Raw genomic sequence first — 144,179 nt, 5'->3', positions numbered from 1 at the left:
CACCTGACAAGCTGAGGAAGCCAACAAGTGCAAGAAGGAGAGACTGGCTTCCAGTCATGGTCAACAGCCTCCTGCTGTACCTGGAAACCTCTTTCCTCACTGTATCAGAACTTGTGGTTCAGGGATAGGCCTTATCAGCCACCTGAGGATCCAAAACTCCCATGGAAGATGATCATACTCGGCAATGAGTGATCTCCATCACTGCAATTCCACACAAAGTCTGTGGCTACACTAGCCCAAATCTTCGAAATGGCTATGCAAATAGCCATTTCAAAGATTACTAATGAGGCTCTGAAATGCATATTCAGCACCTCACTAGCACGCCGCCGGCCATGGCTCTTTGAAATTCCCACTTTTCACTGCCACGTGGCTCGTCCAGAGGGGATCCTTTTCTAAAGGACCCCACCAACTTCGAAACCCCCTTTTTGAGCAGATAGGAATCTATTAAATCCCCTTATTCCAATATATGGGAATAAGGGGATTTCAAACTTGGTGGGGTCCTTTCAAAAAGGACCCCCATCTGGACGAGCTGTGTGGCAGTGAAAAGCGGCAATTTCAAAGAGCTGCAGCTGGTGGTGTGCTAATGAGGCACTGAATATGCACTTCAGTACCTCATTAGTAATCTTCGAAATGGCCATTTGCATAGCCATTTTAAAGATTTGGGCAAGTGTGGACATAGCCACAATGGTGGAAATGTTAGTGCAGTTCAACCATCAGCATTTTTCCTGTTGTCATCAAGGTTGCTTGCTCTGCATGGAGTTTGCAGTTGCTCCAATTTCTGAAAATTTGCAGACACAGAGGTTTGCCTTAGGTTCTGTGTGAATGCAATGCTGAGTCCAGCTGTTGATGCTGCTGATAGGGGAGGGAGCTACACATGATGGGGTCACATCAACACTAGAAATTGAATGATCTGGCCAGTTCACTACAGCCAGAAGATGGTAGACTTACAGCAGCTCAGCAACCCTGACAAGAAAGGTGCCTTGGAAGTGTCCAATTCTTTGGATATTACTATTTCTGAAAATTTGCAAGCTACAGGTTAATGTCTGAAAATAGCTGGCATTCAGACTGTTGGGAAAGTTAATTCTGCATCATTTCAAAGTAAGAAGCAGCTATAAAAGCTGTGAATTTCACAAGGCCATTTAGCAGCCAATTTAGGTGGGAAAGTAAAATATTCTGGGCCTCTTACCAATACCTGAAATGAGAACAGTTATGGAAAGTTAGTTGGGCACATATACACAAAATCCAATTCATAAATAACAGTGCACCCATTGGAAAGAGCGGCTTGTTGAAATTCATTCGTGCAAGAGGGCCAGTGCAAGACTTCCCTGCACCACTTCAGCCACAGAAGGGAGGCACATGGCCACAGGGGAGAGGCAGCAGGCAGAGTAGTTATGAGGGTCTGACTCCTATGTACTGCACAAAAGGCCTTTGTAATAACTCCACAGACCAGCAGAGAAGGCACAATGGGAGTAGACAGGGAAAGGAACCATGAACTTAGTGTTATGTAGTTCTCGCGTCCCTAGTACTACACAACCAACTTGGAGCATCTATGTCGCAGCCCCATGCCCTGGTCTCTGTTCAGAGGCTGCATTTCAAGTCCCTGCCCCTAGTCTATATATAGCATCAATGCACAATATGCAGACTTTCCATAGGTGGAATTCAGTCCTGGCACAGATAAAGTTGCTGTTTTGACAGTGCTCAGGTACTATGGCAACAGGGTCAGCATACAAACCTGGAAAGACAGATGCTTAAATATTTCTTCTACAAGGTTTTATTCCCTTTTTAAAAGCATCTGTAGCTGAAAAAAAGCTGTGAAGGGAGCAGGATAATCAGGAAGTCCTTTTGCTGACATTCTTAAAAAAATCATATTTTTCTTGTGCAAAACAAGAAAGCAAGCTGAATAAGCCACTTCACTTTCCTTCCTTTCCCCCTCTCACTCACTAAACTTCCTACATTTATAAGTATCAGAGGGATAGCCGAGATAGTCTGTATCTTCAAAAACAACAGGAAGTCCTGTGGCATCTTATAGACTAACAGACATTTTGGAGCACAAGCTTTCATGGGCAAAGACCCACTTCGTCAGATGCATGGGGGGTGGGATTTCAGTGGAGAGTTTAAAGAGGGAGTCTCAGTCAAGGGGAGGGCCAGAGTTGACAAGGTCTGTCAACATTCCGGGCCACATCCTCTGTGACTGAACAGACCTTGTCAACTCTGGCCGTCCCTTTGACTGAGACTCCCTCTTTATACCCTCCTCTGAAATGCCCCCACTCATGCATCTAACAAAGCAGGTCTTTGCCCATGAAAGCTTATGCTCCAAAATATCTGTTAGTCTGTAAGGTGACACAGGGCTTCTTGTTGTTTTTACATTTATAAGGGCACTCCTTCAGCCATTTGGCATCCTCCCTAGCATTACCCAGATCACACTTTACTTTCTTACATATTCAGCCTCAGGAACCATTCAACAGCTGCTTTCACTGCCTGCACTGAACAGTCTTATTTTAGCTGCTGCTGTTGTTAGCCTCTGCTATGAATCTTAGCAGTTTGGAAATTTAAATCTCATTTATAGGTGACTCAGAATTTTCTGGGCCTATAGAGGTGACGTTCCTTTGTAACACTTAATATGGGGCTCATATTCCAATTCTTTAATTTGGCTTTTGCACAAACATGGTTCCTGTAATGTTTATGATGCTGTTGCACACTCTGTGCCAGGATAGCTTGTGTAGTTAACCTGGTAGCCAGTTAATCCTCTTCTCTGAAAGTAGCTCTAAAATGGCTCATGGTCTCTTATTTGGTCTGACTTGGTTGACTATTTGCAAGTAACAGCAACAAAGGGTCCTGTGGCACCTTATAGACTAACAGAAAAGTTTTGAGCATGAGCTTTCGTGAGCACAGACTCACTTCATCAGATGCATCTGATGAAGTGAGTCTGTGCTCACGAAAGCTCATGCTCAAAACTTTTCTGTTAGTCTATAAGGTGCCACAGGACGCTTCATTGCTGTTACAGATCCAGACTAACACGGCTACCCCTCCGATATTTGCAAGTAGTCAGTTTATGCCTCTGAAGCAGAAGTTGTGTTTGGAAGTACTGCACAACAGCAGATGCTCCATAATTCTGGCTGATTTTGGCATGGAGGTATTTTGTATTGCTTCCAGCCCAGCTTTCAACATTATAAAGTATGTCCTAATACAAAAAATGGATAATTTTGTAGTCAAAATCTCCTGACTTCAGTAATTAAAATAAGTGTTATTTGTTTTTACTCCTATGAGCTCTGTAGAGCAAACATAGGTAAGAGACAGTGAACTGGATTCTGATCCCTTCTGCACATTAACAGTTGTTTAAGAACTTATTAGTTACTCCTGTGCAAGCCCCAGAGAAAGTACTGAGGAGATCATTTGGCTTGCAGAACAGTTATTACATGAGCAGGAAAATAGTGCAGATTGACGTCCAGATGCCATGTTGAGTTTTCAGGGTTGGAAGTTAGAAACAGTAAGTCCTGTCGTCTGTAAACAGAACTTATGAGAAGATGTGAAGAACATGTGAAGAACATGAATAATATTTATATTATATTTATGAATATCACATATAGCTTTGTTTGATTATTGTCATGATGTCTGCTACAGGAGTGAAGAGGCTTGACTTAGGAACTTGCACATATGCATGAAGGTGGACAATGGGGAGGAGATAGCCCAGTCACTGAGATTTAACAATACAAGTGTCAAGACCGGCTGTCATTTTGTCCAAGTCTAAGGGTACATATTCGCTACAGAGAAGATTGACCTTGCCAAGGCTTATCTTCTGGAGTTCAGTTTAGCGTGCCTAGATGGGACACACTAAATCGAACTTTACAGGGCACCCCCCATCAACTTTGGTACTGCTGCCTCCCCATTAGGAGTAAGGCAAGTTGACAAGAATTCGGGCTTCTGTCAACCTCTCTTATTGGAGATGGTACGGAAACCCAAATTAAGGTATGTTGATTCTAGCTATATAATTAACGTAGTTGGAATTTTGTACTTTAATTTGACCTTCCCTTGTCATTTACACCTGCCCTAAGTGGGGCACAACCGAATTTTTTTGTCCAAATACAAAGCACAGAGTCAATCTTTAGCCAGGGCTTAGACTCATTAAGCTTAAAAGCACCTGGGATCCAAGCTTTGGTCTAACACAGACAGTGACAATCCATAAGTGGGAGCTTAGCCCTGGCTTAATAGAAAACAATAGACAGTGCCCCTCCATTCCATTTTTCCTTAGGGGCTACATCTACACTAGAGAGTTTTGTAGACAAAACTCATGGAGCGTCTACACACAAAATGTATTTTGTTTACAGAAACAGTTGATGAAAAAGCTATGTAGATGCTCCAGGGGGCCCTTCTGTTGAAAGAGCGGACAAAAAGATCAATCTGCTTTTATGTGTAGACACGATCTGTCGGCAGACATTTCATCAGAACTTCTCTTCTGACAGTAACTTCTGTAAACAGATGCTTCTAGTGTAGATGTAGCCAGGGTAAAATTTCTGAAGTTATTTAACAGTTCTTGAACATATTACCATAAGTCACTTTCCAGTTAGTCACAGTCTTTAAATTGAAAAAAAAAAGAGGTTTCAAGGCTTTCTGCTAATGGCAGCCTCTGCTACAAATTATGTTATTTATTATATATGCAGAATGAGAGCCCAACATCAGAAACCAGAAAGATATTTCCTTCCTGCTAGCTTTAAATTTTGGTAATCTTGGCAATCTAGACATAGCCTTTGACAAATACACCAGATCTCTGAGTTGCCCATTTTCTTCAAGTCCCTACTTAATGAACAATCATCTATGGAATCTATAGACCTGGTTGGGCCAATGGAGAGCAAGGAATGCAGTTTAATGCATGATAAATTCATTACTTTTCTGTTGCCTTATCTACCCACTCCCCATTTGTTTCTTTTCCACCTGTTGGACCCTGTGAATTTAGAGATGATTGTCTGAGCTTGTGATAAACCAACTTCTTTCATCTAAAAATCTTGTGACTGATTTTTCTGGAGCTTAGTCGTAAAAAGTTTTGAAGTTTTATTGTTGTTATTATTTCCATTGCAATAAAATAGCATTATAGGTCAGGAGTAAAATCCCACAGGAGTAGGTGTTGTACAAACACAGAACAAATAAAATGATTGTCTTGAGCTGTGATACAACCACAATACCAGTCTATTTCAATATTACATTTCCAGACCAAAATGTTTAAGTGTGAAAGTTAAACCAATGTGAATATTTACAAAAGTTAACAAGCTTCTCCAACCCTCATATACAGCTTGTTTTTTGTTTTTGCTTTCGTTTTTGTTTTAAATCTGAGGTCATATCCATGTTTTGGACTGGTTCTTACTGTGTATGGCTGTGTCCACACTAAAGGGTTCTGTCAACAAAACTCATGGATAGTCCACACTATAAAAGCATTCTGTTGAGAAACTGTTGACAGAATGCAGCAATTTTCTTGGGAGAGCTAAGTCACTCCCATATGAGTCATAACACCTCTGTTGACTGATTCTGCTGACATAAAAATAGTGTAGGCACTCCAAGGGGTCCTCTGTCGACAGATAGGGCTTCCAGTTTGCTTCTGGTTGGCTGTTCTGTCAGTAGAGGGCTGGGCAATCTGGCTGCTCTCTGTTGACAGAGGGCATTGACAGAGAGAGCCTCTATTAAGTGTGGATTCATTCTGTTGACAGAGGTTCTGTTGGGAAATATGTTCCAAAAGCAACTTCTGTCGACAAAACTCTGTAATATAGACCCAGCCTATCAGTCAATTCACCTGTCCTAATTACCCTTACTTATAATTTCCTAATGAAATAAGGAATTAGAATACTGCAATAAAGAAGCCTAAAGCCACATGCTTGTGGAAGAGTTTGTAAGTATAAATAATGTGCATGCACACTGTTTTATTTTTATATATACGTGTGTTGTAATCTGTTGTTTTCAAGTTTGCTGGGTGATCTGATTTTAGTATAACATATTTTTAATAAATATACAGTTTGATTCATCCTGTCTAAATCTCTGAATCAAGTTGAAATAGGCAAAAAATAGATTAGTAATCACCAAAATGTTCATAACTAAGTAATAATAGGATCCCAGAAACAATATGGAACTGAATTTTGTGCTTTGATATTTACAAAACTCTTTTTGTATCATTCAGTCAGCTGTTGTGAATAGTCACAGCTGCTTTATGGAATTTGCAGTTAGTGTGTATGTGTACAAATGATTACTTTTCCTCTTACAATTCCAAGTCATGGGACTTAGAATATCCTGTTCATGTATTTTTATCACCAACATTATGCCTTTGTATGTAGTTGTAAAAGATTTATTCTACTAGTCATTCTTTGGTAGTTGTGAAAAACAAATAACTCAACTTTCTGTTCCAGTCTTACACAACCTGATTGAGTCTTTCTACTGGCAGGCGGAGAAAAATTAAAACTGGACTTAAAACATTTTTGCGGTGTTTCTTGCCAGACCTGACCATGCTCTCTAGGTCACAAGATGGACAGACACACAGTCATAATTTTTTTAACTACACTGTGTCTGATTTGGGACATTTCATGTCCAGTTTTCCTGATGGCTTCTAATGCACAGTTTGAAAACTAGGAAATGAAAATAATATCTGCCTGCCCATTAGGAATATTCTTTTTCATTTAAAAGAAAACAGGAAAACAAGTGCTAGTCTGTAAGCTGTCCTACTTGACAATCCTGTTCTACTTTTATTTATCACTTTGGTGAACATTTTATTGCATTCAGTTACTTCTTCAGTCCTCATTGTATCCTCTGGTAATTTCCATTCCTATTAGCAGATGCCATTTCGTCCTTTCCTACTGCTGGTGGCAGTAATAGATTTTGGCATTTCTTCATTATGCGCAGTGTTAGAGGCTCTTATACCTTCAGGCTTTGGATATTGCTTAGTCAAAAACTGGAGTCTTAGGATATGTCTAAATGTATGGGGGTTCAACACGCTGTGATCTATCTTTCAGAGACTGATTTTGTTGCATCAGTGAAGACATGGCAAAATTGATCTCTCTGGGCTCAGCCATCAACCTTGGTACTCCACACTGCCACGTAGACTAAGAGATGTCAGCGCAAGCCCAAAGAGCCCCAGTTTACACCAGAGAACAAAGTCGATCCTGATACGTCAATTCTAGCTACACTAATGATGTGGCTAGAATTGGGGATCTAGGATCAATTTTGATCCCTAGTGTAGACCAGGCCTTAGGGTTTGTCTACACTAGAGCTGTGTCTACACGTGCACGCTACTTCGAAGTAGCGGCACTAACATCGAAATAGCGTCCGTCGCGGCTACACGCGTCGGGCGCTATTTCGAAGTTAACTTCGACGTTAGGCGACGAGACGTCGAAGTCGCTAATCTCATGAGGGGATCGGAATAGCGCCCTACTTCGACGTTCAACGTCGAAGTAGGGACCGTGTAGACGATCTGCGTCCCGCAACGTCAAAATTGCGGGGTCCTCCATGGCAGCCATCAGCTGGGGGGTTGAGAGACGCTGTCTCTCCAGCCCGTGCAGGGCTCTATGGTCACCGTGTGCAGCAGCCCTTAGCCCAGGGCTTCTGGCTGCTGCTGCTGCAGTGGGGGATTCATGCTGCATGCACAGGGTCTGCAACTCGTTGTCGGCTCTGTGTATCTTGTGCTGTTTAGTGCAAGTGTGTCTGGGAGGGGCCCTTTAAGGGAGCGGCTGGCTGTTGAGTCCGCGCTGTGACCCTGTCTGCAGCTGTGCCTGGCACCCTTATTTCGATGTGTGCTACTGTGGCATGTAGACGTTCCCCCTCTGCGCCTATTTCAACGTGGTGCTGTGCAACGTCGATGTTGAACATCGACATTGCCAGCCCTGGAGGACGTGTAGACGTTATTCATCGAAATAGCCTATTTCAATGTCGCCACATCGAAATAGGCTACTTCGATGTAGGCTTCACGTGTAGACGTAGCCTAGGAAATAAAGTCAAATTTATTAAAGTTGGCTTTATGCCACTAGATTTTATGAAGTTGAAGTTGAGTATCCACACCTGCTCACAAAGTCAACATAGTGTGTCCTCACTACATTGTCTAAGTCTGACTGTTGCAGCACTGCATTGTGGGTGCCTATCCCCCACTTCCAGTAGCTCCATTGCATTTTGGGGTTTTCTGGCAGTGTGTTATAGGAAAAAATGTGCCACAAGTGGTTGCAGGTGTGTGATGTCATTTCATCATCCCCACCTGCCACTGAAAACAAACGTCCATTTTTCTGAAGTCTGCCCCTGAATCAGGAGGCTTTGATGATTGCCACCATCCAAGCTGGCTATTTATGCGCCAGTCTTCCTGGAGCACAGTAGACTGGTAAAGTTGAGGAAGTTGAGAGGATAGTGCAGCTGAGAAAAGTGAAACCCTTGAGACCGTCGGTGCTTCATCTGATTGTGCCATTTAAACAGGTACCTCAGTTTTCCCCCGGTGAAAGAACACCTTTTAAGGGGCCAGGCAGCATGTCAGTGAAAAAATTCAGTAAACAGCAGACTGTTCAGCTTCCATTAGCCACATGCTTTGATAAGGGAGAGTGCTGTAGCAGTGTGCCTAGGCAGGCGGGCCAGCCCACATAGATGCTGCTGGGGTTGGCCCCCAAAGGTCAACTGAGGTACTAGTTAATGTGGTTCTGTCTGTCCTCTGGAGACAGGGGGCCAGCCCACACAGAGGCTGCCAGGGCTGGCCCCCTGAATCTCAGCTGTGGTCAACTGACTGTAGATGTGGCCCCGCCAGGGGAGACTTGCCCCTGTCGCATGGTGCCTTTCAGGGGCTAGACAGCCCCCAAAAATCATTGCTGCAGGGGAGCCTTCCCCCTTGCAACAGCCCCTGTAAATCTTTTCCACAGGGTGAGCCTTCACCCCGCACAGGCCAGGACATGTTGCTGTCTGGAAAGCATGAGGGGCACTGCACGGCACATCGTGTGCTGGGTCATGGGCTAGCCACAGGATGCAGTTGGGCTGTCTGCATGGCACCTGTGGTGGACGGGAGCTGCCCTCTAGAAATTTGAGCTGCAGAAAAAACATTTCTCAGCCTCTCCTACAAGCACAACTCCTACAGCCTAACTGTCACATGGTGTAGTGGGGTAAGGGCTGGCCCAGGAGCTTCATGGCACCGGGCAGGGGCTAGCCACATGGGGGAGTGGAGGCTACACCCCCAAATTTAACCACTCAAGTTACTGCGGAGGGGAAACCAGCAGTACAAAAGTCAATGTTAGAGCCTCTTAAAATCAACCTGTTGGGCGCTGGGGTGTAGACACATAGCTTATAAAAAACAAACTTAAACCCTTAAATTCAACTTAATCTCCTAGCGTAGACCAGGCCTCTGGCTTAATTTGAGGATGGATATTAATTGGTTCCTGGAACACTGAGGAATGTGACTTCAGAAATGATAGGCTAGATCCATCTGAGATGGACACATTTACCTCCTCCTTGTACAGCATCAGCATCCCAGCGTTCAATGTAAGCATATGGTACCCAAATGAGCGTTTCACTATCTTGAGGTATTTTACCTTTTCCTGTGTTGACTCTCAGGCTCCAGGCTTTACACTGCCAGGGGAATTCTGCTGCTGTGGTAGATTATATTTGTCATGCCACCAACTTCACATATTTTCCACCAAACAACCACAAGTATCTAGTGTGTGCGTATACACACACGCACTCACAAGATCTGAGTCCATATCTCTTTCCCTCTCTCACACACACTCTCCCCGAGTCTTTTAAATTTGGGTAAAAACAAAAATACAGTCCAGTAGCACTTTAAAGACTAACAAAATAATTTATTAGGTGATGAGCTTTCGTGGGATACACCCACTTCTATTATCTGAAGAAGTGGGTCTGTCCCATGAAAGCTCATCACCTAATAAATTATTTTGATAGCGTTTAAAGTGCTACTGGACTGTTTTTTGTTTTGTTTTGTTTTAAATAGTATACAGACTAGCACGGCTATCTCTCAGTTACTATTAAATTTGTGTGTGTGTAAGAGCTTGGAATTTTTACATGGCTTTTTAGGACAGAGTCTTCCCTGATCCTTCTAATTTTAAAATAGATTAATTATGAATGTATAGAAGATCAGAAATTAAATTCCACCAAAGCTCGTTTCCCATAGTCTTGGAGACTGTTTCAGCATGCATGCTGACAATTTCCTGCTCAAACTGCTTCTTCTGCACTTTTTCACTGTTTCACTTCCCTTCAAGAAGAATGAGTTTGGACTAGTTATCAGACCACTACTCAGTCACCCAGCCATGGTTCAGTCTAACCACATGGTCTTATGATTTCACTAAGCTCCTGGTTTAACCCACTGCAGTTTCTACTCTGTGATGGAGTCAAAGGCTCAGAAGAGAAGAGTGATCAGACATAGCAATATATGCGTCGTGGCTTTTGGATCTTGTTGAATCTACAATGTCCCAAATTTGAAGTAACCACTCTATTTTCCTGTGGGAAATGTAACAGGGATATGTCCAGTTCTAGATTTGGAGCCTCTTTTTCTATCATTTTCAAGTCCTCATTTTATTACAGAGCTATCAGTTCCAGGAAAAAGAAAGCTGTATCTTCCGCATAGGAGAATCCAACAGTATGCATAGAAGTTTAGAAATATTATTATTTATAACTAATATTTGGCCCCTAACTATACTAGGTGATATCCACGCCCCTATGAAAACAAAGGCTCAGTACTCTCCCAAGACCAGCAGGAATGGAACCACAAAACAGCTTGTTGCATAACTCAGAACTGGGGACTTAGTGTAGGGCAGCCACTATGATATTTTCCCACTTTGGCTACAGTAGCTCGAAATGGACTGTGCTAGCCAAGATTGGTCTAATCAAATTTACGCAATGCAGAGTAACCCCATAGACTGGAAAATCTCTAACAGGGCTGTCTTCTGTCAGCCTCTTTCAGCCCACAGCCTTTGACCCAAAACACACATTGTTTATGAAATCTGAGTGCTTGTACCTTGTTCAGATACAAAGTGGATGGAAAACCCTACCAAACCAGAACAGTAGTACTTTACGTTCAATTTGCACTGGACTAACTGACCACACACAAGGTGAAAGAATCAGGCTGTAGAGACTGAGGGCAGAGTCACTGCAACAAGGAGAGGGAATAGGCTGTTTAAACATTAAGTTATACTAGGGGTTAGCAACTCCTGGCACAGGTGCCAAGAGTGGCACATGAGCCAATTTTCACTGGCACTCAAGATGCAAGCTCAGCCCCACCCCTCCTCTCCCATGCAGCCAGGAGCTGGCTCATAGCCATGCTGCCTATATCAGCGATTCCCATCCTATGGGTCAGGACCCAAACATGGGTCACCGTTAGATTGTTTAAGGGACACCAGCTGGGTGGCTCTGAGCTGCATGTGGCTCTTTAAGGAGCCGTTTGCAGCTCCCGCCACTGACTCCTCCAGCTCCCAGTCCCTGCCTTGCCGTGCTGAAATGGAACTCAATTTAATTGGTTTAATGGCCAGCAGGATGGATCCGGCCACAGCAGCACTCCTGTGAGGTACGAGGGGGAGCAGTTTGGGACTGTGAGGGATTTAAGCCTGGGAGTAGTGGGTGAAAATCAAGATTTATTTAAAAAAAAAAATCCCGGAGAATCCTCCCCCAACCCCAGTTTTGAATTGCCTTGGGTCAAAAAGTCCTACTGAATTGTCAAAATGGGTCATCATCTCAAAAAGATTGGGAACTGTGTAGATTAATAAAAGATCAGCTCATTCTACCACCCTCCACCTAAAGGGTAAAGCTCTTCATCTGACTTTATTCATTAATGAAGCTGATGTAAGTAGGAATATTAGTGACTTTTTAAAGTATCACTGGCACTAGGACTGTACATAGGGCTCAAAAGATAAAATTTCAGCACTCCAGCTCAGAAAGGTTGCTGACCCCTGAGCTATACCATTCAATATGACTTAGCATTCCAGTACTGTAAAGCATTACAGCTAAGGAACCACCTGGGAGAACAAACAGTTGGAAGGACCAAGGGAGAAAGGATTAGGATACTGACAAAAGGGACACAGAGGGCTCTGTAGATAATTCATGTGCATAGCTAGATAGGATGAAATTGTTTAATATTTTTAAGTGATAAGATTTAAAAAACAAAATAGATACCAGGTAGGTGGCCATTAGGGGCTAAGATTATGTTGGCAGTTTCCCATGTGTATCATGGTAGAATGTGATCTTATGGCCCGATTTAAGGAGGACACAGTAGCTGTTTTATTTACATACCAGTTTAGGGAGGATGCTATAAATATAAAGAGTATCATGGAAGAAAGAGCACAGTTTGTACTTTAGAAAGAAGCAGACAAAGGAGTGATTGGGGTTGGCATTGTGTATGTAGGAAGATGCAAGAGTGGATAAGTACACAGAGGCTGAGAGGTAAAAGCTTTGGGAAGCCTGAACTTAATCCTGTTGAGAAAGGAAGCTTGTGGAGGGTCAAACAGAGGGAAGTGACATTGTTAGAACAGGCAAGGAAAATGATCTTAGCAGCAGCATTTTCAACAGGGCCGAGAGAGATGGGGAACTGTGAAGGAGGCCACAGAGGAGGTGGCGATGCAAATACTCAAGATGGGAGATGAAAAGTTCCTAAACTGTAAGAGAGAAGCCTCAATGTCAACTCAGTGACACAGGAGAAGAGGGAGAGGCATGTCAGATTTTATGACCTTCTCATCTTGTCCCTATAATTGTGGCTATTACAGGAGACTTCTCCAAACGCTACAGTCAGTTTTGCTGGCAAGAGGCATTATGTTCCATACTAAGAGCTTGTCTAATGTTAAAATGCAGCATCAGTGCTTCAGTGAAAATGCTACCTACTTCAAGGCAATGTCTACTCTAGCCCAGAAGATCAACCTAACTCAGGGTCAGTCTTCTGGGGTTTGACGGCACACATCTGCTAGGGAAGCAAAGAGTAAGAGAGGTCAATGGGAGAAACTCTCCCGTCAGAACTTCCTCATTTCCAATACACCACTATCTTCAGATCTGAAGAAGTGGATCTGCCCCATGAAAGCTCATCACCTAGAAATCATCTTGTTAGTCTTTAAAATGCTACATGACTACTTTTTTGTTTTGTTAGGCCACAGATTAACATGGCTACTTCTCTGTTACTATTCCTCAGTAAGGATAGCCAAGTAAGTTGAGCACAGATGTTTTATTTCTAACTACACAAATTGCTGTAGATCAGTGGTTCCCAAACTTTTCGGCATCATGCCCCCCTTTTGATTTTTGAGAAACCCTCATGCCCCCCCATCTCTTCTTTACCATCATCCAACCCCTGCTTTAACAAAATTTCAAATTGTAATTTACAATAAACACAAAAACTTGATATAAAAATATTATTTGAAGTTACAAATAAGCACAAATAGTTTTTCTTGGCCCCTTGCGGGTGCCTTGTGCAGCCTCAGCTATCAGCCGCCTGAGCTGCCCAGGCCAGCTGCCAGAGCTGCCTGTGCCAGCTAACTGCTCACCCAAGCCCTGTGGTGCCAGAGCTGCCCATCCAAGATGACCAAGCTCCGCATTGCCAGGGCCAGCCGCCCGCCCACCAGCCTGAGTCTCCTGCACCCTGCAATGCTGGGGCCAGCCACTTGAGCCCCATGAGCCCCCCTGCCCAAGCCCCTTCCCTCCCTCAAAGCCACGTAACCCCAGTTCTCCAATCACTCCATCCCTCTCCCGCAAGCCAGGCACCCCCTGCCCCCATCTAACCCCATCTTTCTCCTTCTTCCCCTCCCATCCTCCACCCACATTCACTCCCCTTTGCAAGAGGCAGCTAGCTCCATGTGGGTCTTCACCAGCTGCCTGCTTTTTATAGCGGCTGCACCAGGTCGCCCACATAAAATGGCAGGGGCTGAGGGTTGGAAGCAAAGGCCGGCTTTTTCTTTGGGTAGGGGGAGCAACTGGGGGGGCAGGTTGCCTCGTGTCACCCCTGGAATTTCTTCATGCCTCCCCAGTTTGGGAAACCATGCTGTAGATAGATTTGCATATCTGTGGTTGACTTACTTTACCTAGTGTAGACATAGCCCAAGTAGAAGGGATCCTCCACTGACATAGGCAAGCTATCTCCTCTAAAGGCAGTAATTAGGACTGTAGGTGAATTCTCCCATTCATCTCGGATTGTCTACAGTGGGGGTTAGTTTGGTTTAACTGTGTCACTTGGCACATGTATGCGTGTAAATTCCTAATTTCCTAGTGTAGACCATGCCTGGGTTTTGATCAGTTTCCATCTCTGAGTAAAGTGGACTCTGGGGAGAGGATGGGATGTTCGGTCCTAATATTGTAAGTAAAGATGTTAGTACTCTATTTGGTACAACTCCTGGAAACACCTTGGCTGTGTCTAGATTGCGGGGAACTATTGGCAAAAGATATGCAAATTGTGCACTGCCTTTGTGTGTCTTTTTCCCAAAAGTTCTGTTCGGAGGCTTTTCTAACATTTGATCTGGCCACACTGTGCCAAATGTCAGACAACCCCCCCGGTCAAGATATCCCTTCTCCTCATTGAATAAGGTGTACAGGGATTTTGACAGAATGCTCCCAACCAGCATATCTCTTCCAAGAAATCTGCAGTTTGGACACATGCTCTGTCACCAAGCCTGCAGTCTAGATGTCACCATTATGATTTTGTCTGTGGGCTTCCATTCAGAAAATCTCCAATTCTTTAAGAATTATTATTGGATGTTTGTGAAGAGTTGGGCATTGCTGAATGAGTTAGCTTTGCTAGTTTTGCCAGTAACATACGCTGCAGACATTATTAAGGTACCTGAATCCTTTAGATCCAATGGGGCAAATCTAAAAATGAAAGACAGTGAAATTGACTATGATATGACAGAATTCCTGTTCTAAGGGAAGGAAGGAGTCAGAGCAGCAGAATACGAACAATGGAGTTCAAAAAAGCAGACTTTACAAACTCAGAGGACTGGAAAGTGAGGTCCCATGGGAAGAAAATCTAAGGAAAGGAGTTCAGAAGAACTGGCAATTTTTCAAGGAGACAATATTACAGGTTGTGGCAAGGTGTCCCTAAGTCTGGCCAGGGTCCCACACCTCTCCCTTCATCTGGAGGAGTTAGGCTACACCTGCCTCTGCCAGTCTGGTTGTCTGGTCAGTCCTCTCCCTGCTTTTCCCCAGCCAGGGCTTTAGTCTATCTGTGGAGGACAGCCCAGGCACTCTCCTGTTGAGCTACTCCCCGCACCCTTCCTGTCTTTTGACTCTGTTGTTTTCTCTCCTTCTCTGTTTTCTTTGCTCTCACCTCACCCACCTCCACTTTCCTACCTTGCCTACCCCCTATCCCCTGAGAGCAGCTGTGCCTCATTAATTAACTGCTGCCACTCCCTATTGCCTCCACCTGGGAGCTTATTCGCGCTCTTCTTCCTCTAACCCAGGCTTCATTCTGAGCTGCCTTTCACCCTTCTACCTGGGGTCCTCCTCACCCTTGCCGCACTGGGTCAACACTGTGGGGTTGGGCCACTTGGGATGGTAAGCATTGGATCCTTGACAGACCATCTGCATTGCCATGTTTGATCCCAGCCCTATATCACACTTCAAATTGGAAGGGTTGTAGAGACAGGAACCATCGTATAACCCAAGCATTCCTGTCTTCGTTCTGGTGCATCCACTTCAGAGGTGCATCGTTGTGACTAGAGTAAATTTATGGCCCAATAGGCAAAAACAGAGGCTTTCCATGGCCCATGTCACCGCGAGGCACTCCTTCTCCATGATGGCATAGTTTCAGTCCCTAGGCAAGAGCTCCTGAAGTACAGGAAAGAGGTACAGGAAGGGGTGCTCTTTTTCCCCAACCAGTTGGGGTAGGACATTGTCCAGTCCAACCTCAGAGGCATCTGTCTGCAACAGGAAGTCCCTCTCAAAGTCAGGGGCTACGAGTACTGGGTCACTGCAGAGGGCACTCTCCAGATTGGTGAAGGCCTCTTTGGCTGCCGGTCCATTTCACTATGTCTGGGCCATGGACTTTTGAAAGCTTGGTCTGGGGGTAGGCCCTGGAGACAAAGTGGGGGATGAACTGCTGATAGTACCCCACCAGTCCTAGGAATGCCGAAACCTGTTTCTTCTGGACTGGTTGAGACCAATTCCAGATTGCCTCCACTTTGTTTGGTTGGAGTCTCCCCATAATATGCCCAAGGTACTTGGCTTTTGCCAACCCAATTGCACATTTTGAGGGTTTCACAGTGAGCCTGGCCCTGCTCAGAGTGTCCAGTACTGCCCCCACTTTCTTTCGGTGGGTTTCCCAATCCAGGCTATGGAGGATGACATCATCTAGGTATGTGGCTGCATAATGGTGATGAGGGCATAGCAACTTATTCATGAACCTCTGGAAGGTTGCTGGGGCCCCGTGTAACACAGAAGGGAGGACTGTATACTGATAGAGGCCCTCTGGTATTGCAAAGGCTGTCTTCTCTCTGGCTTCCATTGCTAGGGGAATCTGCCAGTATCCCTCAGTTAGGTCGAGGGTGGACAGAAACCTGGCCTTCCCCAAATGGTCACTCACCTTGTCTGTTTGGGGCACAATGTAAGTATCAAATGTAGAGACTTGTTTAGTTTCCTGAGGTCATTGTAGAAGCAGAGGCTGCCATTAGGCTTGGGCCCCAGGACACAGGCTGGACCACTGGCGGTGGGACTCCTCTATAACATCTAGCTCCAGCATCTTCTTTACTTCTTTTTGGACCTCCTCATGCTTTGCCTCTGGGATCCGATAGTGTCTGATATTCATGTTCACTCTGGGCTCCTTGACAATATGGTGGTCTACCACCGTGGTCCTGCTAAGTGTGGTCGAGAATACTTCCTAGTGTCATGCAATCATCTGGAGCACTTCCATCTGCTGGTCCAGGGTCAGCTCCAGGGAGATTCTCACCAATTTCAGAAGGTTCTCTTTGGTTATTTGCCCCCCTAGTGCAATCACCTGTGCCTCTGTGCAGCTGGAGTTTCAAAAAGGTATGTATGGTAAATCTGCTCTTGCTTGGGGTGATCTGGTTGCCGTATCTTATTGTCTATGTCTCCCAAGACTGTGACCACTTCATAAGGTCCCTGCCACTTGGTGAGGAGCTTGCTCTCTGCCATCAGGACCAGCACCATTAGTCAGTCTCCCACCTGGAACATCCAGAACTTTGCCTGGCAATAGTAATATGTTTGTTGGGCTTCTGGAATCTTTTCCAAGTGTTCTCTGACAACAGGGCAACCTGGGCTATCCTGTCCTTCATCTGGAATACATATTCTACAATATTGTGCCCACAAGCTGATTGCTCCTTCCAGGACTCCTTAGCAAGGTCTAGGGTACCCTGGGGATTATGTCCATATGGCAACTCAAATAGGAAAAACCTTGTTGACGCCTAAGGAGCCTCCTGAATGGCAAACATAAGGTATGGTAGTAAGGCATCCCAATCCTTCCTGTCCTGTCTCACCATCTTCTGTAGCATACTTTTTAGAGTCTGGTTGAACTGTTCAACTGCCTGTCTGTGGATAGTAGACTGAGGTCCTCAAGGCATGTATGATGACTAAAGCACGCAGGGCTTTTATGAGCTTAGAAACAAAGTGGGGCCTTGATCAGTCAGGATCTCATTGGGTATCCCTACCCTGTAGAAGATCTGGACTAATTCCTTGGCTATGGTTTTTTAGTTTGTATTTTGTAGGAGAATCATTTCTGGGTATCCGGTGGCATTATCCAGGACTACAAGTATGTGCTGATGCCCCTGGATGGATTACCCAGGGGGTTGACCAAGTCCACGGCAATTTGCTTAAAAGGTACCTGAATGATGGGTAGGGTCACCAGTGGGGCCCTCAAGTGCAGTCAGGGCTCATGCAGCTGGCATTCAGGGCACAAAGTGCAATGTCGCCAGACCTCCAGGTGTACTCCTGGCCAATAGAACCTCCATAGGACCTGGCTCAGGGTTTTGTCAACCTCCAGGTGTCTCCCAAATAAATGGCTATGGGCTAGATCTAGTATCGCCCTCTGGTGTCTTTGGGTGTCTATGCTCCTGGCTGTGAACACCAGATCCCCCTTGAGTACGTAGTATGGCCTAGGGCTCTAGTTCTCCCCCTCCACTGGAACCCCATTCACCTCAACTACCTCCTTTCAGATGTTGTGGAACATCAGGTTATTGGCCTGGTCCCGTCCGAAGTTCTTGAGTGAGGATCCCACCTGCTCAAGCCCAGAGGGCCTCTCCCCTGTTTCTGCCCCCAAAAGTCCTGTGGGGTTGAGCCTGGACTCAGGCTCACCTGCTTCCTGCATCTCCCCTCTATTGCTGTGCTCAGTCCCCCTTCCTGCCAGGGTCTGCCTTAGGTTTTTGGCCAGGATACGTGTATCTTATCTCTTTGCTGTTCTCCTCTCCTGCCTCATTTTCCGTGGCTTTCCAGACCCCAAGAACAGGTCCGGGTCAATCTCCCAGCATGCCAGGAGGGGCTCTCTCTCTTTGCATCATCCGAGGGGAGCAGGTCGCTAAACCTGGGGCAGTTCTTCCTATGACAACTGGATAGGAGAGTCAAGGGTCCACTCTTGCAATTACCTTCCTGACATTTCCTTGGACTTCTTTATGTACCAGGATAGCAGGGTAATAATTAACTTCCCCATGCATGCAGGTTATGCCCATGTGCTTAACTGGGGACAGCTGTTCCTGCCCTCTCTGTTTCCTGGAGACCAGTGTGACTGCACTGCCTGAGTCTATCAGGGCCACGTTCTCTTTTCCATTCATTTTAACTGGCAGGGTATACTGATGGGGGGCTGCTGCGATGCTCACTGGATTGATCAGGACACAGGTGTTTCTGACATCCCCAAGCTCTCATTGCATAGGCACCTCTAGATTTGGGCACTGAACTGCGATATGTCCTTGCTCCCCAGAAGCATAACACTAATATCCAACTTGGCTGTCCCCTGCTCTACTGGCTACTGGTCTTGTTCCCCTGTCCCTCCTGCCCTCAGTTCCCAAGTCCTTTCATGGCCTCAGGCTGCTCTCCAGTCTCCTTCCTCCCACACCTAGTCCAGTCAGAGGTTTCAGGTACATGGGTCCTTAGGGCCAGGTTAGGCCTTTTATTCTGTTGGGCCTCATACCTGAGGGGTCGTGAGAGGCCTTTAGAGGCTGTCTCTCCATGAGGGCTGCCATTTCATTGTAAGAGGAGGGGTAATTTTGGCTGATCCAGCCTCGCAGGTTGGGTAGGACCCCTCTCATATATCATCGGTCCAAGATGATCATCTCAACCATTTCCTCCATCTCAACCATTTCCTCAAGGCTCTGAGTTTCAGGTCATAGCCTGAAACCACTTCTCGGTCAGGTGAATAAGATCCAACAGCTGTGACTGCACTGCCCTTACTTCCCAGTATCTCCAGTCATGGAACTGTACGGCCCTTACAGCAGCTGTCACCCCCAACCTTGCCAATATCCCTGCATAGGAAAGGGGCCAGGATGGCTTCAGCGCCAGCCTTCCCGTTGGACCATTCTTTCAAATGCCAGGAGGTGCACCTCCTTACCATATTCCCCTGTCATTTTTTCCAAACAGCCGCTGGCCCGCAGGGGCTGTATCTCATCTTGGCTAAGCACATAGGCCTTCAAGACCTTCAGCCAGGCAATTAACTCCTACAGGTTGGCTTTGTCCTGGGCTGCTTAGTTCATCAGCTGGTTGGTCTCTTGTTGTAGGCAAGCTGACTCTTGGTGAGTGGCCATTTGGATTGGGGTAGCCTCCTGCTGAGCCGCTGTGGCCTACACCAATGCCTTGACTACATTCTCCATCTTGGGAAGCTTAATCTGCCCTGGGTGGGTCTGTTATGGTTTCACACAGCAATGGCTGATTCCACCCCTGGCACCATGTGTGGTAAAGTATCCCTGGGTCTGGTCAGGGTCCCACATTTCTCCCTTTGGCTGGAGGAGTTAAGCTGCAACTGCCTCTGCCCACCTGGGTTGGGTGGTCAGTCCTTTCCCCACTTTTCCACAGCCTGGGCTTCAGTCTTGCTGGGGGAGGGGAGACCAGGCACTCTCCTATTGAGCTACTCCCCATCTCCATTGCTATCTTTTGTCTCTGTTGTTTTCTCTCCTTTCCTCTCCTCTCCTCTCCTCTCACCCACTTCCACTTTCCTACCTTGTCCACCCCTTCTCCCCTGACTGGGGCCACTTCTTAAACCTTTGCAGTACTCTGGCTGGGCCTCAGCGGGGCCTCATTAATTAACTGCTGACACTCCCTTTTACCTCCACCTCGGAGCTTAATTGGGTCCTGCTCTTCTTCCCTAGCCCAGGCTGCATTCCCAGCTACTTTTCACCCTTCCATCTGTAGTCTGCTGGCCTGAGCCTGTTACAAGGTACAGATGCAAATTATCTGGATGCCTAAAAAAGACAGGAAGAATAGTGAGAGGAAGATAAGAGAATATGGCTCCAACAGAAGATCTTTAATGACAGGAGCAGAATTCATGTTGCACTGTCAGACCATACCCAAGGTAATGAACCAATCAGTGGATCAAATTTGATAATGAATCCTGGTCACATGCCACTGGAGGCACATTTCAGATATGTTATAAAGAAGAATGACCTGAAAAAGACAAAAGAATCCTATAAAAAGTGCTAAAATGGATCAATTGCTAAGGAGAAGGAGAAAAGAATAGTACAAGCACGTAGGGATAAAATCAGAAAGTCAAGACACAAAATCAGTTACCCCGGCAAGGGACATAAAAGATATTAAAACTACATCTACCCTAAAATGGGGATCAATGGCTTAAGATTGAACCAATGGTGATCAATTCAGCTGGTCTAGTGAAGACCTACTAAACTGACTACAGATCAATCTCCAATCAAACTTATTACTCCACCCCAGACAAGACAAGTAAGGAAGGTAAAGGGGAGTTTGTCCCATCAACGCTCTATGGCACATTCACTTATACACACAGCTGGAGTTGCATACCTCAGATGCACTTTCTGTAGTAGGGTAGATATAGGCTAAGGATAGATTCTTTAACTATATTAGGAGCAAGAGAACAGTGAAGTGTAGGTCCTCTAATTAGCAGGGAAGGAGAGCTAATAACTGATGACATCAAAAAGGCTGAGATATTTAATACCTACTTTATTTCACTCTTCACTGAAAATTTATTGGGTGACCAGATACTCAAATATAATTAATATTAATAGTAAAAGGAAAGGAACACATGCCAAAATAAGGTAAGAGGAAGTTAAAGAATATTCTGATCAGCTGGATGTATTCAAGTTGGCTGAGCCTGATGAAATTTATCCTCAGGTAATTAAGGAGCTAGTAGAAGCAATCTTGAAACTGCTAGCAGTTATCTTTGAAAATGCATGTAGAGCAGCAAGGCACTGGAGGACTGGAAATTGGCGAGTCTAGTACCTATCTTTAAAAGTGGGAATAAAAAGGACCCCGGGAATTACATACCAGTCACCCTAAATTTGATACATGGAAAGATGCTAGAACAAATGATTGTACAATCAATCTGTAAGCACCTAGAGGATAATTGGATTATAAGGAATAGCCAGCATGATTTTTTAAGAACAAGTCAAGCCAATCCTATCTAATTTCCTGCTTTGACAGGTTGATGGCCTAGTGGATAAAGGGAAGCAGTAGATGTATAAGTAAAGATTTTGACACAGTCACCAATAACATTCTCATAAGAAAACAAAGGAAATGTGGTTTAGATACAATTACTGTATGTAGAATACACAACTGATTGAAAGCAGTCAGTCCTGGCTCCAGTAGTATTCAATGTTTTCATTAATTTTTTCGATAATAAAATGGGGAGTATGCTTATAAAATTTGAAGATAACATGAAGCTGTAAGGGGATGCGAGCACTTTTGAAGACTGAATTAGAATTTAAAGCAGCCTTGAAAAATAGGAGAATTGGTTTGAAATTAACAAGATGAAATTCAATAAAGATGAATACAGAGTACTTCATTTGGGAAGAAAAATAATCAAATACATAATCACAAAATGGAGAATAACTGAGGAAGTGGCAGACGTACTAAAAAGATCTGAGACTACAGTGGATCACAAATTGAATACGAGTCAGTGTTATGTAGTAATAAAGAAGATAATATACTTCTGGTGTGTATAACAGGAATGTTGCTTATTGGACAAGGGTAGTAATGGTCCCACTGTATTTGGCACTGCTGAGGCCTCAGTTGGAACTCTGTGTGCATTTGTGGGTGCCACACTTTAGGGAAGAGATGGACAATCTGGAGAAAGTCCAGAGTAGAAGAACAAAACTGGTAAGACATTTAGAAGAAAACCTGACATACGAAGAGAGGTGGGGGACCTGAGAATGGTCTCTAGAGGTGCTCAGGGCTGTTACAAAGCGGACTTCAGTTGGTTGTTCTCCATGACCACTGAAGAAAGGACAAGAAGTCTTTGTCTGCAGCAAGTAAAAAATTTAGGTTATATATTAAGAAAACCTTTTTAACTTTAAGGCTCATCAAGCACAGAAATATGCTTCCGGGGAGGTTGTGGAATCCCTGTCACCAGGTGTTTTTAAGAACAGGTTGGACAAACAACTGTCAGAAATAGTCTTTAGGTTTCCTTGGTCCTGCCTCAACACGGTGGTCTGGATTTGATAACTTTGAGGTCCTTCCCAGCTTTATATTCCTATGATTCTGTGATATTTCAGCAAGAAGTCCCATAACTACTGAGGTAACGCATGTAAATATCTGGCCAGAATTTTCAGTTACAATTGGTAGAATCAACTTTGAAGTGCCTTTGCTTTTAAGATTAGCGTTCATAGTCTAATCATGCTACACTTAAGTTAATTCACTTTGTTGTGAACTCATTAAATTTTTTTTTTAGTTAGAAACCCTACCATGGCTTGGCAAGGAATCAGGAAACCTGTGCTCACTACTACAGAGTTCTGAATGTATTTGACTCATTTAACCTGACAGAGTGATGCGTATTGCAGCAAATTACAGAATCTCTCATTTACATTCCTGCACTTGATCACTTTTTGCTTTGCCCTTAACTAGAGTGTATAAGGTACATCTCCACAACAGACCTACATTGAAATAAGTTATTTCAAAATGGACATTTCAAAATATTTTATTTTGAAATAACACAACTACATACAGAATGCATTTCAAAATATCACCCAGCTATTTCAAAATAGCATTTCTGGCTCCATAGCACTATTTCAAAATAGTGTCATTGGAGTCCATTATGGCCTATTTTGAAATAGGAGTTATTCCTCAGGAAATGTGGTTTACCAGAATCAAAATAATCAAAATCAGAATCAAAATAAAGCACCTGCTTTTCAAATTCTAATTCAAAGGTCATTTAGACACTGCCAAAATTATTTCAGAATAATTACTGTTATTTCAAGATAACTTGGCCATGTAGACATAATCTTAGGGAGAGAAAAAAAGACTCTGATTCAGGTTGGGCACCAAAGTCTTGGATAAATTGTTTTGCGTTATATCTTTAAAAATACAATAACACATTATCTGTATATTTGATCATAAATCTCCAGGTATACTTGCATCCAATTTTAATTACTTAGGGTCAAGCCTTAAATTAATGTGGTCAGTAAGACATTTCTACCAAGTCTTTTTTATCATCTGATTCTTCTAAGGAAGCTGAATAAAGAGTTAGGATGTGTCCTTACCACACTTACTGTCACAGAGAGGTAGCCATGTTAGTCGCTACTCCAACAAAACAAAGCATCAGAAAAGTAGCACTTTAAGGATTAACAAAATGATTTGTTCGGCGATTTGTGGGACAGACCCATTACACCTATTGTCACGTTTGTGACTATACAGTTGCAAAGCCCTCAAAGTGGGCTTTGCGAAAGTCTTAAAATTTGTTTTGCAAGAATATTTATTCTAGCAGCACTCAGCTGCCCAAATATTTATGTTAAATGGTTGTAAATACAGTTGAATAACATGCACACATTAATTAAAATAAATGCTCGTGGACAATTTTCCTATTATTTGCCCAGTAATACTTATGACTTTTCAAAATGCTCACCAACTTTGGGATCAAATTTTGCTATATTTGCATTCTTCCTACATTTTTTAGGAAATTTGAGCTAACCCACTTATCAATTTTGGAGTTATAGTGCAGTGAGAAACATATATTCATCATTTAACAGAAATTCTAACACTAGTTTATTTGAGGAGGGCTACAACAAAAACACACCAAAGTTTAAGCATAACATTTGGCATGACTATAGACCTCTTTGAGGAATAGTGTATTTGGGGGAAGCGGTTTTGATTATACAAAAATTAGGAACATTGAAACTAAGGACTTAGCAAGAGCATGAGATCCATTCATTAGCTGCTCATAACTAGACTTCAAATTTGATGTCCTGTCCACCCCTAGAAGCTTACAGTGCTATAACTCTACCAATACAGCTGTGCCGCTGTAAAAGTGCTCATGTAGTCACATTATTCCAATGGCAAAGAACTTACTCGTTGGCAGAATAAAAACAGCTCAAGAGTGGATGTAGCTGTGTCTGCAGGAGAGAGTCTCCATCAGCATAGTGTTACGCACACCAGCAAAACATATGTATCTCAACGTGTTTTTTTCCACACCCCTGAGTTACAAAAGTTTTGCCAATATAAATGCTAATGTAGATATGGCTTCCGTAGATGGCTGTTTGGTTTTATCATAGTAATATGGGCTTGGTACTTAAGTTCTTATTCAAGCAAAACTCAGTAGGACCCAGCGTAACAGAAATTTCGTCATAAGGGACAAAATGCTGCAAAACATTGAAGGTTTAGTATCTTCTGAGGTAATACAGCTGATGTATTTTATAATCATTTATAAATATGGATTCAGAATATTGTCAACAGTAGCTTTAACTCTCAATGCTATCTACCGTAAGCATTTTAATTTTTATGATTCATCATTATACTCCTGTCTGAGTTCTTGCTGTGTTGAAGAATCATAAAGTAAGTGTACCATGTTCAACTCTCACAAGTTACAAAATATAATTTGAAAATAAAACCTAGCTACAGAAACATCTCTTCTTCAAAGAAAGAAGAATAATGCAAAGGTTCCATAGTATTCTGTACAAAAAGCACACATTGTTCTGTCAAGTATTTGCATGCAAATGATTAAACATGAGAAGTATTAAACCTTTGACACAAAAAAACGAACTGCCATTGAACAAATGAGTCTAAAGAGAAGTAGACACATTTTTCAGTTGCATGACAATGCAAGCAGGAATTAGTACTTTTTAAAAATTTCTGATGATGTGTGCTTCCTGTTCCAGTTTGTTTAGTCACAAGTACCGAATTAGATTTCTGTTGGCTGATTGCATTTACTATAAACAGGTTTTGTGCTTTGTTTAAATACATCAGGCTACTTAACCCTTGCATAGGCAGGTAAAGTAAAAGGGGTGGAAGGAAAAATTACTCTCTGAGATCGCCGTTTCTTTTTGGATTAAAAAACAATTTTCAGAGAGATCATAGGGAGGTTAAAAGAGGGCTTGGCTGTTGTTTCCAAAACTAGTTTCTCTTTTGTTCCTTTTCGAGAAACCAGATGTAACTGCAGGTCAGAAGGGGTGAAATGAGGCACTTATTTAACAAGCACAACCAGTTTATTGATGAAACTGGATCAGAAAGACTTGTGGGTTTCTCCTAGTGCAATATCTTCCTGTATTAATTCAAGCCATGCTATGCCTCAGGTGAGTACTACTGATTTTTTCCCCATTAAATCTACATGTATATATTGAAAACCTACATTGTTTAATAAGCGGCGGCGGGGGGCGGCAATCAATGATTTAACATTCCTAAAACACTTTGTGTAGAGATCAAGCAGCTGGTTCAACAAATAGTGGTTCTGTTTTAGTGAGGATATGTTCCCCGCTCTGATAGTCACATATATCTTTTAAATACAAACATGGAGTGTTTAACAATACTTAAACTTTCTCTTATGCCAGGATTTACCTCGCTTCAGGTTATCCCTATTCACCCCCTACACACACCCATATGCTTTAAAAAAAAAAAAGGTATCTGCTCTCCTAAAACAACAGGAATGCTGCGCTGGCCTTCAGCCAGCAAAAGCTCAGTGAACAGGATAAAATTTCAGTTCAGATTTACGGGAAGTTGCTGGTGTTCGGAGTAAAAATCTGGTTTGGTGAGTTTAAGGGCAGGGAGTATGCAAGAAACAACCTTGCTACTGTGAGCAGCGAGAACAAGAGAGGGGGGAAAAAAGAACAGAGAGATGAGACACTTAACATTTTCCTCTCACAGTCACAGTTTCTCTGTGTACTCCTGAATCCTGAGAGATCGCAGGCTTTACCAAGCCAATAGGCAGGAACTAAGTACTGTAAGTGCAATATCTCAGCTTAACTTCCATGTTTTATGTCTACTCAGGAATTTAGTCTAAAAGAGCGCCTTCTGATTAGCACTTCTGTTTAGTACTTTGGAATGTACAGCTTAGGTCAGTGAGAATCAAGGGTTTTAGCTTAGCTGGTATTACTAACAGCAAGTTTCTCTGTAAGCATTTCAGTGTTCAACTAATTTAAACGGGCGGAGTGAAACGAGGGGGTTAAAAAGCATTGTGGGGAGTTGCTCAACACTGCTCATTTAGCAGAACAGAAAAAATAAGACGATGCGTTAGATTGGTGCCCAGGAACGCTTTCTTCTCTGTGAACGGTGCTCAAGTGTAGAGACTGCCTTCAGAAACACCATACAGGTAGGTACATTTTTGTGATCACTGTGCTACCCTGTGACCTTGGCTGCAGGCTCTATTCTCTGGTGATTGTTTTAAGAACATGGTGGGACATTTGAAACAGAGTGTAAAATAATTTCTGTGAAAAACAGAAACAAAACCACAAGTTGAACTAAGTTTTGATAATGCCTGCCAAATGACTGAGCAATGGACGAGATTTTTTTTATTTAAAAACTTGTAAGGTTAGAGAGGAAAAGAAAGATCAGATCAGAGAAGACTGAAAAAGGATTTCTGGTACATACATTGTTTCAGAAGTTTAGTTTGAAAGGTTATGTACATCTTCATAATCAAATCATAATATCCCAGTATCTTCTTATTTGATGTGTTAAATAATGTTGAAGCAAATATGAGGGTTGGAGTGGGGGGGGGTGTAGTTAAAATCATAGTCTTAAGAAAATGTAGTGGTGACTCAATTTTGATTGGAAAAATGCAACTTAACAGGAAAGCTGGTTGGGGTCTCTGATTAGAAAAAATTAAAATGAAGAGAACAAATTTTTTCTAATGACTATTTTAAGAAAAATGTATTATTGGCAGATTTCACCTTTCTTTGCCTTTTGTTGGATTTATGTGTGGTTAGGTGAGGATTCATGGGGCTTGGCTACGTATGCATGTAAAAAGAAACAGTTTGTTTCACAAGTTAAAATCATACAGTTGATCTCCCATTTGGGCTTTAAAATAAAGATTGGGAATGAAGCCACAGAACTTTAAAAATTGGATATAGCAAATCAAAAGATTAAATTTTGAACTCTGCCCTAAGTTCTACTTATGCCACCCATCTGAGGTCATGGGGCAGAACTTGGCCTCAGGGGCCAGTTTGAATCCAATAGAGGCATCTTTACGAGCCTTCCATTTTTATGTAACAGTAACTTGGACAATCTTGCACTATATTCTTTACAGGCCTAATGATGAGTTCACATGATGATAAGGGGGAAAAAGAAAAAGCTTACATCAGGCTCTTGCAACAACTGTGGTAGCAAGTTGTTGTACTTTAGGACTATTGACAGAGGGATCTCCAACATTATATACAAAACATTTCCAAGTACTGCAGGTGCCAGATCATGAAAGTGAAAAGTCACTTCTGGTATTAAGCAGAGCCTGGTACAAAATTGGAAAACAGAAGACAATATGTACTCTTCAGAAAGGAAAATAAGATAAACTCTAAATAGCTGTATATTTCTGGTGTTATCTAACAGAAATTCAGGTTTAAATTACTAACAAGGCTAAAGATCAAACTATACAGTCAAAGTAACATTAGAGTCTGAAAAATCAGTTTCCCTCATTTATACTCCCTCCTGTTCTCCTGTGTTATGTGATATTAGACACACACAAGGCAGACTAGCCTTGGAACTACAGTAGTTTAAAGAAGTATTCAGAATTTAGCTGGACTCCTAATAATACCTGTACCTTAATGCTTCAGTTCTGTCTGGGGGAAAAAAAAATCAGTGATTAAAAATGAAAAAAGAATGTGTTGTAATCACCAAAGTATACAATAAAGTTAAACACTTTTGGATAAGAGTACTTACTTTAAACAGCTAAGGTAGCAAATGTTTATGGGAATAGTGTTTCAAGAGGAGTTTGATCTAAGGACCTGATCCTGCCAAGAGTTCCATGCATGGAGCCCCACTGAATACTGCAGGACTTTTCATAGGTAGAGGGAGAACCTCTGCATGGAGAGAACAGTAGGATCAGGGTTTAAATTAGTGGCTTTTGCATCTTTATTGCTTGTTGTTATAATTTGCTGTTCTACACATTGTACAGAAGTATTACACTGATTCAGTCATCACTGTCACATGATAGACACTGTCTGGGAAAGGTGTATGATCAGAGGTCAGCAGCCAAAACAATAAGAAGAGCTTTTTTTTTTTTTTTTAAATTTGGTAAAAAAATCAATAATTCAAGAGCTGCAACACATGCGAATAAGAGACAGTCCTTAACAAATAACATCAAACAATACTTTTTGTAACCCTTCTTTAAGAACAGCACACGCACAATGATTTGTAATGCACTGCGTTTACTGCAGGATGTTCACTAATTTCTTACATATTCTGTTTCCTCACACTTTACATGTGTGTGTTTGTACTGCAATCTTCCTGAGTTTCACTCCTGAACCCACTTTAATTATGCTAATTTTACTTCATATTAATTTGTTTTCTTTCTTAAAATGCATGTTGCCCTTCCTGGAAGGTATGTTGCAAGCTTCCTTTTCCTTTTCAAAATCAAGACTTTATTAGAAACACAATCAAAACACTGATACACTATCATATCCCACAAATGCACTACACATATTAAAGGGGGAGTTCTCCAGTGCATTGAGATCACATATCATTTGGTATTTTGATATGAGTTGTTCTTTATTGGCCTTTTAGATGTTCATTGATTATTGAAAATAAGGTTTTTGTTTTATTTTTACTTTGCAATTATAGTGTTGGGAGCCACAAAGAAGTCCTTTAGAACCACAGGTTGCAGACTCCTGTGTATGGTGTCTGATACCAGGGAACTTCATATGATTGTGCTCATTTAGATTTTTTAAATGTCTGTTGTACTTTCTTTGTTAACATGAAAACAGCCTAAATGGAAAATAACAAAAGCAGGTGCTGGGATCTAGTTTGAGTTGATTGTCAATGTAAATATCTAAAAACAAAATTTAGATGCCGTGCTATTTAGATTTGAACACTATTAATGCTGTTCCATATTGGTTTAGAATAATGAGTTATATCTGCATTTTCCTGGACTCTGCAATTGTTATATTAAGCTCATCTGAATACATAATTTCATCTCCCTTTTATGAAATTCAAACTGTTTTCCCCTGAGCATGCACGACTGAGTTATCAAATTAAGAATGATCCAAACTGGAAAAACGTACACTAAAAGTACCTGCATTACTATTGACAAACAATGGTAGAGACTTAAGGGCCAAATTCTGTTCCTACTGAAGACAGTGGAAGTTTTGCCATTAATTTCTCTCTGACCAAGGTGAAGGATTTGGCCCTTAGTGAAGAAATACATCTGCCAGTCCTTTGGTATTTTCTTTATATACAGATAGCTATGTATGAAGATGGTGTGTGTCTTTCTCTTTCAGGACGTTTACATCTCAATGTTTGAGATGAACCTAAAGCAAAAGCCCTGATCTCAACACTCATTTCCCTAAATTATACTTGAAGCTGTCGTCTGTATCTATCATTTTTCAATTTTCATACTTCTAACATTGACCAGTTCATGCTATACACTTGCAGGAAGAACATTACTCATGATCTTTTCCAGTAAGAGACCTAAAATAATAATTCTTTTTTCTTGTATTTTAATAACATGGTTCTGGGTACACCTAGCTCCTGCCAAGATCAGGCACATCTTCTCAGTATCCTTGTCAAGACAATGAAGGCTTTGTATAGTTAAGATTTGCAAGGGTTTTGGTGACACAGTAAACTCAATAGAGCATGACAACTTACTAACTACAAAGTAAACAGACAGGCTGATGTTTTGGGGGCTTTTTGTTTTCTTTTTACAACTTATCTGCTGAAAACCATTGAGGAACTCTTCACAGAGAGGCCTTTTTCTTTTTTTTCTGTAAGAATATACTTTTCACAGGTAACATTCAGACTGTACTTTTTAGCCTAGTTACATTGCCCAAGATTTGGGGGGGGGGCACAAGCAAAGATGGGATAATTTGGAGAATGGAAGTGGTGAGAAACTACAAATGGATCAGACCTATTTGAAACAGAATGCTAACGAACCATTCAGATAGTAACAATTTTCAGTCACTGACAAACTAGCTTGGATTTAACTGAAAACCTAGAGGCAGAAAGCTCTGTATTCTGTTTACCATACCCTGGAGCCATCTAGTCCCTCAACAGCATTTACTTTGTTGAAGCATCATTACAACTGTAATGCATTTTAAAGAATGAATGAGAACTCCATGTACAGACCACAGAGCTTAAAAAGTTAAGGATCAAGGTTAGCTCTTTCCCACCTTATGCAAACAGTATGGGACTAATCACCCTCTCCTTTACACTCAAGGAGGAGCATTAACCACTAGGTTGGAAGCAGAATGCTTTGCTTCACCCAAGACAGGTTTAGGTTTGTATATAACAGTTACAGCCAGCTGGATAAGTCATGGTGTAAATATCAAGTTATCAGAGATAATCACAAGGCCCTTTATAGAAATATAGTGTTTATGCATAGGGATAATAGAAAGACAGCTTCCTCTGGAGTAGAAAATATTACCCATTTTACATCTCATTGACTTGTTTTTTTTTTTAAAAGAGGATAAATTAAACTGTAGGAAGACTCCAGTTATGCAAGCTCAAATTAGGCCCCAATGCGAGGGTTAATACATCCACTCTTGTGAAAAGTGCCACAGCATCTTTAATGACTCTAACATTTTTCCTTGACTAGAATTTTCTAAACCCTTAAAAAAGCCATTTCCATCTATATCTGCTATAGACCGTTGTACATGCATAGTCAAGTATGTTTAGTTAAAGACTCAGAGTAGACCAACAATCCTGTGATTACTTATTAGCACTGTGTGAAACACTGAATATTCAATTCAGAGAGGATTAGATGTATTTTGTTGTTCATGTCCTGTGAGTATCGCTTTGAGTTCCAGATTCAAAGCAAAACTGAGCCAAAAGCATGGGATGTAAGATCTTTATTAAAGGCTAATTTGTACTGTGTAGAGTACAAACAAACAGTTATGTATCACTTTAAAGACTAACGAAATAGTTTATTCAGTGATGAACTTTCGTGGGGCAGACTCACTTCTTCAGATAGCTAGCTCCATATCTGAAGAAGTGGGTCTGTCCAACAAAGCTCATCACTTAATAAATGATTTTGTTAGTCTTTAAAGTGTTACATGACTGCTAGTCTGAATTTTAGCAAAACAAACACGGCTACCTCTCTATTACTGTATAGAGTACAGTACAGAATTGCTGACCACTCTTGTCCTTTGGTTTGCTTCCCCCATCTGTCTGTATGTTTCTACCTATTTCTTCTTTTAGCTTACTTTATAAGCTCCTTAGGTCAAGGATCCTGTATTTATTCTGTGTCTGGTCCCAGGCATTACTGCGACCCAAGTAATAATGGGTTGAACTTTAATAAATTAAATGGACTAAGGGGGACAAGTTTTTATTTTATTTTATTTTAGCATATACTTACACTTTACTATAAATTAGTAGTGTGTACCAATTGTTACAAAATATTGCTAACTATTCAGCTACTTTTTAGTATTAATAGTATACAATAACTAGAAATCACTGGAGGGGATGGCTCTCTGGCTAGATAGTAACACTCCAGACTGTCATATTACTATTATTTAATATTTGCATCAAAGTTTCAGGGCCCACTGTGCAAGGGGGATCTTGTGGAGCTGCATTAAGATTTGAGTGAGGAGAGGACATACACCATTTTGTTGATCAGTTCAGGAAAAGTGTTCCTGGAGTAAGGATCTTTGTGTGAGACTCTGACAAGGGAGTAAATGAGCTTGATATGAGTATAGCAGAGGATATGAGAAATAATGTAGTAAGGCATTAGAGCAGACAAGATATCGGGAAAGGGTTGTGAAAGAATTCAAAGGTGAGGGAAAAAAATCTTGAACTTGGTGCTAAGTAATAGGGGAACAAATGGAGGGATTCAGATGAGGATTGAGTCCCCATTGTGCTAAATGCTCTAGAAATATGTGTTCTTTGAAGACTTTACAACCTATTGCCAGCATGGTCAAGTTATGATGTTAGGGATATGTTTACAATAACAGAGTCTGGGCTGTGAGGTGTAACATGAATCTGACATTTTATTCTTTTATTGTTTGAGAAAAATAAAAAGATCATTTTAGGATTTGTGCTAACCTTTGACATCAACCAGGAATGGCAATCTACACTAAAGCACTCTTAGAAATCCCGGGATCACACAAAGGGCCTCATCTTCATCCTAAATGAGGCTGAGGCTGAAACTACAGGAGCAGTTGGATCAACCCAGATTAAGACTATACATTTTCAAATGCATCATGTGAGTTAGGCATGCAGTTCCCATTGCAAGTCAGTGAGAGATGAATGAATAACCCCTTTACGTGGGTTTGGAAATTTTGCCCTGTATCATATGATCATTGTAGACCAGGTGTTTTGCATGGGCACAGAGGTTCAAGGTCATGGACCCAGTTGTACCAATGGAAATTTAGATCATAATCTTGAGAAGTTCTGAGTACACACACACACACACATACACACTGCTTTTTTAAATACACACACACACACGCATCTCATAGAGCTGAATTGGACCTCAGGAGGTCATCGAGTCCAGTCCCCTGCCCTCTTGGAAAAACCATCTTTTTTTAAAAAAAAAATCTACTTGTCCCACATCCCTAAATAACCTCCTCAAGGACTGACCTCACAAACCTGGGTTTAGCAAGCCAGTATTCAAACCACTGAGTTACCCCTCCCTGCTGGAAATGGGGTAGAACACATAGGAAATTGAGAAAACATAGGAAATGCGGTAGAAATCCACATTGTTGAACTGAGGGTTTATTCTTCTCCAGTAGACAATTATTCATAAATTAAGCTGATGTAATGTATGGTTTACCTGAAGTGAAACCTGTGTTTTTCATATTAGAAGGTAATGAATAGGATATTGGAAATATGACCGCTATAAATTTATTTTAACATGATTTCCCATTTGGTTTTGGGAAGAAGGGGCTTTCAAAATCTGGGGGTTCCTTTTAAAAGGCCCCCTCTCTACATGAGCAGCATGCATTTGGAAAGCAGCACTTTTGAAACGCGTGCGGCCACCATTATGCTAATGAGGTGCTGCATGTTCATGGCAGCGCCTCATTAGCATCTGCTGAACTCCCTTATTACTATACTCCTTCTGAAAGGCTGGGGCTAGTGTACACACAGCCTTTTTGAATAATTCACAAACAGAAAAAAGGGTGAGGTGGCTATGTAAATTATTCACTTGGAACAGTTTACCCAACTCTAATCAGGGAAACAATTATTAAAATAATCTCATGGTTAAACACTTAGTTGGTGACCTTGATAGGAAAACACAGAGTGATTTTTTTTTTTTTTGTGAACCATCATATCACAGGGCCTTTAAAACAAATTATCCTAATTTTTCCAAGCTTTGAGGCCTGATCCTGCATTCCAGGGTGCCCAAATTCCCATTCGCTTATGAATGGAAGTTCACAGAGGACATGGGACAGCTTCCTAGGTGTTTGAGACCTTGCCTAAATTGGGGCTTAGCTCTGATTTCAACTGGCATTGCCCAGGAACTAGCGTAACTCTCTGTGCATAGGCAGAAAACCACAATATTCACTGGTTTGAAACTTACACAGCACACAAATTACTGTCTAAATACCAGCACACATGGTTGTACTCTTTATTTATTACATTTAGACAATTTGACTACCTTTACATTATTTTTCTCTTTGATTTTTTTTATTTTAGTATTCTAACAAATTTGTTCATTTTTTTTCTTAATTCTTATAACTTTTGTGCACTCATACTGAATTTTTATTAAGACTGTGGCAATAGTCAGCTGTAAGTTGGTGCCCTTTGTAGTTTTTTAACAGAAGGAGTTAAATGGAACTACTTCTAATCTCTTTATCCTTGTCATACCACTCTGCTATGCAGTAATACACCGAAGAATTTCCAGAAAGCAAAGGTTGGCGACTTAAAGTAGCTCCCTTGCTGGCTAAAAAAAAAATTCATTGTGTAAATTCATGTTAGTTGTTTTCAGAGCTGAAAGTATGTTATACTTGTGGGTAAAGGAAATTTACATGTGAAGGAACTCAAGGCAGGAGAAAGACTGGAGCAAAAAAATTGAAACCTTTCTTTGTTTAAAAAAATAATAGAAACAAATGGTTTCCTTCTAATAGTTAGATCAGGTTTTGTAATTATGAAAATAAAGGCATTTATAGGACTCTATAATGGAAGGTGTCAATGCTACATTACCTCTCCACTAGGGATTAGCAATCCTGTAAAAGAAATAGCAGCATGTCCTTGAGAGCACCAGAGTTATATGCTAGACAGGTTTCACTTTTTACTGTATTGCATAATGTCAGCATACCCGTAAGGACACGTAGTATCTTCCATGTCTTTTCATTATTGGACATCATTCTGTGCCCATTCAAATCAAGGACAGCATTCTCATCAGTAGCACTTCAGTAGGACTTGGGTCTTTTTCTACATTGGATTCTACCGTATCTGGCTAAAAGCTGATCAGCAATTTGCTAGAATGTCATCCTTCTTCCACTCTGAGTCCAGTCTTTTCCTGGTCATCCCAGCCTCTCCCCCTCTACCTCGCCCAGTCACCACTATGAACTCCTATAGCAACAAAGTGGTATTTGCAGTGGGCCTGCTTTTTTTTTTTAAAAAAAAAAAAGGGGGGCGGGGGGAGCACAGCTATTATTTAACTTTGGGCTTGTCCACACTACCACCTACCTTGGAAGGAAGGATGGTAATTAGGGTGTTGGGAGTTTACTAATGAAGTGCTGCCGTGCCCCCGTCCTGCCCCCGTCGGCAACTCCAAAGTTTTAAACTTCTAAGTACTGGCACGCGTCTAGCTGCGGTGCACCCCCCAGTACTTCGAAGTGCTGGGGCAACTTCAAAGTCCCTTTACTCCTCAAAATTTTGTTTAAAATTTTGAAGTTGCCGCCGGGGGGTGGGGCGGGGCGGGGGGGATTTGCTTAATGAAGTGCTTGCTGCCTGTGCACGACAGCGCTTCATTAGTAAACTCCTGACACCCTAATTACCATGCTTCCTTTGAAGGAAGGTGATAGTGTAGACAAGCCCTTTGAGATGTTCAAGGCAAACTGCATATTGATTTTCTTGGCACACAGTAGGTATCAATCTGACTGGTGGTATTTTTGTTAAAAACAAACTTACAAAAACCTGAAATGGGGATGGAGATGAAAATGTGGTTCCTACTGTTGAATGCATTTGTATCATCATAAATTTCTCTCTTCCATTATGTAACATGCTAGAAATCTATAAGTACATACATCCTCCTCCTGCCAGTGAACCATAAACTGGGGCATGGGGGGTGTTAATCCTTATATCAAAAAAATCCTTACATACCACATTTATATTTCTACCTAGAGCCAGCACCAGCCCACACTTACGTGATGAAATGTACCAACACAGACACATGTGCTTTTTCCTCACTACATAAAATCAGTATCTCTCAGCTTCCCTCCTTTTCCTCCACCTCCCTGTTAATCCTCTTTAAATCTAGAGCAATATATGTTAATATAGTGTGACACACACTTTCAACAAAGTTTTCCCTAGCAACTCTGGCAATTGAAAAGTCACAGTAGAAGTGTACTTGCACAAATTCTTCAAAAGAGTCAGTTTTTCTTTTCAGGCAACTGGAGTTTTCAGTGGGACCACAGTTTATTTCAGAGCCAGCTGTATCATATGTAGGCAGAATTGGTGTCCTCCTAAAACTGCAAAGTATTAGGAGCAGCAAAATGCTTATGGTCAGATTTTTTTTGATGGAGTCTATACCCAACACTACCCATTTTAGGAACCAAAATAACTAGTGAACAGATTTTAAAAAATACTCAGCAATTCCAAATGTTCACCTCCTATCTAAAGCAGTGAGCATGTTATAGATTTGCTAGTGTCCTAGACCACCCAAAAAGCTAGCTACAGAACTCATACCATGATGCTAGGATTTAATTATAATCCTGTTTCCACTGGGCAACGTCTACACTAGAGTTTTGTCAACAAAACAAGCATTTGTCAACAAAACCCATGGAGCGTCCACTTTCCCAAGGCATTTTGTCGATAGTAAATTGACAGACCATGGCACTTTTGACAACAGCATTCTGCCATTCCCCCATGAGGCAGAAGGCATCTCTTGACAGACCTCTGTTGACAGAAAGTTAGTCTGGATGTTCCAGGGGGCCCTCTGTTGACAGACAGGGCTTTCAGGACACGGGGTAGCTATACTTCTGGTTGGCTGTTTTTGTTGAGAGAGCAGCAAGGCAGTCAGGCAGCTCTCTGATGACAGAGCTGATCACTCTTGTGATCTGCTTGGTAACTTGGCCATGATCTGTCAACAGAAGTTTTGTTGGAAGATATCTTCCAACAGTAACTTCGGTTGACTGAGCACTCTACTGTAGATATAGTATTGCTAAATGAAGAAAATTTAAGAACCAATACATGTTGGTTACAATATTCTCACATATCTGATCGTTCTTTAATTTTTCCTTGGGTAATATATGAGGTCAGTGAGCCGTTTCCCCTAAAGTTTTATTTTGGGTGGTGGAAAGAGGGCATAGTTATATATTTTTATTCTCTCTTGTTTCTATGTATTCCTTCTTGGAGCACTTCAGTTCACTATTCCTCCTTCAAGGGTGCCAGTCCATGCTTAATGCATCCTGATTCAAATAAGCGTGTGACTCATCATTTCAGGAATTATTACCTAGACAGCAGAAGTAAATCTTTCTAACCTAGGGCTTGGGCAGAGCAAGGCAGAAACCTTGGAGTTTTGGGATTTCTGCTCCACAAGTCGCCTAGAGCTCTAAAGGAGTCAGGAGACTGGGCAGAGTAATAAGTGACATCAGAGGACAATGCTGAATGCCAAGTGCTGCAGGCTGCCTGCTGAGCTAGACTGCCATGCTTGGGAATTGGATCATGAATTTATGAGTGAGAATAAGACACCAATGTATCTAAGACCCTGGCATTCTATTTTTTGTTATAGTTTTTTTGGCAGGGTGGGAAAGCTAAGCGGGTACAATATGCCGTCCTTTTTTTTTTTTTTGGTGTTTTTTCGTTTTGTTTTGTGGGGCTTTTTTTTGTTTGTTTGTTTGTTTGTTTTTAAAGAAGAGTTGGTATGGCTCCCCACCTGCCCCATTCCCCCCATTGGATTCTTCCAGCAGCCACATGGCTGGGAGCTGGCTGGGGTGCTGACTCCTGCTGGCAGGCCCCATTGCGGGAACCCTGGCGAAAAGGTGCTGATTTGCAGTACTGGCACATACCACCAGGAAAAAAAGCTCTGACAATATGTTGCAGGAATTATATTTCTTTTAGCTGTAATCTGTCCTGATCAGGGCAGCTTTTGATGCAATTCACTTCTAATGGAACCAAAAGTATAATTTGTTTCTGAGTCCCACATAAACCTAAAATGAACTTTTGAAAAAAAGAACAACAGGGATGTAACTGGAAGTAAAAACACAATGTGGTTACAAATATCAGAGTTTCCGTAGCTTCTAAATATAGTATTAATGGGGTTTTATATGTTATGTCTGTTAAAAATGGACAAATATTATGTATTTCAGGTATTATGTGATACCAACATGCATGCTGAACTTTTTGAATGTTAGATATTTTTTGTTTAAATGTTACTGGAAAGTGAGCCTTCTAAGGAAGGGTTTGAATTACACTGCCCTTCCATTTTGGCTGGGGCTCCTAACTGCTATGGTAATATATAATAATGATAGTTCTGAGGTTTCTTATTTATAAGTCTACTGAATAATATACAGTGTGGCTATTTCCATTACAAAAGGGATACGAAAGTTCAAACAGCTTTAATTAAGGTTGCTGGAATATTCAAAACAAAGACCTCAGTATGCAAAATGAGTTATTCCCTTCTCAAATGGAAGTGGTAGCCTTTGTAAACTTGTGAAAGGTTTGTCTGAGGAAGGCATTATTTCAAAGAATTACTAGTTGATTTACTGTCTTTTTGTTAAGTCACAAATAAAAAAGATGCTCATCCACCAACTTCACTGAAACCTTCGAAGAGTAACACATTTTAAAATTAATAGCAACAATTTTATTTCCCTGTTGTATCTAGTTTAACACGGAAATATCTAATCTGCTTAGTTTTTATATTTTCACAAACATGCATTTGTTTGGCTAAAAACTTTTAATTAGTCCAATCACATGGAGTAAGTATTTAAAAGCTGGAAGGCAAACCTATTACAGGCATCAGAGGTGACTCTCTCATCCACTTTTTAGAGCTTAATTCTAGGACTCTTTAACTCTAGGCTGCAGAACTTGCATAGCAGGGAAGGTGAATGCTAACCCAGATTTTCTGGATAAGTGGCTAACGTTCCCCACTCTCCTGAGATAGTATTGGCATCTATTGCTAACCTCCCTTATGTATTCTCTAAGATAATATCTCACCTTGTGTATTAAAAACACAGCTAAAGAAAGTAAAAATTCTTTCACAGTTTTGGTGGGATTGTAGAAGAGCTGAGTGGGGTCACTGAGGCAGCTGATCACCTTAAAGTATCGGGGTGCTGAACCTTCTCAACTTCTGAGCACAGTAGGGTAAACCTCGAATCAAGACTCCACATGGAGTACATGGGTGGTAACACAAGAAGTCTGAGTTCACCCTTATGGGGAAAAAAGGCGAGGGTGGGGAAGGAATGCTAATCAGCAAATGACCATCCATTTTGTAGTGAGTGAAACCAGATAAGAAAGGAATGGTTGATATAAAAGGAAAAAGTAAGTTACAGTAAAAAGGCACTGGTGAATGTTTGCACAATGAGCAAAATGAATATATTCTTTTGTGTCCCAATTAAATTCTAGATGCTCCAGTCAAATCAACAGACTGATTCACTTTTGTATTGTTACTTTTGTAGGGTTTTCACTTGTTCTGGAAATCAAAGATGTGAAATGGGATATCATGCAAATACAAGTAAATTAGAGAGTCTGCAAACCAGAATCTGCAGAAATGGTACACTCAGGTTACGGTTACACTACAGTGATCTATCGACATATTTCTGAACAAAACTTCAGTTGACAGAGTGCAACCATACACAAAAGCCAATTGGAAGAGTGGCCTCTCTCTTGACAAAACAGGCACCCAGAAGCATAGCAGACAGGGCTGCCCATTGTCCTGGGTGCCCTTTCTGTCGAGGGAAGGCCCCTCAGAGCATCCACACAGTTTTTTTGTCGACAGAATCTATCAACAGCAGCATTATGCCTCGTGGCTGAGGGGCAGAACGCTGCCAGTGATAGTCCTGAGTTTTGTTGACAAACTGTCAACAAAATGCATTTTGCGTATTGACGTACTACCAGTTTTGTCAACAAAATTGGGATTTTGTCGGCAAAACTTGCTAATGGAACCGTAGCCCCAGTGAATACAGATTTGTGCCTAGTACAGTGCACAGAACATCATTAGCACTTCAGCAGGCTTCAGCACATGCATTTCAGGCTTCACTCTAGCAATCCATCTCTTCAACATGTAAAGGACCTTGTTTTTGCCCTGTGAGAATAAGTTGTAAAGCTGCCATGACAGAGGAGTTCTGGGCTAACATAGGATCTGCATATATATCAGGTGAGGGCCAGCTTGTGGCAGTGCAATAGCAAATAGATGGGAGTACAGGCATGATAAATAGCACTAATATTCCTGTGGATTTCAGTGAGAAGTAACAGCCTTGCTCCTTAAATATTTCCCTCTGCTATTAGACGAGCCATCAGCAAGCATGGATGGAATAGGACATGCAGTATGGAAAGAACCATGCATTTTCCCAGGTGCACTCTTCTTAAAGATTTTAAATAGAGAACATAGATCTAGACTTCAAGGTGCTTGGAGAGAAACAATCATGGGAAAGGGGTTGCTACAGAGAGCCCTGTGTTTCCTAAGTATTTCCTGTACTTATGAATCAGTAAAACAAAAAACATGGGTCAGACTCTTGCCTAATGTAAAAGGCAAAATGCAGTTGAAGCCAGTGGAGTTGTACCCATTTATACCAGCCAGCAATATAATGTGCTCCTCTGTGCATAGGGTCAAGTATCGGAGGGGTAGCCGTGTTAGTCTGGATCTGTAACAGCAGCGAAGGGTCCTGTGGCACCTTATAGACTAACAGAAAAGTTTTGAGCATGAGCTTTTGTGAGCAAAGACTCACTTCATCAGATGCTGGTCTTGGAAATCTGCAGGGCCAGGTATAAATAAGCCAGAGCAAGGGTGGGGATAACAAGGTTAGCTCAGTCAGCAAGGGTGAGGCTTACTACCAGCAGTTGATCTGGAGGTGTGAATTTAGTATTCTGTATTTAGCCAGCCAGCTTCCCCTCCCTTGGTGTTCACACCTCCAGATCAACTGCTGGTAGTAAGCCTCACCCTTGCTGACTGAGCTAACCTTGTTATCCCCACCTTTGCTCTGGCTTATTTATACCTGGCCCTGCAGATTTCCAAGACCAGCATCTGATGAAGTGAGTCTGCGCTCACGAAAGCTCATGCTCAAAACTTTTCTGTTAGTCTATAAGGTGCCACAGGACCCTTCTGTGCATAGGGTCAGTGTAACTTAGTGTGCTATGCCCTGGCAGTGGAAAGTGCATCAGAGATGGAAGTGCCATGAAGCAATCTGCCTGCAGCCTCACTCTGCCCTGGACCAAGCCAGTACACCCCACAATGGGCAGAGCCAGGTGATGAATTTTCCAGACAGTCTCTATTATCAGGGATCTTAGGAGTCCTGGTTAGAATTTACAACTGCCTCTTTCTCAGACAGAATCCCAAAGGGAGGGTGGTAATGATAACCGTTTGTATCCTCTCCCAGAGTGAGTCATCTTCTGCTTCAAGTTCTCCAGTGGACAATGAGTAACTGGAAACCCCAATGCCTAAAGGAATGAATCTGGCCTTTTTTTGTGTAAGGATGTGATATCTTAGTATTATATGTTCTTGACTGGAACTGCCCATTTAAAAATGGTGTCTGACAAATCACTAGAAGGGGCTAGAGATCTTATAATTACATAAGCCAGATTCTAAACTGATTTACCCTGGCCCATATTCACTGATATCACTGGACATTACTCTGCAGTGTTTCAGATATACAGTGATATAGTTAATCTTGCCCAATGCTGCAAGATCCTGAAAAATCAGTGAAAATACTGTATTAGTGGTTATAGTAATAATACATAATAGCAAATTTATTTCTGAATTTTTAACATTTCACAGAGATGATGAGTATTAAATTCTTTGCAAGCAAGCCCATTAACAATTTTTAACAATGATTTTATAGCTTGCTAGGGTTGGTTTTACACTACACTTAACTTGAAGTTAATTGATTGCCTGTTAACATAAGGCAGCATTTCCCAAACTGTGTTCCACAGAACACTGGTTCCATAAGATGTGATAAGTGCTCTGTGAAAAAATTTGGACAGTAGCAGTATTTTTCCTTCTAAAATATTAAATATGAAATAGTGTGTATCAAAAACACTAAGGTATTTGAATGGTATTTAGATTGTAGGTATATTAATATTTATAACACATAATATTATAATTGCTGTTACGTGACTGTTTCGGCATGAATCAGTCAGTCGATTTGGATTGTTTCAGTGCGAGTCGTGTTCAGAGAAATCATGTGATGCTGCACCTGATATGAGGATCCAACTCTCCAATATCTTTTCTAATATTAAGTGGATTTGGCTGTTATATTGATGATTTGGTTTGGGTTTGTATTTTAATTTTCACTTTTTTCTTCTTTGTAAAATAAGGCATCTAAAAACATAACTGTCTTTTAAATCAACTTTTGAGCAATATATGCAGCAATTTTTTGGTATGAAACCCCCACCCAACCACCCTGACCAGCATGTATGTGTTCGATCAGTATCTTCCAATCCCAAAAGTGTTCTGTGGACAAATTATTTTGGGAAATGCTGAATTAATGCATTTTATATGTTTGTAAAGTCTAGGGGATTCAATGCCCACGCATGCGTTCTTAGGTACAAATCTTTGTTCTTTAAGATGCATTCTCTCTGTGCATTCTGGGAAAATCAGGGCAAAACTGAAAAGCTGTGCCATATTGCTTCCACAGGGGAGAGAGGTAATAGAGGACCCCTGTGTTTACACGAGCCTCTTCTTTTTGGAAGGGGCATGTTAGTGAGCAGGTTCAAAATATGCTATGACTATGCAGCACCTCATTTAGCATAATGGTGGCCACGGTGATTCGAAAGTGCGGCTTTCGAATTGCGTGCCGCCCATGGAGATGGGGACCTTCCGAAAGAACCCCTCAGTTTTCGAAAGCCCTGGGCTTTTAATGAGCAGGTTTGAAAGACGCTAATGAGGCCCTGGGCTTTCGAAAACTGGGGGGTTCTTTCGGAAGGTCCCCATCTGATGAAGTGAGTCTGTGCTCACAAAAGCTCATGCTCAAAACTTTTCTGTTAGTCTATAAGGTGCCACAGGACCCTTTGTTGCTGTGACAGGAAGATTGGTTTTGGTGTCAATCTTAAAGACACGATGTAGATAAATTCAACACACAACCAATCCATATATTAAAATCTTGACCATATTCTTTTATAAATTCACATTTAATATCCCTCAGTATGCTGAAGCATAACTGTAACTGTTTTTTATTTATAAACTGGTTGTATGGTACACTAATCAATCATAAGCAGAAATTCAGCCATGCAGGTGAGAGATGGGAACACTTGGTATATAAAAAAGAATGTGACTTGGATAATGCTAAAAGATCATCAGCAGCAATGGATATTTGAAGGGGGGAGTATTGTCACAGAATTCATGGACTTGATTAAAAGCAAGATTTTTCCAACTATCTCCTATGGGACTTTTTTTTAAAAAAATCATTTTAGAAGGGAAGGTTTTCAAAGTGAGTGTGAGAGAAAAAGAATATGACAAGAAAAGGAGGAATCTTTAAAACAAGCAGATAAAGGAACTGGAAGGAAGAAACTAATGGAATTTTTAAAAGATGATAGGAGAAAGACATAGCCTGCATTCCTTATCCTCTAATGAATCCTATCTGAAAAGGGTGACAGGGACTATAGTGTAATGAGGTAAAGTGGTAGAGGACAGAGAAAATAAGTATGTTTGTGCGTGAAGAAAGCAGAAACAAGAGGGAAGCAAAGCAAGGGGAAAAAAAGATTTTTGAGCATTAAAAACAAACAGAAGCTGAGCTAAAGGATGAGTCTGAAATTTTCAGTGTAGGGAAACTTCACGCGTTGAGTCTGCCAGTTCAGAGCCACCCACATTAGCTGTCACAATCAGAACAAAAGAACAGTCATGTAGACTAACAGATGATAGTTAGGTGGCCTTCATGGATTGATGGTTCGGGTTTGCCTCACAAAGCCAGTTAGCACTGATTTACAGAATCAAAAAGGTGGCAATTGGTCTGCTTAGAAGGCAAGCATCTCAGCACTGATGAAACAGAATTAAATTAGTAATAGTCTCCATTTGTTTGCAGAAGTTCAGTCATTTCTACTTTTTAGAAAATATATGTAGCTTTTCTTCCTGGTATATGAACAACCTGCCTCATCTGGATAGAATTCATCACTGAATGTTGGACCATCAATAAGGCCGCTCTGAATCATGCTGGTGAAGATACATAGAAGATCTAAAGATGACCTCAAATTGGTGTATATCAGATATAGTTTCACTGAAGACTGGAATTTCACTGGTGTAGAACTAGCCAGATTAAAATTGTCAGTCTTGCTCACTTTATTATGATGTGAACTTGAACATGAAATATAATAGTTCATAAGCATAACTTACGATGATCTTATTTTTTGAAACATTAGTGTTTCAGGAAAGCTAAGACAAAATGAAATAGCAAAAGTCTTTTATTATTCTTCCAGCTGAACAGAGCTTTCCATTTGGGAATGCACAACCCAACCCAGACACAGATGTAGTTTTGCCTAGTTATCCTCAACATTCAAAAGCCATGAGTCAAATCCCTAAAAATCATGGGATTAGATACTTTTTCTTAAAAAGTGTATTTTACAGTTTTTCTTATTTGCCTTCAAGTTTTTGAGCCATTGGGGTTCACAATTGAACTTTACCCTAAAAATGTAAGTGCTGGAAACATACTTTTTAAAAATGAAAGCTACAAGTCTCATGTGCCCCCATGATTCCAGGAGAAGGAACTTTAAGAAAAATACCAGATATTGTAAGACTGACAATAAAATCATGAGTGGCAGCAACTCAAGAGTTTAGAACCAGCTATGTTAGGAAGGTCAACAAGGCCTATTCTGACTGTGGATTGCATATGGAGCCCTGCTCCTGTGACACCTCAGCCTGTCCCCTGCCTGTCCCTGGATTTTGGGTGGGGGGGTCTGTGTGTGTCTGTGTGCACACGTGCATGCACGTATGCAAACACATAATTCCTCAGTGGTCACAGTACCCTGTGCAAGTGTACTGAGTACACATTGGTTACTCCAGGTCTGCAGCTGATAATCTGGCCCATCTAGCGCCAAGAGAATTATCAATAAATTAACACTTTGCAGTGACTTCTATGAACTTTGCTTAATAAACTCCTTTTTGTATGCCTTAAAGCTTTATTAGTTTTGTCTTTAGACAGACATTTGTATCCTGCCCCTAAGACTTCCCAGTAAGGAATCAGGTCTAGAGACATTTAGGATTCTTCATAAAATCTAGAACTTTATGAAGAAGGAATAAATGTGTTATGAAATACTTTAGAGTTGTTTTCAAAAACAATGTTTTTACCACTCTTTCAAAGTCATGAAAGTAACCTCTCTCTCCCCTTTTATTCCCAATTTGAATAAAATCTTTAAAGAGTTGGAGTCTAGTCATGAAAATTTCAAAAGGATATGAGTTTTAGGTTCTCCTTCTGTAGAAAGGAGGATTGCTGTGTGGAAATGCAACTTTTCATTCACCTCCCCTAGGATTTATACTATTCTTGATGCCCTTGCTAGACTAAATTCTTATGGTGGGATTTTCAAGAGCAATCGGCTGTGGCCTAGTTCTGCTTCTGATGAAATCAATGGTTTACTGATTTCATTGGGAGTAAGTAGGTCAACATAGAAAATACCAACCCAGATCTCCAGTTTACTATTAAATTGCAACTGGCACAACAGCCATGACTTTGACACCTTCTGTGGAGACTTCTCATTCTAGTGGAATGTAAGTAATGCCCCTTTCTCTCTGTCCTTTCATAACCTTAGGGTCCATTTCCCTTAAAGGGTTAAACATGATAGGCTTGTAATATCTTAGATGCTTATAATAGCTTGGAATATCTGTGGACTTCCTCTCTCCTGGTAGCTTGGCTAGGGCTAGGTATGGTTTAAGGGAATGAAAACTGAGAGAAAGTCAGGTTTGCACCTCTCATTGCCAGCTCCAGGGGAAACAGCCAGTGCTGTGTGAGGGCTCTGTCTACATTAGAGCTTTTTGGATTTGTTGAAACTGTGGTCTCACCTCATTCATTCAGATATTCCTTATGATACTTCAGTATGGAATAAATAATTGGACATTATTGTCAGTTACTTGGAAACAAATCTTATAATGCAGAGTTTGTTTATCAAAGTCATTTATATTGTGGGCAGAGAACCATCCTTTCTTTATACTCATCCTTTCTTTAAACTCATGTACAGTGTCTAGTACAGGTTAGATCTTCGTGATCCAGCACCTTTGGGACCTAACCAATTGAACCATGGCACCTCTGCTGCCAGCCTCCAGGCTCTCCCCACCAGATGTCAGGTCCTTCTGCTGCCCTCCAGCTCCCAGCCCTGAACAGACTTCTGTCCACCTGCCCCCCTTGCAGCCACCCCAACTGCACTTCTGGACTGGCTGGGCAGTCGCCAGACTCTCAGACAGCGCCCACGCTCTGATCTGGCAACATCCTTCCAGACCATAGATGTGGCTGAACCAGAGAATCCTGTATTAGAGAGGTACAACCTGTACTGATCCCTGACTGGGGTCTCCAGGCAGTACTGCAACACAAAAAATAAAAACAAGTTCCATGCATAGGAGGTCTAGGAAATGTTTATATAATAAATTTCACAAGTCCAGTGTGTCACACCTCTTTACATTACACCTAGCCCACTTCTGCAAGTTGTGATTCCCCCATGTAGCCTATATATGGAATAAATCAGGCTGAGCATGGATACTCTTTCACACGTGTTTAGCCCCTGATATAATAAGGCAGATGAGCTATATCTATTGGTCTGTGCAGTTTGATGAGCTCTCCTCATTTAAAGGCCTGCTTTAGTACCTGATTGATTTATGCTGGGATAGCAACACTTGCATGGTTCACTGTTATCTACCTAGTTGACAGATACATTTCAGAAATCATCGAAGAAGTGATGACACTTTACGTTTCTTCTGTGGATGAATTACAATTTGTTAAAATTTGGGCAGACTGAGAACTCACTGGCTATGTCTACATGGGCAGCTTCTTTCAACAGAGAAACCTCCGCAGTTACCTCTGTCAACAGACTGCAGCTACACATAAAAGAGGCTCTAAGAGTAATCAAATCTGTCCACAGAGCAGCCACACTGCCCTGCCCTCAACAGAATGGCTGATTGGAATCTCTGCAGATAGGGCTGCCCAAGAAGCCAGAAGCACTCTCTGGTGACAGAACTGTTTACACAGGCACTTCGTCGACAAAACTCTGTCGACAGAGGCATTATACCTGATCAGGAAGCAGTATAATGCTGTCGGGCGAACAGTTGGGTATTGTCAACAAACTCTCAACAGAGTGCTTTAACCTTGTAGACGCTCCATGGATTTTGTCAACAGAAGCCCAGTTTTGTTGACTGAGGCTGCTGTACAGACATAACCACTGAGCAGAAGTCTCCTGTGTCTGTTTTGTGACGTCTGAATAATAATAAAGGAGTAGCAACCAAGTGGATTGGAAAATTGTTTCACCTCAGGGAATAATCTAGAGTAGTTGTAGAGGTATTCTGCCACTCTTGCAGCCTCATAGTGTGGAATCTTAGAAACATGCTGAAATTGAAAGCCAACAGAATCAAAAATTTGCAGATGGATGGGGTTCCAAATTAACTAGTGCCCTTTTTTTGTGTAGTCCTATAATCTTAAAACTTTCTCTCCTTCCCTTCCCTTTGTCTTCTGCCTCACTGGGAGACCCTCCTTGATGACAGCTCAGATACACACTGTATCACTGGTGAGAGATTGGTACTCTAAAGGAATTGTGAGCAAGGAACCTTAACTTTTTCCTTTTTTCCTTTCAATTACATGATACAAGATTAAAATCAGCAATCTGAAGACACCCACAACTTTGACTGATTAATGAAGTTTCAAAAAGCATTAATGTGCCTTTTTTGTGCATGCAAAATGGTCCATGGCTGACTCATATCCTGGAATTTTACACTAATACACCATGTGATTCCACAAGGTTTGTATTCATAAGTAAATGACTAGTGCACACAGATGTTATCTAAAATACATAGGCAGAATGCAAACCCATAAGAAAATTATACATAGCATCAAAGATCAACAACTGCAAATAAGTAGGGGAATTTATCTGATCCATATCTGTGAATTTTTAATGCACCTGTCACTTCAGTATCTAAACAACAATTGCATAGGCAAAAAATAGAAATAGAAATAAGTGTAATGGATTGAATTCTCCATTCTTTTTCTAAAATGGTGTTCTCACTTGTTCAGATCACCTGAGTGATGTTGCACAACACATCCCATTGGGTTTATGGAAGAAAGGCTTGTATGAAGGAGGTCTTATATTGTGCCCTAACTGTGGCAAATCAACAGCTCATGCTTACTTCTGGTACTAGAGAGTTCCATAGATGAGCGCCTACTAGTAGGAATGGCCAGTCCTCAGTTCCTAAGAATTTCACCCTAGATCCTGTCAAAGGTATTTTCTAGCATTACAGTGGGGTACAGAGAGAGCTGTGCCTCTGAGATAGCTAAGCCCAAGTCTTTGAGGGCTTTAATGACTAGAACCAGAACCTTGAGTGAATTGGGAATTGAATGGGGATCCACCCACAAGTTAGGATTTCTGTCATCTCTGGTTCAGTGGACTCTATCCCATTTGGTGGACAACAATCTGGTCTCACTTATTCCTATATTTGTTTCCTATATTCCTCTCAGTTGGTCTACAGCAGGGGTGAGCAAAGTGTGGGGGCAGGGGGTGTTAAATTTTGAAAGGGGGGCACATCATGACTGGCTGCTATGTCTCAGGCTCATCCATCTCATTAAAATATTGAAATATGTTACTGTTTTTATGTATGTGTTGTCACATTTATATACCAATTAATAAAGTTTCTACATTCTACAGGTGGCCTGTAGTAGACTCCTAGCAGGATATCACCCTTGGTTTTTTTACCCCTTTTAGCTTAACCCAGAGACTCTCAACACATCCGTTTCCTATGTCCATCTCCACCTCAGTCCAAGCATGTACATTTTTAACATATAAGGCAACACCTCCTCACTTTTTCCCGTCTGTCCTTCCTGAGCAAGCTGTACCTTTCCGTACCAACATTCCAAACATGTATTATCCCACCAAGTTTCTGTGATGCCAACAATGCCATTCTTTATTTATTTACACTTCCAGTTCTTCCTGCTATTACCATACTTATTGCATTTGTATATAGGCATCCAAGATATTGATTTGATCTTGCCTCCCAGTTTTGCCCTGACCCTCCTTTTTCTCTTCCATTATAGCCCATGTTTCCTCCCATTTCCAACCCATCTCCCAGGTCTCCATCTTCTCTACTTATCTGTGGGCTTTGATCCCCTGTCCCCGTCAAACCTAGTTTAAAGTCCTCCTCGCTAGGTTATCCAGTCTGTGTCCAAATAGGGTCTTCCCTCTCCTCGAAAGGTGAACGCCATCTCTGCCTAGCAGTCCTTCCTGGAATAGCATCCCGTGGTCGAGGAAGCCAAAGCCCTCCTGGCGACACCATTTACGCAGCCAGGAATTCACCTCCAGGATGCACCTGTCTCTGCCTGGGCCCCTACCTTTGACAGAAAGGATTGAAGAGAATACCACCTGTGCCCCAGACTCCTTCACCCATACTCCCAGAGCCCTGTAGTCACTCTTGGTCTGCTCAGTGTCACACCTCGCAGTATCATTAGTGCCCACATGCATGAGTAGCATGGGGTAGTAGTCAGAGGGCTGGACAACATCTCTGTAACTTCTCATATACGGGTCCCAGCCAGGCAGCATACCTCCCGAGATGAAATGTCAGGGCGACAGATGGGTGCCTCTGTCCCCCTCAGTAGAGAATTGCTGACCACCAGCACTGTATGTTTCCTCCTCACAGTGGCAGCTGACGTCCCAACCATGGGGGTACTGGGCTTCTTCTCTGCCACGTTAGGAGAATATGTTAGCAAAATAGTGACAATGGATTTCAGGAAGGCAGATTTTGGCAAGCTTGGAGAGCTGGTAGGTAGGTAGGTACGGTCCTGTGGGAAGCAAGACTGAGGGGAAAAAACAATGGAGGAGAGTTGGCAGCTTTTCAAAGGGACCTAGTTTAAAGCCCTCCTCACTAGATTAGCCGTCTGTGTCCAAATAGGGTCTTCCCAGACTTCTCAAAAAGTTCTCAAACTTCTTTGTACCATGACTCTTTCCTTGCAATGAAAATTACTAGATGACCCCCTGGTGTAGGGATGGAGGCTTCCTGAGCTGTCCCACCATAGGGCAAAGTCAGAGACTGACTGCCTCAGGGAGGGACAGGAGCAAATTTGAATCCCAAGGACATCAGCCCCATGTGGAGGGCTTATAAACTGAGCCCTGGCAGGCACCCAGGACTGAAGTCCTCAGGCTTCAGAGTTGGCAGCAGGACTTTGGCTTTGTCCTTGGGCAGCAGGGCTCAAGCCTCAGTCGTGAGTCCCAGAAAGTCTAATGCCAGCCCTGGTGACCCCATTAAAATGGAGAGGTGGGCATTGCCAACCCACTTTGGGATCCGGACCCTCAGTTCGAGAACAACTATTCTAGATGAAAGACACTGGTTATGTCTACACATACCAAAAACTTCAGAATGGCCATGCTAATGGCCATATCGAAGAATACTAATGAGGTGCTGAAATGCATATTCAGCACCTCATTATCATGCCGCTGGCCGCGGCTCTTCAAAATTGCCGCATTTCGCTCCCACGCAGCTCGTCTACATGGGGGGTCCTTTTTGAAAGGACCCCACCAACACTGAAATCCCTTTATTCCTGTGAGGTCATCGGAATAAGGGGATTTCGATGATTGCAGGGTCCTTTCAAAAAGGACCCTGGTATAGACAAGCTGCGCGGGAGCGAAACACGACAATTTCGAAGTACACTGGCTGGCAGCATGATGATAAGGCACTGAATATGCATTTCAGTGCCTCATTAGTATTCTTTGATGTGGCCATTAGCATAGCCATTTCAAAGTTTTTGGTAAGTGTAGACGTAGCCACTGTGTAAATGTACATCATTAATATAAAAAATAGAACAGTGTATAGGTGTGATATCAAATTCTAACTGTCATCACTTCACAGTGCTCTAAGGTTATTTCAAAACACCAATAAGATTTATATTTAGATTCATACAGTAGGTTGCAAAAGATAAAGGCAAGTAGAAGTAATTACAAAGCATCCTGTTTTCCACTTTGTAAACTCATTATCACATATGTTGACATTACTAGTATGATAACATTTTGGTTGGGTTCAGAGCCTGATGTTTTATTTAGGATTGGATGACTCAGACAGCTGTCCTGCAATCTGAACTTCCTGTTTTAACCTCTTTATTACAATTCAGTGTTAAAATGGCCCACCAAGGTTGGTAAACCCCCAAATTTGATCTATTTCTTCCTTCCTCCAGTAGCTGTTTGCGAAGTCCATACTATTTTTAATGTGCTTTATTTCAAAATTTGTTTTTCTTCCCCTTCTTGCAGTTCTAATAGCTCTAATTGCACAGTTCTGAGTAATCCTCCAATAAAAAACCAAATATAACTGCATAACGGAGACAAAAATATTAGTGCCCCTTAAAGTTTTCTCTTCTCCACATCAGACAAATGGTGGTGTTTAGATCCCAAAATTACCTGATCTGTCCATCTTAGGACCTTAGATCAGTGGTTCCCAGGCTAGAAGTCTGCAAAGATATTGTGTGGGGTCTATGAAAAAAACAAAAGATAAATAAAGTGATCACAGAAAAGAAATTTTAAATAAATTGCAAAGTTACAATCAATTATTTTTAAATTAAATGTCTTCCAATAATGTTATTAATTGTTGTCCAAAAAATCTATGTTGTGGTTTTCTTTTTCATTTAATGAAGTGTGCATAGCATCTAGAATTGGCTTTGATAGGGGTCCGCAAACAGTTTGGGGGGGGTGATTGGGGATCCACATGAGTGAAAAGGTTGGGAACCACTGCCTTAGGTTATTCTGCTCTGAAGATTCAAAGATGTTCCCAGAGCTTTGGTTCCAACACAAACAGCAGTTTCTCACAAGTGGCAAAAGTTTTGCAGAACCATGCTACTATCATTAAATGTCTGCCCATAAGTGCCAAAAGTTAGTAAGAACAGCTCATGAGATTTCAGCCTCACTTATGTAAAACAAACCCGAGTTTTAAACCTGAACACTAGCCTAGTCCTCATGCCAACTGAGATCCAAATACCAACAATCTGGCCCAACCCTGCTTACAAATACAAGTCCAGTTCTGCCCACAGTATCTACCTGTTTCAAGGGAAGACTGCCCTACATATCAAATGCCTACAGACAATTTTATTTTGCATAAACCAAAATACTAAAATGTCTTCTTTCAAATAATCAGAGAAGGAAAAGACTCTAGAGTCTGTAAATGTGTCTGTCAGGAAGAAGTACCATATAAATAAGAGCTTTAATAAACACATTTCCACTAACAACAGCATGATTTTCAGGAGAGCCACAATGCAGCGATAAGTCCATGTGGTTATTGCACAATTAGCAGTTTTAAAATTCTTTGCCAAAGTGCCCTGCCATAGCACATATATCTCTCTGATTTTCTCAGCCCTCTCTTCTCATGGAAAAATAGCTTGTGATAAACTTGAGCTATAATGGAGGATCCAGAAAACAGCAATATCACAAATTACTGTGGGAATTCTATATTGGATAAATGTAGCAGTTTTCTGGTACAGAACATTGTGGTGTTCATCCCTTGAGCTCTCATATAATAGAATGGAACACTACAAGCGTATTGCTGCCTATGTGTGCAAAAGAGTAAGTGATATCTAGTTTTAGTTTTTGCATAGAACAGGAACAAGTTTTGCAACATATTTGATATGCACATGTGATGCAGCTGCTGTAAGAGGGTATAATAAGAGAGTCTTCTTGGATTCTTTTGTCTGAAGATTTTTAATAAGTAAGAAAATCCATCTAGCACTACTTTAAACAAGAGAAGTAAAAAAGATCTTGGAAGAGTCAGTACTATCCACAACTCCTTCACCTCCTGCTCTCTCCATCTCTGGCCCTAGCAGAATCCTGGATGACTCCTTGACTACCTCTGCAGCTGCTCTCTCTCTCTCCCTCTCCCCCTCTACTTCAGATTGGCCCTGCAACCATGTCAGACTTTCCCTCTCCTACTCCTTTCACTTGCAGCCACTTCCCTCCTACATATTCTCCTCCTTCAAAACCCTCTTATCTGGCTTTGCTCTCTTTTTCCCACTCCACAAAGCTAACCATCAATCATTATCCACCAGTCTCCTCCTCAGACACCTTCCAGTCTGACTAGTACTTCCAGCTCACCTTCTTTCTCTTCTCATAATCCTCCACTGTCCTTTTCAGACAAATAGACTTCTTTTGGTGTCCCACCTCAGCATCAGCTTTCCTTACCCTCATTTCTGTATTCACTTTTCAATTATGGATTATTTATTCCACTCATTGAAGAATGACTTAGTTTTAGGGTGACCACATTGTCCTATGGCAAATACAGGACACTGGCCTCCAATGATGGGGGGCTGCTGTTCCATGTCAGGGCTCCTCAGTGATAGGAGTAGATGCCCCACAGTGAGGCACCAGGGATGAGGGGGAGTGGAACAACCTCCCAGCAGGGGAGCACCAGGGAATGAAGAGACCTCCCCGTAGCAGAGCTCATTAGCAGTGGGGACTGTCTCTGTGGGGTGCCAGAGAAAGGGGGAGCTGCCTAGCAGAGGAGCTCCCTGGCAGCAAAGCCTGCTGCCTCCAGACACTGGGTGCCATGGAACAGGAGCCCCACAAAATATGGGACAATTTGCTTAGTTTCTTAAAAAAAAGTAAGGATGCCTGTGAGACAGTTGAAATAAGGGACTCTCCTGGGGAAAAACGGGATAGATGATCACCCTACCTAGTCTTCACTATAAACACTGCCCATCCTCTGATCTTTGAACATCTGAGGTTCCAGTCTTGCTTTCAACCCATCTGCTTCAGCATTGCCCAGTTCCCTGACATGGCCTCTCCTCCCAGCCCTCCTGTGACCTCCTGTACCTATGGCTTCCCTACATCTCAGTCTTTTCCTTGTTCTGTCCTCCTTCTTCTCTGGTGACAACAATAAGATCCCTCCACTACATTATGTCCTCAACTCTTTTCCCCTTCTTTCCGAGTGTAAAGTTCATTCTGCTGCCCTTTGAGCCTGGATCACTCCCAAACAGCCAATTCACTGCTCCTTTTTGCCTCTGGGAAACCACATAGAATCATAGAAGAGTAGGACTAGAAGGGACCTCGAGAGGCCATCGAGTCCACCTGTTCTTTTCTTCTGAAGTGCTTGCATATTTCTTAGCAAACAGCACAGCTTTTCCAATCGCACTGGCTTCTGTTACCAATCTCCACCTTATATCACTTATTTGTAACTTCTGATTTTCTCCTATATCCCCCTTGCTCCTTCCCCTGCATCTTCCTTCTTTCTTCCTGGATCTTGCTGACTTCTCAAAACAGAAAATTTCCCTCCTCTCTCTCTCTCTGTCTCTTTCATTCTTGTTTCCTTCGTGGCCTTTGCTTTTCCCTCCTCATCTGTCACAGGCTTCAAGGATTCTCACCTATTCTCTTTCAAAACACCTCCCCACATGTCCCCACATTTCCTTCTGCATATTGATCTCCTCACTCTCCCTCTCCAACTTCTGAGTCCTCTCCTCTGACTCCTTCACCTCGCAATAAAAACATGCTCATATTTCTCCTATCAACGGAGTGCGGAGCTTAAACCAGACTTCCTCAGCCAATATCGCTCCTCTTGCCTTTTTCCTATCATCAACAAACCTCATCCAAGAAGCAGTTTACAACTCCTGCTCCTCCAACCCTGGATCTCGTCCAGGTCAGACTCTATTCTCTTCACGTCACTGAAAGTGTTTTAACCAGGTTTCCTCTTGATCTCTTCCCAGACACGTTGTAGGAACTCTGCCCATCCTAATCCTTTGTGATCTTTGGTGTTGCTGCTGCAGCTCAGTCTCAAGCTTGTTTTTAATTTTATACTTGTTATACCATAACTATGGAAGAGGGAGGACCAAAAACTCAAAATATTACGGGCTAGATTCAGCCATTCCTCATATATGTAGCCATTCCTCAATTTTTTAGCCTTCACAACATTGTCTTTTCCTGAAGCTATGTTGCATTTTCTTAAGCCTTCCCATACAGGCCATGAAAGAAGCATGAATCCTCTGGACCTGGTGGACAGGGTGACCCTAATGACACAAAATAAAGGGTCCACAATGTAGGTGGCAATGTAACAAACATTGCTTCTTTAACATTAGAAATTATTATGAGAACAAAAAGGATTTCATCCAGGTATTTTACATGTTTTATATGTTCAAGGCTGATTCAATCTGAGCAGTGTCACTCAGCTGTAAGAACTTCTATATGCCTTGTTGTCTTGTGCATTATTCTTTAAATTGAAATGATGGTCACCTCTTGAGGTTCACATACAACATATAGGCTACGTCTATGCTATCCCAAAATTTCAAAATGGCCATGCATTTCGAAGTTTACTAATAAAGTGCTGAAATACATATTCAGCACCTCATTAGAATGCCAGCAGCTAGGAATAAGGGGGTTTCGAAGTTGCTGGGGTTCTTTCAAAAAGGACCCCCGTCTGGATGAGCCGTGCGGCGGTGAGCCATGGCAATTTCGAAGTGCTGTGGCTGCTGGCATTCTAATGAGGCACTAAGTATGTATTTCAGTGCTTCATTAGTAAACTTCAAAATGGCCATTTGCATGGCTATTTTGAAGTTTTACGATTGTGTAGACACAGCCCTAGTGTACCTGCTGAGCCAAATAAAGAGTCTGTACATAATCAAGCATTTAGGTGGAATATTAAAGTAATATACTGAATGTGTCAATATTTAACCCTTAGGAAGCTAAAGAATTTGCAGTTCGCTGTTAACATAATGAAATGGCAGCAATCTAATCAGGGTTCAAATTCTGCAGCCTGGAACAACAGATTTAATGCATTATAAATAAGTCTTTGTATAATTTCTTAGAAGTGCTTACATTTTATAGCACCTTATACCCAGTGATGTAAGTTTTGATACCTAAAATGTGTGCTGAGTTCTTGTGAAAATCTGACCCAATATTCTCTTTTATCCCACTGTAAAACTATTTCCTGGTAGAATTGGACTCATTCACAGTCTTCTTGTTGGGAAAAGTCTGATCTAGTGTGTGTTGATATCAATACCTCTGACATAAAAGGCTGTAGCTGCAGACTGCCTATTGGGGTGCAGACTGCAAAGGGAATGAACTACAGTAATTTTCTTCCATATCCGGCATTCTATTATCCAGAACTCTCAAAGCAACTGGTATTTTAACCACAAGTAAAGTTTAGTTACATTTTCCATAAGTACAGTATAGTGAAAGTAATATAAATAAATATAGCAAATACAGTATAAGTTGACAATGTACGGTACTACTGTTGGTAAATAAAGTACTCTGCATACATTTTTATTTCTTTCTTAATATCTAATCTTGTTTTTCTTCAGTGTTATGCATCGCTAGGTATAGCTCTTAATTATTCAGAAAATTTGAATATTTGGCAACCTCCCAGTCCCAGAACTGCTCGATATGAAAGAAGTTTACTGTATCACAGATGCATGGGTTCTGAACTCTATTGCAGTAGCTACATGCTGCAAGAATCTATTGCCATTTCTTCCCTTGCATGGTACCTTACTTTGTTCCTTCTAACATCAATAAGACTATGTGTGAGATAAGAGGAATGGCTGAATCTGGCCCGTGATATTTTGAGTTTTTGGTCCTCCCTCTTCCATTGTTATGGTAATTAAAGTATAAAATTAAAAGCATCTATGGGAAATTTAGGCTAAAATCTATTGCATATAAATGCTGTGGGCCAGAAGCTGAGTGGGTGTAAATAAGCATAACTTCCTGGTAGTCGATGGAGCAATACTGATTTGTGCGAGCTGAGGATTTGGTATTGTGTAAGTACAATGCATATTCTAAGTAACTGTCCGTACGACAGAAGAGATTAATTTTACTCCTACTGAAACAAGCAAGCTGGCAAATTATGTCATTCTTCAAGTACCGAACCAGTGCCTCAGAAGTAACTAACCGATTAGTATGTGGTTGCTGCATATATGTAATTTTTTTCCTCCCTTCAAATAGGCAAATTATATATAACCAACAAAAATAACATTTGGGCTGCATCTTAGCTTTTTGCCCCCCACCTTGAAAAGTACTTGACTCTGATCGATTTTATACTGAGTCAAAACAAGACAGAGCACAAAAACTGAATTTTAAAGTATGACGTCCATCTCAGCATAAGACAGGGGAGAAGGAGTTGGTGGTTATATTGTAACCTTTAGTCAGGCCCACTGGCAGGGGAGGAGGGATATGTGTATAGGGGACAATTGCCCCTGGGTCCAGCCATTCAAAGGGGTCTGGAGCTCCAGCCACCCCCGCTTCTACTTTTTGCCCCTTTGAAACAGCGTGGCAGTGCTGCTCCAGCTACCCACAGCTGTAAGGGAGTGCGGAGGGGGCCCAGTGCCATGACTGCCCTTGGCCCCGCCCCATCTGCTCCTAGTCCCACTCCTTCCAGGCCATGGAGCCAGGCCCCCCTCCCATCTTGCCAAGGGCTTTTAGCGGCTGTTGGTGCTGATGCTTTTAGACCAGTTTTTAGTGCACTTACACACAAGATGTGGGCGACGGAGGTTCAAATTCTCCAGTACCTGATGTAGAGCAGGAATACAAGTGGAACATCAGGAGAAGCTGAGAGACTCCTGTCCCAGAATAACCTGTAACCCAATGGTTAGGACACTTACCTGAGAATTACTGCTCCGTATCAGGTAGAGAGTGGGTTTGGACCTGGGTGTCCCACATTCTGAGTGCCCAAGAAGTGGGTTAAAGTCTACAAGAGAACAGCCAGCTCTGATCCAGTAGGTGTGCTCTGGTCATATCCACTGGATCAAGCCCTGCAGGAAACACCTGGTTTGAAGATCACACTAGGGTATAAGTTTGTGGTAGGTATCTGGGCATTAGGTGGCTTTCCATGTGTCCAGAGGCAGAAATTTAATTGCAGGTACTTAGCTGTGTGAGGAAGTTAGATGCCTGCAGAGGCTGAGTGGGCGTTTTGAGAAATTACATTTTGGATTTATGTGCCTTGTTTAAATTCTGCATAGATTTGCAAGGTGTGACTATGCTTGCATTTTTTTTCTTTTTTTTTTTAAATAACTTGCTTCCTGGTTGAACTTTACTGTAAATGTGAGAGCCACACATGTAGAAGCAGGCCAGACAGCTACAAGGAAGTATTTTGAAGTACTTGTCTTCAGTGAAAGATTGCTGAATCACCATTGTACCACTTTCCCACAAAAAGCAGATAATATCTGGACAGTTGGATCTTCTAAGTGAAGTGTGCCTATTTTGCTTTCTAAACTTTTTTGCAAAAAGCAACAAGTAAAGAAGTGAGTAGACATATTTTATCTCTCTCTTTTTTTTTTTTTTTTAATTCCTTCTTACGTGGGAGGTTCTCTCAGCAATTGTAGGATTTTGTATTTCTTGTAACCCATCTTTTGCTTGTCAGCTCTTTAAAGATAGAAAATCTCTCTGGAAACTTATTTGCAGATTTCAAGTATTTTCTCCCATCAGCATTCAGTTTTTCAATGGAATATGGCCAGTTTTTTTCCAAGTTGATTGCTCCCCTAGTCACAGGTGACAGAACCCTCCCTACTGAAAACACTGATGATGCCAGCATTTGGGTTGGCCGTGCTATTATCTCCTTCTTCAAAAGCACTCACATTGTTTGTAAGAGCACTTGTTCTCTGCTCTGGGAAGAACTAATTTTGCATTAGCTCATGACCTGCAATTCTTTGCCTTATAGAAAAGGGTGCTGAAGCTATAGGAGAAGTAAAGAATAGGCACAGAAGTTGCAGTGGGTGAACTCCTATAGTGGCCATGTAGGGTATGTTTACATCAGGTGTGGGGAAGCTTTTATGGGTTGGGGGCCACTGACCCACAGAATAATCAGTTGGGGGGCCATATAAAAGGGAGAAGCAAAAAATCAAAAGAAAAACCAACAACAAACAAACCGAAAACACCCTCACTGATGTGGCCCCTGACTGAGACACCTCACTCCCCTCATGCTCCAGCACTCAGAGCAGACTGAGGTCAGGCAAGATTAACTTTTCTGGGAGCCAGGGTGGGACCAAAAATTGTGGGGCAGTTCCAGGTTCAGGGTGTGGGAGGGGGCTTCCAGGAAGCAGGTGTGAGGTCTTTGGTGGGAGGGAGGGTGTAGGAGAGGGCTGGGGGTGGCTGTTTGGAGTCTGGGTGGGATGGAGTGTGCAGGAATGAGCTGGGGTGGGGGGATATGAGTGGGAGGTTTAGATGTATAAGTGAGCTGGGATGAGCAGTTGGGGATTCAGGAGTGGCCTGGAGGTGAGGAGTCTGGGCAGGAGGGAGGGTCCAGAAACAGGCTGAGGGTAGAGGGCCTGGGCAGGAAAGGTGGGTGTAGGATCAGGGTGAGTGCCTGCGTGAGATGGGGAGTGTAGGAGCAGGGTGGGGATCTGGGAGAGGGCCACAGGAGCAGGGTGGGGAGATCTGGGCAGGAGAAAGGAGCAGGAATGGGCTGGGACTTCAAGCGTCTACCTCCTCTCACTGCCACCACTGCTGCCTCCCCCTCCCCTGGCTGGGGAAATGGTAATGGCAGGAGAAAGCCGCTGCAGGGAGGGATTCTGGCCAATGAGAGCAGTGGGGAAGCCTCTCTGCAGACAGCAGCTGCCATTCCCTGAGCCAGGGGAAGGGCAGGAGGAGTGGCGGTGGCTGTGTCTAGATCCCGGTGCCACTTTCGCCCCCAGCAGAGCCTTTGAACCGGATCTGGACTCAGGTTGCCTGATACAGCCTGAAAGGCTCAGGGCTCCCCACCCCACCACAGGCTGGATGCACTGGAAGGGAGCGCTGAGCCTCAGGGTCCGGATGCAGGCAAGCTGTGATCTGGATCTGGACCAGAGGCTGAGGGTTCCCCACTCTTGGTTTACAGTGTAGCTGGGAGTGAGTCTCCTAGCCTGAGTAAATGGAGTTTTCCAGTAAGGTTCATGCTTAAAATAGTTGTGCAGATGTTACAGGACTTAGACATTGAAGCTCAGGCTCTTAAACCTATGGGGTCAGATGGGCTGCAACACCCACATTGCTATTTTTAATGTGCTAGCTAGCACAAGTTTCTCTGTCACAACTCTATCTACCTGCACTGGGAGACTTGCTCCCACTTGCAGCATAGATTTACCGCTAATATCTCAATAAGCACAAAGTACTATGTTCAAGTAACAACCAGAATACATGATGCTCTGGTGAATGCCATTTTCTAATCATTGCTAAGGAGCAAGTTGCCCATGAATGCTCTTGGAGCCTTGTTTGTGTTCCTGTTTCCTCCTGCAGTAGAGATCCTTAGAGCCCCACATGGGCATCCTCCTCTGAAGGTCCATTATCATTTCACCTTGACACCCAGTTCCCTTACAGCTTCCAAAGGTTGCCAGCCCTTTCCCTTAAGAGGATGGCATACAGTTCCCTTTGGAGTTTAACTCTGCCCTGATATGTTTTGGAAGGGCCTAATGGAGAAGCACAAAACTTCCCTAATGCCAGGAAGGGGGGATCCATCTCAGTACATCTCTGCAGTGCTTATTGTTCTGATACAGCCAGTTCTTTATTCTGAGCATGAACTTTTAGAGCTTCTGCTTTTTAGAGCAGCCATAGGGAGTTGCTCCTGGCTGCAATGAGGGATTCATCTTCTTTTGGCTGCACTGTTTATTGGTCTGAATATTGCCATGAAGGATGAAACACAAACATACCTTGAATGAAGTGAGAACTACTTATTATTTACTGACTGGTGCAGAAACTCATGGGAAATAGAAATTCCCTGAGTAACTGACATTTAGCTGATAATGTTTCTTCCAAAAGCCTATAGATTTTAGGTGCTTTTTCCATTTCTGAAATGTACACCTTTTCTTTCTTTTGCCTCCAAACCAATCTGAGGATATAATTTTTCTGTCATAAATTAACATTTGACTCTACAGCTAGAATGCTGCATGACACAACGCCTCTCCCATTTCCAGTAAGCAAATATTCAAGTGTTATAATTGCCCTTGAAATCTATGTTCTAGGACAAAGGTTGAACTCTGAGAAGAGAGAGAGTGAAATGCCAAGTTTCTGTGGATCACAGTTTCTTCTTTCACTGATATGTTAATCAAAAACTTGCCCTTGGCAATCTGTGTAAGCATGATATGAAGAACTTTGGAATAGATGATACAGAGATGGGCTGAACTTCCTGAGAAATATTTGAGTCACTCTGAATGTTGTACAAGCTGTGAAAAACTTCTCTTCGTAACTCAATCCAGGTTTATTAATCCTTATAAATAGTTTGGAGAGAATGTCACCCTGTTTATAGATTTGTGCCAAAACGGTGAGAAATAAGGTCCATCTCTGGCACTGTCTTGCCTCAATCAAATCACTTTCCCTCACTGTTGTCCTCATCCGTAAAATGAAGATAAATGTTAATATCTTCTAACAGTGCTTTGTAGGGTTACTTACTCATAATTTGATATTTGTACAATGCTTCAAAATGTTTAAGTGCTAAGGATTCTTCTGCTTCAATCCAAAAGCAAATGAAACAGTGATTTTGAATGAATTTTGCTGTCTTTGGAATTAATTCCTTGGAAATTAGAGAAGAGAATTGCACAAATGCATATGAGTGAAAACCTGAGTTTCACCAAGTTGTAGCATCACACCAAGATGGGAGAGATGCTTTGTCTATCGCTTGTATATCAACTTTATCTGTTAATTAACAATGTTATTTTGTTCATACTATAGCATTTTATAAGAGATACTGAGATGGTCAAAAGGAGTAGAAATTTAGATTTAATTGAGGTTAATAAGTAAAACAGGTCTGAAATTTTTCAGTAAAATATTTAGGGGGGATTGGGAAATTCTGATTAATCAAAACTGAAACTTTACACAGAAACAAAAATGTTGACAAAACTTCTCTTGAGACGATCACTCAGGTCCATGATGGAATTTTTGGTCAAAACAGGAAGACAAAGTACATGCACCTCTCACATCCTAGGTGAGAGCCCTAACTATTAGGCTATAAAATCAGTTTCTTTCTCTCTGGCGCAGTGAATATTTATTTATACAGCTTCTAGAGAAGAGATTGAGAAAAAGCCACTCCAGAATACCATGTATGTAGCCTGATAGTAAATCCTATACTTCGCTGTTGGCTGCTTTGGCATGACCATCCATCATTATTTCAAAGGACAAGTTAAAAATTACTTAAACAAGTTAGATGTCTTCAAGTCATGAAGGCCCAGTGAAGTACATCTTAGAATACTTTAGGGACTTGACTGAGAACATATGTGAGCCATTAAGGATTATTACGGTCCTACTAAATTCACAGCCATGCAAGATGCTGATGACCCCCTGTGAAATATGGTCTTGTGTCCTTTTACTCTATACTACACAGATGTCTTAAGAGAGGCAAACGTATCTCAAATTGAGTGGTCCTGACTGAAAAGGGAGTTGCAGGGGGATCACAAGGTTTTGGGAGGGCCACAGTGCAGCCACCTTTACTTCTATACTACCTTCAGCTCTGGGCAGTTGGAAAGGAGTGGTTGTAATGTTGGCCAGATGCCCAGCTCTGAAGGATTGCGAGGAGTAAGGGTGGCAGTACCATGGTCCTCCTGCCAGCAGCAATGCAGAAATAAGGGTGGTAATACTGTACCATGTTGCCCTTACCTCTGTACTGCTACTTTCAGTGCTAGGCACCTGGAGAGTGCCAGCTGCTGACCAGGGTTCCCTCCAACTTTTTCCACCCATGTGCAGATTAAATCTTGTTATGTACAGCAAGGCATATGGGAATATGCACTACCAATAGCAATTCATGCTGCTGGCTATGGGAGCAGTGGGCACTTTGCTAATTAGCTGGGCAGTACCTGAATTTCCCCTGGGTGGCTGCCTAACCACTTAGCTTACTGGGAACACTGCTGCTGACTGTGGTCCCAGCTCTGCAGAAGCAGTACAGAAATAAAAGTGGCAATGCCATACCATGCCAACTTTACTTCTGTGCTGCTGCTGGCAATAGCTCTGACTTCAGAGCTGAGCTCCCAGCCAGCAGCCACCAGTTGCCCAGTTCTAAAGGCACTTCTGCCACCACCAGCAGCACAGAAGTACAGCAGCAGTGCCGTAGTCCCACCCCTTACCCCTCCCCTCCACCGCAATAACCTTGCAACCCACACACAACTTTATTTTGGGTTAGGACCCCTACAATAACAACACCATGAAATTTTAGATTTAAATATCTGAAATCATTAAATTTATGGTTTTTAAAATCCTCTGACTATGAAATTGACCAAAATGGATGATGAATTTGGTAGTGATTATATTTGAAAAGTCAAGGAAGATGGACTGGAGAAGATTAATATTGTGCCAGTCTATCAAAAGAGGAGTAAGAATAACCCAGGGAATTACAGAGCAGCCATCTGAACTTCAGCACCCGGAAAGATAATGGAGAAAATTATTAAGCAATCAGTTTGCAGACAGCTAAAAGATAATAAGGTGATAAGGAACAACATAGATTTGTCATGAAGAAATCATGCCATATCAACCTAATAGCTTTTATATGGCAGGATAACAAGGCTTGTGGACAGTCAGAAAGCAATAGGTGAGGTGTATCTTAACATTAATAAGGCTTTGGATACTGTCTCACATGACCCTCACAAACAAACTAGGGAAATGCAACCTAGATGGAGTTGCTATAAGGTGAGTGCATAACTGGTTGGAAACTGCTTAAAAAGGGTAGTTATCAGTGATTCACAATCAATCTGGAAGGACATGTCGAGTGTGTTCTGCGGGAATTAGTTCTAGGTTCTGTTCCGTTCAATATCTTCATTAATGATTTAGATAATTGGATAGAGAGTATACTTGCAAAGTTTGTGGATGATACCAAGTTGGAATGAAAAACTGAAAAAAAAGTTGGGTTTGTTTAGTTTGCAAAAAGGGAAGATTGAGGTGAGAACTAACAACAGTTTTCAAGTACAGGAAAGCTTGTTACAAGGAAATGAAGAAAATGTATTCTCTTTAACATCTAGGGATAGGACAAGAAACAATGGTCTTAAATTGCAGCAAGGGCAGTTTAGATTGGACAATAGAAAAAGTTTCCTACCTGTTGGGGAAAATTAAGCACCGGCATAAATTACATAGAAAGGTTGTGATATCTCCATCACTGACGATTTTTAACAGCAGGTTAGACACAACCCTGTCAGGGATGATCTACTTAATCGTGACATGAGTGCTACAGATTGGACTCAATGACCTCTCGAGGTCCCTTCCAGTTTGATGATTCATCCCTATCTGGAACTAGGGGTGGGAGATGTGAAGACATCTTAACATTTTTTACAGGATGGGGAAACTGTTTCTTGCTCAGCTTTATTCATAGGCCACAGATTTCAAGGTCGGTAGCATGGTACAAAAGGAAAAGTGTAGAATTGTGATTTTAGAACTCAGGCAAACTTGGGTGTCCTATCTGAACTTGCCACAAGTCCTGTACAGAGATCACATGTGACTAAGACTATGTTGGTCACTGCCTGTAGTCAATTAAGCTTTTTCTGTCAAAGAAAAAGAATTTGCATGTACATAGCTCACAGAGAACACTTCTGCTAACTAAGGTCCCAGTTCTGCAGCACTGTAGAAATAAGAGTGGCGATACCACACCATCCTTACTTCTCTTCTCCCCTATGAAGGCCCCAGTCTCTTTATAGATAATGAATTACAATTTATAACACCCATATGAGTTAGGAAATTACTATCCTCAATTTACAGGTGGCAAAACTGAGACACAGAGAGGTTAATGTGATTTGGCTGTCATTACACAGGAAACCTGTTTCAGAGCAGGCAATAGATGCCAGCTTTCCTGACTCCCGAGTCCTATGCTTGAGTCAAACGACCACTCTTCCTGACAGAAAGGAAAGCAAATGCTTTAAAGCTCCTTGCTATCAAGATAGAATCTAAGATGATGATTGGGATTCAGCAGGGTCCACACACTGAGCACTGCATATTTCTGTAGAGTATCCCATGGCATCAGTACAACAACCAGGTGATATGGACTGAATTAAATATCAATTGTCTGCAGATGTCAAGGACAACATTTGTACTAGACTCCCATACGGTACAGACATGGGATGCAGGAATGGAGGTACCAAATGATACAAAATGCCGAGAGACGCTCATCGGAACCTTCCCTCTTTCTCCAAATTCTGGGCAAAGGACAGGTTATATAATGGGAAGTCTTTGGGCAACATAAGGAATGAGTGAAACTAATAAAATATAATTACTACGTTGTCCCTTGGGATCAGCTGTAGCTGCTAGGACACTGAAGCTAGGTCTACACAGAGTTCTGCTGAGCGCCCCTGCCAGCTGAGCTGTGCAAAGTGAGCTGTTTGGAACTGCAAATGGCTGCTTATTTGCATACTCCTGAAGCTTATTACCACAGCCATAGCAACGCAGGGTCCTGTGGCACCTTATAGACTAACAGAAAAGTTTTGAGCATGAGCTTTTGTGAGCACAGACTCACTTCATCAGATGCTGCAGTGAAGTGAGTCTGTGCTCATGAAAGCTCATGCTCAAAACTTTTCTGTTAGTCTGTAAGGTGCCACAGGACCCTTCGTTGCTGTTACAGATCCAGACTAACACGGCTACCCCTCTGATACTTACCACAGCCATGTGAAAGTTTGGTGCCGGTACTACAGAGACCATGTGGGTGTGCCTCTACCAGCTAAACCTGCCTCTGTTGCCTGTCCTTATGCCTGAAACAGTTCAGGCATAAGGAACTGGCAAGAGAGGTGGGGTTAGCTGGCCAAGGCATGTCCACACACCATCTGCAGTGCTGGCACCTCCTTCTGCTAGCAACAAACTCTCACATGGCTATGGTAATGAGCTCCAGGGGTATACAAATAAGCAGCCATTTACAATCCTGAGAAGCTCACTGCATTGCTCTCTTGGCGGCGGCGCTGAGCAGAGCTCCATGTGGACCCAGCCTGACTGTTTCTGAGAACTGTCTAGGCTCATTTACATGTGGGCAGGGCTGTGCAAATAGTGCAGAGTACAGGTACAAACCAAGCTCAGTTTGCTTGCAGGAATTGTCAGTGAACCAGCCACTGCAGGGTCACATGCAGATTTCAGTTCTATGACCACAGAAGGCAAACAGAAGACCCAATCCTCATCTGTTCCCAGGTTATCCCAAATGCCCATCTTTCTGGCACACAGGAGTGCCACCAGTGTAGTTGGTTAAGTGACTTTTCAGTTGACTGATAATTTAAAAAAAAATCATTTTAGGTGAACCAATAAATTAAAATTTTCAGTATTTCTGACAAATCAAATAGTTAAAAATGATTGAGTCAAATAAAATATATTTTGAATCTGAGCATGTTTTTAATGGTTAAAAACAAATAACACTTCTAAATGAAGTTATTTTGAATACAAATAATTAAATGTTTGTATTTTTCAAAAATTATTTGTTTTCTGACAGAAACAATTTGGCAAAATCGACACTGATGTCGAATCTGCATTTTCACCAAAAAAAAAAAAATTGGTTGAAAAGTTTTACACAGCTCTAGCAACTGACTAATCCACCTTCCTCTCAGCTGGTCTCTCAGTCCTTCCCCTTGTCTTTAAGTGCTGCATAATAAATGTCACTGACCTCTAATCTTTTCATGAGTTTTCTGGGGTTGGGTGTAGTTGTGTGTGACCTTCAGCATCAGCCCAGGTATGTGAACTGTTCACCTGCCTGTGGCTATTTTTACATGACTCCACCCTGAACTGTGACATGATTACCCAAAAACAGGCCTTTGCTTTCATATTAGTATAAGAATAGCATCATAATAAAAATCATCTATAATCTCTGTCAGGAACCCCCTTTAATGTATTAAGAACTGAGATATTGCCTGTTCTGTACCATCTTCAAAACACTCAGTGAGCCTCTTTATTGATGCTGGGAATATTGTTACTGCCAGCACAACTCAGTTAGGGCAGCCAACGTAGCTCAGTCTTCATATATGAGTATGGAAAGCTTCCTAAGTTGTACATTTGCCCCACTGATTTACAGCTGAGTACAGGAGGTGGACCAGGAAAATATCCTCTCTTTCTGTGACACAACAGGATTAGTCTACTCAAAGTCTAGTTGCCAACTGGAATGCTAGTAAATCCATATTCTGTGGTGTGTGTCAGATACTGTTCTGTACATTAGTTGTGCTCCAACTAATACACTGGCAAAATTTTCCAAATGTCAGTGGATTGAAAAAAGGTAGCTGTAGGAGAACCCAGTAGACAGAGAAGTATCATATGTAGATTTGGGATTAATTTTTGTTGTTGTTGTTTGGGTGTGTATGTCCGAGTACCAGAAGTTAGAGACATTTCTTCTATGTTATTGGACTGTTGAATATGGTACAGTCATTTGTTTAAACCACATCTGTCATTTTCAAGTTAGTTCACTGACAGCTCCGCTTTTGGGACCAGTGGTGGTACTTTGTCAAATCAGATAGTTTCACTGTTTTAATGCAAGTTGGTTTCTGCTCTCCTCCATTTGTAATTGCTATCTTGAATGGAATGCAAAAAGTCTGGTTTGGGACTAGTAGAATTTTAACTTTCGGTAACTTTGGGGAGGTTGAAAAGTGGGGGCAGATTTTCTCATTAGGAAAGCACCTACTAGGGAACTTCCTTTTACATTTATTTTGCTTGTCACTGTGAATTTGGTTCTGTTCCCTTAATTTTACTATGTGATTTCAGAGTACAGTAGGTTTTGGGTTTTTTGAAGTTGTAACTGTCATGGGGATGGCTGTTCTCTGTGTTTAAGATTTATTTAGAAACTATATGCTCCACTTTATTAACTGTTTGTCAGTTTTTCTGTTAGACACGCCTAGGCTTGCTTGCAGACTAGAACAATAAAGGGAAAGGTTATCATGATTTACTCTGTGAAAAATATTTATTAATAGTCCTGCTGATGCAGTTTTTTTTCTCCTAGCATCCTTCTCCTACGCCCCCTTTCATCGTAGAAATTTTTTTATTTCCGGGAAGGAGGGAAATAAAACTAAGTTTCTTTACCACATTTACATTACTCTGTACTGCATATATGTGTCTTTGTGACCATGATATCGTGTTCTTGCAATGGTGTTTGCACGGAGGGTGGGACAGAAGGTTGCTTAGTGTCTCGTAAAACATTTACCAAAAGCAGTCAGCCATGGATTTGAAGGGCATTCCATTGCCAAGCTGCCTGTGGGAGGGGAGAGAGAGAGTGAGAGAGCACGAGAGCACACCAGGTACTTGCCAGGTACTGTTTCATACTTTACTTTCTGCTTGTGTTAGAAATTCAAAAACAGCAATGGTGTATGACTGTAAAGGTTGCTAAAAGTTTGCGTAGCAGAACTCAAAAATCAAAACAGTAACTAGCATTTCTCTTTATAGTTTTGTTTTTGTCACATATAATTCAATTGTAAATTGTAATCTAAGTCATCAGTTGATCAGTGTCTGTTTACATTTGATTTTTTTTAACTGCACAAGCAAAACTCATGAGAATTAAGTATTACATACCATGAGCTTTTTCTAATGAATTAAAACGAACTGTCTTCATTTTATCCTGTAACCAAAGGGTTAGAACAAGAGTCAAGGCTTTTTAAAATAAAATGTGTAATTCAGTGATAGAAACAGGGATGTGGTTAGTGACTCACTCTTTTAAAAGACATGCTAAATGTTGAATCTAGCTTTGCTAAAAGGGGCAGAATTTTTCAGGATTTTTTTTCATGTGCTGTCCAAGTTCCAGAATATAGACAAATCAGAAATCAGGTTTATAATTTCTTTTAATATAATCCACATACAAAAAGACAGAAGTGGAACTGAGTAATTTCAAAGAACTGCTCTAAGAATATTATGCATAGAAAAAACTATATCCCATGATATAAAGTGGTTCAACCAAATGATAATAATGTCCTCCTCTTTGTAATATTATATTTCAATAATTTTATCATTCTTTGAGATATAAGCCTTAACAATGACCAAACCACCCCACCCACCTGATATCCCAACTTCTTCTCAGGTAAAATCACAAGGATGATTTTTCAGTAATAGCTTGATGAATAATAAATATGCATGGTATGTAAAATTCTATGATTGCCTACAATATGTTCTGAATCTAAAGGGAAGAGTTAAAATAGAGAAAATAGATCCCTAGAAAGGGGAAATCTTTATTTATTTATTTAAAGAAGAAAAATACTAAAGCATCCGTTGCTTCAGATTTCCTCTTCCTAAGTCAACCCTCTGCAGTTGTACTTAAATACCGCTTCGATGTGAGGGAATGCTCTATAAATCTGTGTGTTGCTTAATGTGTTCAGATGCGAGTGAGTTTCACTAGATTCACTAGATAGCCCTTGCTGCTGGGTGCTACTAAAGATGAACAGTCCTTGCAGTACATTACAAGTTGCTTAAACCAAATGTGATATTGATGTGTCATATTGCATTGGGCCACTAAAAATCCTAGTACAGAGTGTAATTATCACAGCTCCTGCAAAATAGTGAAACAGTTACTGGATAACAAAGTATCTGGAATCCCAGAACCATGAGCTGTAAATAAATGAAACAGGCCTTCAGAAATGTAAAGTCTTGTCCTTCAGTTTTCGCACAGAAAAGCAACACTTGTATTAACAACAATCCAGGGGGTCACCAGTGACTTTCATTTCTAGAACTCATGACAAATATGAGTCTTATACTTGCATACAAATAATTTTCTGTGAATGTCAGACTATAAATTGTGCTGATGTACTGTAAGAACCTTTGGGTTACAGTCTTTAAAGAGTACAGATTTTATCTGAGCTCATGGACTGGATTAAAAACAGTAAAAATCTGAAACAAAGGACAGCAACAACAACAACATTATCTTGTCTCTTGTCCTGTGATGATAGTTCTATCAAGTCACCATAAGGAAGAATTAATGGATTAAATAGAAAGGATAAGACTGTCGACAGAATTTGTTCAGTCTCTCAGTCCTGTTTACACTTCAAAAGACCTACTTCGGTGGGGTTCCCAATGCTGTACATCTGTGAATGTTATTTTCAAATGTTTGTGCAAGAATGTGAAGTAACACCATCAAAAAATACGAATTTCAATATAAAGAGACCATATTACTTAAAAAGTCCATGAACCAAAGCTGTAGTTGTCCATAGTCTGCTGTTGAATTAAGGTTCAAATGTCGATTGCTCTTAAATTTTGTCTCATTTTTCCTTGTATCAACAGAGACTTCAAGACATGCTGTATTCCCTATATAATGATATCAAAATTTTGGCTAATACAAAAACTGAACTGACTCTGTACAGTGACTGGCAATTTGACAGGGCATAAGGTGACTCTGTTAATTCATTAAGAACAATGTGAAAAGTGTCTGTATTTGTCAAGGACCAGCTGGCAGTAAAGCCAGTCTGTGGGGAACCCACCGAGCTCTGATAGAAAGGGACCATAGGAATATGCCGGCTGACATGAAAGCTCAGTAGCTATCCAGTAGCTGCTCAATACATTTTAACCTGCTCCTGTGCTTGATCCTGATATAGCCTCCACTGTCTCTAGCTTTGCTTTGCTCCTGCCTGAGGCCATACCTCCTCCTGCCCTAGCTCACACCCTCTTCCAGATCTGTGAGTTCTCACCAAGACCCTCAGTTCCACCTTCTGCCTATGATTCCATCCAGGCCTGCTGACAAGAGCAGGAGGGGCAAAGGGGCAACTCCTTTGTGGCCTGTGGTTTGAAAGAGCCTGGCGGCAGCAGTTCCCAGAGCCCCAGACCCTTTAAATCGCTGCCAAAGTCCTTCATGGCACACTCCAGGCAGCACTGAGGGCAGAGGGCAGGGTGCTGTGATGTGGGCAGCACTGCGGGCTGGCTGCCCCCAACCCTGCCCCTTTCACAGAGTCCATGCCTCTTCCAGGAGCATAGAGCCACCCACACCGCTTGCCTAGGGGCCTGATGAGGCTTTCAGCTCTGCTGACGCCATCTAATTCTTCAGTTTAGGCTTTGGACTCTCATTTCCTGGTCTGAACACTGGCTTCACTCCTAAATCTGCCCCATCTGCAGTCAGCTCAAGTTGGTAGGGCTGATTCTTGTTCCAACCCACTAGGCTAGACTGCCCATAGCTTAGTGCTGAGACCATTTTAATTAGTTCACTTCTTTTACACTTAAAAACATGTAGACTTTTACTTGTGCGGGGGGGGGGGGTGCTTTGTTTTTTTCCTCATGTTACTGAAGGGATTTTTCCCCCTCTCTCCTCTAGAACTGTGAATATATTTGTATCGCAACAGGATGCACTGCATTAGGACACCTTCTCTATATTGAGCTTATAAAGACCAAACATAAGAAAGTTATGAGTTAAATAAATGACATACTCAAGAAATAAAATATGATTAAATGCTACATTTAAATTACAAATGGAACCCACTAAACCCCAGGTCTGAATACCTCTGACCTCTCCAGAATTTCTTATCTGAAACTGATGACTCAGGACCTTAAATAATGCAGAGTCTCACAAATCCTTACATTACTAAACCACTGCACATTCTAATTTACACACCCAAATATAAGGCATGGTTTCTCTCCAGTTTTCAGCCAACAGGTATTATAGTGAGGCTTGACATTAACTAATAGGACTTACAAAACATACACAAAAAAATTCCTCACATACTGTATAATAATCAGTCAGAATTAAAACTGCACTACAACTGACCAAGTAAATTAAGATATTTTAGGATACAAAATCTTGGCTTTTATATTTTTTATGTTTTCTCACTTATTTGTAATATTCAATGAGTTGTAGTGAGCCTTACAGTCATTAGTTTATGAAGAAGGAAAAAAATTAAAAAGACCCTGTTCAAAAGCTTCCATCTATGTTCCATGATTGGAATGAATAAAGTCTGACACTTTGTAAGAACTGATAGGAGACAAAGGTCATCTGAGGAGGGTGTGTCTTAGAAATGAAACTGTACAACTCAAATCGAAACCTTTTCTGTTGTTGAATGGAGGAAGTTACAGTCTGCAGATGGAAACCAGTAAGTGTTTTTTCATCCGTTTCATAGGGCTTCAGTTCACTACCCCAGCCCTTCCCTCCCTACCACAGACAGCATGCAAGGCAGGAACAAAAACGGAGGCCATGGCAGTGAGGTCTTTTTATTATTGTCTCTGGTGAATGCATGTATCATGCTTGGACCCCCTTCCTTCAAAATGCTTTCTGTGCTCATAAGAAAAGGAAGAGTGACCCCTGAAGGATTAAATGGAGAGGGACCATATGAAGCTTTTCTGGACTGATTAGTTCAAACTGTACCAAATTCTCAGTTTCAAATTGTCAGACAAGTATTCCTTGACAGATCGAGACTGTATTTTTTAACCTGATTATTGACATTTATACAAGCTTTCTCCTAAAATCGGTCATGGACAGCTGTTGTGCAACAGTGTTCCCTCTCTTCTGAGTGCTTGGGTTGTGCTCAGGAGAGATTCAGGTGCCACCCAGCTTATCAGGGGAGCACCCACAGTGGACAGCATGTGTTTGTATTGGTGGTTTGCATCATCGCCTATCTTGGTGCTTAGAACGCTAGGCGGAACACTGCTGTACAGTACGGTGTTCGCCTTTCTACGGCCCTCAGAAATTGGTCATACCATTCCTTTACTTAGCCATGTGTGTACCCCAAAAATGATAGGTGTTGACTTAAAGAACTTTCAATGCAATTTCGCAGGGACTTACACAAGTGTTCATCTTTTTATTGACTTCACAGGGATTCAGAGTATAAAACATGCATGAAAGTCTTTGCAGGAATCGGATGATGGGCTAAGGTCCTGATGCTGCAAACATGTTTTGCTGGGCATAGCATTTGTTATTGCAAGTACTCTTCAAAAAGAGTATCTTTTGTGCTTACTACTATGAGTTCAGTGGGATGGCACATGGTAATAAGCGCTGTGCTTGGTAGGGTTTCCAGGATCAGACCCTTAGTTAGGCATAATGCAGCAAGGAATGACCACAAACTGAGTAAAGAGGGTTGTGGGGCAAACCAGGATTACATGAATGAAAAGATTACAGAAGGTGCTTATGATTCCATATATGTTTTAAAAATATATATCAAACCATAGGCAAAATGTCTGGAACAGCTGCTAAGGTATTAAGGTGATCAAGGCTATACAGAAAGATGGAGGAATGGATGGAAGGAGGGGCAGATGGATATGCTGGAGGTCAGTGATGGAAATAAATGATAGAGGCTAGTTTTATACATACAGCACAATATGAGTGCACAAGTAGGGAGAACCTCTTGTCCAAGCATCTATCTGTAACTATACCTATGGGTATAAAGCTGTGTCTACACTGCAAAAATAACTTCGAAGTTGCTTACTTCAAAGCTGAGCATCTACACACACTCGGGAATGGAATAAGGACTTCAGAGTTGGGCTCCCAACATCAAACAAAGGGAAAATGTGTGTAGACTCTCTGCTGGCTACTTTGAAGTATTGCTTAACTTTGAAGTTAGTTCCTAGCGCAGATGCATCCTAAATGTTATATAAAACCACAGTAAGGGAAAACAAAATCATACAGACAGACCAATGGAGAAAGGAGATAAAGGGACACTGGAAAGGAACAGCTGAGGTATGTCCTAATTTAACTTATCGGCAGTTGAAAGAGATCTGTCTCCATCAAAGCTTATTAGAATAATACTATTCAGATAAGAAAAACCAAGATGGCGGCGCCAAGGAGGAGTAAGCCAGGAGGAAAGAACACAGTCTTCTTGAGGCACTTTTTACTGGTCCTTAGGGTCTGACCCGAGTCTCAAATTTATGCGTATGTTGAAACAACAAGAAGTCTGGTAGCGCCTTATAGACTACCAGATGTTTTGGAACATAAGCTTTTGTGGACAAAGACCTGCTTTGTGCATCTGATGAAGTGGGTCTTTGCCCACGAAAGCTTATGCTCCAAAATATCTGTTAGTCTATAAGGTGCCGCAGGACTTCTCACTGTACAACTAACTCTCTGCTAGGAGTTTGACAGAGTTTAATTACAAAATAATGAAATAGAAGATATTCCTAATTGTAAAAGTACTCTCCTCCTTTCCAGTGTAAGGAATATGTGTGCCATCTCACAAGCCTGGATAGAGGGACTAATCATTTCTGCTCAGATAGGGCTACAAAACACCATGTTATCCATGCGATAAACCATAGTCATTTCTATGCAGTACCAGTCTCATCCCTGTTTGATAAGATCATTAGATTTAAAGAGTATGCTGTGAAATGTTTTGACTCAAACAGCAGGTGGTGGATACTTACAATGCTCTGTTAAAAGCAGACAATACTGCTTCTACTAGGTAAAATAATGTACACAGTTCTGGATACCTTTCAAAACAACTGTTTTTGGTCCAGATGTCATAGTTCTTCTGGAGTCGGAACTGTTTCTTTTTCTTTTTCTTTCTTTTTAATCATTTAAGGTAAATAGAATAACTTCTAATGTCAGCAACTTTCTTACATAAGCAAAAAATGGAAGATTCATCTTCATAGTGAAACTCTTTTTAAACTAACAAGGACCCAGTTGCACAGCGGAGGAACAAACCAGAAGTGGTGAAATTAGATTAAGCAAGAGAACATGGAATTATATTCACAAGTGAGATTGTAGTAATGAACCACTATAGGATGAAATTCCCTGGTATTTGCATTATAGTGCATTATCTTAACTGGGATATAATAAGCAGTTAGGGTTTTCTCCAGCAAGGTATAGAAGCATGTGAGTAATATTAAACTTGTGAGCTGCACCACTGAAGTCAGTGTGACTGGTCACGTGCATAAACACACAGGATCCTAATGAGCGTCAAGATAAAAACAGGCAACGTATAGTGGAAAAGTAGAATTCCACTGTAGAATTCTTTGGTAAAAAAATTACATGTAAAAAGTCTGTCAAAAGAAGTACCCAGTATTACTGCATGCAAACAAATCTGCTATATAAGCATGGAATTTTACCAGGACACTTTCAAGGCTGGCAAACCCATATTTTTTATATTCCTGTCTCCCCAGCAAGAGCTGCCTATTTATCTACATTCTTGCATAATATTAAATCCTATCTCAAAAATGAGGCTTGAATACACCAAAAATCTGAGATGATGTGTTCAGTATATAGTGCAATAAATTCCTAGTATAGCATTTATTCGGATTAAAGTTTTCCAGGAATGGGAGTGTGTGTGGTTGTATTTGAGGGCACATGTGCAGATACACATCCTGAGTTTATTAACATTTTGCTTGCCAAATTAATTAATTGGGATTTAAAATGGTAAGAGCTCTAGTCATTGAGGCCTAAGAGCTTTCTTCTACAATCAGTTGGCTGCAAAAAGTGTAAAAATTTTGGAGGAGTCAAATTTTGGTATTATTTCTTTAGGAAAATGTATAATTCTGCTAACAAGACTGACTTGAGAAGATAGGATCAGTGTCTTCTATACGCTTTTGGGAAGTTTGACAGAGTACAGTCCGTATTTCATTAAAATTCAGGTTATTCCAGCTTTTTAGTTATATTATTACCTTTGTGGGGATGGAAAATTAGGTTTGGCCCCAAGATCGTGGTTTGTCAAATTATCTTCCTGCAGCTGGCTCCCTACACCTGAATTATGCAGCACCATTGAAGCTAGTAAGTTTACACGTATCCTAAATGCTTGCTTGAGTAGTCGTCCAGAGCCTCAAGAAATGTCTGTTTAATTTTAAAAACATATTTATTGCTTATTTTAATAGATATAATTAAGTTTTGTATTATTAATACTGGGCTTGATTGTACAAACTTTTACGTGAGTAAGAATTACCCATGTGAGCAAAGATTTCAATAATAATCTTCATTGGGTGCATCTACACTAGGATCTAAGTTAGGCACTACATCAAAGTAGCCAGCAGAGAGTCTACACACATTTTCCCTTACTTCCAAGTTAACTTCAGAGTAGGAAGCCCAACTAAGTCCTCACTCCATTCCCGGGAATGGAGTAGTGCCCTACTTTGAAGTTTAACTTAGAAGTAGGGTGTGTGTAGACACTCAACTTCAAAGTTATTTTTGTAGTGTAGACAGCCATTGTTTATACAAATTTTCACATGCTGCAGAAACATTCAGAAACATGTCATCCAAATACTTCCCAGCCTTCTAAGCATTGACTGAGACACCAATCCTGGAAACACTTACGCATATTGGCATGTTAGGTATTTGATATCAAACTTCTGTGGGCCTACTCGGTGCTTAAAGTTAAGAACATGTGTAAGAGTCTGTAAGAGCAAGGCTTAAATGATTGTTTACCATATATACTTGTCAAGATTTGGCTATGTGTGAAAACTGTAACTAATGTCAGACTTTTTTAATTTCTAAGATTATAATAATGCTAACAAAAATAACTCTCCAAAGCTTAAAACATATGGAGTCAGATGTCCACACATTTTATTATTAAATATAGCACTTTCAGAATCTTTCTTTGGTGACCTCTAGCTTTTTACTTGGGTTAAACTGCTAAGTCAGTACTCTCACTGTAAATCTCTGTTGAATATACTACACAGAGAAGCCCATAAATTCAGCTGAGATGCCATCTACATCTCAGATGGTTCTCTTCTACATACACTACAGCATGCAGCTCACCCCTTAGAGACATTCTAGATCTATAGAACTATAGCCTCTCAGCTGTCCAATATAACTACAGTTTGCTAGTTCCCATCAGAACTTTTGCTGTATTAGTTAAGTATGATTTCACAGTTAGCTGACTGAATAACTGATTTTTTTGGTTGAGGGGCAGTGCCAAAAAATGCGAAAAATAATGCAGTTTAAAAACAAAACTGAATTTTTGTATCTTTTCTTGCAAACTATAGATAGATGGATAGATAATTACTGTTCTGGGAATACCAGCACATGATGTTCTGAAAAGAAATTTTTCCCTAGGGCTGGCAGTTGTTGCTGGGTCTCTCTATGCATAATGGACTCTGGAACCATGAGGGTCCTCAGCAGCCCACAGGAATCCAGGCAGGGTTTTCTCTGGATTTGCCAAAAGTTTGCTGAACCCAGATGTTTCAGGTGAAACATTCTGAACTGAGTGAATCCACATTTTAAGTTGAAACTTTATTTCACTGGAAAAATAGTTCAGTTCTAATCACAATATTTCAGTGACAGCTATAGTATGAAAACAACAAGGAGTCCTGTGGCACCTCAAAGACTAACAGATTTATTGGGCACAATCTTTTGTGGGTAAAACCCACTTCATCAGATGCATGTATCATTAACATACAAGACACATGTCTACATATTACCCATGCATACGTGCAGCCAACATGGATTTTATGAAATCTGCAAGGTCTGATAGGTCAAAGGGCCTCTTGAGTCAAACTCTGTCCTATGAGCTGGGCCATCTTTTTGACACCCATGATACAGAGGAGATATTCATCTGCGCTATAGTGGCAGTTGAAAATTCTCCAGTGCCAAAGAATCCCCAGCTGGCACAGAGTTAGTGCAGCTGGTAGTATGCTATGCCATCTCCTCTTCCTCCTGGTGTATAAAGGATTTGTCCTGGGTCTGCTAGGGAAGAAGGAGCAAGGGTGGGGAAGGGCTAGAGCATATTACACTTCAGTAATTCTCTAGAAGATATAATGAGCCCTTGAGGGCTGTTAGAAGCCAAAAGAACTAAGAATGTCCCAGCTACTACTTACCAGTTAACCCTTGTACTCCACATAGAGTTCTAAATTATGCTGTTGGTTAAATTAGCTCATATCAGCCTTAAAGATCAGGGTAATACAAAACACATGGATGGCCTCCTGTGTGTCCTTCCTCCAGCTATGCTGAGAAGAGCCCTAGTACAGCTATGGATCTAGCTCTGTATGGGCCAAGCCTCCATAAACATAAGGAACATGAACTCTGGCAAGTCAAGTATAATTAGGGAGACTAAAAAAGAATGTAAAAAAGTAACAGCAATTTATTTTAAATAGAACGGAGCCAAACAAACAAACAGTAGGACTGTTGGATGAGTGAAATGCTACAGGAGCGCTCAAGAAAGATAAGGTTATTGAAGAGATGTTAACATGAATTCTCTGCTTTGGTCTTCACATTAAAGGATGGGAAGGAGATTCTCACATCTGAGCTATTCTATTTTAGATGACAAATCTGAAGACTTGTCTCAGATTGAAATATCAGTAGAGGAGGTTTTGGAACAAATTGATAAATTAAACAGTAATCAGTCACCAAGTCAAGATGATATTCACCCAACAGTTCTGCAAGAATTCAGATATGAAATTCTAGAACTACTAACAGTGGTATGTTACCTATCACTTAAATAAGCTTCTGCTCCAGATGACTGTAGGATAGCTAATGTAACACCAATTTTTCTTAAAGGCTTCAAGCAGTGATCCCTGCAATTACGGGCTGGTAAGCCTAACTTCAGTACTAAGCAAATGGGTTGAAACTATAGTAAAGAACAGAACTGTTGGATACACAGATGACCTCAGTATATTGAGGAAAAGTCAACAGCTTTTGTGAATGGAATTCTACCCACATCTTGAATACTGTCAGCAATTGTGGTTGACCCATTAAAAAAGTTACCTTAGAACTGGAAAAAGTTCAGAGAAGGGCAATAAAAACATCTGGGGTATGAAACATCTTCCATGTAAGGACAAATTCTTCTTTTGGGGACACACAATCAGCTGATGCATACCTTATTTTTGCAGCATTCAAAATTAGAAGGTAAATATTATTCTGCCAGTCTAGCTTGTTGATTATGTGACTATCCCTTAGCATTTGACAAGTGCAATAGCAATAACATTAAAGGCATCTTCAGGACTTAATCTGCAGCACTTAAAATGCATTTGCTCAAGAAATTTTGGTTTTCAAATCAGCTTCCCCAAATCATGTTGGAGCTATCAGCCCAAATGTAGGCACAAAATGTACTTAAACACCCTTTCCCATGATGATAAGAATGATATGGATATTCTGGCCCTTCAAGAAAATTCTCATCACGGGGGAGCAGATGAGTGTTCATGGCTGTTTTAAATTATCTGAAATCGTGTACATAAGGAATTTTGGAAAATGATCATATTCCATGAAAGTTATCTCCTTCCTCCCATTTCTTAGTAGCACACGTTAGCAATTATGAGAAGCTCACATTTTTAAGTAAGGTGATCATCCATTGTAAAATAAAATCAATTGACAATTTGCACAAATCAAATGCAACATAAGGAAATCGGCATACATTAAAAGGAATTCATGCTGTCACGTATAAATACTCAGTTGAGAGATTAAAACCTGTATTTCCTGATCCATCATAAAGGGTCTGCATTCATGTATGTTCTATCAACCGGAAGCTATTGCAGTATTTGAAGTAGTTTCCATTCCTAATGCCATGTGGTTTACACAAATAATGTTTGTGAGTTGAAGGAGGAAAGAATAACTAGTTTGGAGAAAAGTCCTAACAGAAAGGCAAATAAGGCAGCATGTCCCCAGAACTGGAAAAACAGGATTGTTAAAATCACCACAATGGATGTATTATGGTTAGCAATTAACTGAGTTTGTTTAGAGAAAGTAAGCTCCTGTTATTTAACATGGGAATAAAGTGCCATGCTGTAGGCAAGCATAGTGTAGGTAGTCTATTTACTTATAGAGGTAACCATTGTTACAACAGGGAGCATACAGAGCCAAAGTGTCTGCCTTTGTAGTATGCATTTATTGAAAACAGAAATCATGAAGGTACAGTATTTTGCCCCATTCTATGTCTACAGGGTAAAAATTAACAGGACCTCTCACCCTCATTTGTGGAAGGCTTATGGGTAAAAATAAGCCACTACACTGAGTAAAAAGCAATTTTCAGGTAACTTACAAAAGTTGACTAAGAGATTCCTCCCTCTAACTAGTGTCAAGGTACAGGACATTTAAATATGCATTCTTCAGCCAGAAGTGCTGTCCATGGGGTGGAGAAATGACTCCACACTCTATACATGTTTTACAGACTCCCAGTATCTCCTTCTATAGACCTGCGGTAAGAGACAATGGAAAAGTATTCTAGAATATGCTGGGGGTCTGGAGTGCCCCCTTGCCGCTGCTACTGCACAGCTGGTTCAGCTGCATTTTGTATCTTGTAACCCTGGGGATAGGGACAGCATTTGACCTGTTGAGCATAAAAGCAATTTTATTATATTAGAACATGTTCAGTCATGAATGCAAAATATTTATATTCCCACAACAAGGAATGTCAGATCACAATTCTTCTCTTATTTTAATCCGAGAATATATTGCAGGTTGTAAAACAACACATTTTTAGAAACTCTGGCAGGTACTAATGGGTTCTGTTTGCACTGTTGTAAATTATTCCTGCCTTCATTCAGTTCCTTGGTTTCTTTGATAATTCTGGTCTAAACTTACAACAGCCATAGTCATAATATTAACAAGCTGAATACCATTCTGAAATCTCTACTTTTGCAGCTTCGTAAGCTATGCCTTCCTTATTCAGATAAGAAACAAGAACATTGTTTAATATTAAACACTGGAGTGTTTTTGGTGCTTTAGTTTCCTTTCAGCTTGAAAACACAGGAAGCAAAGTCCTTAAAAAGAAAATAAGCAAACTGATTTTTGCTCTCCACAAAAAGCTTGAAGGAGGATGATGCACGAAGCCACTCCACTACACAAGTCTTCCTGGATACCCAAACCCTCAAGCCTTCAAGATGTTGCCATTTGCCATCCTCATTCATGAGTATAGCAGATTTTTTACACTGCCACTTATTTACTGATTTTTTGTGGCTGCTTCTGGTTTTATAAGAAAGACATGAAAGTGTTTTCCTTGTTACTAGTATGTTAAAATTAATTGCTGTACAGTGTACTAAAGAATGTTACTAAAGATGAATTATTAAAAATGAGGATGCAAAAAATGAAAGGGATGACAGAGAGAAATATTTTTCTGTTTTTTTTCCCCCATTATGTCTACTATGTGCATTTGGCAGCAGTATGGACCAGAGTTTCAAAAAGAGCTCAGCACATTTGTGTTCAAATGTCACAACAGATGAAGCTGGGTGCTGAGCATATGACGATCTGGTGTTATGTGTATGCTCAGGTTCACTGGAGGGGCTGTGTAGTCACTCGGTTTTCCCTGTCTGTGTGAATCTCTCCTATAGCAGGAAGAAGAAAAACCCTTCTTAAAATAATGAAACATTACTGTGACACCTAATTAATTGGCAGGGGAACTCTCAGAACTGGCATAAATATAGCAGCTAAAATTATGCACATTTCTTTTGTTTTTAAATGGACTAAATTTCGAAATAATCGTGTCCCTTTTTAGTAGCATTTATGCAGTGACATTAGCATGCATGGCACTTCATAAATAAAGACCGAGTCCCTCCATCCCCCAAAACAAAACATGCTAAGAACAGAGATGGAGCAAGGAGATAAATTCTGTAGGCCCAATAAAGTAAGAAAACAAACGAGCTTAATCTGAGGCAGTAGGGACACAAGGAGGAGATTCTAAGGCCTCATCTGTACTGTTGCAGTAAATCAACCTGAGTTATAGGGTACCAGAGCTGACGAGAGCTCTCTGCTGTCGATTTAGTGGATCTTCATGAGGCCCACTCTGTCAGCCCCCATTGCATCAATTGCAGCAGCACCAACTATCAGTACATATCAGTAAATCTAGACATGGCCTATCAAAACAAAACAAAACAAACAAGAAAAAGCAGTCAAGTAGCGCTTTAAAGACTAACAAAATAATTTATTAGGTGATGAGCTTTCGTGGGACAGACCCACTTCATCAGATTGTAGCCATGCCAGAACAGACTCAATACAGAAAGCACAAAAGTCCAAAAATTATGAAGGTTGGCAAATCAGAAGAGCAGAGGGGCGACAGGAGGGGGTTGTGGGGTGGGGAATTTTACTGATTTGTCAACCTGGATAACAATTTTTGGACCTCTGTGCTTTATATATTGAGTCTGTTCTGGTATGGTTATGATCTGAAGAAGTGAGTCTGTCCCATGAAAGCTCATCACCTAATAAATTATTTTGTTAGCATTGGAATGCGTTGCCCAGAGAGGTGGTGGATTCTCCATCCCTCCAGGTTTTTAAGTCCTGGCTTGACAAGGTCCTGGCTGGGGTGACGTAGTGGGAGTTGATCCTGCTTGAAGCAGGGGACTGGACTAGATAACCTACTGAAGTCCCTTCCAGCCCTATGATTCTGTGATTCTAGTCTTTAAAGTGCTACTTGACTGCTTTTTTTGTTTTGATAGAATACAGACTAACACGGCTATTTCTCTGTCACTAGACATGGCCTGAGAGACACTGAACATGGTCACACGATGAGGGGAGATAGCAGTCTTTTATACAGCAGAGCTTGGGACAGACTGAAGGGTACACAGTGAACATTAAGAAGGACCAAAAATGGAGGTTATAGTAGGAAATAGCACTGGGTTAAACTTTTTAGCCAAAGCCAGGCCTGCCAACTGGCAGGGGGCAGGGTGTGGGGGGAGAGAAGGGAAGGAGAAGGACAAAGGAGGCAGTTGCCCAGGCCCCAGCATTTCAAAGGGGCATGCAGCCCAGCCACTGCTACTTTGGTGGCAGCGGGAGCTCCAGGCCCCTTTGAAGTGCCATAGCAGTGCTGCTCTTCTGCTCCACAGGGCTCTAATGGAGGGAGTGTCGCAGTCCAGATGATGTTAAGGGCTGACTGCCCTAGACCAAACCCTGCCACACCCCTTCTTCCCTTGTCCCTGCCCCTTCTGGGGCATGGAGCTGAGCCCCGATTCCCATCCTGCCCTGGGCCCACCGTGGCTGTTGGCCCCACTTTCCAAAGCCCTTTTTTAATTGAAAAATGCAGATTTGGCTCAGTCAAAACATTTAGCAAATGGCATTTAATGGATTTGGTTGAGAACTGTTGGCTGATAGTTTTTGCTCACAAAAATCAACCTGATTGCTATTTTCAGGGGTTATGCAAGAATTTTCCCCAAAATTAGTCTGGCAGAGACTGTGTGGGGTTTTGCAGGTAAGCTACTCTTTCTGGAATCAGTGATAGTACTGCTTTGTCATTAAAAGTGTACAAAATAGGTGTAGGAAATGAAACCAATATTTCCACAGAATATGTAGCTTTCAGAAACTAAAAATCATGATTTTTCTGCATATGCGCTCAGATTAAGATTCCAGCACTCTGAAAATGTGACTAGTTTATTGTTTCCTTATCTTTCAACTCTATGTCCTGGCACCTAATTTCCTAGATGGCTCAATTATCCTGTTCTGTTACAAATTACACTACCTTCTTATTTATACCTATTAATACTTTAATAAGGTCTGAATAAAGTCTTTCTGAGGAAAGTCTTTTTTTAGGGCATGTCACTTAAAAGTTAAGGTAAACTGTTAAGTTAAACTAAAGGTTACCATGGCATGGGAAGTCAATTTCTTTCCAGGGTATAGTTACATACACTTGCAGATTTTGACAATTTTCTTGTCTCTCCTGCTGGAGAAATTGCAGTTTAGTAGTTAAAAATATTAAGCATTCGTTATCTTTCAGATATAAGGAGGGTGTGTCGCTATGTCTAGATTACAGCAATTTGGGCTCATCTGGTGTCTCCTGAGGCTGGTAGCAGGCTGGCACCCGTGCCTGGGAGCTGCCTGCTGAGTCCAGGCAGCACACAGTACCTGGGACATCGTTCCATTGTCCAGAACCACAGTGCGAGGTCCTGCCCGAGCTGGCCAGGTGACTCTTGGAGCACACCTCATCTGTGCCTGCCTCCCACACCCAGGGGTGTGCAATGCACTAGCTACTTGCTGGAGGGACCCTTGCCCAGTCCTGATGATGCTCTGGAGGTGGCCTGGCAGGCAGAGACCGACTCTAGGATGATCCTAAAGATTCTGCTGCCTGCCTTAGACCCTGTGTCCACCTCCAACTCTGACAGGGGTTGAGTTTCAAGGTGCTTCTCCTCCTCCCCTTCCCAAGGCTCCAGCTCTTGGGGGGTCTCCTGTGCTGTGTCTACAGGGAGGTTGGAGGTGATGTGTCACCCCCTCCACAAGACCTGCTGCAGCTCCCAGAAATAGGGGCAGGTGGTGGGTTCTGTCCCAGATCTTTGGATGGCATCTTGGACCCAGGCATAGCCCTGGCAAATGTGCTTTTACCTTTGCCTGGACCTGCTCCATGGTGTGGGCAGGGTGGCCCCATTCTTCATATGCGGTGGTCATCTGGGTGTAGGCGGGGGCATTCTGCCAATTGGCCTTAGGATCAGGGAGGGTCTCCTTCTCCTCACCCCGCAGGGCCTGGACCTTGGCCCCAGTTCACAAGGGGGCCCGCTGCTTCATACCCCACAGTGGCTCCTGGGACCACTCTGTCTCATTCCCCAAGGGCCCAGGGGGGTCGGGATGCTCGGGATGCCTGGCTGTCTGCCATTTGGGAAGGATCCATCTTCGGGAGTGGCTGCAGTCTGTCACTCTGCTGCTTCCACACACTCAGCTTTCTGCCACAGTGTTTCCTGAGCTCCCTAAGGCTTTAAGAATGGCTGGAGGCTGGCACCATAGAGCACTGATTGCTGTAGACAGGGTGTCCCCCAGGGCACCTGCACAATGCCCTGGAGGCCTTTTTTTGTCGACAGAAGGCCCCCACCCCTCCCCACCCCAGCCCATAACGTCTAGAGCAGCTTTCTGTCAACAGATCTCTGTCGACTGTGGTGTTATCCTTCATAGGGAACAGGATAAGACTGTCTACAAAAGTGCTGCATTCTGTCGATTTACTGTTGCCCGAACACCTTGGAAATCTGGACACTCCTTGATTTTTGTCAACAAAATACTCTAATGTAGACATAGCTATAGTATATGCAATGTGTAGTGTCCAATGGTGAAGGTCACAGGGTCTCATTTAATGAAAATAGTGGTGCATCAGCCTTTGCTATCTTACTGCTCAGGAATGAATTTGACCCTCAAGTTGAAGTCCTTACAGTAGTGAAAGCTAAGTAAATTTTCATAATAGCTTTGGCTCAGTAGTGCTTTGGATTAAACTGTTAGTTACTGTTGAACCTTGTTCACTTTGATATGGTGACCTTTGATCATCAGAGGTAGGAGAGGGAATTTGGCTGCATGGTCATTATGTACTCAGGGAGGAAACTCTTGTAATCCTCCCTTTTATTATTATATATAAGGGAACCTGGTCCTGAATTCTTACAATATCTCTCCCTTGAGATAGGAGTGATTCAAGAACAGGTTCCTTTTTTATCAGCCTATAAAACCTAAAACCCCAAGACTGTAGATGCATAATTAGGCACTAATTAAGTGTCTTCAAATTTATACATAATGGGACAAATTCATTCTGGAGTAACACTACTGATTTCAGGCTTGGTGGTGTTACACCAAGAATGAACTTGAATTACTGTGCAGTTTAAATGGTGCATAAGTTCACTCATAGTCACATTTCCACTGTAGGTCCTCCACATATGCATATATAATTATAACTAAGCAAGTATTTTGTACACAGGCTGTGAAAGAAAATAACAAAGTTATTTATATTTTAATGTATTTGGGAAGCACTCCTACAGTAAGGTGGTGAGGTCATATTAAGTATCTCTATGTATGAATAACTGTACATTACTATATTAAAATCATCTCAGGAAAACAGATTAACACAGTTACCAAAAAAAGAATGTCTCTGAAGGTTTAGTAGTGATTTGTCAGCTAATTGATCACCTGACAAGCCTCAATTTCCCATTTAATTGACAACATACCCTTGTAAAAATCTAATATTTCTGACTATGTTCAATAATTGAGGACAATTCCTGTTCCTCTTATGTCATAAGAATATACGAACGGCCATACTGGGTCAGACCAAAGGTCCATCCAGCCCAGTATCCTGTCTGCCGACAGCGGCCAATGCCAGGTGCCCCAGGGGAGGTGAACCGAAGACAATGATCAAGCAATTTGTCTCCTGCCATCTGTCTCCAGCCTTTGACTAACGGCTAGGGGCACCATACTTTACCCTTGGCTAATAGCCATTTATGGACCTAACCTCCAAAAATGTATCAAGCTCTTTTTTAAACTCCGTTAGAGTGCTGGCCTTCACAGCCTCCTCTGGCAAGGAGTTCCACAGGTTGACTGTGCGCTGTGTGAAGGAAAATTTTCTTTTATTAGTTTTGAACCTGCTACCCATTAATTTCATTTGGTGTCCTCTAGTTCTTATATTATGGGAACAAGTAAATAACTTTCCAACATTCACTTTCTCCATACCATTCATGATTTTATATACCTCTATCATATCGCCCCTCAATCTCATCTTTTCTAGACTGAAAAGTCCCAGTCTCTCTAGCCTCTCCTCATATGGGACCCTTTCCAAACCCTTAATCATTTTAGTTGCCCTTTTCTGAACTTTTTCTAATGCCAGTATATCTTTTTTGAGGTGAGGAGACCACATCTGCACGCAGTACTCAAGCTGTGGGCGTACCATACTTTTATATAAGGGAAGTATGATATTCTTCGTCTTATTCTCTATCCCTTTTTTAATAATTCCTAACATCCTATTTGCTTTACTGACTGCCACTGCACACTGCGTGGATGTTTTCAGAGAACTATCCACTATAATTCCAAGATTCCTTTTCTGATCTGTTGTATCTAAATTTGCCCCCATCACCTTGTATGTATAATTGGGGTTATTTTTCCCAATGTGCATTACCTTACACTTACCCACATTAAATTTGTGTCCTCCCTGCCTTGTTGGTCTGACGGGCTGTGGCTGCAGCAGAACTGGTGTTGTTTTACCACATAGTGGAAGAGTCCCTGAGAACATGAGAGATTTTTCTGAAATAGTGGAGCTGTGGCTACATGAGTCCATCAGCTAAAAATACCTATGGAAAATCATAAGAACAAAAGTAGCACAACTCTGAAGATGCAGAAATTACTTGAAAGAGATTCTGCAACCACCGCACTATCACTGCAAATTCTTCTTTACTGCTCAGCCCCTCTGAACACAGCTCATGTACTTAGACTGTGCACAGGCTCAATTATTTGGTCCTTTTTTGATTAGGAAACATCTTGAAACTATGAGCTTCTAGAAATAGGAGCTTGGAAGCAAGACACCTCCTGAATTAGCTCAGTTTGTGAGCCACAAAAAAAACGGGTTTGAGAGAATTCTAAGTCATCGTAGCCGTATTTTGATGAGCAGGAAAAGTAGAGAGCCGATTTATCCCTTTCTTTATATAGCCCAAGGATCAGTGCATTTCAGCCCCAGCCCTGGGAACTACAAGCTGTGGACTACAAACTGCAGCATGCTGGGAGGACTCCCTAGTTCCTGCCAGTATGTGCACCCTGTCCACAGTAGGGTCTCAGCAGAGACTGAGCTGAAGCAGCGTGCAGGCTGCAGGCAGAGGAGCAGGGCTGCTGAACTGTGATCCTGTTTTGTGTTTTTCTACAGAGTAAAGCCTGTTCTTGGTTGTTTGTCTGAGGTACACACACACATTAACACACAACACAGAGCACACCAAGGAGTGTCCAGCCTAGTCTCCCAAGTTATGCAAGAAATCGCAAGGCTTCCCCTATGCTGATTAACCTCACACTGCGCTAGTGGACAGGAGGGGTTAAATTTTTTTAGCTACTGGTGCCGTGACTCAGATAGGGGAAGTTTGATTATTTTGCACAAAGTTGGGAGTCCACAGAACCAGAATAGCATGCAGCCACAGTTTGGAGCCCATGGGGATTGGTGTGACCCGGGTTTGGTATCAGTGAAAGTAAAGACCCCCAGTGGGAGTAGTAGGCTGGGGACCCATGTTGCTAAGGGCCCAGATGTTGAGTGGGAGCCCATAGGAAAGAGCACAACAGTTCCATACCTCCCTGCACAGCACCAGTTCCATGGCGTGCCTATGTTCAGTGGTGGTGCAGATTGCAGGGTAGACATTGAGGACTGGATAAAGGATATAGAGTACCTGCTAGCAGCCACAGGCGTTCCTGAGCCTTTGCAGTTCCCCACCCTTGTCCAATACCTAAGTGGGGAGGCCCAGAAATTTGTTGTTAATCTGCCACCTCCAGAGCAGTTTCTGGCCCGAGCTATTGAAGAGCTTAGAACAGAATACAGTGACTGCCATCCATCATTGGACCCCATGGCAGACTTTTATGAGAGGCACCAATGCCCTAAGGAAACAATCTCAGCCTATGCCATACAGTTAGAAGCCTTACTGTGGGTAGTAGAGGAGAAGCTCCGAGGGGACCAACCTTTCCCTGATCGGGACTATAAGCTGACAGAGCAGTTCATGCGGGGCTTCTGCGACAAAGAAGTGCGGAACAGATTGGCACCTATGCAGCCTCACTACCAGACTTTCCGACAGTTGCAAGGAAACCTACGTCAGCTGTCCCGGGAGAGGACCATAGAGGGTAGAGTGGATGAGCTTGCAATGTGCTGCCCTGTCAGACGGTGCTGTGCAAGCTGCTCCCGAGGCACCTCGACTTACCAGTACCCCAGACTGTGTGATGCTGGAGGCAGTGAAGGGCCTAACTGGGCTGGTCCAAGAACTGACAATCCTCCAGAAACAGAGCCATGATAGAATGGGACAGCTGGAGGCACAAGTACTGCGGCAAGGCACAATAGGGAGGGTAGCACCCCGAAACTGTAAAAGGGGAAGTGGTGGAAGTACCCCTAATGTTAGTGCCCATGGTACCAGAAGCCATTTCATTTGCCATCGTTGCGGACAGGAAGGCCACATTGCCTGGGGCTGCTGTCAGCCTCCTCAGCCTCACCTCATTGGGCCAGGGCAAGGCAAGGCTCCTTTTTCTTTAAACTGCTAAAGCCTGACGCTGGGGGGGGGGGGGTGTCACATGAAGGGCATAGAGCTGGTGAGAAGTCCCCCAGTACCATCAGTGCACCCAACTTCCCAGTATACTCAACCCACCGCCAACCAGTATCCTGGCCTGGTGGGGCCCTTGTCCGAGGAAATTGTGGAAGTGAATGGTACCCTGTGCAAAGCTCTGATGACTCAGGGTCACAGGTGACAACCATCACAGAGGATTTCTGGAGAACTCACCCTATCCTGGGCAAGTTGCATCCCATGCCTGTAGATATCCTAATAGAGGGCACTGGTGGCCAAGAAGTCTCTCATCAAGGAGCTATCAGATTAGATTTATCTTTCCTTGGCCAAACCCACAAGAGAGTCCCTGCCCTTGTGGTGCCTGGAACAAAGGGCCGCCAAAGAGTCCCTGTGTTGTTGGGCACAAATGTCATTTGTTCCAGCTGGCAAGATTTAGCTAACCAATGAGGCAACCAATTCCCAGACTGCTTGAAAGAGAAGTCACCAGCCTGGTATGCGGTCTATAAGCAAGTGATCTCTGGCCAAGAGATACAATCCCTAATATACATTGTTAATTAGCCTGTAGTGTTGAGAGCAGGTGAAGGAAGAACTGTACCAGTAAAGGCCCCTTGGGGTACAGGATGGGAACCTTACACCATTCTGGTAGAACCTGATGCTAATATTCATCTGCCAAGGAATCTGAGGGTGGAGGAAGGCATAGTGGATGTTAAACATGGGAAGGCTTGTATTTATCTACAGAATGTAGGACAAACAACAGTGATAGTAAGAAGGAACCAACACCTAGCCACTGCTTCAGTGGTCCACAGCATGGCTATCATTAGCAGGTTCTATCCCTAGGCTGGCAGCCTGTGTCTGTTGGTGTTTCATTTAGAACATACATCCATTCATACTCTTCTTTCAGTTCAACTACTATGATCCTAACAGCCATTCATTCTTTACCCACCCACCTTGTCAAAGTCAAAAAAATCTTGGTCATGCAAAGAATGGTCTAAATTTTTTATCTGAGAGAAATATTTTATGGCAAAAGTGAAGCACAGGAGAGAAAAAGAGTACCTTATTGTACAGTTTTGCACCACTGCCTATCACCATAGAACATGTCTTTCCACATTAGATTGCAAGAGAGAATGCCTTTGTGGAGCTGCTGCCTTTGGATAGAGTAGGAGGGCAGAGTTATGAAAGCTCTGTTTTGGTATGGGGTTTTTAACCTTAATCTTGCCCAAAGATATTCCATGGCACAAGTGAGGAAAGGGTTCATGATACAAAGGTTGATATTCTTGTAGCTCAACGGAGTGCGGTGAGGTGAGGCTGAGGCATACGGCAGTTTAGCATGGCACAGAGCCATAGACAGGAATCTGCATTCAGCTGGTGGAGCAAGGTGCATACCACAGACTGAGGGTGTATAGTTACTAGCAAAAGGGGTGTAACTGCTTTACAATCTGATGTGAACATAAACCACTGTCACCAGCATGTACTAGCTGGCCCCAGTGCCAAAGCACGCTCTCCTTCCATGCAGAGCTCTGAACATCAGCCTGTAACTCTGTGGGTCAGCCACATGAGAGACACCTGTATCTTTGAGGGCGCGATTCTTCTGATCACAGACGCATGTTTTAGGGTGTGACTCTACTACCATCCGCCACCTTTGCCCCTTATGTACTATATAAATATTATACCAGGGTTTGATAACAAAATAATGGTATAAAAGGTAGTGTGAATAAGTCTTATAGTGATCTAATATAAATTTTTTCTGTATGGAATAAATACTGGCAGTTTATAAAATTGCTTAATTTTTAAGTAGCTAATCCACCATGTTTTGTAATCTTGATAATGAGTCACCACTCAGATGTCAGTTTGTAATAGAACATAAGATAAAAAAGACTTATGAGAATGAATGGATCTAGTAAACACACCCTTGCAACACTGACTTATTTACTGGTAACCATTTTTCTCATATAATTCAAGTTTATTTATCTTATATAAGAAGAAAGAACTGAAGTCAATCATTTGTTTGAATAACAGTTATCCTCTCAATAGTTATTTAATGAAATGATATATTTCATGTAATTGTTTATTTTTAATAAAAATAACTAAAACAGAGAGTGGTATGAGGTCAACCGCATAACCAGAAATAATTTTAATAGCTGAAATGAAGTCTTTTGTCTAAATATTCATGTTCTAGTGTCATCACTTTTAAGGAGCAGGGAGTAGTTGGATGAAAAAGGCAGTGGAGCAGGTTAAATGTACAGTATTCGGTTTTCAAATTCTGGTGGTGTCATCCTAGACTGTAATTTATACTTGACGGCATCAAAAGCACACTGTTTCCTATGCAAAAGTACAAAAGGGGAATAGCAGGGGTATGACGTGTCAGGATTAAATTTAATTAATGGAGCTCTGTAGTGAAACCTTCACAACTGGGTGCTCACCCTTGCTCAGACCACTAGCATAAGAACCTGGGCAGCACTCACTCTCAGTCTGGCCTGAAGTGGAGCCTTAAGGGATGTGTAAGGAGCTTGTGCTGCTCTGAGAACAGTGGTGAACAGAGTGCCTGGCTCTAACCGGTGCTTTAGTCTCTGACTTTTCTGAGTACTCACATTTATTAGCTGTATCCATTTTTTTAAAAATGGTTGTTATACCCTTGGGATTGTTCAGTGAGGTTATGGGTATCAATGAGAGAGGGGGATGTCTACACAGCCGCCTTATTTCAAATTAATCTATTCTGGAAGAGCTATTCCAAAATAGCTTATTTCAAAATAACATAACTACACACAAAACTACATTTCAAAATAGCAGCTATTTCAAAATACAGCATCTATACACATTGGGCAAATTATGGCTTATCTGGAAATAGGCTCTATTCCTGTCTTAACATCACCTATTTCAAAATAGCTATTTCAAAATAGGTGCTATTCCTCATAGAGTGAGGTTTACCAATTCCAAAATAAACCAACGGCTATTTCAAAATTATTTCAGAATATTGGTGGTGTTGTGTAGATACGAGGATAGTTATTTCAAAATAATATGTTTCTTTGTAATAACTTTACCATGTAGACCTACCCAGAGAGAGCCTTATCTGGCTCCTTTTGAAACTGTCAAAAGAAGCATATTTGCATGTTAAGGCACATAAATATCTATGACAGTGTTTCCCAATTTTATTTGGCCATGGAACCCTTTTAACTTGAAAAAATTTTGCAGAACCCCATTCCCACGCTTTACCCCCAATCCAGCAAACCCGCTCCCCCATCCCCAGGCTTAATCTATGTCAGCCGCAAACCCTCCCCTGCATCCTCAAACTTAACCTGCCTCAGGCCAAACCAGCCCCTGGGACTAACTCCTCAGTGGTGCTGGCTGGAGAGCCCACACTGGGTGGCCATGTGCACCCAGTGGAAGGAAGACTGGCACAGAGGTGTTCCGCTGGTGGGGTTGAGCTGAGCCACACCCACCAGAGTGGTGTGGCTGCTTGGGTAGTGGGCAAGTGACGGGCTCTCTGCCTCTCCCTGCCCTGCTGCTGCTGCTGCAAGAATGGAACTAAATTCAGTTGATTTAATGGCTGGGTCCTTCCCACCACCCTGCCAGCCATTATACCAACTAAATTGAGTTCCACTGTTTCAGAGGTGACAGGGCAGGAAGCTGGAGAGGAGTCAGTTATTGTAATAGAATTTTGTCATGGAACTCTTAATTTCACTTCACGGTATCCCAGGTTCCACAGAACACTATTTGGGAAACACTGTCCTATGAAAATCTCTCATGAATGTTCAGCTTCTAAGTCCGTTTGGATACTTTCAAAGTTTTGCCCTTGTACAAGAAGGAGATTCATATCTACTAGAAACAGTACTTAGTAAGCCGTTGTGGATTTTGAATTTTAAGTAATAATGTTTTATTTTTGTGACTTTTTGACACACACCTAGGTGTCTGCCATTTTAGGCAGGATCAGAGCAACCAAAGGGTGCATCCTTAACACATTGTATGAATTACATTTGAACATGCAGTTTTTAAATATATGTGCTGCCTTAAGAATCGATGTTTTATAAATTATTTTTCTAGACATAGTAGATTTCTCCTCCCATCTAATGAAAATTAGCAGTTACTACAACATTTCTAGCAGAACATGATACCTATGCAAATTCTGAGATATGTATGTATGGCATTATATGGCAAGAACAACTTCTTTATAAAGCTTTGAAAGAAAAGATTGTGCTATGATAAACTGTATTTTTTAAAAACAAATGAGAGAACATTCTGTGCTTTCAAATACAATGATGTTGTCTCTTTAAACATGTAAATTGGTAGGAAAATAGTTCTACGTACATGTAGAACCTTGTTCTGCAGAAAATCAGAATAGCTTTGTTAAAAAAAAATAAAGTGGTGGTGCAGAATTATCAGAGCACAGGCTGCTACAAATTGTTTTAGATAAATGCAAATTAGTGAAATATAGCCACCTCAGAGACTTGAAGTCTGGGGTGCAGAATAGCTTTACATATGTATGCTTTGAAGGTAAATAACTTCAACTGGAAAAAAATTTTCTGCTTGTTCCACTAAAATCTCTCAGTAGACTTCTGTAGATCAGACTCAGCCAATAAAGCCATCTTATTTTTCTCTTATTCTTCATTTTCTTCTCCCACTCTCATCTCCAGACTACCCTTATGTCTGGAATAACAAACTGGATCTTACCCATGACAAGTCATGACCTAATAAATTTGTTAAGTCTTTAAGGTGCTTCAGGACTGATTGTTATCTCTATCCCAGTATGCCAGGCTGCTACCCTGTCTTCATTCAAATACCTCCTGAAAACTCACTCACGTGACAGCCAAAAGTGCCAACGCGCATCAAAATAATGACTCATCTTTATTCTCTTCTTACACTATGTAGTCACCATCTCTCGGTGTGATGTTCTCTGATATTTGTAAGTTTCTTGGGACCAGAGAACCATTTTTGTATCAATGTCTTTTACAGAGCTAAATGTACTATTGGTTATTATTAACAAATTAAAAGAACGTAAACTGTTTCTTACAGGAGCAACAATAGCAGATGAGGAAACAAACTGCCCTCTATAAGGGCTTTTCTACACTAGGGGACTGAACTGTCATAACTCTATTGAAGTCGCACTTTTTTCTTAAAAATTTTTCTTTAAAAATTAAAAAAAATTTCTTTAAAATTTTTAATCATTGTTACTACAAGTGTGGCTCCAACAGCAATGGAAAGAAATTCTTCAGGGAAAATAATCTTTAATTCTCCACCAGCTAGATCTGGTGAATAGCAACCATGTAAGGATCCATTGTAATTTTGCTGGGGAAAAGTGTGACAGGAAACCGGAAGATGCTAATATAGGAGAGTCGGGTCTAGACTGGATTGGACGAATCTTGCATTTGATCCATTATGGTAATTGCTACATTCTTATATGCACCTCACCAGATTTGGCCTTCACATAGCTGGAATTCATGAAGAAGAGAAAATGACAATGTTTACACTCAAGGGTAACACTCTAAGGAATATGGATTTGGTTTTATTTCATCGGTGATACAATTTCCCATTATTATTAGTGTATATTTCTAAAAAAATAATGCACTGTCTATCAGTATGTCCAATTACTGGTCTAATCACTTTTCTATTCGATTTCATTGTCATAATCTCCCCTGTACAGTCAGAGGCATATGGCTATTGGGTTAGTTACCTGGACATTTAGTTTACAGGCCATTTCTGTGATTTCCCACCAAAATGCAATAGTGATTTAATTAAAGAAGAAAGTGAAGTACTATTAAAAATATTTTACTTCAGTGGTGCTATACCAGTTTACACTTGATAAAGATCTCACCCTTCAGCCTTACATCACATACCTTCCACCTCTTCATTCCAGTTCTCCACTTCCCTATTTGGGGCACTGGGAGAGAAGTATGGTTTGATCACAGACCTGCATCGCCTAAGTTCTAATCCATTCTAATTAAATGATTTGTCAAAGGCCACAGTCTAATCTCTTTCGAAATTAGAATATGCAAACGAGGTACCAAATATGCAAATTTATAATTCATTTTCATTTTCAATTTACCTGATTTGCATACCTCTTTTGAAAGAGAAATGCAAGTGTAGACGCACCCTAAGGGAAAAGAGTGGATGTGCCAGTTAAAAAAACAACCCAGTTGGAAACCTATTGTTATGACTAATAAAATGTACATATACTTAAAGTCTACCAGGCCAAAAAGATTAGCTTTCTAGTTTTCTACAACCAGAAAGAATTAAATGTGTGCAGTGTTCCAAGTAAGCTGTGCACGCAGGCAGCTACCCAGGAGAAATCCAGGTGCTTCCCAGCTAATTAGCAGAGCAACAACAGCCAGCAAAATGTGTTTCTGTTGGTAGTGCACATCCACACATGGCTAGGTGTACATAATTTATTCCACTCACACATGGAAAAAATTAGAGGGAACATTAAATAGGTGGATACGCTTTAACCATATCCATTATAAATGGAATATGCACTGTCAATATATTTCACTGCATTAGATTTTAAAAAAAGGGTGGTTGGGGTTTCAAACCAAGTCTTAACTTCCAGGTAAAACTACCCTTGAGAAGTCTATTGTTGAAACTCTTGATAAGTCTGTTAAGTAACAGTCTGTTGAAACGACTATAGAAACATCTCACTTTGTCCCTTTTAACAGCATTCATGAATATAACGAAGAGTCCTCTGGCACTTTTAAGACTTAGGCCGCGTCTACACGTGCACGCTACTTTGAAGTAGCGGCGCCAACTTCAAAATAGCGCCCGTCACGGCTACACGTGTTGGGCGCTATTTCGAAGTTGAAATTGACGTTAGGCGGCGAGACGTCGAAGTCGCTAACCCCATGAGGGGATGGGAATAGCTCCCTACTTCGAAGTTGAACGTCGAAGTAGGGCACGTGTAGCCGATCCGCGTCCCACAACATCGAAATAGCAGGGTCCGCCACGGCGGCCATCAGCTGAGGGGTTGAGAGACGCGCTCTCTCCAGCCCCTGCGGGGCTCTATGGTCACCGTGTGCAGCAGTCCTTAGCCCAGGGCTTTTGGTTGCTGCTGCGGCAGCTGGGGATCCGTGCTGCATGCACAGGGTCTGCAACCAGTTGTCGGCTCTGTGGATCTTGTGTTGTTTAGTGCAGCTGTGTCTGGGAGGGGCCCTTTAAGGGAGCAGCTTGCTGTTGAGTCCGCCCTGTGACCCTGTCTGCAGCTGTTCCTGGCACCCTTATTTCGATGTGTGCTACTTTGGTGTGTAGACGTTCCCTCGCAGTGCTTATTTCGATGTGGTGCTGCCCAACGTCGAAGTTGAACGTCGATGTTGCCAGCCCTGGAGGACGTGTAGACGTTATTTTTCGATGTCGCTACATCAAAATAAGCTATTTCGACGTAGCGTGCACGTGTAGATGTAGCCTTAGTGATTTATTTGGCCATAGGCTTTCATTTTTGCTCACAAACAGCAGAGACAACAAACACCGCAGTTCCCAGGGGTAAGGTGGGAGTAGGATCTGGTTCCACACCCCTGAAAGGGGTGGGGCCAGGAGTGGAAGGGGCAGGGTCTACAGCACTCAGCCCCTAGCCCAGCTCAAACTGTGATGCTCTTTGCCCACCATCCCACACCTAATAGCTGCATAGAGCAGCACAGCAGTGCTGCCATGGCCTTTCAAAGGGGCCTGAAACTCCAGCTACCACTGGAGTAAGCTCAGGGCCCATTTGAGATGTTAGACCCCAGTGTGACTGCCCCCTTTGGCCCCCTCCAATCCTCTTCAGGGTCAGTAAGCCTGCCCACAAAAGCTTATGCCCATATTAATCTGTTAGTCTTTAAAGATACAGAATAACACAGCTACCTCTGATGAAGTGAGTCTGCGCTCACGAAAGCTCATGCTCAAAACTTCTGTTAGTCTATAAGGTGCCACAGGACCCTTCGTTGCTGTTACAGCTACCTCTCTGATTCTTGAATAGGTTTCAGGTTTGCATTCTGAAAACAGTTTTTGAGCAAAGAGGCAGCCCAAAACCTTGGATCTACTTTCAGGAAGGATTGTAACCTGCAATTCGCTTAGGTTATGCTCCACAATGTAGATGTGGGCTCCAATCCCAGACAATCATATTCTGGGTCACACCCTTCTACCTCTTTTCTCACTGGTCAGGTATGCTGCCTACTGAACTCACAAATCCAACATCCAAAGAGTGTTTCAGTTTGGTTTCTTCTCTTAACTGCTTAAAAAGGTGTGTTGTTTACTTTGTCTAAGTGCTTCTGGGGCCTAGTGTTCTGTTGTTATGTACAAGCCATTTTTACTGCCATGAATCATGCTTTACCACCCCTTTGCTTTTCATTCTGTTGAGGTTTTAGTTTTGGGTGTTCCTCCCCCCCCCCCACCTCTGCTTTCCAAGCAAGCACATTTTGAGTTCCGTGTTTGCAAGCCAAAATAGTACATACCAGGTATTCAGCTGATCTTATTTTTTCTTTCTTGGGACCTCCAACCTTTCAGTGTTTGAACTACAATTGCTTTTTAGTATAATTAAAGGTAAGCTAACTGAAAACAGACTAAATTAATATTTCCCAACAAGCATAAGAAAAAGACTTTACTGAAAACATCACACTGTAAGCTAAAATTTGTGCTTTCCTAATCTTATCTGTTTTGATTAACGCAAGCTATTTGCACAATGCCTTGTGCTAGGAAGTTGTTTGTACATGATTCACTCCCTTTTTGAAAGTTTCAAAGTTTGAATGAAATCTTTCTGTTTAAATTTCTCTTCCCTCTGAAAATGTCAAAGCCTCTCTCTTCTATTCTTCTCTTAAGGTTCAAACTAGTCCTCCAAAAATCGATTAGTCACAGATGGTTTTCTATTAATTTTCAACCTGCTGTTGGAAGTTTTCTAGATCTGGCTGTTTTAACATCCCCTTTCCTTTCTGTCCCACCCACTCGGACTTATTCCAGGTGCCCTTAGCAAATGACTTCCAAGGAATTTAAATGGCCAAAGCTCATTGACCAATGTATGTACTGTATAACAGAGTTACACAGCTCTCCCGATTAGGAGAAAGTGTGCTCAGGCAAAAAGTGCTAGTACAATGTCGCACTTAGATTTCAGGAGCAGAGAGGTAAGGAAAACTTGTGTGTGTGTGTGTTCAAAATTTGTTTTGTGTTTGCAAAGTAATTGAGAAGAAAAGTATGTAATTCAAAGGGTATTGAAAAATTGTATGCAGAAGAAGCAAATTCTTCTAATCTTCAGCAACAAATAAATTTTAAACAGGATTGTGTGTCAGATAAATTTTTGAACTGTTAAAATTAAAAGATTAATATGTGTAAGCATTTTGAATCTGTTTATACTTAACAATTAAATAGTTTCTGTATTAATCAGTTTGAAAGGTATTAATTTGCTACCTGTTTATATTCTATTTTTATGGCCTTGGTTCTGCTACCCTTACTCATGTTCAGTAATTCTGCACTCCTATCTTATTTAAGGAATTGAAATCAGAATCTAGCCCTAAATGTGCACTAGCAGCTTTAGCCAGATGCATGTAGGTTTCGAGATTGGTGGTGGCTGGCAAACATGAGTAAGCAGAATTCTACATTATTATTAATATAATGACTGTATAGTATTCCCTCTGCATATGGAAATGTTTGGTGTTAGTATTGTCCAGGGAAAAGATTTCTAACACCATTCATATTCTCTTTATGAAATGTGGATGTTTAATGTCTGCATATTATACAAGATCCAGGAAGAATGACGATAACTAAAAAAAAATTTTATAAGGTGAATGACTTACCTTAACAGGTTTATATTTAGTGGCTAATATTAACAGAGAAGCAGGGTTCTGAGGTTTGAAATAAGATACCTCAATTGAGATGTTTTGAAAAACATTCTTTTTACTCTTCAAAACAAGGCCTTCAGAATGTCTATCAAAAGCAGAGTGATTTTATAATACCGAGAGGTAGCCGTGTTAGTCTGTATCTTCAAAAAACAAAAAAGCAGTCCCGTAGCACCTTAAAGACTAACAATATAATTTATTAGATGATAAGCTTTTTTGATTCTCCATAGCTGACAAAGTGGGTCTGTCCCACAGAAACTCATCAGCTAATAAATTATATTGTTAGTCTTTAAGGTGCGGCAGGACTGCCTGTTTGTTTAGCTATGCTATAGTTGATCTAATTATTTTTCCAGAAGTTTCTTATATGGTTTTGTGCAACAGAGATTAGTTGAAGTGTTGGATAAAAGTATAGAGCATTAGCAAAAGTTTGAGTAGTTTTTCTGTCTTCTAACATGGTAATTTTCAGTTCTGTACTGTAGTTCAGAAAGTCTTGCTAAATGAATTGGTTTGAATAATTTTTTTCCTCCTTCAGTTTTTCATTATAAAACTACGGCTCAATGAAAAGAGAACTTCAGGCATTTGCCTCTCATTCCGTTTTTTTCCTAAGGCCCAAGAAACATTAGTTTCAAAATCATACATATTTTTGACCAAATTGTCTTGAAATTTATCTTGGCATTAAATTGTCTTGAATTGGTTAAAAACAGTGTCAGTGCCTGTTTAGACAATTCCTGCCCTGGTTAAACATTTTTCTAATTTATAATATTAACCCTGGACAGAGGTAACGATTATTAGCAATCTCTTTCCATTGCTAGTAAACTGAGTTTCTCAATTTCAACCAGAGGTTCAAAGGTTTTGTACAAACTTCACAGATCAGGGGTCAGACACAAATTACTGCACTTTGCAGCTCAGTTCTGCCAATATGACAGAATTTCACAGCTACAGCGATTGCTTTTCCCCCACTTCTTCTACACATAGGCAATACCAGGCAGTTAAAAGCATGATATGTACAAGTCAGCCATTGGTACCTGAGATTAATGAGTAACTAGCTGGTGACTTACGTTTCCTTGGTGCAAGGTGCATGTTACAAAAGGGGCCAAATGTCAGTGCACAAAGAAAAAAAAATGCTGCATTTAGTCACTGACTAAACCAAATACCTTGAGTTTAATGTATTTTTAACAATAAACAGTCCCAATAAATGTTCATTCATTTGACCTGGAAAAAATATGTTGGATCACAGTCACCTTTCACTTATATCCCTGGAACTCCATTGCCATCAAAGATGCAGTATTAGGCCAGCATTTGTTACAGTATTCACATGAGATGAAATTCTGAGAAAGATCTGAATTAAAAATGCCCCTGAAGATTAGAGTGAATCTAAAACAAGTAATCCATGCTTTTATCTGTTCAAAATTAACTAAGCAAATGGGTTTTTTATTAAGAGTCTGTAGATGTTTAATTCAAGTACTTCCCAGTCAACTAGCTGAAAAGCGAGAACATAAACATTGGAAACATGAAATTATAGTATGTTGATTAGTAGCAGAGAGAAAGCCATACTAGTCTATATGCTATCAAAACAAAAAAGCAGTAAAGTAGCACTTTAAAGAGTAACAAATAATTTCTTAGGTGGGCTTTCGTGGGACAGACCAGTGGGTCGGTCCCATGATAGCTCACCTAAGAAATTATTTTGTTAGTCTTTAAAGTGCTACTTTACTGCTTTTTTGTTTTGATGAAATTATAGTATATATTTCTTTCAGAAACTCTTGACTCTGCTTTAAACACTCTGTGATGTGTAACATTATAGGATGATAACATTTTACAAGTGGTCTAAATTCTACCCAGAGTTACAGCCACACACATCTCCCACTGATTTCAGCAGAAGTTATAGAGCCATATTTCAAGGAACAATTTAAATCAGTGTGCTTATGCATAAGAAAAGACAAGGAGGGTAGTGGGTGAAGTTCTGGTTCTTTCCATCCCAAACTTTCTTTTCCCTGTTGTCTATGTTCTGATTTAAAAAGATGCAAAGGTGCAGTCATCCTTAATTGCAAATTAAGAGCCTTGCTATTTCTTGCCATTTGTTTTAAAGATCTCCAGATACAAAGTCCAAACTAAAACTGTCCTCTTTTCATAGAAACTGTTGTTTTTGTTTTTGTTTTTTTAGTAGAGTATTGGTAAAGAGGGAAGTCATCTGTGCTGGAACTCTGGTTTTGTCATTTTCATGGTAAACATACTCTGTAAAAATGTTTCTCATCAAAACCCAAACATGAATCATCATGAACATTTACAGCATATTTAATTATTACACTGCACTTTATTCTGAATAAATTTTCATTACTAATGACTTTGCTAAGACTGTTCTTGCTTATAAAAAGTACAGGAATTCAAGATTTTTATAGTAGTGTCACAGCTTTGGGGCCTGACTGGGAGAAATGAAGAGTTCCCTAAGTTCTCGTTGACAATAAAATGCAGTACAAGGAAGAAGGGCAAGTGGGATTTTAGACACAGAAGTTGGGGATGGTTTGAAGTTTTGACATATCTGTAACTTTGGGTTATCATTATTGCCATTGTTGTTATAGGTGTGCATTATAGGATAAAGACTGGGGTGAAATCTGGGCCTCATTGAAATCATTGGGATTTTTTCCATTCCCTTCAGTGGGACCAAGATTTCCCCTATGACACTCTTTCTGAAGCTTTTCCCAATGCAATAAATCTTTTTTATGAGATGAGGCGACCACATCCATATACAAGATTCAAGATGTGGTCGTACCATGGATTTATATTGGGGCAATAAGATATTCTTTGTCTTATTCTCTATCCCTTTTTTAATGATTCCTGACATTCTGTTTGCTTTTTGACTGCTGCTGCACATTGAGTGAATGTTTTCTGAAAACTTCCCACAATGACTCCCAAGATCTCTGTCATGAGTGGTTATAGGTAAATTAGTCCCCCATCATTTTGTAGGTATAGTTGGGATTATTTTTTCCAATGTGCATTACTTTACATTTATAAACATTAAATTTCATTTGCCATTTTATTGATCAATCACGTAGTTTTGTGAGATATTTTTGAAGCTCTTCGTGGTCTACTTTGTTCTTAATTATCTTGAGCAATTTACCACTGATTTCAGTGAGAGCAGAGCTAGGCTAATGCTGAATGCTGCATTTATATCTGCTTCCAGATCCAATGCTCAGATGGGGTCTACACTTGCCCCCAACTTCAAAGGGCATATTAATCAGGGTGATGGGAGATTACTAATAAAGTGCTGCAGTGAATACACAGCACTTCTTTAGGCTAATTCTCGCCCACGGCAACTTCGAAGGGTTAAACTTCGAAGTGCCAGCATGCGTGTAGCTGCGAGCACTTCAAAGTGCCCGTGCTACTTCGAAGTGCCCGTGCTACTTCAAATTTTGAGGAGTAAAGGCACTTCGAAGTAGCACAGGCACTTTGAAGTGCCCACAGCTACACGCATGTGGGCTCTTCAAAGTTTGACACTTCGAAGTTGCCGCGGGGGAGAATTAGCCTAAAGAAGTGCTGCGTATTCACTGCAGCACTTCATTAGTAATCTCCCATTGCCCTGATAAACATGCTGCCTTCGAAGTTGGGGGCAAGTGTAGACAAGCCCTCAGCGTCATGGGATTTTCTCCATTAAGTCAGCAAAGTGCATGCTTACTTTAAAATATATATAATAAATGCTGTTCTGAATAAGGGGCACTGGTTTTTTTTGTTTGTTTGTTTGTTTGTTTGTTTGTTTTTAAAGGGTACTGGCAGAAGAAGCACACTGGAAGCAGTTACTCCCCTTTTGCAGTAAGACGGTACAAATTTCAGTCTTCAGTTGAAGTCACTTTCGAACTTTGGCATGTTTTAGGGTGGCTGCAAGTGGGAATAGAGATGTTAGCAAAGCCATCTAATGCTACATAAACCTAATATAAATTATTAAATAAAAATGTTAGGGGAACTAACAAATCAAGTCACCTTATGCTGTGAAAACTTCCCTCCTTCGTTGTTGTCCATTTGTTGTCTGCATCATGTTAGGTTATACGCTGTTTAGAGCCTGATCTTGTAAATACTTTCTGGCATAGGCTATGTCTAGATTACAGCAATTTGTCGACAGAAGTTTTTACTTCTGTCAACAGATTGTGGCTAAACTACCAAGTGGATTGAAAGAATGATCTGCTCTATTGGCAGAAAGTGGCTGGACTGCCCTGCCCCTCTATCAGCATAACAACCAACTGGAAGCACAGCAGACAGGGCTGTCCTGTGTCCCAGAAGCCCTGCCTGTCAACAGAGGGCCCCCTGGAATGTCCAAACTGGCTTTCTGTCAACAGATCTCAGTTAGCAAAGGTGTTATGCCTTGTGGAGAGTGTGATACACCTGTTGACAAAGGTGCTGAGTTCTGTCAATTTACTGTCGACAAAATGCCTTGGGAATCTGGACACTTCCTGAGTTTTATGCCTTGCATGGTGACAAGAGAGGTAGCCGTGTTAGTCTGTAGCTGCGAGAACAACAAGAAGTCTTGTGGCACCTTATAGACTAACAGATATTTTGGAGCGTAAGCTTTCGTGGGCAAAGACCTGCTTCATCAGATGCATGAGAGGTTTCAGAGGGGTATTGAAAGAGTGAGGTCCCAGTAAAAGGGAGGGCCAGAGCTGACAAGGTCTATTCAGCTAGGTGGAAATGGCCCAGTACCAACAGATCAGACGGGGATGTGAGCCTTTGTCAGTGTCTAATAGAGATATTAACACCCAGAGCAGAGAAGCTGTGCAAGCCAGTCCCAGTCTCTGTTTAATCCATGGTTAATGGAATCTAATTTGCAAATAAATTGTGCTCAGAGATTTCTCTCTCCGTTTGAATTTTGAAATTTTTTGTTCCAGGACTGCCACCCTTAAATCTGCCACTGAGTGTCCAGTGTTCGCCCACAGGCTTCTGTACATTACCATTCTGGATGTCTGATTTATGTCCATTTATTCTTTTACATAGAGACTGTCTGTCTAGTTTGCCCCATGTAAATTGCAGTGGGGCATTGCTGGCACATGATGGCATATATTATATTAGTAGATGTGCAAAGGAGCCCCTGATGGTATAGTTGATGTTAGGTCCTGGTGTAAGATATGTGAGCAGAGTTGGCAGTGAGGACTGTTGCAGGGGCTGGTTCCAGGCCTAGAGTCACTGGTCTGTGATTTGTAGTGGCTGGTGAGGATTTGTTAAAGGCTGGCAGGCTGTCTGTAGGGGAGGACAGCAGATGCTGACAAAGGCTCACATCCCCCTGTCTGATCTGACTTGTTTTTTACTCCTTTGATAAGTACTATTGATACTGGACCATTTCCACCTTGCTGAATAGACCTTATCAGCTCTGGCCCTCCCTTTCACTGGGACCCCACTCTTTAAACACCCCTCTGAAGCCACCCCCCCGCGCTCATGCATCTGATGAAGCAGGTCTTTGCCTACAAAAGTTTATGGTCCAAAATATCTGTTAGTCTATAAGGTGCCACAAGACTTCTTGTTGTTCCTGAGTTTTGTCAACAAAAAGCCAGTTTTGATGACAAAATCCTCTAGTGTAAATATAGCCATATTGTTTTCAATTTAAGAGGCAGTGCTACTGTGGACAAGGAAATTTAACTAAATAAAAGGCTCTTACCTTAAACTGCAACTAATTCTTTACTGGGCCAATGTTACACAGGACTTTTGTGTAACATTGGCCCAGTAAAGAATTAGTTGCAGTTTTTGTTTCCTTCTTTATTGTGCTACTTTACTACAGTAAAATTCCTTTAATCCAGCCTCTGATGGTCCGGAAATCCTGATGGTCTGGCATCCCCTGAGATACATGTACCTCGAAATTCATGTAAGTCGGCGGGGGCTTGGGTGGTGGGTTGGGGCCATGGGAGGGAAGCGGGGGGAAGGGGGTTAAGCCTGCATTTGGGTTGGGTTTGCAGGGGGACCGGGGGGAGTGGAGCTGAAGACATGTGAGAGTGCAGAAGCTGTAGGAGTGCGGGGGTGGTGAAGCAGCAGGAGCATGGGGGTGGTGAAGCTGAGAAGCGCAGGGGTAGTGAAGCTGCAAGAGCCCAGGAGTGGGGAAGTTGAGAAGCACAGGGGTGCAGAAGCTGCAGGAGCAGGGGGTGGTGAAGCTGGAGATGCGCGGGGGTGAAGAACCTGAGAAGCGCAGGAGTGGTGTAGAAGCTGCAAGTCCCAGGGGTGGTGTAGAAGCTGCAGGAGCGTGGGACAGAGAAGAAGCTGGAAACGTGCAGGAGCAGTGAACCGCAGCTGGGCGCGGAGGTGGTGAGCCGCAATGGGGGTTTGGACTAGGGCATGGGGGTTATGCTGATGTCTAATAGTCTGGAAAATTTGGTAATCTGGCACTTGTCCGGTCTCAGATGTGGTGGACTAAAGGAATTTTATCATATAATAACTGATCAAGTCAGCTAGCAAGGGCATATAGTACAAAATTAAGATTTCTAGCGACAAATATTACTGACATGTTCACACTAATGAATGCTGCATGATCTTTTATGATTTTTATGCAGTGTATTATACTAAATGTATTTTAGACTTTAATATAAAAATCATTCAGTAATGGTAAAAGACCTTCTGAAAACCAGCCTGACTAATAGGATTTGTCCTGGAGTTAAAATAACTTACCAGTGGTAATATTTTAGAGAACCCCATCAGATAATTAAATAATTTTATTTTTGAATTTCCAATGTTAGCAGGCTCAAAAAAAAAACAAAACAAAACCAACCCCGGGCCACGATATAAGTTTGACCCCAAATTAAATAATCCTGTGCTGCTAATGTTTAATAGAAACTCTGGAACCTGCCTTAGTTCTGAAGGGCTGTGTCTATACTACAAAGCAACTTTGAAGGTTTGTCTACACACAACAAGCTGTCCGCCCTTACTTTGAAGTAGGGTCCCAGTACTTCAAATGGAAGCATCTACACAGCAACAGCCCCTATTTTGAAGTAAGAGGCCAGGAAATGATGCAGGTGGGGGTTGCATGGCCAACAAGCCCTTCCAGGCTCATAGCCAACCGCTTTCTTAAAGGGCCCTTCCCAACACCCCCACCCTGCATGTGCTCAGGGCTGTCAGGCTGCACACAGCAGGCAGACCGTGTGCTTGGGAGCAGACGTGGAGAACATGCCTGGGCAGCTGCTCCCCCAGGAGGATCTCCTGACTTCTGTGGCCAGGCTGCTGGTCATGCTGCTCGCTGTCGTGTTCAAGCAGAACGCCCAGGCCACTCACGCGGGCCCCATTCTACAGGCCCTGAGTTAGGCCCTGCTGCCCCTCCACGGGCCCCCTGTGATCCCGCACCGATGGACCTTCACCACCAGCACCGAATGGTTGAATCTGCTAGTGCTGGGAGACTGGGACGACGAGCGGTGGTTGAGGAACTTCCGAATGCTCAGGCAGACGTTTGAGGACCTCTGCCACTGTCTCGCCTCAGTCTTCTAGCACCAGGACACGCGGATGTGGCCTGTGCTCCCAGTGCCTCAAGTGTCATCACACAACCGCATTGGTAATTGACAGCGAGGACAGCTGATACCCTTTTCACATCTGCCAGTGTAGACGTAGTCCGAGTTTCACTAAGGCACTTGTCACCAACATTCCCTCTAATCTTTTCTATCCATGTGCAGAATAAATTTTGTTGGCTACGTCTACACTTACCAAAAACTTTGAAATGGCCATGCTAATGGCCAGATCGAAGAATACTAATGAGGCGCTGACATGCATATTCAGTGCCTCATTAGCATGCCACCAGCTGTGGCACTTCGAAATGCCCATGTTTAACTCCTGTGCAGCTCATCTACACTGGGGTCCTTTTCGAAAGGAACCCACCAACATTGAAATCCCCTTATTCCTGTGAGATCGTAGGAATAAGGGGATTGTGATGTTGGTAGGGTCCTTTCAAAAAGGACCCCGATGTAGATGAGCTGCACAAGAGCGAAAAGCGGCAATTTCGAAGTGCCGCAGCTGGCAGCATGCTAATGAGGAACTGAATATGCATTTCAGTGCCTCATTAGTATTCTTCAATCTGGCCATTAGCATGGCCATTTAGAAGTTTTCGGTAAGTGTAGACACAGCCGTTATGTACACCCAGCCGGGTGTGTATGTGCATCACAGGAGAAAAACAAACCTAAGTGTGGATGCTCTGCTAATCAGCTGGGTAGCAGCGGAATCTCTCCTGAGTTGGCCACGCAAGTGCACAGCTTACGGGGAATGCTTCTTGAGAATATGCTATTTGATCAATGAAGTCTGTGGATGTTTCCTGCAGCACTGAATTCTATCACTCAGCTTCCTAAACATGTTTTTCATTATTTGTATTTAAGTATTTTCCAATCACTTCGCTTACTTCTGGTGCCACTCCCTGACCTTGATACTCACTTATATGATGCATCTAACAAACCTACTGTAGATCAAATCTCCAAACATAGGTACAGGGTTAAATGCATACATAAATGAGATAAACATGAGCCAGATTAGAATATAAATTTACAGTTCAATAGCATCTCTGAAACATTCACATTCTGTTTCTAGAAGCCTGTTATATATCATAGCCTAAGGGCTAATTTCAGCAGTGATGTAAATGGTTGTGTAACCCCACAAGGCACTTAGGTCCCAGATCCCAAGTAGTACTAACTCCCAGTTTTAGGAGCTACTGTAGCCTGGTATCTAAATACATTCAGCACCCACATATGTGCAATTTAAAGCTCTCTAGTCAGTTGTGTTTCAGAGCATGCACACTGTTGCCTATCTCCCACCTAAGACCCCAAGTACTCTACAAACTGGTGGTGAAGAGGCATTCCTGTGCATTAACTCGCTCTTGCTGTCTGATCTGGAAAGCAGCCTCTCTGAACGTGCCTACCAGAGCAGATACCGTTCAAAATGCACTCAGAGGAGGTGATGTAGTTATCTATTTTATAACTTTCAGCCCAGTGGTTAGCACACTTGCGTGGGTATGGGAGACCCAAGTTCAGTGCCCCTTTCTTCCTTAGGGGAAGAAAGGAATCAAACAGGAGTCTCCCAGGCATCTTCGGAAAGTGCCATGACTAATATGGGAATATTCTGACATAGGGATTTCTCATGTTCTCCTGCTGAAGCTACTTTTAATTAGTTGTCCAAAATACAGAGTGAATAGAGCAAGGAGACTGGACCCAAAGTCTCTCACCTGCCAGCTGGGTACTCTAACCAGCAGGCTAGAGAATCTCTTTCAGTCTGAAAATGTGGTCCAATGACTTACAGCATTGCCATTGTAACTTGCACAATGTACATATAGCCTTAATCTTTAGATATTCAGAATCTACATTAATGTCTGAGATATAAATATCCATGCAGGTTTGACAGATAATTAACCAGAGTGGTTGCTGATGAGCAAAGTAAACTGACCTGTACCCACAAGGCTGAGTGTTCTCCCTCTCTCTCTCCCCTGAATTTTTGAAGGATTGAAAGTGGGATTTCTGCATACCCCAGAGGAACTCAACCTGAAACCTGTAAACTGGATTTGGATTTTGAAACATAAATGTGTTCAACTTTTAATAAGAGAGAGGATGAGAAGGCAGGTACAAAAAGGCAAACTGAGCCACAGTCTAGATCATAAATGTCATATATAAGCTGCGTCTACGCGTGCACGCTACTTCGAAGTAGCGGCACTAACTTCGAAATAGCGCCCGTCACGGCTACACGCATCGGGCGCTATTTCGAAGTTAACTTCGACGTTAGGCGGCGAGACGTCGAAGTCGCTAACCCCATGAGGGGATACGAATAGCGCCCTACTTCGACGTTGAACGTCGAAGTAGGGACCGTGTAGTCGTTGCGCGTCCCGCAACGTCGAAATTGCGGGGTCCTCCATGGCGGCCATCAGCTGAGGGGTTGAGAGACGCTCTCTCCAGCCCCTCAGCTCAATGGTGGCCGCATGGAGCGGCCCCTTAAAGGTCCCCTCCCCCTACCTTCCTGTGCAGGAAGCTGAGGGAACGTGCAGGTGGCAGCCCAGACACGCGGCCAGCCTGCACGTCCCTCAGCCAGCACAGCCACCCACCCAGCAGCGATGGCTGCCCGGCAGCACCCCCAGCGCCCCTAGGGACACCCCCCCAAGGGGAGCCAGGGCAGCCAGCCCAGCCAGGCGGGCAGCCAGGCTGGCAAGCGGCAGCGGGACCCCTCCTGGATGGAGGCTGAGCTGCGGGACCTGCTGGGGCTCTGGAGCGAGGAGGAGGTGCTCCCAGGTAATGGGGAGCAAGAGGCGGAACGCGGAAGCGTTCGCTCGGCTGGCTGACGGCCTGGCTGCCCGGGGTCACCCTGCCCGCACTCCTGATCACGTCAGGAGTAAGGTGAAGGAGCTGCGGCAGGGTTACTCCCGGGCCCGGGATGCAGCCAGCCGATCTGGGGCCGCCCCCATCACTTGCCCCTTTTACAGGGAGCTCAGGGACATCCTGGGCCCCCGGCACACGTCCTCCCCTCCAGCCACCCTTGATACATCGGCCGATGAGCCCCAGCAGGCCCTGCAGCCGGAGTCTGCCCCGGAGGTAAGCCCCGCACCCCGGGGACCCCCCCCAGAGCCCACCCTTGGGACATCGCGGCAGGAGGAGGAGGTGGGGGGCTCCTCCTCCGCAGAATCCGGGCTGCAGATCCTCCTCCTGCCATCCCGGAGCAGCAGCCGGGCCTCCGCCCCCCCAGGATCTCCAGACCATGGGAGTGGACCGACAGGTATGTACCCCTCTCTGGTGTACACCCCTGGGCTTGAGGGGCGGGGGGTAATAGATATGTGTCCAGGGCCCCCCACATGCTCACATGGCCATGGCCCCAAGGACAGCAGGGCCATGTCCCTCACAGCAGTGCATCAGCCCCTGCCCCCCCCACACCCCGCACGACAGTGCCATGCCCCATCCCCAGGGCAGGGGGGAGCGGAACCTCGAGGGGCCCCCGGGAGAAGGGGGTGGGACACCCCGCAGCAGCAGCAACAGCAACAGCAGCAGCAGCAGCATGTGATGGAGTGGGGGGAGTGCAAAAGGGAGACTCAGGCTAGATATGAGCAACAAGAGCCGAATAGCTCCCAGGGGCAAAGGATGATCGTGGGGCTACAGCTGGCAGGTGACACCTCTGCCCTGAACAAAGAGGAGGGAGGAGCCGAGCTGGCTTGGAAGGGGGTGGGGACGGCGGGGGCCACAGGTAGAGGCTAGGGGAAGGGAGAGCTGGAAGGCAGCCAGCCTGAGGAGGGGGAAAGCTGCATCCCAGAGGGGCACCCCTTGGGGTCTTCTCCCCAGGACGGGTTGGAAGGACTGTCTCTTCTGACAGCTGGTGCTGTCACTCCTGGGAGAAACTGGGCATCTGTGGCCTAAGAAACCTCTCCTGCTGTCAGACCCTGCGGAGTGAAGTGAGAGTCGCTCCCACCAGGGGACGGGGTGCAGTGCAGGGGGACCCCTGAACCCCATCCATCACAGCAGCATCTCCCGGGGACGGGAATGGGGAACCTGCAACACAGGGCTGGGGGGACAAAGGCCACGGCTCGGGGCCCACACTAACGCCTGTCTCCATTCTTCTTCCCCTCCCTCCTCTCCTGTGTCTCGCACCTACACCATCAGAAGGACCGGAAGAGAGCGCCGGCGAGGCATCAGTGGTCCCGGAGAGCCCTCCAGGACCATTGCTCCAGGCCAGCCCCTCGGCCGAGGACCGACCGCCCCCACGGCGGGCTAGACGGTGGACCCCGCGCCACCACCAGCCGCCGCCGCCGGACCCCCAGCTGCTGGCCATCCACCGTCGGCAGCTGGAGGTCGCGGAGCAGCACCTGCAGCTGCAGGAGCTGGCGCTGGCCTGGCGCCAAGAGGCATGGGGGGCCTACATGGAGACTTTCAACCGCCTGGTGGACTACCTGGCCCCCCATGCCGCGCCGGCCACCGCAGCGCCCGCCCTGCCTGCTCCACCAGCTGCACCACCAGCTGCTCCACCCGTCGCCGTCCCATCCGCCATCGCCCCGCCACCCACCGCCGAGGGCCGGAGCGCCGAGAGACCCCTGGAGCCAGCTGAGACTCGCCGGGCATATCTTCCGGTCCGGCCCGCCCCCAGCCAGCCCCGGACAGGGCTGCGACCGCGGCGGGGCTCCCAGCCGGCCACGCCCAGTGCCAGACTGTAGGGGCGAGGGGCCCGGGACGTGGCCTCCCCCCTTGTATATAGTTTGAACTTATTATTTGGTGCCCCCCGTTTGCCCCGTCCCCCCCATGTAAATAGTTCTCCCCTTTATCCTCCCTGGTTTGCTTTTTATTAATGAGGACACTTGTTTCTTAGTATTGTTTTATTTGTACATATTACTTTGTTTCCACATGTTGTATATAGTTTGTTCTTGTTTTATATATTTACAGTTAAAAAAAAAAGTTCTGAAAGAAAAAGAAGTTTAAGTTCAGCCACAAGTGCGTGCTGTCATTTGTCCAGGAAAAGTGGGAGGGGGGTGCGGTGGGGTGCTCCATGGTGTGGGCGTTGGGGCAGGAGTGTGGTGGAGGAAGGGGCGGGCAGGGGGGCCTGGGCAGAGTTCACTCCGCGGCCTCATCATCAAAGTGGGCCCGCAGGGCCTCCCGGACCCGGGTCCCTTCGGGGTCCACCTGCCGACTGGGGGCAGCAGGTGGCTGGACGTCTGCCCTGCCAGCCTCCGCAGCCCAGCCCTGGAAAAAGGTCTCCCCCTTGCTCTCCACCAAATTGTGCGGGGCGCAGCAGGCACCCACAATCTGGGGGATGTTGTTGGGGCCCGCATCCAGGCGGGTCAGGAGACATCTCCAGCGTCCCTTCAGGCGGCCAAATGAGCACTCCACCACCTGGCGCGCGTGGTTCAGGCGCTCGTTGAAGCGCTTCTGGCTAGCGGAGAGATGGCCCATGTACGGGTGCATGAGCCACGGGCGGAGGGGGTATGCCGCATCTGCGATGACGCAGAAGGGCATGGTGGTGTCCCCCAGAGGGATCTCCTGCTGGGGGATGTAGGTCCCCGCCTCCAGCCGGCGGCACAGGCATGAGTTCCGGAAAACCCGGGCGTCGTGGGTGCTGCCAGGCCAGCCCACATAAATGTCCTGGAAACGTCCCCGGCTGTCCACCAAGGCCTGGAGGACGACAGAATGGTAGCCCTTGCGATTCAGGTATCATCCTCCACTGTGATGCGGGGTGCAGATGGGGATGTGAGTCCCATCCAGAGCCCCGAAGCAGTTGGGGAAGCCCAGGGTGGCAAAGGCGGTGATGGTGGCATCTGGGTCCCCCAGCCTCACGAGCCTGTGCAGGAGCATGGCGTTGATGGCACGCACAACCTGCAGAGAAAGCACATGGGACAGCACCAATGAGGGGTGAGCAGGGTGTGCGTCGCCCTGCCCTGCCCTGCCCTCCCCCGCCCTGGCCTCCCCGCCCCTGACCTCCTCTGCCCGGGCCCCCCTCCCCTGCCCTGCCCTCCGCCCGTGGGTTCTCTTACCTCCATGAGGACAGCCCCGACGGTGGCCTTGCTGACACCAAACTGCTGTCCCACGGATCGGTAGCTGTCAGGAGTGGCCAGCTTCCAGACAGCGATGCCGACCCGTTTCTGCACTGTGAGGGCACGCCGCATGGCCGTGTCCTGGTGCCTGAGTGCGGGGGTGAGCCACTGGCACAGCTCCATAAATGTCTGCCGGCTCATCCTGAAGTTCCTGAGCCAGCGGTTGTCGTCCCACTCCCCAAGCACCAGCCACTCCCACCAGTCGGTGCTGGTGGGGTAGCTCCACAGCCGCTGGTGTGTGAGGCTGGGTGGGGGCGGGGTGCTGCAGGGTTAGGGGTTGAGCCCTGCTGCCCTGGGGGCAGCTCCTCCTCCGGGGTAGCAAGGAGGTGCTCAGCTGCCTCCCGCATGGCATGGAGCAGGGCAAGCCCTGCTCCTGCCGGGAGAGCTGGGTGGACCTCTGGCGGCGGCTGCTGCTGCTGCTGCTGGGGGTCCATGACTGCGGCGCCCGGGGTCTGTGTGCCTATGGCTCCTCAGACCGCGTGCTGTGCAGGCTGAGTGTGTCTGGGAGGGGCCCTTTAAGGGAGCAGCTAGCTGTTGCCCCGGAAGCGCTAGTCCGCCCTGTGACCCTGTCTGCAGCTGTGCCTGGTATCCCTATTTCGATGTCTGCTACTTTGGCGTGTAGACGTTCCCTCGCTGCGCCTATTTCGATGTTGGGCTGCGCAACGTCAATGTTGAACATCGACGTTGCCAGCCCTGGAGGATGTGTAGACGTTATTCATCGAAATAGCCTATTTCGATGTTAAGCTATTTCGATGTAGGCTTCACGTGTAGACGTAGCCATACACAGATATTGAACAATGATATATACTATAGACTAGCACAGCTTTCTCTCTGTAGATATTGAACAAATGATTGTAAAAGAAGCCCGTTCAGTTAAGGCACTGCAATAAGACTCCTGAAACCCAGCTTCAGCTCCTACCTCTGCTCTCCAGACTTCTTGTGTGCCTTTGGACAACTTAAACAATATTTCAGTATCCTGATTCCCCATCTCCCACAACAAAATAAATAATTCCCTACCGTATAGAAATGTTGTGAGGAGAAGGTCATTGATTAGTATTTGTGAGGTGCTTACTATAAAGATGGGGCAATATAAGTAGGTAGTATACATAGCAACCACAATTTTAATCCATTCCCAGATAATTAGTCGCGTGAAACTTGTTAATGCCTACAGTCTTGTTTTCACAACAGTTTAAATTAGGAGTGGCTTTTTCTTCATATGATCCTGTGTCATTGTGGAGCTGGTGCAACCTCCTCTTTGGAGACCCTAGATGAGGAATTGAGCTCTGATGTATCACAAGACCTTGTGCTTCAAAGTGTAAATATATGTTTGCTGGTTTTCCCCATATTAGTCATTCTTAATGGAAATAAGGAAATCATCTTTGACTCAAGTAAGCCTATTAAATCTGTACAGTATTAGCTCTCACACTGCAAAGATGCAGTTTGCAAGGTAACACTTAAATTTCATTCACTAGTTTATTAAATACTAACAATGTACACATGGCTCTGTACATTTCAGAAAGATATTTTAAAATTCATATTGTGCATGAGATTGATTGATTGCTTTGAAGTCTTAACCCACTCACCTGTGGGGTAAAAACAAACAATACCCTGTGTGAAAAGGCATAACAATAAAATGAGAATGCCCTGAAAACATACACTGTATGTTTTTTCTGGCCAAGGGAAATTTTACCTGAACTTTTTGAAGATTTCTGTTGTGTCATGCAGGAGACAAAGCACAAATGTGTATTTAACTGAGTAAAATAATATTATGTGGGCCAATCTGAGGTTGCTGCAGTAACAACAGGACACCCCCTGTCCAGTTATACAGCACTGTTACATTATACAACACTGCTGGCTAGCTATTGATAAGAAAGAACATGTGAAAGTGGGGGAAAGAACTTGTCAGGAAACTGTGGGATAACGTGGTAGAAAAAAAGAGGAAGATAGATTGGTGCAATAACTACAATGGAACAGACAGGAAGACAGTCTGAAAAAATACCCAAGACAGAGGAGACAGATATGTAGAAATAAAGGGACCTGAGACAGAAAAAGTCAGGATACTGAGACTTGGAATACATCTAAAGCTTATGCTGGCATTCCTATGTCAATCAGCAGTGTGAAAAAACTATACTCTTGATCATCATAGCTTTGCTAACAAAAACTCCAGCACAGAAACAGTTATGCTAACAGGAGTATGCTTCTGACAGCATTTCAGACCAAAATCATTGTTTTGATAATACTGAGAAGTTTTATTTTCATTTTATTTTAAAAATTGTTTTCATAAAATAAATTTGGAAATAGGTGTTTTGAAAACAAAATCAAATCATTCCCTTCCTATATTACCAAAAAGGAATGCTCCAATCTTACTGAAATTTAAAAACTAAATCAAAATAAAATGTCATCAAAACTGACACATTACCAAAGAATGCCTCAATTTTGATGTAACAGCAATGTGCAACAAATGGTCCATCAAAAAATTTTTGACTTACTCTACATTACATTTCCTAGATCCATACATTGAGTGGGATAGGTATCAAGTTTCTAGTAGTAGTAGTAGGCATCCTTCAGTCTGCATAGACTATGGATCGCGCCCTTTAAAGTTTCAATTGAGGACTTCATTTACAGCGTCTATTGTGACTATGAAGACCCACACGAGAGTGACAGTCCTTGCGGCATCTCTTGCAGATGTCGTGGGTGTCTGGCAAGTCCTTATTGTGCTTTTTGTGCGCTCGCTTCTCCTCTGCTAGCTGTCTGATCTTCATCTCACCCTTCTGAAGGCCCTTGTGTAACCCCGCCTCCATCTTCTTCAGTCATCTGCAGTTCTTCCCAGTTGTACAGCTCGATGTCTACCCCTCTGAGGTCTCTCTTGCAGACATCTTTGTAGCGCAACTGGGGGCGTCCGGGAGGTCTTTTGCCAGAGGTTAGCTCACTATACAGGATGTCTTTTGGAATCCTTCCATCATTCATCCTGTGGACGTGGCCAAGCCAGCGGAGTCGACGCTGCCTGAGGAGGGTGTGCATGTTTGGGATTCCAGCTTGCTCGAGGACAGCGGTGTTGGTCACTCTGTCCTTCCATGATATTCCAAGGATGCACCTGAGGCAGCGCAAGTGGAAGACGTTCAGCCTCTTTTCCTGGCGGGCATACAGGGTCCAAGTCTCGCTGCCATAAAGGAGGGTGCTGAGGATGCAGGCTCTGTAGACTTGCATTTTGGTGTGAGTGTACAGCTTGTTGTTGTTCCACACTCTCTTGCCGAGTCTGGACAGAGTTGTGGCCGCTTTTCCGATCCTCCTATTTAGCTCAGTGTCCAATGACAGGGTGTCAGTGATGGTGGACCTGAGGTAAACGAACTCGTGGACGCTTTACATTTGGTGCCATGAGCTTTATTTTATTTGTAAGATCTGTTCTGAGTTACTTCTCCCAGTGTTCTAACGTACTCTGACTAAATGTTATGTATTACTAGCTGTGGAAAATTGATTTCAGGAACAAATAGAAGAATGGATGTATAACTGTGACACTGAAGTTGTACACCTATCCTGAGGCCTTATTGCAAATTTAGGGAAAATTGCCTGTCCAAAGACTTGAAATTACTGAGATGAACGAGTTGAATTTTAGAATTCTTGATGGAGGAAAAAAGTCACATTTCTTAATGAGAGCTCATTAAAGAAAAGGAAATATAGGTTGAACTTTTCTAGTCCGACACCCTTGGGACCTGACTGGTGCCAACTGAGAGAATTTGTTGAACCATGGCAAGTCAATATTGTCTTGCACAGGCGTGTCCAACCTTTTTTCATCGGGGGACACACAGCAACTTTTTAGGTTTTCAGGGGGGAGAGTCAAACACAAAATAGCCCCAAACCACCCTCCCAGGCTTAAACCCCTCGCAGCATCAAACTGCCCCCCACCCCAGACTTAGACCCCCTGCAACCTCAAACTGCCGCCAGCGTTAGACCCTCCACAGCCCCAAACCACTACCTGCCTGAGGCCCTCTGACCCCAGCCTTAAACTCTTTGCAGCCCGAAACTGCACCCCAGCCCCCTGCCCACCCCTAGGCTTAACCCTCCCTGCAGCCCCAAACTACCTCCAATCTAAGACCCCCCCACACAGCCCCAAACCACCCATAGCCCCCAGCCTTAAGCCTCCTGCAGCCCCTAACCACCCCCTGCCCAGCCCCAGGCATAACCCCCCTCACAGCCCCAAACTGCTCTGCTGTTGTCCCTGCGCCCCAGCCAGGGCTGTACTCCAAGGGCCAGTGGTGGCTTGTGACTCCAGCTGCCAGGGCTCTGCTGCCAGCCTCTAGCCCCAGCCAGGGCTCTGCCCCTGGGGCCGGCTACCATAGCAGGACCACACACCAGCTGCTGGGGCTCTGCAGCAGCCAGCCCCATGACAGCTGGTCCTGCCATGGTAGTCGGCCCCGTGGAAGCTGGTGCCAATGCAGCAGCCAGCCCTGCAGGCCAGATGCAAAGGTTCCACTGGCCAGATCCTGGCCTGTAGGCTGCTCATTGGACATCCCTGGTCTGCCAGCATTACCAGCACTTCTACTGCTTACTGGTCTCTTAGAAGACATTTAGATCCAAATAACTGCACAGTAGGCTGAGAGCCAGCACTGGTGGCTGTAAATAAACTTTATGGGACCAAGGGAAACTTGGCCACAGATTTAAGAAGTAGACCTCCAGCTAACTAAAATCATGGTGAACCACAGATGTTGCCAGATGAAAGAATGATGGACTAGAGAGGTTCAGCCTGCATCTACTATTTCCCTCTCTCTAACCCTCTAACATGCACCCATTGCTCTTCCTTCTACATTTTCTTGAAGGGAGTGCTGATGTTTAAATGCAGAATATTTCTGCTTCCAACAAGGATAACAAAAGAAATGAAAGGTCACACAGGCAGGTTTTGCAAGTTGTTTTTAAAAGTGACGTCAGTTATAGCGCACATTATGGTCTCTGGCTCTAGTGAATAGAGTTGTTTAAATATGATTTATATGCTACCACGGCTAGAACCTACTGACGACTCCCCTTTATGGATGCAAATGTTATTACTTGTGAGTTACATCGTTTCCATTGCATCAGACCTGTTCAGAGTTCAGAACCCCCAAGGATACAAAGATCCCCAAGGAATTGCTCTGTAGCCCTTGTAACCCAAGCTTCTACTCCTTGCTTTTCCTTGCCACTTCATGAATAGGCAGTGCCTCATTAGCATAATGGTAGCCATGCGCAATTCAAAAGTACTGCTTCCAAAAAGCATGCTGCTCATGTAGCTGGGGGCCTTTCGAAAGGACCCCCTGATTTTTGAAAGCTCCTTCTTTCCAAAACCAAATGGGAAGAAGGGGCTTTTAAAATCAGGGGGTCCTTTCAAAAGGCCCCTGTCTACATGGACAGCATGCGTTTTGAAAGCAACATTTTCCAATCGCGCAGGGCTGCTATTATGCAAATGAAGTGCTGTATATTCATGGCAGCGCCTTTTTTAGCATCTGCCGAAATCCCTCATTAACATCCTGAAAGGAGGGGACAAGTGTACGCACCGCTGTAGAGAGCAGTTTGGATCACTTCATAAACTGGTCTCATTCAGACAAAATGAGTTTTAATGCAGACACATTCAGGATCAAAGGTAAAGAATGCAGGCCATACCTACATGGTAGGGGACACTGTCTTAGACTGTGGTGTGACTGAAAAGGCTCTAAGGTTATATTTAGTACCCTACCAAATTCACAGTCCATTTTGTCAATTTCATGGTCAGATGATTTTAAAAATCTTAAATTTCAGAATTCCAAGTATTTAAACTTGAAATTTCCCAGTGTTGTAATTGTAGGTGTCATGACTGAAGGAGGAGTTGCGGAGGGATCAGAAGTTTATTGGGAGATGGTGGTAATACTACCTTTACTTCTGTGTGACTGCTGGTTGCCACGCTGCCTTCAGAGGTGGGTGGCCAGAGCGATCAGCTGGTAGACAGAAGTCCAGCTCTGAAGCCAGAACCACAATCACTAGCAGCACATAAGTATGGATGGCATTGCCACCCCTATATTTGTACTGCTGCAGGTAGGGCACTGTCTTCAAAGCCATCACTCTTTAACCATCCAGCTCTGAAGGCAGTGTAGTAAGGGGGACAATACTGCAACACCCCACCCCCAAATATAATCTCATTGGGGTCAGATGGCAAAACAAGGAGTAGTGGTCTGAAGTTGAAGAGGGAGAGGTGTAGGTTAGATATTAGGAAAAACTACTTCACCAGGAGGGTGGTAAAGCATTGGAATGCGTTGCCTAGAGAGGTGGTGGATTCTCCATCCCTCAAGGTTTTTAAGTCCCGGCTTGACAAAGTCCTGGCTGGGATGACTTAGTGGGGGTTGATCCTGCTTGAAGCAGCGGGCTGAACTAGATGACATCCTGAGGTCCCTTCCAGCCCTATGAGTCTATGATTCTATGACCCCCGCCAACTTTATTTTTCAGTCAGGATCCCCAGTTTCAGAAAGACTGGTCCCCCCTCCCCCTTAATATCTATACAATATAGAGTAAAACCACAGAAAAGACCAGATTTCTTGGGGGAAGACCAGATTTCATGGTCTGTGATGCATTTTGCAGGGCTGTGAATTTAGTAAGGCCCTAGTCGCAGTAGATAAACAGATCAGATGAGCTTCCTGTGAAGTGCTATGGAAAGAAAATTTAATTTGGTGGTTGGATACATAAATAGGGGAGTCATGTAAGATGTTTTTGCCTCTGTAGATGGCATTGGTGAGGCAGATGTTAGAATACTGCATACAGTTCTGGTGTTCACATTTTTAAAAGGGTGTTAAAAAAACTGAACAGGGTTAAGAAAAGAGTTACAAAAATGATTGAAGGACTGGAAAAAAATTCTTATTCTGAGGAACTTAGAGAGCTCCATCTGCTAACCTTATGGAAAAGAAGAGTGAAAGGTGGTGTGTATTGGTACCTTCATGGAGAGAGAATACCAAGTACTAAAGAGCTTGATAATCTAGCAGAGCAAGGCATAATTAGAAGCAATGGCTGGAAGCCCAAGTCACACAAATTCAAATTAGAAATAAAGAACAATTTTTAACAGCAGGAGTGATTAACCATTTGGGGCGGGGGGACACTACCAAGGCAGGTGATGGATAGCAGACAGATTTCATAAACAACTTTACATTTACTTGTCAGCTGTATTGTGCTGATTACTTAGAGAGACATGGTGTGTGAGGTAAAGTCTTTCATTGAACCAACTTCTGTGGATCAAATAGAGAAATTTTTTTTAAGTACACTAACCTCAGCTTCAGATTTGGGAAAGGTTCCACAGTTAAACACAAGATGGAACAGGTTGTTTAGCATAAGTACTTAACATGTATTTTTATGGGATCATAAAAGACGAAGTGTCCCATTAATGCTAGTTTGAAAAACAAACAAACAAACTAGGAGCAACGTAAGTTCCACCAGCTTCCCCTCTTGACATAGCTAAAACCATTCCTTTGAGTGATTGTAATTATGTCAACAGGAGAGCTTTGTTTTTGCCAGCATAGAGCATATATGCAAGAGATCTTACAGCAGCATATATCTGTACTGAATCAGCTACACCACTGTAAGCTCTGATGTAGACATAGCTCAGGTAACGCTAGTAGTAGCCACATTTGCTCGAGTTACATGCCTATGCTCACCTCAGAGAGAAATTTTGAACAGATTATGAGTGCATGAACAAGAGCTGCATACTTCATGGGACATTGACCCACCACCTTCCTCCATAGCTCTTTCGGATTCTATCATATACAGGGAAGATTTGAAGGAGACTCATGGAGTTTCCTGAACCATGTATTCACCACAAGCAGGAGAGTATATTTTGCTATTTAATTTTTATGGTTTGTATTTAATAGTCTTATCCTGTTTTTGAAAACGAAAGTCCACATAAATTGCAGAAAAAAGTCAGATTCCTGTCATGTTAACAACAGCTAATTGATGTCCTCCTTTACCCTCTCTTTATTTAGGTTTCATCATACTTTGAATGATTTTGACATAATGACAGCTGAGGATTCCACTGCTAGGATAAGTAACGACTCCTCCAACATGTCAACAACCAAAGTTCCTGAAGGGGTAGCTGGTGCACCTAATGAGGCTGCCCTGTTGGCACTCATGGAGCGTACTGGTTATACGATGATTCAAGAGAACGGGCAGCGGAAGTATGGCGGGCCTCCACCTGGCTGGGAAGGATTGCACCCTCCTCGTGGCTGTGAAGTCTTTGTTGGTAAAATTCCCCGCGATGTGTATGAAGATGAGCTAGTGCCTGTGTTTGAGTCTGTAGGAAGTATATATGAAATGCGCTTGATGATGGACTTTGATGGGAAAAACCGTGGCTATGCTTTTGTTATGTACACACACAAGCATGAAGCCAAACGAGCTGTAAGAGAACTGAACAACTATGAAATCCGTCCTGGGAGGCTTCTAGGTGTTTGCTGCAGTGTGGATAACTGCAGGCTGTTCATTGGAGGTATACCCAAGATGAAGAAGAGAGAGGAAATACTAGAAGAGATCTCCAAGGTGACAGAGGGAGTACTAGATGTCATTGTGTATGCGAGTGCAGCAGACAAGATGAAAAATAGAGGCTTCGCCTTTGTGGAGTATGAAAGCCATCGAGCAGCTGCCATGGCGAGGAGAAAGCTTATGCCTGGGAGAATTCAGCTGTGGGGCCACCAGATTGCTGTTGATTGGGCAGAACCAGAAATAGATGTTGATGAAGATGTAATGGAGACTGTTAAAATCCTTTATGTGAGGAATTTAATGATTGAAACAACAGAGGATACAATTAAAAAAATCTTTGGCCAGTTTAACCCTGGCTGTGTGGAACGGGTTAAAAAAATACGTGATTATGCTTTTGTGCACTTTACAAGCAGGGAAGATGCAGTTCATGCCATGAACAACCTCAATGGCACGGAACTTGAAGGCTCATGCCTGGAAGTTACCTTAGCCAAACCAGTAGACAAAGAGCAGTATACTCGTTATCAGAAAGCAGCTAAAGGAGGACCATCAACAACAACAGAAGTAACTCAGCAACCCAACTACGTTTATTCCTGTGATCCTTACACACTGGCATATTATAGTTATCCGTACAATGCTCTAATTGGTCCCAACCGAGATTACTTTGTGAAAGGTTAGTAAGGGCAACTGAACATAATCTGATTAAGTGGCATTATTGCTAGCTTTGTTTTTGGGGAGGCCCACTATGAATCTGTCTTAAACAGATAATATTTGTCATGTTTTACATTTTTTCTTAACTTACCTTTGCAACACAGTACATCCTATTTATACTTATCTTACTTTAATTTATTAATGCTGGTATATTGAGGGTATTTTTCTATAGACAATCCCTTTCTAATACACAGATCAATGTATGGTAGGTATGCATGTGTAGCTGTGCTCTAGTGGTCAGAACACAGGACCGAGAGTCAATTTTGTTATAGTTCTGTTACCCTCAGCAAGTAAGTAAAGCCCAAAGTTATACAGAAATTTCCAGCAGTTTGAGAACCTCAGTTTTTGATGCCTAGCTTCAGACAACTTGAGCCTAATTATCCAATGTGTTGCCCATGTGCACCTCCCTTTGACTTCAGCTACAGGTGTGCGTGCATCTGAAAGATGAGATTGGCAGTGTCTCAAAATAGGGATTCAACATTATAGGGTGCCTTTGAAAACTTTATCCATAAGCTCTCTGTACCTCAGTTATGGCATCTCTAAAAAGTGATCACACTGTACCCTCCTTTATGAAAAGCTTTGAGATGTGTGGATGAAAAGTGCTATATAAGTTAGAAGTATGTCTCTTATGTGGAATTTAATTATTAAATTCTGTATATTAAAAATTAACCCCAAATTAATTATCCAGGATTAAATGCCAACAGTTATAACAGACATTTGTAATTGCATGTGGTATCGTACTGTCCTTACAAATTGGATGTCTGAATACCCAACCAACCTGCCTTAAATGTACAACTACATCAGAGAACCAGAAACACCATAGTGGCATTTGTGAAATTGCTTATGTAAATTTAGGCAATACTTCTGGAAATGTAATATAAAAGAACAGAATCATTCAAATTCAGATATTCTAACTGCAGCTTTATTACGATGAAAATGCCTGTACGTGTGGGTCTTAAGCTTTCCTCTCCTTGCTGTTACTGTATGTTACTCATTCTCGTTTTTGTTATGTTGTTGTTATAAGCAGGCAGCATAAGAGGCAGAGGGCGAGGTGCAGCTGGCAACAGAGCCCCTGGTCCTAGAGGCTCTTATCTGGGGGGATATTCTGCAGGCCGTGGCATATATAGCAGATACCATGAAGGGAAAGGAAAACAGCAAGAAAAAGGATATGAGCTTGTACCCAGTTTGGAGTTGTCTGCTGTCAATCCAGTTGCCCTTAAGCCTGGTGCAGGTTAGTATAATTACTAGGTTGGACAAACCTGTTGGGAGGTGACTGGGAAGAATTAAGTGTCTTGAAATTCAGTCCTTTCTTTGAACTGAGCTTGAACTTTTTAGATTCTGATTACTTGGGGTAAATTAACACCCCCACTCAACCAGCTACAGGGATACATAAGATATTTTTCTGGTTATGACCAGTATGTCTGCATTCTTCATGCTGAGTTTGGCCAACTGTTCTATTCAAATCTGGCACTCAATATCCTCGATACAAAGATGAGGCTTGAAATGCATTCTCCAGGACCATTCACTGAGGGTTACTAGTTATGATCACTTGTGTGGGCTCCCCAGACCAAGTGAACAAGATAGTCCCATACTTAGGTATTGGTTTCAGAAACTGGTGCCCTGTTTGTTGAATAGTAACAGAGAGGTAGCAGTGTTAGTCTGAATTCTAACAAAACAAAACAGCAGTAATATAGCTATGCTTGTAATTATCTCAGGCAAGACCATTAACATTTTTTGGACCTCTCTACTGGAAATGCTGTTGATCTGATGAAGTGCGTCTGTCCAACGAAAGCTCAGTACTGAATAAATAATTTTTTTAGTCTTTAAAGTGCTACATTACTGCTGTTTTGTTTTGAGGCTCTGTTTGCTGGAGAATTTCTCCTTCTTTAACTCCTTTAATATTATTGATTACACCAATTTGGCCCCATAACTATAGTCATCTATGGACAAAGGAGTTGGAGAGTAGGCAGATCTTCCTATGTGAGAATTTTTTTGGTGTGGGAGAGTCCCCAGCTAACACAGAGTTGGCAGCACTGGTTTCTATGCCCTCCTCCTGCAAAGTCTAGTTTAGGATTGTGGCAGAGCAGGAAGACGGAGACCAGATTACAGTGCCTGAGCAATTCCTGTCTGGCAGATAGCCCCTCTGGTGCTGTTACTAGCTTAAAAACTTTAGCATCTTGGCTTCTAAGTTACACTGGGGCAAGTGGAGAGCCTGCCTCAGGATCAGGGAGCAGAAACTAGTTCCTTTCCACCACACCATTAACCAGTGGTGTGCAAATACTGGCCCATGGGCCAGATCCGGTTCAGCCGGGTTAGCCCCTGGTGGGCCACTGCCTCTAAATCTACCTGTACCTGTAAGAGCACCTGCAAGAGCACCTGCAGCTCTGTTTGGCTATAGATCACCATTCTTAACCAATGGGAGCTGCCCGAAGTGGTTCTGTAGTCAACGCCGTTTCTGGCAGCTCCCATCAGCTGTGAGTAATCATCTGTAGCCAATAGCAACTGCAAGCACCCATATCGGTGGAGGTGCAAGTAAATATAGCAGTGGTGGCCTGCCAGGTGTTAACCCTGTCAAATTGCTGATGTTTTACAGTCCACACTTGACAGTAGCAAAAGCCTGAGGAAGCTGGGCGCAATTGAGAACCTAGCCCTTGGTGTTTATAGGAGCATACAGTAGTGGCTAGAACAAAGTTGTGAAGGTCCTCAAGATCTCATTTGAAGAGACTTCTGTTTGAGATAAATATTACGAGATAGAATCTACATTCAGGTGACCAGGATGAGCCACTGAAAAAAAAAGGTTTTCTCTCTACGGTGTAATCATAACAGACATACTAATGATAAAACACTACTGATGTTCCAGTAAAGATGCACTTGATTGTAGTTGTAGCATTATGAAATACTCTAATTACAATCAATCTACTATATATTTTAGAGTTTGTTTGATCAAGAACACCTCCTAAATGGCAATAACTAGGAATACCAAATTCCTGTTTTTGTACCAGGAAAACAGCATGTGCCTGGAATGGGATTGCTTTTCTTAATACCAAACAGAAAAGCAGACAGACTTGCCAAATCAGCTGCAGGTCTCAAAACTGACATAACTGAGAAAATGTTGAACCAGAAAAATAGGATGAACCTGGAATAGGGTTGCTTCTCAATAAACCTCACAGAAAAGAGATAAAACAGAGAAATTTGGAGTAGTGCTTTGTTTTGACATCATTAAATCAGTGCTTAAGATTGGAAAACTAAAAAACTAAAAGAAAATGTTACGGGAACTACATTTACTAAAGCCTCATTTGTTAAAACTTAGCAAATCATCAGAGTTTATAGGGATGATGAAAAAGTGAAAAAAATTGACTAAAAATGAAAGACAAATTTTAACAATCCCTTTTTAAGAAATCAGAAATAAACATTAACTTCTTAAAGTAACATTGTTTATCTGAAAAATACAATCATTAAATAAAATATGTACATTTCCTTTTCATTTCCAAAAAACAAAACCCAAACCCCTTAATTGAGTTAAAGGCCTATGCAATGCTGGGTAATCTACTAATTACAAATGAGTGGAAATCACTTTTAAGATATGTACTTACTTTAAATACAATTTTAAAAAATGAGCATTCCTAAAGGTAGATGCCATCATAACAGTTTGATGATGTAGTTTGAGAAAAGAGGTGTTTGGCTTAGTATTTCCATGATAAAAGGGAGATGATTTTCAAGGACAAGGTCTTTTTTCACAGAAAATATTGAGCTAATTTAATTTATATCTTCACACTCTTGGGCCAAAATGTGAGTTCTCAGTGAGAGAGCATTCCCACCCTTCATAATTGTGAATACATCTTAGAAGTTTCAGGTATTTCTAAAGGCTATCTGAAGGGTGATTATTGATATATACATTATATTGTTTCTTAGTATGTATTTATTTACTGTACCTGTCCGATTTATTAGCACTCCAAAGACAGGCCAAAAGCAGAATCCTGAGTTCATGTATTTCCAGATTTCAGAAAGATTTGGATTGAAGTTAGAGCCAAACCTATCCCCCCCATGATGCTGGTTCCAGATCGTGTTCTGAAGTGGAAAGGGCTTATATCTGATCTCTATTCACATGTGAGGTTTTTTTTTTTAAACCAATATTATGTAAAATAGGACTGCTGAGCTCACAGAATTTCTGACAGTTTAGAATAAACTATTGCAAGATTTCAACACCATTGAAACCAAAATGTGATTTGGCTTCAAACCTGATCAATTGCTTAAAGTGAATTCAGATCGATCCTAATCACCTCCACCAGCCATAAGTAATTATAAGTAATCACTCAGGTATCTGTCAGCATCTCTTGAAAGGTTAATCGAAAGCTGGCTGTACATTTTGAAGAAAATGTGAAATCATGGATGTGATTCCTGGAGATTTTCAGCAGGACAAATTTGCTTTGTAAGCAATGCAGCCCAAATGCCATTCAGAAATGTGTATAGGCTCATAGCCCTTATGTGTATAACCCTCACTGTCATAGCACTTTCTCTTGTTCTTCTATTTGTTCCCAAGTTATCTGCTTTTGATATGAGAAAAAAGGCTTGAGAGTGTTTTTAATTAAATAAATAAGCTGAAAACAGAGTCAAGTAGAAAGATGTGGTGAAATGTGCGCAGCCAAGTTAAGCCAGAAAATTATATCACAGTAAGTAATTATAGTGCAGAATTGTGTAAAGTGAGGTGAATAGGTAGAGTACTGTGCAAATATAAATGTCCACTCGCGGATGCCGGTATCCATGGCATCATGATCCACAGATCTGCAGGGCTCTACTCCCAAGAGCTACTGCAGCCAACAAAGAGGAGCATTACCCCATGCCAACAGCTCCTCCCAGCTGCATAGCTGCATCACTCTCAGCTGCAACCCCAGCTGTGGTGTCTCCTGTCTGGGGTTGTACAGCTGCTGGTGCCAGGGATGGAGGCAGTGAAGTTGTGCTGCAAGGAAGGGCTTCAGTGTCTAGACTAGAGGGTTTTGTCAACAAAATGGCCATGTTGTCAACAAAACCTAGGGAGTGTCCAGATTCCTAAGGGTGTTCTGCCAACAGTAAGTCGACAGAATGCAACACTTTTGTCGACAGCTGTAACCACCTTGCTACAAGGAAGAATGCCGCTGGTGACAGAGATCTGTCAACAAAAAGCCAGTCTGGACGTTCTGGGGGCCCTTCTGACAACAGAAAAGGCTTCTAGGACACTGGCAACTCTGTCTGCAGTGCTTCCAGGTGGCCGTTTTGCTGGTAGAGCCGCTGGGCAGTCTGGCCACTCCCTGTCGACAGAGCAGATCGTTCTTTCAATCTGCCTTGGCAGTCTGGCCATGATCTGTTGACAGAAGCTTTGTCAGAAGATATCTTCCAGCAAAAACTCCTGCCAACAAATTTCTCTAGTCTAGAGATAGCCACAATATCTGTGCAGGGCTCCACCTACAGGCCAGCTGCTACCCACTTAGTTACAAGATACAGTTCACACTTTTTTTTTTTTTCCATATGTCAGTTCTGTCTATGGAAGACTCAAGTCCCAGCATGCAGTACTCCCGCCTTGATCTCAGAGGCAGCAACTAAGATCAAGATATAGCTCTTCGTATTATACCCTCCGTAGGCCACTAGATGAGGACAACTGTAATATGAACAGGTTTCTATAAACTTAATGTAACCTTCAAGTTTCCTGACAAATTTTCAGCGAGATCCTCATAAGGGCAGGGTCCTTCTATAAGACTCATTAAGATAAAAGGGTTTGCAAAGTATGCAAGACATACAGAATTGTATTACTGTGTCCATGAGTACACCTAGAATTATTTATAGTAATTTACAAATTAACTGAGAAGCTCCCCTAACACTTTTATGCTATATATCACAGTGGTGAGCATGGTATAAATTACCTAGCCAGGGAGGGTTCTTTTATCTCAGAAAGAATGAACTGTAGACATAAATCCAATATGTTTTGTGTATGTGGTCTATTCTAGTGGCAATCCCAGTTGGTGCCCAATACTCCATGTTTCAGGCAACTCCAGCAGCCAAGATGATGGAAGATGGTAAAATTCACACAGTAGAACATATGATCAATCCCATTGCTGTCCAGCAGGATCCAGCCAGTGCTGCTGTGGCAGCAGCGGCAGCAGCTGTTATACCTGCAGTTTCAACTCCTCCACCATTTCAGGTAAATTCAGGACATAGTTCTTGCTAAGATTATCTTGGTATATTGAAATCCTGGCCTCTTGCCATGCTGCGGTTTTAAAAGGAGATTGTTCAGTTATTAAACTAAAAAAAAGACCTACCTTAGCAGTTGTCTTATACTGCACTAAATCACTTAGCCCCAAGAAGGAGTGACACTAACTATTTGTCAGTTATTTAAATCTCAAAGTGGGTGTGCACTGTTGAGCTGGGGAGCTATTGCACTGCCTCCACACAGAGGGCCCTGAACATCTTGAGATGCTATGATGGGGTTTCCTTGGATTGGGGAGAGGAAGGAAAGAATGGTGAAACTTCCAACTCTGGCTCCCTCTTCAGTGATCCATTTCATGATAATTTATTTTCTCCCTTCCATATAACACAGGGGAAGGGAACACGCTGGCCATGGAGAGAAAGGAGGGTGATTATAGAACAGATAGAAGCAATCGTACTCTTGTCTTGGCTTTACTACAGAGTTGTCGTGCGAGGGGTGACTTAACCACTCTGTACGTAACTTACTCAGTCTGTCACATGGTGATAATTACCCATCCCCATCTCTTAAAATATTGTGAGAATAAATTAATTAATGTTTCTAAAGTGCCTGGGGATCCTAATGGAAGATGCTACAGCAGTGCAGTGTGTAACTGCAACAGTTAACAAGATCCAGAATAACTCTGTATAATTACACTGTTGCAGGCTCTTTGTTCACAATAACATATACAAAACAAATGCTTTTTTATTATTCCTTATTTGTCTAGCAGCTCCAGCCCTGGGCTGGGGCATCACTGGGTTAGGCTCTGTACAAACACAAAACCAAAAGAATACCCTTATCCCAAAGAGATTACAGTCTAAGTAATCTTGTTGCCACATCACTGATTTCCAAAGCACTTTGGAAACAAGTTGTGAGATTTCAGAAGATGAACCAGGACAAGGAGAGGTATCAATAATACTTTGCACTTCAGTAGCACTTTTTATCCAAGAATCTCAGACGTTTTGCAAGCATGAATGAATTTAGCCTCACGGCAAGCAATGTTACACACAGAATTGAGGCCCAGTGATGTGTAATCTTGGTCCTGCCAACAGAATCAAATCCGCAATCTCCTGACTCCCAATCCTATGGCTTACCTGCAACACCCTACTTCCTCAGATTTGAAATACTGAAATGAATCCTTTATGTTTGAAATAATTGTACTCACCCCAGTAGATTAGATTGCTAGTTACTGGATAAAGTCTGTTGGAGCATTAAATACCATTTTTCCCTTTTTCCCCCAGGGTCGCCCCATAACTCCAGTGTACACCATGGCTCCAAATATTCAGAGAATTCCTGCTGCAGGGATTTATGGTACAAGTTATGTTCCGTTTGCAGCTCCTGCTGCAACAACAGCAACTATAGCCACACTACAGAAGAATGCAGCTGCAGCAGCTGCAGCTGCAGCAGCGTATGGAGGATATGCTGGCTATATACCTCAGGCATTTCCTACTGCAACCATCCAGGTTCCAATACATGATGTCTACCAGACATATTGAGACTGTCAAACATTTGGGGGGAGGAGGGAGAGGTGGGAAGGGAGGGACAAACACTGAAGGAACACTTTACTATTTATGAAGAAAACCTACTGGAAAAGAATATGTTTGGACTCAGTAAACTGAAAAAAATCTGAAAGTGAAGAATGTTATCAAATATTACATTTGAAATATTTTATATATGTGAAGTTTTCACTAATTTTTTAGGATATTTTAAAATTTAACATACCTGTATTCATGCATTTCTAAGTGACCTATATGCATTAAACCCATTGCCTATACAAATTTATACACAGTAGTGGGATTGCATAAGGATTTCTTGGTTGGGGTGTTTATTTTTTAGCAATTATATTTTCAGTATATTTGTGGTATGAAGGTTATTTTTAGTAACTTCTGCACTCCAGAGATTTCTATTTTGTAGTGCCTTTAATAATATATCAACTATATATTAAAAAAGCACCTCTGAGCAGCTAGGAAAATATAAACAATATATTTTGAAGAATATTTTCAATATTTAAAGAATACATACGATAGATTTGTTTGCTTTTGTTTAAAACAACAAGTATCTTATTTAAAATGTTATACTGGAAAGTGCAATTTGAAAATGAGCAAGACCTCTACATTTTGTGCTGGCATTAGTACACTTTGTTTATCACTAGCTAAAATCATAGGCAACAAACACCTATTTAAAAAAAAAACCTTGTAAAACAAACCTCTTTAAAGCACGATTAAGTTAATCATTTTAGCCAAAAGAGAGGTTGCTGTTTTTTCCATAACATCTGGGTTTTATATTTATTGAAGTCACTTCTAGTTCAGTCTCTGAGCACATGCTCAGAGTATTTAATATTTCATAAGAGGTGTCTTGACTTAGATCTTCTTCCAGTATAAACCTAGTCTCTTTTTAAATGGTCCTTATTTTATTCTTTTTAAGTATAAGTTGTAGTGACAGAGAATGTATGATATTTTAAACACGGCCAAATGTGCTTTTGTTAGCAGGAAGTCTGCATTATTTACTTATAGCTTCATCATGTTTCATGCAAAATTGCTAAGGTACTATGGGTGTTAGTGATATTGTACTTTATAAAATGGGGCTAGCCTCCTTCTCATTCTCCCTTTATGCCTAATTCCTATTAGCGTTAATTGGAGTTATGCATGCACATCAGGGAAGGCAGAGACTCTGACCCCTGTGAATTTAAGCAATAGAGTTTGTAAATATCTTCTAATATACATTTTAAAGTCATTTTATGTTGCTAATTTACATGGTATGTGGTTTGCCACAAAACAAAACAAAAACATTTTATTTCAATGTTATTAAAAAGTGTGTTTTATTAAGAAGTAAATATATTATTGCAGTGTTTTGTGGCCTGTTTAAAGGCTTTTATTTAGTAATGCAGTGAATGTAAAATACAGTAAAATGTCAAAGGAATAGCTCACTCACTTTATCAATTTCATCAGCTTTGCCAAGACGACTCTAATGAAGTGTTGTGTGCAATAGGGTAGTGAATAAACTATATTGCTTTCTTTTTAGATTTAAGAACTAACTGTGGGCCTATACAATAAGGGTGTATTTTGCCTACAGACAAAAATTTCAGATCATATTACCTAAATTAAGTGACCATCTAATATGTATTTTCTAATCTTAAGTTGGGGCACTGTTTTTTGTTACTCAGCAACATTCTGTTATATTCAATGCTATTTAACTTTTATCAAAAGTACTGTGAGGAAGTTAACCATTAAATCAGACTCTGCCCCCAGTGCGCCTTCCCAGGAGAGCTTAATCACATGTTCCAGCCTTTCCAAAAATGCAGCTAGACCTTAGCACAAAGGTCCAACTCCACTGGAGTGTTAGCTAAAGAATTGATTGCATGGAAGGGGCAGCCTTCAAAGCCCTGCTCTCCTGGGGACTGGTAGAGAACAGAATTCACAGCCCAGTTAAAGAGGGAAATAGCTCCACCTTTCCTGCCTTTGGCTAAGTCATCTTATTACAAGCAGCAGCCATAGAAAAGAACAAGCAAGAGTAAATACCGCTTCACAAGGCATCCATACCTGACTGGATTGCTGCATAGAAACCCACTGGGTCAGCAGATGACACAATGGAATGTAGTTGATACCCTACTTTACCCCATAGCCTAACCCCTCAACCAAAATCTTGGCAAGCTTCTGCAGCAGAGAGATGGTGGAAGAGACGATAAAACCATCATTCTCCTTCCCTCATTTCTGTGCCTACCAAGAGGGATTGATCCAGATTCATCTCCTCTGTTTGCAGAAGCAGAAGGCATGATCCATTCCTATGTCTTTAAACAGCAACTAGGATTCTTACTGTATTTTACATATGCCTATATAATACCTGCAACAAAAATAAAGATAGAGGTGATATCCTAATGTGGCAGGCACCAGAAGACTTTAAAAATGAATGGACTTCATTCCTGGGGCTCTTCATTTGGCAAGCATGGGGCCAAATATTGATAATACAGTCAGTTAGGTATCAATGAGCCTCCCACCTGTGGTCTGTCTTTATGCCTTTTTCTCAACCACTATATGTACACTACTGAGGTAAGTTTATGACTTGAAATGTGAAACTTTTTAGGATAAGAACAAACTATACAATGAAATATAAATGTGTGTGCCTCATTTTCAGAAGTGCTAGGACTTTGGGTGTTCTACTATATCTCTGTTCTTGGTATTGTTTAAAACTTCTGAGTTTTAGTTCTTGGTCCATCTATGGTACATTCCTAGGACATAGTAAATAAAGCATTCTTTAAAAACAGAAATTTGTTAATTCATTTTAAAACTCTGCTTGCTGGGCTTAGTTCCAGAGAAAAAGCTGTTGCATGTGATGCATTGTCTCCAATTATTTGCAACAGAAGTGGGGCAAATGGGTGAACTGAGTAGAATGTGGAGCTAAACAAGATTGAAACAGGAGGTTCTTGCCCCATGGCCAGATTTGGGGGAGTTCTTTGTATATTTTAGCAGCATCAGAGAAGGGGGAATGGAGCACATACTGTTGTTAGCAGAGAAAGGGGAGATGTGCTGCTCCACTACTCTCCCTTACTTTAATCGCTGAGCAGAACATACCAACTGTGGGCCCCAATCCAATTACCACTAAAGGTAATAGGAGTCTGTCCACTGGTTTGAATGAGACTTGGATCAGGCCATATAGTTTTTTAGCTCTTGCTTAAATTTTTTCTCTAGACCCTGGTGGATCTGAGTTTGGTGTGTCATCTTAATTTCCATTGGTCCACAACACAGGACTACCACACCGTTTGGTGTGCCAGCTGTCAGTCTTTGCAATATAAGGGGAGTTGGAAGACAGCACTGAAAGTGAAATATGTTGGCAGACTGGTATAGGGAATCATACATATTGCCTGCATTTACTATTCCTGTCTCAGTACAGGATTATCAGGTTTTTTTGTTTTGTTTGTTTGTTCATATGTATAGTTTCCTGTTTTTAAATTAGGTTTGAAGGCTACAAAAGATTCTGTGTATGTCAGCCCTCAACAGGGTCCCTGCTTGAACATAATGCACTAATTTGCCTCTTTCTGTTTGGGTTACTGAATAGACTTTTATTCAGTCCCTGACTTCTTTTTCTCTCTGTGCATGCACATACACATTCACCTGTGGCCAAATTTACTACAAATGGGAATATTGGAGGAAAAGCACAAACAATGGAAACAGACCCAAACTGCAAACTGAACTAGAGCAAGCATGATAAACATGTGGCCCCTTCGAATTTTTTTGTGGCCCTGCGGATGGGAGCTGCATGGAACGCAAAACCTGCGAGCAGCTCCAGCCCTGGGGACCTGACTGGGGTTTGGGGAACCCCAGCAGCCCGGGGAACTGGCCGGGGCATAGAGCTCCACTGGAGTCTCCAGCCCTGGGGACCCACCCGGGGCCAGAGGAACCCCAGCAGCCCTGGGGCTGGGAGCCCCTCCGGCAGCTCCAGCCCCAGGGACCCAGCCAGGGCCTGGGGAACCCAGCAGCCCCGAGGCTGGAAGCTGGCCGGGGTGTGGAGCCCACCAGCAGCTCCAGTCCATAGCTCCAGCCCCGGAAACACTGCCAGGGCCAGGGAACCCTGGCAGTGACCAGGGCATGGAGTACCTTAAATTTATATTTAAATTTAAAATGATTTTATAAGCAAATAACAATTTTACACCTCAAATTTTATGGACTATTAATAAAATTATAAAGTAATAAAATTCATATTAAATTCTCAATGAAAATTATTGTATTCAAACAAGATCTGAAAAATATTATAAAATATACCTAAAATGCAATGTATAATAATAAATAATTACCACTTTTGGATAGAAGTATATTTTCTTTGGTGGCCCTGAAAGCTATCAGTTTTTGTTTATGTGGCCCTCAGTAGGTTTTGAGTGTGATACGCCTGACCTAGAGTGATTGGAGCAATGAGAGCTACAGGCAACACGGAAGAATCAGCCCTAATAAATGTGAAGCCTTACACCCAAGGAGAAGGACATCAACAGCATAAATATGTCACATACGTCCATCATACGAAAACAAATGTTTTTACAAATCACTCGCTTCTTATCATGATGGAATAATGGCTGGGAACCTTTGCTCACATACCTCGGTTATCAATATAACAAAGAACCAAAAATAGTCCTGAATACAAACTGTTAGAGCAACCCTCAAGTAAGTTTCTTTAGTCATATCTGTGGTAGAAATTTTTTTTCTAAAAAACCCACTGCAATTAACACCAGCTCAGCTGCAGCTGTAAAGGGGCTTTAACCCCTGCACTCCAGCATTAGCAACCCTAGCAAGGCAAGTGTAGACAGACCACCTGCTCCATTTTCTGCCACTCAGTTAAGCTGCCCACAGCATGTTTAATCAATATGATGCTGAAACTAAGCTTCAGAGCCAGAGAGCTATCTGCATTGTAGATTAACAGATTATAGAGTCAGAAAGGATCACTGTTCTAGTGCGACCTTCTCCATAATGGAAGCGATATGGCTACCCTGAATTAATTCCTGTTTGAAGTATAGCCTACTTTTTGGAGAAACGTACAATCTTGATTTTAAAATTGCCCGTTAACGGACAATCTGTTGGCAATTGTACCAATAGTTAATTAAGCTTACTATTAAAAATTACATACTATTTCTTGTCTGAATTTGTCTAGCTTCAACTTCCAGCCATTGGATTTTCTTATATTTATTCTAAATTAGAGAGTCCTCTGTTATCAAATTCTGTTTCCCATCTAGGTACCTGTACTGACAGGTACTTCACTCTTTGAGTCTATTGCTCAAGGAGCTTGATAATGTAGTATGTTTTCCAATGCTTTAGTCATTGTCATGAGTCTTCTCTGAACCTTCTCCAGTCTCAACAACCTGCTTGTACTGGGAGCACCAGAACTAGACACAGTATTCCAGCAGTGAACACAGTTGTGCCAAATATAGAGATTTAACCTTTTTCAGTCTTGGGGCTTCCAATGGTGCTAGCACATCTACTGCCACAAAAGATCACATCATAAATCCAAACAAGAACTTCCTGCTCCTAGCAGAGGGCCCAATCTTGTGATCTACTGAATGCCCTCAACTCCCATTGTTTTAAGCTGGAGTTGAGAGGGTGTATTAACTCCCTCAGGGTGAGGATCAGAGCCCACTCGCTCAACCACTAGGTGTAAAGAGAGCTGGGAGGCACAGGCAGACTTTTGTCATGGCTAGTCTGAGAGAGATGTGGGAGTTATTGTGACCCTGTTAAGGGCGCATTCCAGAGGCGAAGTTCACTGACTCCCCAAAATTAGTCTCCATTTAATGACCTAGCTACATTTATGCCAAAGGATAAAGAAAAGAAACACAAGCTCCTGACTTGTGTTTGCAGAGGGAAGCTGTGCTAAGCAAACAACGTTGTTTTCTATTAATTACAAAATCAAGCATTCTTTCCAGGAAGAAGAATGGTTGTTCAATTGTAAAGAGTGACATTGGACTTCAGTGAAATATTTCCTTAGCTTCTTTGCATCAGATCCTTTTTAATTATTAAAACTACAAGCTATGCATTTTAAAAGCATTCCGATCTTTTAAACTAGAAACATTTACAAGAGTTTCTTTTTTCTTCAGCTTGTTGGCTTCTTTTCCAGTTTTATAAGCTCTTAATTAATGATTAACCTATCATAAGGCTCAAAAATGCTTGAGTCATGCTAAGTATATTAACATAAAAAGTGCCACTGAAACAGTTGTCTTTGTAAGATGACCTTGCTAAACTGGGCTTCGTTCAAAAAATATGTTGGGTTCATGGTTGCTGGGTCAATTAATGTCTCTGCCAACTTGATTTTATTTCTTTCTGAGTACTTCTATCTTGAATAATAATTCTTTTCAAAGTTTTTCTACAGGGTGTAAAATTCAAATGATTTTTATTATTTCCCTAACACAAAGAGCATACACAAAAACATAACCATAATTAACATGAATACAGATTAATCAGAAGGTCAAGTGGAATAACACCATTTCTGGATTGCAACATGTACTGTCTATCGGACCATTGCTATAGCTCAAAATCACACACAAAATATATGTTAAGCCATGACAAAAAGGTATGTCACAAAGTGTTTTCAGTGTTGTGAATCTGAAAACCAGAAATCAGGTTTTATGATCTTGTGAATAATTGGTTAAGTATATACCGAATTCCCATTGAGAGGATTTTAGGAATAAATCATATCTTTCCATGTATCAGGATGACCTAGTATGGACATGAGAAGCTGAAAATTTGACCCATGAGCTTGAATACAATGGTTGCACTCCCTATAGTCAAGGTGTCTTACCCAGCAATCCCACACATCCCAAACTCTACATAGAAAATCATACTATTCTTGGGGTACCTGTAGAGAACCAAGGAATCCAGTTGCCTGGACACTAACCAGGCTGTAGGGAAGAAATGAAAGAATGATACAATTGAGCAGAAATTCATGTAAAATAAGGTTGACAGGGCCATGACTTAGCCAGAATAAAACCCTCTGGTTTTATAGATGGATGATACCACAGAAAATAGCTGTTCCTTGGCTGTGTCCCAAATCTTCCCTTCTCAAAACCACTGAGCCCATCTGAAATTAGTTGTGAAGTTTAGAGTAACCAGTAAAAGGCACACAGCAATGAGGTACGAGTATGCATAAATGGGAAATAAAACTGTGTTGCATTCACTCCAATCATCTTGAGTGGCTATGTCTACACTGGCCCCTCCCTTTCAAAAGGGGCATGCAAACGCTGCAGATCAAAAATGTAAATGAGACACCGATCTGCATATTAATACCTCATTTTCATAATGGCAGCCACTCGCCTTTCCAGAAGGGCTGCTTTCGAAATGCAAAATAGCCGTGTAGACAGGGTTCCTTCGAAAGGAAGCCCGACTTTCGAAAGCACCCTTCTTCCTGAAAAAAATTAGGAAGAAGGGTGCTTTCGAAAGCGACAGTTCCTTTTGAAGGAACCCATCTACATGGCTGTTTTGTATTTCAAAAGCAGTTCTTCCAGAATGGCAAGTGCTTGCCATTATGCAAATGAGATGCTAATATGCAAATTAGTGTCTCATTTGCATTTTCAATCGGTTATGTTTCCATGCCTCTTTTGAAACGGAGACATAGCCAGTATGTCTACACAGCAAAGTTCTTTCAAAATAACTTTGAGAGCATCTACACAATGCAACCTCTATTTCAAAATAATTTTGAAATGGCTGTCAGCTTATTTCAAAATTGATAAACCTCATTCCATGAGGAATAGCGCCTATTTTGAAATAGGAGCTGTGTAGACAGGGACCATGGACTATTTCAAAATAAACTATTCCAAAATAGCTTATTTAGAAATAAAGCTGCTCTGTGGGCATAGTATTTCAGATTATAATGCCTGAAAGCATTGCTTATTTTGGTGTGTCCTTTTATTGTAGACCTATTATTTTGGAATCATAACTCCAGAATAAGCTATTGGCCGTGTCTACACTAGCCCAAAACTTCAAAATGGCCATGCACATGGCCATTTTGAAGTTTACTAATGAAGTGCTGAAATACATATTCAGCGCCTCATTAGCATGCCGGCAGCCGTGGCACTTCGAAATTGCTCATTCGTTGTGTGCAGCTCTCCATCCAGGTGTGCAGGAAGAAGTTCAAAGAAAGTCCCCAAAGTTTTGATTGAATTTGAATTAGAGTTTGAATTAGAATTCAGCAGTCCAGCCCTGCAAATATAAAGGGTGCCCCGTTTGAAAAAATTCCTTTGCCCATTGCATCACACCATTTTGGTGGCAATTATTGGTAGTCCTCTACTGCAATCATGAGCAGTCAGGGTGGTGATCTGCCTAGCACTTCTCAGGCTTGCAAGAGAGCCCTAGCCTGGACCCATCAAGAGTTTCTGGATCTTATTGCCACTTAAGGGGACCAACTGGTGGCAAAGAGAAACGCTGCAATCTATGAGCAGATGTCGTGTGAGATGATCACCTGCGGTTACTGCTGGGACTCTAAGCAATGCCGGGTGAAAGTGAAAGAACTCTGTCAGGCCTATCAAAAAGTGTGGGAAGTCAACCTGCGATCGGGGCAGCTCCACAGACCTGCCGCTATTATCAATAGCTTCACCTGCTTATGGGGAGCGACCCCACCACGGAGCCTGGCCTGAATTACAACACTTGTGGAGGCCCTAATGTGGGGCTTGGGGTGAGTTTGGAGGAGCTGGGTGGCCTGCAGTAAGAGGGCAATGGAGAGAAGGAAGGAGAAACAAGCAGGAAACAGAAGATGATGTGCCAGGCAGCCTGGAGCTCTTCACCATGGACCTGGAACTGGGCCCCTCCACACCGGGCCCCTCCACACCAGTCCCCATGCAGTTTGGGTGAGTATTTATTCTGCATGCTATGAACGGGTTGGGGGTGGGTTTAGCTATAGGGCTGTGTGTGGGTACAGGGTTGCTAGCTATGGTTCTGTGCCCCTCAGAACAACAAATTAATGTTTCTTGGGATGGAGCACTTCTCCTTTTTGGAGACCTCCTTGAAGGCCTCATCCAGGCTCTCTTGTATTTTTCTCCTGAGGTTCCTGGAGAGGCCTGACTTGTTGCTGTTTCCATGGTAGAACACCTTGCCATACCAGGCAACCAGACAGCAATCTGGTGTCATGGCCCCACACAGCATTTTAGCAAATTTTCCAGGCATTTGGTCACACAGCAGGAGTAGCTGTTTTTTCTCCATATCTGTTAGTTTTAGGAAGGTGATGTCTTCTTTGGCAACTTGCAGAAGCATGGGAAATTGCATCTTTTTTTTTTTTTATATCATGCTTCCTGCCCCTTTACATTTGCCTGCAGCAGCCAGCCGGTGCTCCGTTCCCCAACCCCCAATGCAATTTGCAGGCTCAGCAAGGCTTTCCCCTAACCCTGTGTTCCTTTCCAGCCAGCATTTATTTTTATTTTTCAGGACTCCCCAGCACCATGCAGCAGCAGTGTCCTGCTGGGCATTTCCCCTGCCATGTCCCTTTACATTCAGCCTTTCTTTGGATTTTTTTTCTTTATGTTATTTTTATTGTACATCAAAACCCCCCAATCAGCCATCCATGCGGCTGTAATCGAATCTTTTCCCACCATACCCTACACTCATCTTGATCATTGGGGAGAATTGCTCCAGGAATGGCCAAAAAAACACTTTTCCCTGCCAGAGGATACCCTCAGGATACCTGGTGGCTTCCCCTGCTTTGCAGCCCTCCTTTTCCCCTAAAAAGCAGACAATTGCTTATAGCTTACCATGTCCACAAAGAAATGTGCTGGATAAGTGATGGTAAGTGATGTATTGTGAAATGCATGCTTACTATCCCATCCTTAATAAGCCATGAGTGTTCTTCAAAAGTAAACTTTCACTGACAGTAGACTCAGAGACCCATTCATTGCACTTCAAAGCACATTATGTGAATTGTATCTTAATTTTGACCTTCATTTTCCGGAGCCAATGCCCAGTGTAGCAGAGAAGAGCCATAGACAAAAGAAATACAAACAAGATCTTATCCTGCAGCATATAGAAAAGACTGAGGAAGAGCACACCACGCTGACAATGGATGCTGCTGAGTGGCGTCAAGTCCAAGCAGAGTTTAACCAGAGAATACTTGACCTCCAGCAGCAGCAAGTGGCAAAAGCAGAGTGAGGCCACCGCAAAGCTCGTAACGACAGTTACAGAGCAAACAGAGATCCTGAGCTCCCTGCTGCAGGTGCAGAGGGACTCCCAACAGAGCATGTGGGAGCTGATACCTGCTGGCTGGAGTTCCCAGAGGAGAGGTTGCCCACCCCCTGTCATCGTGGTTCCCACAAGCAGGGAGGGAGGGCAAGGACAGTCTGCCACTCCAGCCCCAAGGGCCGTTGCAAAAGACTATTCAAGCACCCTTGAGAAGATTTCTTTTCCTGGCCACTTAAACCTCTCCTCCCCACAAAATAAAATAATTCCTTTGAGCTTGGTGTGATTTCATGGTGTGCAGGAGTGGTGGGGAAACACAAATTAAACCAGGTGGTTGGAGGAGGGCTGAAGACACACTGGCCACTGATACTCCCTGGTCTGCAGCAGACACGCAGCTGAGGGAACCAGGTGGATTGGGAGAGGGCTGAAGGCACAGCTGGCCACTGATACTTCCTGGTCTGCAGCAGATGCACTGCTGAGGGAACAGGGTGGGTTGGGGCGGGTGGGGCGGCTGAAGGCACAGCTGCCGGCCACATGCATTCTACTTACTGCAACTCAACCCCCTCACACCAAGTAAAAGCATTCATTCATTAAGTCACGGTATGATTTATTGGCATTATGTCACAGGAAAACATGGGTAGCATATGCATTACAAATCATTCATGAAGATATTTCTAAAAGTGTCCAGTATTGCTGATGCCTCAGCGTGGCTACTGGTGGGTGGTTGCGTAGGCAGCTCTGAGTAAGCCCTGCCTATGGCCTCAGCTTTGGAATTCCAGATTGACAGGAAAGTCTCCCACCTGGATTCACACATGTTGTGCAAAATAGCACACACTGTAATCATAGTGGGGACATTACCTTTAGAAAGGTCCAAACATGTCAATAAACATCTGAACCTCACATTTAAATGGACAAAGGTGCATTTCACCACCATTCTGCTCCTGCTGAGTCTAAGATTAAAGTTTTCTTTGTTGGGGTCCGGGGCTCCTGTGTAGGGTTTAATAAGGCAGGGAAGCAGACAGTACGCAGGATCACTCAATATAACAATAGGCATCTCTACATCACCAATCTTCACTTTCCGATCAGGGAAAATAGTCCTACCCAGGAGCTTTCAGTACAGTCCAGAATTTCGGAATATGCATATGTCGTGAACCCTCTCTGACCAGCCAACATTGATTTCAGTAAAACGACCTTTTGTGATCTACCAGCCACTGCAACACCATGGAGAAGTACCTCTTTCATTTTATATACTCTAAGGCCGGGTGGTCTGGGGCCATGATGGGGATGTGCATGCGATCTACTGCCTCACCACAGTTAGGAAACCCCTGGGCAGCAAAGCCATCCACTATTGCCTGTACATCTCCCAGGGTCACAGTCTTTCTGAGGAGATGCTGACAGACTGCATGGGCCACCTCCATCACCACGGACCCCACTGTACATCTGCCCACCCCAAAATGATTTGCCACTGGCCACTAACTGCTGGGCTTTGCAAACTTCCACAGTGTGATTGCCACTCACTTCTGAACCATTAAAGCCTGCCTCATTTTTGTGTTGCTGCACTTCAGGACGGGCGCCAGCACATCACAAAGTTCCGTAAAATTGGACCTGCTCATGCAAAAGTTTTGCCCTCACTGCTGGTCATCCCAAGACTCCAGAACAATGTGGTCCCACCAGTGTGTGCTGGTCTCATGAGTCCAAAGCTGCCATTCACCTGTGAGCAATGCATTCATGGCAGCCAGCAGGTGAGAATTTTTGCACTGCAGTTGGGAGAGTTGCTCTTTCAAAACATCATCAGCAACAGCAGCAGCACCATTACAATACCAAACCATCACTGAGCTTTGTAATTGAAGGGAAAATTGTGTGACAGCCAGTATGGTTGCCAAAATGTTGGGTACTATGAGTTGGAACAGTTGGGGAATCCAAGTTTGCGCTGCAATGCTGCAGCAGGAAATAGCGCAATCTCCAGTTCATTTTTCGTGTGGTGCTGTGAATTCTGGGACAGTGCATGGAATTCTGGGATTCAAACATGAAACACCCACAATCAACCAGGGCTAAGGCACAATGCACTGCTCACGCTGTTCAACTTGCATGGGACAATGGGGATGCAGAGATTCAACACGGAAAAAAGGTGGGTCGAATTTCAAGAAGCTTTGTAGACACTTAATTTGAATTCATAATATCGACGTTAAGTAATTGAATTTATTAAAAATCAAATTTACCTCATAGTGTAGATGCAGCCTAAGCGCTGGGACAAGCTGTTCCATTCTTTCCATAGCAAAAATCTAAATATCCTTCATGGACTACTGCATGTTTGGCTTCCCTCTTTGGAAGTGAACATAGGCTACAAACTAATAATCACTTACCATGGTCAAATAAACTATTAAAAACTGAATAGCTAAGTTTTTGCTAATGTTTTAACTATTATAACTATTTCAAATACAGAATGTTTTCTCTGACCTTTCAATGAACCAGAATGGGATGCCACACCTTCCACCCCACCAGACCACCATTGGAATAACTTGTTATTCTAGAATATGAAGACCAGAAGGACCAGTACTGCAGTTCCTACTGGGGAAAAACTTCTAGGGTGCGTCTACACTAGCAGGCTACTTCGAAGTAGCCGGCACAATGTCGAAATAGTACGCGTCATGTCTACATGCACCGTGAGCTATTTCGATGTTGAAATTGACATTGGGTGGTGAGATGTCAAAATCTCTATTCCTATCTGAAGATGGGAATAGCGCCCTACTTCGACGTTGAATGTCGAAATAGGGCATGTGTAGACAATCTGCGTCCCACTGCTTTGAAATAGTGGGGTCCGCCATGGCGGCAGTCAGCTGTTAGGTGACATGCCGTCCAGCCCCTGCAGGGCTCTATGATCTCTGTGCCCACTGGTTCTTAAAGCTGCACGGACCCGGAAACCCCATAGCAGGAAGCTGACACCGTGCAGACAGCAGCTGTGCCACGAGGTGCCCCTGCACAGACCAGAGGGAGACCATGACAGCAAGCCAGCCCCCACCCCGAGCGCCGCCACAGCTCCCTCCCCGGGCCATCCCAGGGCTCCCAGGCCTCCAGCCGGCGGGGTAGGAAACAGGGCCCCTCCTGGACTGACTTTGAGCTCCGTGACCTGCTGGGGCTCTGGGGTGAGGAGGAGGTGCTGCACATAATGGGGAGCAAGCAGCAGAATGCAGAGGCGTTCATCCGGCTGGCCGAGGGCCTGGTTGCCCGGGGTCACCCTGCCCGCACTCCTGACCACATCAGCAGTAAGGTCAAGGAGTTGCGGTAGGGTTGTGCCTGGGCCCGGGACTCGGGCAGCCAGTCTGGGGCTGCCCCCGCCGCTTGCCCCTTTTACTGGGAGCTCAGGGCTATCCTGGGCCCCCGGGGCACCTCCTCCCCACCAGCCACCCCTGACAGCATAGCTGACGAGCAGCAGCCGGCCTTGGAGCCAGGGTCGGGTCCAGACACCAGCCCTGCACCCCCCGGGCTAGAGCCGGGACCCTCCACCCCAGCCATGGAGTGGTCCAGTGAGGAGGGGGAGCTCGTGCTGAACATCCGATCCCACAGTTCCAGCCAGGCATCTGCGAGACAGGCCTCTCCTGACCCTGGCAGTGGACCTTCGGGTACGTACCCCACAGGGCACAGACCCCCAGAGCATGGGGTGGGGGCACCACTTGACCGGGGGCCCCCCACATGCCCAGAAGACTCCAACCTGCCATGGCCTGGGCAGACCACGGCCCAGGGACGGTGCCACAGCCACCAGTGCCCATCAGAACCTCCACCCTGGACAGTGCCATGCCCCACCCCTGGTGGGAAGGGCAGACCACTGGAAGGGGCCACCCACAGGATCACTGCACACACCAATGAGGGATGGGGGGTGGGGACCAGAGGCCCTTGGGGGGATGGGGGGGCCATGGGTCAGGGCTGGGTACTCACGGCCTCCCTCTCCGCTTTCCCCCTATTTCTACAGCCGCCCTATCCGTGGTCCCCGACAGCCCCCCGAGACCGCTGAACCACCAACGCCCAGGGTCACTGCCTGCACCAGGACAGGCCCACCCCCACCGAGGCCAGAGGCACACCACACATGACCCAGAGTTGGCTGCTGTCCTCCGGCGCCAGGCGGACATCATGGAGCGGAGGCTCCAATTCGAGGAGCAGGAGGCCACCTGGTGCCAGGAGGCCTGGCGGGATTTTATGGCCACCTTTAACCGGGTGGCCACCACATTTGAGGAGCTGGTGGCCCGGCTGACCCCCCCGATGTCCTCTGTGCTGCCCTCCCTGCCGCCCTGCCTGATGTCCCGCCTGCCTCCCCATCTGATATCCCGCCTGCCACTCCACCCACCAGCTCCACATGGCAGGAGCCCACTGGGGCCGATGACCAGGCCGAAGACCCACCTAGGCCATACCTCCCCATCCTCCCATTCCCCAGCCGGCCTCGCCAGGGACCCCGGCTGAAGCGGGGACCGGCCACCCAAACACGGCGGGGGTCGCACCCTTCCATCCCCATCCCAGAATGATGGGCCGATGTCTGGCCTGCCCACGTCTCCCCTGTTTATATAGTTGTCCCTGCCCTGTACACAGTTATTTATAGTTGACCCCCCATACATAGTTTGTTATATATGTCCCCACCTGTATATAGTTATTTTCAATGATGCTGTTTGTATTTGTTTTATATGCACAACTGAGGCAAAATTTTTGGTTATTTAAATAATGACAGTTTTATCTTTCAAAAAACCTGTGTCCCGTGTGCTTTTGGTAAGGGCAGGGTGTGGGTCCTGGGGCGAGGTGCAGGGATGGCCTGGGTGGCTGTCACTAGGCCCCCTGGTCCAAGTACTCCAGCAGGGCCTCCCGGACCCAGACCCCATCCTGGTGGGCCTGGCGGCTAGGGGCAGCGGCTGGCTGGGGGTAGCCTGTTCCCTCCTTCAGTGCCCAGCCCTGCATGAAGGCCTCCCCCTTGCTTTCCACCAGGTTGTGGAGCGTGCAGCAGGCACCCACAACCTGGGGGATGTTTGGGAGGCCCAGGTCTAGGCGTGCCAGGAGGCAATGCCATCGGCCCTTCAGACACCCGAAGGCCCGCTCGACCACTTGGTGGGCATGGTTAAGTTGGGTGTTGTAGCGCTCCTGGCTAGCATTGAGGTGGCCTGTATAGGGCTGCATAAACCAGGGCTGGAGTGGGTAGGCTGCATCCACCACAACGCAGAGGGGTACGGTAGTATACCCCAGAGGGATCTCCCTCTGGTGGATGTAGGTCCCTGCCTCCAGTCGGCAGCATAGTCCCGAATTCTGGAAAATACGAGCGTCATGGGTACAGCCGGACCAGCCCACGTATACGTCCTGGAAGTGGCCACAGCTATCCACCATGGCCTGCAGGACCACGGAGTAATAGCCCTTCCTGTTGATATAGTGCCCACCACTGTGGTCTGGGG

The 144,179-nt window shown here is 42.8% G+C and overlaps 1 protein-coding gene across 7 annotated transcripts; it reads left to right on the top strand.

The window, feature by feature from the left end:
• Positions 1 to 25,507: 25,507 nt before the first annotated feature.
• Positions 25,508 to 131,390, top strand: RBM47 (RNA binding motif protein 47). 7 transcript variants are annotated; one of them, XM_074992648.1, is made up of 5 exons: positions 25,508 to 25,601; positions 119,715 to 120,874; positions 121,940 to 122,143; positions 126,891 to 127,084; positions 128,368 to 131,390. In XM_074992648.1, the coding sequence occupies exons 1-5, from the start codon at positions 25,588 to 25,590 to the stop codon at positions 128,620 to 128,622; spliced, it is 1,827 nt and encodes a 608-aa protein (XP_074848749.1). In that variant the 5' UTR covers positions 25,508 to 25,587; the 3' UTR covers positions 128,623 to 131,390. The 7 variants fall into 7 exon arrangements, with proteins under 7 accessions (XP_074848749.1, XP_074848748.1, XP_074848755.1 ...); XM_074992647.1 differs by having other exon boundaries at positions 25,581 to 25,601; positions 121,937 to 122,143; XM_074992654.1 differs by lacking the exon at positions 25,508 to 25,601 and adding an exon at positions 26,222 to 26,245 and having other exon boundaries at positions 121,937 to 122,143.
• Positions 131,391 to 144,179: the final 12,789 nt, after the last annotated feature.

The sequence above is a fragment of the Carettochelys insculpta genome, chromosome 4, assembly GCF_033958435.1.
Source record: "Carettochelys insculpta isolate YL-2023 chromosome 4, ASM3395843v1, whole genome shotgun sequence".
In the NCBI taxonomy this organism is placed as follows: Eukaryota; Metazoa; Chordata; order Testudines; family Carettochelyidae; genus Carettochelys; species Carettochelys insculpta.
Note: the sequence above shows the minus strand (reverse complement) of the source record. Positions and strands in the feature narration are given on the sequence as shown.

What these genes read in the sequence shown, in the direction of transcription:
- RBM47 (XM_074992647.1), top strand. An exon ending in TGCCCTTAAGCCTGGTGCAG is followed by an intron (nt 122,144 to 126,890) that starts GTTAGTATAATT and finishes GGTCTATTCTAG; the next exon opens with TGGCAATCCCAGTTGGTGCC. An exon ending in CAACTCCTCCACCATTTCAG is followed by an intron (nt 127,085 to 128,367) that starts GTAAATTCAGGA and finishes TTTTTCCCCCAG; the next exon opens with GGTCGCCCCATAACTCCAGT.